The sequence below is a fragment of the Sturnira hondurensis genome, unplaced genomic scaffold (assembly GCF_014824575.4).
Source record: "Sturnira hondurensis isolate 20B ecotype Veracruz unplaced genomic scaffold, ASM1482457v3 Scaffold0000167, whole genome shotgun sequence".
NCBI classification, from domain to species: domain Eukaryota; kingdom Metazoa; phylum Chordata; class Mammalia; order Chiroptera; family Phyllostomidae; genus Sturnira; species Sturnira hondurensis.
The window spans coordinates 6,392,201-6,535,250 of NW_028072798.1; the positions used below are offsets into that span (position 1 = coordinate 6,392,201).

Below are 143,050 nucleotides of genomic sequence, written 5' to 3' on the forward strand. Positions count from 1 at the left end.
CGTGTACCATCATGAGAAGGAATAGGTAGGGCTTTGTGCCCCGTGCGGAGAAGAGTGGCCAGGTGACTCATGAACAGTGGGGACTGTAAATAAAGATGAACGACAGTAAGCTCTCCGTCACCAAACACTGTGTGTCCCAGGGAGAACACGGAGAAATGACATCAAGCCCACCCCAAGTCTGGACACAGTTCCTGCAGTGTGAATAAAGGAAATAACGCACATTTTTGACTTTCACCTCCTCTGCTCACTCTGCAGACCTTTGTTGAAATTGAAAATGTGGAAAATGTCTGGGGGGGAGAGGAGGATACCCCTGGACTGGGGCTTCCCTGAGGTTTTCTGTAAGAGCAGGAATGCTGTTTGAAATAGTCCACAGCCGGTGTTGTCATGTAAATCGGTATGTAAGGCCGAATGAAACTCATCGTCCCCTTGTGCTTTATAGGACCTCAGACAGGAAGCTTACTTACACAAATAAAGTTGTGTTGTTTTGTTACTAAGATACGGGAGAAAAGATTGCCTTTTGTGTGCCAAGCAGTGCAACTGACAGGCGGAGAAATTGCCAAGCGCCTGAAATAGATAAAGGCTGGTTGCCAAGTTCCCCAGTGCACGGTGGGCTGAGGAGAGTGGGCATCGCATGCTTCTCACGTTTCACCGTTAAGAAGTGTGTTTGCCGTACGTAGGATTTTTATAGATACTATTCATCAGTTTATGCGATCTCCCTTGTGTTTTGAGTTTCTTAAATTATTATTTTTTAACATGAGGGGATGATGAATTTTGTCTAATACTTTTCTGAGTCATAGAAGACCATATGGCTTTCCTCCTCTCATCTGTTAATGTGGCGAATTACACTTATTCTAATGGTAAACCTCCCCTGAATTCCTGGGAAGGGGCAAATTTGGACTAGGTACATTTTCTTTTTTATGTTTGGCTGGACTCAGTTTGTTAATGTTGTTTAGGGATTTTGTATCAGTGTTTACCAGTTAGAATGTGACTTTCTTTCATCACACCATTTTTGTCTAGTTTTGGCATGGAGGCTGTATTAGCCTCATGGAATGTTACCAGGGGAGTAATTGTGGATTTTCCATCTTTTAGGAAGTTGGAACAGTTGGAACAATTTGTTCATAAAATTGACTGGGCCTGCTATTTTCTTTATGGGAGGATTTTTAACTACTGATTTAATTCTAGGCATTCTTTTTCTTCTCGAGTCAAGTTTTAGTACATTATAATTTTCCAGGCATTAGTTTATTTCATATAAGTTCTCAAGTTTTATTAACATAATATTTATGAGCAGATCAAGTAATTATTTTGAACAGGTAATACAATTATACTTCATAATATGTTCTTTTCCTTTTAATATCTGCTGTTTGTGTGGTGGTGTCTGTCCTCTCTTCCTATTACTTTTAAATTGGTGCCTTTTTTCCTTTTTTTTTTTTTTGATAAATCTTGCTAAAGATTTGGTTACTATATTAGTCTTTTTTAAAACCAATTTTTACAAACTTTTTCTCTCGGTTATAATTTTGTGTTCCTTTTTGTTGATGTGCGTTCCTGTCTTTATAATCTCCATCCTTTTTCTTCAATGGGTTTATTCTCTTGTTCTCCTGTTAATGGACATTCAGTTTACTTTCAGTGTTATGATTTCAAATACAAATGTTTAAGCTATACGTTTTTCTCAGGTATTTAAATAGGTAAGGGTATATATTTTTCACCTTTGCAACATCCTACAAGTTTTGATTTGTAAGAGATTTATTTATTCTTGTTCAGTCCTGAACATTTAAAAATTCTATTATGATTCTGTCAATCCTTGGCTTCAAAAATATTTTTTAAAATTACATTTTTGACTTTGATTTCTGATTTCATTGCACTATGATAAGAGATATAACTGTATGGCAGCTTTGTTTTTGGAAATTTGACATGACTTTCTTATGTCTTAATTCATGGCTAATGTCCATACATGTTCTATGTGAGTTCAGGAATAATGTGTGTTCTATATATGGTCACGAAGTCAGGCTTGATGGTTGTGTAGTGTAAGTCTCTACAGCTTCACTACTTTGTCTGGTTTGTCTACCTATGATTGAGGGAAAATACTGAAACATCTCCTTCTATTGGCTTAAAAGCTATACAATCTATATTTCCAGTTGTTATTCTTAAAAATTTTGGTATACTTAACTTAAAAGTTCTGATTTAATTCCCCAACCTCTTTCCTGAATAGTAAAAATTCATTCGAACAATCCTAACAATGGTTAAGATTTCAGACTTTTGTGATGAATATTTTAGTTGTCTTCTCCTTTAACGTCAACCAGTGTTTCTTTAGACTTACCTACCTGTATTTTTTGAACTATGAGATGCATCCCCCCTCCCAAATTTGGGAGGAATAATGGTTCTTAATGCTGCTGTTGAGTTCTCTTTTCATTTACACTGGTGAAATATTATGTTATTTATGTTATTAAATATTTTACCACATTTTTTGCTTCAAAAATTTCCCCCCATTGTCCTCCTCTAAAACAGGGGTGTGTCTTATGGTCTGAAAAGTACGGTACATATTTCCAAATGCCTTTGCTTGCTGTACCCCTTTGGATCTCAGGCCTTATTCTAAGTCACTTTTTCTTCCTGAAGTTCCTAGAGTGAAGGTCTGTAGCTGGTAAGGAGTCCCAAATTTATTGATCTGAAAATGCATTTATTTCACTTAGTTCTTGAAAGATAGTATTTCTGAGCACATGATTCTAGATTGACAGTTGTTTTCTCTCAAAGTCTGAAAATATGATTCCACCGTCTTCATCCTTCTGTTGTTGAGAAGACTGCCAATTAACTTAGTCCTTCTGTAAGTATTCTCGTATCTATTTCTGGCTGCTTTTAATCATCTGTTTACATTCTGTGTTCTCAGAATCACTACAGTATACTTAGGTGTGGATTTCCTTATATTCATCCACTTGGTGTTTGTTGTGCTTCTTACATCAGCAGATTTGGGTATTTCATCTATTGTCAGCCATTATTTCTTTGAGCGTTGTTTCTTATCTATTCTGTGTATTGTTTTCTTCTGGGGCTATTTTTTCATATCTTTTTTCTTTCTTTATATTTTCCATCTCCGTTTTCTTTGCGCTGCAATCTTGGTAATTTCTTCTGATGAGTCTTCTGACGTGTCTCTCCGTTCTCTGATTTTCTCTGCTGCCACATCTAATCCCCTAGTCAGCTCTCTGCTCCGTTTTTATTACCAATGGCAATATTTTTCCTTTTTATATCATGTTGGCTAGTGTTCACACCATTGTTTATTCTTTATCATTTCTCTAAACATATCACTTATATTTTATAATTATTTCATTCAAATACAATCATTCAAAACAATCATTTTATATTTTGAATCTAGTAATTCTAATTATTAATTAGAATTTTGGAATTCTAATTCCAAACCTTGTCTCTGCTGACCCTTCTTATGGTGTTTGTTTCTTTGGGGGTTTACAAGCCCATATCTGATGGATTCTAAACTATGGAAATTCCGAGGGCTGAACTTGGGGATTTTTCATCTGGAGAGGCTGTTTGTTCTGACAAGGGTAGCAGATGTCCGTGACCTAGCTCACTGAGGACTCCAGGGTTATTTAGGGGGTTGGAGGTGCTCAGATTCAGTCTCTGCCATGTGGGAAGCCAAAAGGTGAGTGACGGGTCCCATCAAAAGCCACTCTGACATCACGCGTACCCCACATCTGTCAGTTCTGCCCCACAGTGCCCTCTCTATGAAGGCGTGGCTCTGCTGAAGCCCTTGCTCGGGGACCTTCTGATCTAGCATATCCCAACAGCCTCACTGCCCCCTGCCTCCATTTCTTCCCTGTCCGATCAGTCCCGCGGCCAGCTGTTTCATTACTCTTCCTAGATGTTGAGTGTAAACCCCTTAGCTTTGTATGACTTTCACCTTTCTGAAAGTACTGCCACTAGATTATCTAGCTCACGCCTCTAACCTGGCACTAGCGACTTGTGAAAAACAGCCAATCAGCCTTTTCAGTGGCTTCATCGCGCCTTCTGAGCAAACTCGGCCTCCCCGGCGCTGTCTTTACCCCCGTCTTGCACTAGCGCCACCTGCCTTTAAAACAGCGCCCCCTGCTGACCCCTTTTACGCATCCGACAGTCCAGCCAACTGCGATGTTGCAAACCTCTCCTTTTCCTTCCTCTCGTTGGTCCCTCTGAGGTGCATGTCCTGCCAACACAGGCCTTACCTTTCCTTCAGGCTGGGTTCAGATGCAGACCCTTTCAAGATACCTTTCATTTGCCTCTTCAGCTGAACATGCCCTACTGTGCATGAAGCAGCACGCACACACAACACTCACAGGTGTGCAGATGCAGACACACACACACACATGTACACACACCCTTCCCTCAGGAGCTAATTGCTTTGTAGTTCATCTCAGGGTTCTTTTTCCTCTTCCCTGATGCTCTCAAACTGCTTTTGAAGGTCAGGTTCCATTTCACCTTTGTAGCCAGTCCCCTGGCTTATTCATGCCAACCCACCTTTGATAATTCTTCTGTGCAAAGGAGAAATGTATTTATAGGCTCCTTCATCTGTTAAAGGGAGGAGAATGGGGGAGCCTCCCTGGGAAGACTGCCTGCCGTGGTCCCCACCGCAGACTCACAGCCGAGGCCCCAAAGGCACTCTACGTGGATGGTGGGACTGGACACGGATGCACTCAGTGGAGGATCTCAGGGGACTTCATGCTTAAGAACTCAAAGGCTAAACAGCCTTTCTATTAATTTGTATTTTCTATGGGAAAGAGGAAAAAGAGGCAGTTATACAATGTTGAAGTTACGGTTTCCTCTGGAATGGATGAGAGGGCACGTGTCTGGCCTCACAAGGGCCTCAGAGCACAGGCAGGAGGCCGGCAGCGGGGGGTGGGGGGGTGGGGGGTGGGCACGCTCCTCCCTGCGGAGGGACCCTGCATCCCAGGAAGATTCTGCTTGCTTGCCGACAGGCCTGGCAGTCTCTCCTCTTGGACAAACTGTAACAGTCACCTGATTTGGTGGCTCAGCAGTTTCAAGTTTTCCCTGTGATATTTGAAACTTTGCATATTTTCTTTCTTGCCAACAGTTATAGCAAGACATTTTGCTTTAAAAAAATACATTCCAATGACTTTTTCATGTTAGGCTCTACAAGCCAAGCTAACCGTTGCATAAAGAGAATACTGTATCCAGCCTGACTAATTAGCTTTGTTGTGGAGATTGCTAACTACTGCAGTACCCAAACTGACCACATTTTTTAAAAATCATCACTTGAGGGCATGCTTGTTGGTTTTAGAAAGAGGGGAAGGGAGGGAGAGAGAGGGAGAGAAACATTGGTGTGAGAGAGTAACATTGGTCGGTTGCCTCCCATAAGCACCCCAGCCAGGGATTGCACCCACAACCTAGGCATGTGCCTGACTGGGAATTGAACCCACAGCCTTCTAGTATGTGGAACATTGCTCCAACCAACTGAACCACCCAGCCAGGGCAATGGTGCTTTTTCTAAATTCAGGAAAACCTAAATGCAAATAAAGAGACCTTAGTCCAAACTGCCTCCCTGACAATATGCCTTTGCTGCTAATTCTACCCTGGAGAACGATTCTTCCACTAGCCTGTAATGCAAAGAGCCACTGAGTCCGCCATCAGAGTGTCAGGGTCTGCCTCCCAGCTCTGCCTCATCCTGGCTCCATAAATGTGGGCTGGGCACATAATCTCGAGGAGAGTAGCGGAAGCCTTATCAGTCACTCCCATCTCAGTGGGAAGGAGGTGATCAGATCTTCTTCCCTCGAAGGAATGTTTGATGGGTGGGGGAGGCAGAACGCCAAAGGGCACAGTGCCCGCGGGAGTGGTATGAGAGGGGACACCACCCAGGAAGAAAGGGGCCAAAGGTCACCACCGACAAACTCTCTTCTTCATCGCCTGCTGCAGGGCTGGTGCTGGTAAGCAGCATGCTGCCACACCAGGGTCCTGCTGGGCACCAGGATTCCACTGGGCCTTTCTGTGGCTTGCCTGGGGGCAGCCCACTGAGCTGCCGATGGCAAAGCTGTCAGTGCGCATGGTCGGAGGCCCCTGTGGCTGGTGTGGCCTGCTCTGCACACAGCAGCTCTGTGCCCGGTGCCTCTGGGGTACCCACCCACTGGCAGTGGGGCTCTGCTCTCCACAGGAGGGTGGGCGGTCAGGCAAACGTGGCTGGAAGGCAGCCAGACACGTGTTTTTCTAGCATAAGGCCCGGGCCAACTTCTAAATCTGCCAACTGCAACTGGAAGGCTGCACATTTTGAGATCTTGTCCCACCCTGATTTATTAATGCCTCCTCCCCAAACTGGGCCCTTTAGTACCGTAGCATTAGAGTGAATGCACCCCAGAGTCTGCCTACAGAAGTACGAACATGGTTAAAAACCTTCTGGGGAAAAAGAAAATAAGAGCAGAGAGAGGCGATGTTTAGAACAGCTCCCATAAGTAAGCTTCATGGCCCATCATGGCACTCTAGATTGTAATTGGGGCGGGGGCTGTTTCTCTCTTACCTCGACTGTGAGCTCTTTGAGGCTGCCTGAGCCTCTGTCACATGTGCACCCCCAGATGCTAACACACCCCCTGATGCAGAAACAGGGGTTCTCCAAGGTCACGTAAAGGAATAGGTGGATGAATGATTTCTCTCGCTGTACGTCAAGCCCAGTGCCCACAGACACGTGGCAGATGACAGGACCGGACTATCCAGCCGCTTCCCTTGCAGCGCGCCTGTCTCGTGGCCTGGGCTGTGGGACAGAAAGCCAGGACATGGGTCAGTGGGCTCTTACATCACGGCAATCGAAACACACTCAGTTGGAGTCCTGAACAACTCATAGGCTGGGTTGTGTATCTGGCATCTTAATCCTTTGGATTTCTCTGCTTCCCAGGGTATTTGTACAGGAGAACTCGCCCTGGCACTGCCTGTAGTGAAACAAGTCAGAACTTCTGTTCCGGAGGAGTGTGTTTCAGGTGATGATGGATTTATGGCTTTTTTTTTTTAGGAGCACTATTGCTTTCCCACACCTACCAAGCCCCGAGCAGGGGCTTGGATGATGTGATGCTGAGGTCTTGTGTAACTGTTTGCTGAGCAAGATCGCTCAGCACTGGGATAAGGAGGTGCCTCTGAGAGATCTTCCCTGGCCACCGAGCCACGTGAAACATCCTGTGTGGACCCTGGTGCTCTCATTCAAAATCTGAGGTGCCACGGTGCCATGGAAACGAACATGCACTTGGAGTCAGGTGGTTTGCATGGACACACACCCTCGGCAGCCCCTACTGTGGGGTGGACAAGCCACACGACGTCTCAGAGCCTTGCTTTTTGTCTCTGTAAAATCAGATTAGCGCCTCTCAGCGTGTTGTGGGAACCAGAACAAAATAGGTACCGCTCAAGGAAAGTGTGGTAAACATTATTCTGTTTTCTTGCTCGCGAGAAGCAATCTCTTTTTTCGTCCCATGTCAAGGTGAAGTCTACATGCCCACTTCTGTTTTCTTTTTCTTTCCCCTTTCCTCTCTGTCTACGGAATCCTAGAGACTGTCTTCCTCCAGGTCTGTCGTGTCTGAATCGACGATTTCCCCGGGCGCTCCAAGCACAGCGGCTGCTCCTCCTCTTTCACCCCCCCTCTGGCGGTCTTTTAAAAGTCGTGTGCACATCGCCTTTGTGTGTCAGTCTCGCATCATGACCCGCTGCTGTCGTGGCACGCAGATACATTCACACTCGGTGCGTAGAAAGGAATTAAAGAGCCACGAGAGCCGTCTGGAACCGGAACGAGATTTGACGTCAGATGGTGGCATGAGACGTGCGCTTTCAAAACTGGTCGAGTTTCTCCCGGATGGTCGTGTGCACTTGGTTTTCATCTGTCCACACGGAACAGGAGAGTGGCGTTTACACTGACCACACGGAAGTGGCCTGGCGACCCAGACAGGGAGGGCCTCACTCTCCGGGTGTGTGCTGTTTGAAAACGATGAGAGGCAGAGGCACTGTGTGTGAGCCCGGACCGGAGGGCAAAGCTGGAGGGGCCCATAGAAACGACCCGCCGGCAGGTCAGTGAAGGACCACCACGAAACAGCCAGTGACACCCACTCGATTTGGTTTGGATACACAAAACAGAAGCAACAACCAGGAGCTTAAGAAACTATGTGGAGGCTTCCGGCCAAGATGGAGTCATAGGTAGATATAGTTGGCTTCCTCGCACAACCCAAAAAAGGACAACAACAAATTAAAAACAAAAAATAGCCAGACTGCCAAAAAATTGTATGGAAGTCTGACAACCAAGGAGTTAAAGAAGAAACACTTACCCAGACTGGTCGGAGGGGCGGAGACAGGCAGCTGGACAAAGAGGACTCACGACAAGGTGGTGGCTGGAGGACAGGGCGATCCCACATCCACATGTGGATAAACCAGGGAGTGAGACAGACCGCACAACCCAGGGCCCCAGTGCGGGGAAATAAAGCCACAAACCTCTGACTGAAAACACCTGTGGGGGTTGAGGCGGCAGCAGGAGAAACTCTCAGCCTCGCAAGAGATTAGTTGGAGAGAACCACGGGTTGTAGAATCAGCACCAGAAGGGCCCAATTTGCTTGTGGGTAGCAGGGAAAGTGACTGAAAACCGGCCAAGAGTGGAGTGGACCACACTGTTCCCTTCCAATCCCTCCCCCACATACAGCGTCACAACACAACACAACCCTGGTGAATACCTAAGGCTCCACCCCTCACTACGTAACAGGCACACTGAGACCAAAAAAATAAAGGGTCCAAATGAAAGAACAGATCGAAGTTCCAGAAATAGTACAACTAGGCAACAAAGAAATGGCCAACCTATCAGATGCATAGTTCAAAATACTGGTGGTCAGGATGCTCACAGAATTGGTTGAATATGTTCGCAAATTAGATGAAAAAAAGAAGGCTATGCTAAGTGAAATAAAGAAAAATGTACAGGAAACCAACAGTGATGGGAAGGAAACTGGGACTCAAATCAATGGTTTGGAGCAGAAGGGAGAAAGAAACATTCAACCAGAACAGAATGAAGAAAAAAGACTTGAAAAAAAAAGGGGAGAGGCTTAGGAACCTTCATGACATCTTTAAACCTTCCAACATCTGAATCACAGGGGTACCAGAAGGAGAAGAGGAAGAACAAGAAATTGAAAACTTATTTGAACAAATAATAAAGGAGAACTTCCCCAATCTGGCAAAGGAAATAGGTAATTTTGCATCGCACGTCGCCCTGAAATGCCCGTGTGAGGACGCTGCTCTAACCTGTGACACCCACTTCACGAAAGGAACGAAACTGCCCTGGAGGAGCCCTCACTGTGAGCTTCTGCAGACTGCGTCCTGTGTTAACTTTATTAAAACAACGTGGAAGAGTGAGCTCCTGGAATGAAAAGTCCCAATGGGGAGTGAACGACCAGGGTAGGAACAGCGCGACTTCATATATTGCCCATTCTCTTTCTCTTCCCCGCTGCCCCCAGTTAGTCCGAAAACCATCTACTGGTACCTCCGAGCTCTGCCCAGGTCCTCACCAGCCCTCACCTCCACCATGGGGATCCTCCGCGTCTAGGAGCCCTCTTCACTCAGCTGGATGGTTATAGCCTGCTCAGTGGTTTCCGCCCCCGCCCTCCCAGCTCAGCATGCAAATGCTGTCCCTTGTCTCCTCTCATCCAAATCCTCCCCCTCCTGGGCCTCCCACACCCTCTCCAAGGAAAAGCCTTAATCCTTCCGGTGGCCTGGAAGGCCCTACCCACCCCTTCCCTCAGCTGCCTTACCTTACCTCCTGCCAAGTTTTAATCACTGCTGCTTTTAGCCACCCCCCCCCCCCGTGTCTAGAGCAGTGTTGGGGACACACTAGACCCACAGCAAGTGTCTGCTGGATGAGCGAGTGAGCAGCAACGGACCTGGAAGCGCTTCCTGGAAGTCACTGGTGCTTAGTGCCCTGACGGCCCCTTTGGGAGGCAGATCACAGGTAAATCTTGATCCTCATCTTCCTCACAATGGGAGAGTGTACTGGTCTGTACTCACTGGTTAAATGAGACAGAAATCACCCCCCACCGGAGCCAAATGGAACTTTCGTCTCTGAGAACTGATCTGCGGGAAGCACGGCTGGATCTGGGCATAGACCCTGGGTCCCTGTCCGTGTGTGTCTCCCACGTGCTGGCCCCATTCTCTCCGGGTAGTGACCTCTCCACGCTCCGGCCGGAAACGGGCCCCTCTTGGATGCTGTATCAGTTTCCAGTGGCTGCTGTCACGATGGCCAGTTTGCGGGTGTAAAACCGTAGGAATTTATTCTCTCACAGTTCTGGAGGCCAAAACCTCAAAATTAGTTCCACTGGGCTGAAATCGACATGCTGGCAGGACTGCGCTCCCTCCGCAGGCTCCAGGAAAGAGCCTCTTAGTTCCTGGTCTCCAGCTTCTCGTGCCTGCCTGCCGGCTGCCTTGGCTTGTGGCTGCCTCAGTCATTCCCACCCTGTCTTCCTAGTACATCTCCTCCTCTTTAGAGGGGTGTAGGTGATGGTGTTTAGACCTGCCAGAAGACGCAGGGTAATCTCTCCATCTCAAGATTCTTAATCACATCAGCAAGGAGTCCCCCACACCCCCCGCCGCCCCGTATATGGTAACATTCAGGGTTCCAGGGATCAGGACATGCATCTTTTGGGGGTATTTTGGCCTACCACAGCCACCATCCATTCACACCCATGACTGGGAGAAAGAAGAGGCTTTCCACTAGCTGCAGTTACAAAAGCAGCTAGCTCTGATCCACCAGACTCAGGCCACTGGGGATCCTTGGACTAATTCCTGGGGTGGGGGTGGGGGCGAAGGGTGTTTGGGAGGCACATTAGAGCCACTTGGTGGAGTCGGGGGCAGGACTACTATTCTGGAAAGAAAGGCAGGGTGGAGAGGATGCTGGGCAGCCAAAAGCTGTAGTTCCATAAATGGCATGTGGGCACACACAGAAGGGAGTGATGAAAGACGGTGTGTATTTAAACACTAACTCACTTGCAAACGTCAAGGGCTGCTTACTGAGCTTACCAGATGATTGAAGAAGAACCCTCACTGGGACCCAGGAGAGAGTTTCCCCGAAAAGGAAGGCTGCAGGGTCACACCTTTTGTGGATGCTCTTGGGCACGAGGCACCGGCACCAGCCAGGGCTTACTGGCATGGATATGCTGTTATTTTGTTTCAGAAAAGAGATGCTGCGTTTCTCTGTTTCATCAGCCTACAATTTATTTCCTCTCTACAAAATGTTACAAATCTGCTCGGTTTTTAGGTTGTTAGCTTCAGCCGGGTAAATTTGCGAGGACACGCGGGGCGGATAAGAGCACTCGGCGCCTAGCCTCCAGGCCCTCCCGGCGCTGGCGTCCAGGCCTCCTCCAGGGGCGCTCCAGTCCGGGTGGTCGGGCCGCGGAGGCTTCCCAGGCCGGGAGCTGACCGCTAACATGCGGGATTCCGGAATAGGGAACCCCTAGGCAGTGTTAGCATTGCAGGAATTGGAGGAAGCAAGGCCGATCAAGTCCTTGGCAGGGACTCCTCGCGTACTTAGTTAGGGATGGCTGCCTTTCAACCTAGTTGGTGCGCTCCACGATGAGAAAGCAGGAGCCGCAGCGTCTCAACACAGTAAACCCCTCTCCTGGGTGCACGGGGTGTGGGGAAGACCGGCCGGGATGAGCCGAAGAAAAGGCCGCGAAGTGCGGATGGACCTGAGGGGGCCTGGCCCCTGGCCCTGAAGTTGAAACCAGAGATATTTAAGGGGACGTGGGGCATTCCTGGGTTTGGCAGCCACTGGACGCCTGGGGCCATTTTCCGAGCCAGAAAACGAGAGAGGTTAGACAGACAGTGGGAGAAACTTTCCCAGCCACTTGGTTCCGCACGTCAATCACCGAATTTTCAGAAACGCCAAGCGGGGTTCCGGGGCGATCGGCACCCCGAGCCCGGGCCACGTTCCCAGACACCCCCGCCGCCCCACCGCCCCGCTGCCGGCAGGGGGCGCCCGCGCGCGGCTAAAAGGCGCGGCCAGTGGCGGGCTGCCTCAGTGCGGAGCTCAGCGGCTGGTACGCGGGCAGGGAGAGATCCGCGCGGGGCCGGGGCGCGGCGGGCAGAGCGCAGGGCGCACACACCGACACGGACGGCGGGGACCCGGCGGCGGCGCCTCAGCACTCCCGACTCAGGCCCAGCCCCCAGCCCCCCCCCTGCCCAGCCCGCCGCGCACCTCGGGGTCCCGATGGCGCCCGAGGCCAGGGCGCCCCCGCGCGCGCGGCGCCTGCTGCCCTGGGCGGTGCTGCTGCTCCTGGCAGCGCTGCTGCCCGTCGTCTCCTCCGCGGGGGCTCCAGGTACGCGCAGCCCGGGCTGGGCTGCCCGGCTCTCCGCGCCTCCTCACCACTTCTCTGTCCGCCTCCATGCACACCCACCCCGTCTGTCGCTCCGGGGACCGCCGCCCCGCTCTGTGCTGGCTGCGTGTCGTGTCACTAACCTGTGCGTCCTCATCGCTCGCGAGTCAGGGCGCCGAGGGGCGGCCGAGGGCGCTGAGCCTGGGCGCTCGGAGCCCCGCGCGCTGGAGGAGGGAGCAGGGACACCGTCTGCGCCGGGGGGGGGGGGGCGCTCAGTGTTCTCGGTTTCAACTTTGACGCCGAGCGCCCGGGCGTCGGGAGACTTGAGCCGTCTAACTTCCCGGGGAGATTCGGGCAACGGTGGGGACGGGGAGAAAAGCGATTTGTTGGCGCTGCGGCGGCGCGGTGAGGTGCTGCTTTCCCTCACCCAGAATTTCCCCGGGACATCCTTCTTCCCTCCAGTTCACCTGCCCCGAGGCTGGGGTGCCTGTAGGTTGCAGACGGGCAGGACGGTTCCAGAAGCTCGTGGGGCCGGGGGCCCGGGGCCGGGGGCAGGTTGGTACCGGGGCGTCCAAGGGAAGCCTCGCTCACGTGGAGGCCGCGCCACCCGGTGGGGACTTGGGAGCTGCGAGATGACATTTGTCCTGAGCGGAGGCAGAGGGAATTGAGAGATGGTCGTTTGGGGAGAAGCTCACCCTCCCCTCCAAGACCGAGGCTAGATGTCTTCTTTGGGGGCCGAAATGTGAGTGACACTTTTCAGAAAATGCCAGCGCGCTGTTGTCATATCTCTTGTGCCAGACAAGTTTGTGGGTTTTTCTCTTTTTTTAATGCCCGAGCCTCTGGTGGTCCTTGTTCCCACTTCCTGCGCAGGCGCTCACACACTCGAAACTGTGTGGCTTTTACTCATGTCATCAGTTTGCAGGAATCCAAGAAGTCGACATTTTTGTCAGTGCAGTTCCCTCCCAGATGAGTTATAAAAATTCAGATGCGAGTCCAATGAGGGCCATTTTTCTGTGTCTCTGTTGCCCTCTGGGAAAGGGGGAAATCAGGGGTCGCAGCACTGTGCGACTCTTTTTGTGGGCACCTCAGGCCCAGTGCTTGCTTCAGGGCCACACCAAGTGCTGGGATGCCAAACGCCACCCCCACCCCCCCCATACAAGACAGTATTAAATGCAGGTTTTGTTTTCCTCTGTTAGCAATCTCCAGGAAAGCCGTCACTGAACATTTTGTACAGTATTTAACAAGAATAAAACGATTTTTAAGCCTTTTGACTTCCCCACCTACATCCCATGGCGTTTTTCCCCCTAAATTAAAATTTTCTGAATGTTAAAAGCATTTTTGTTTTAGAAGACGGACTGGAATGGAACCCATGCGGGACTGGCTTCATGAGGCCACTTATTCCTGTTAGCTTCCCCTGCCACCTGCCTCGGGTTCCCCGCGAGCGTGTCTGAAGTCGGGGATGTCTGCCGCACCTCCTCTGGCCTGCAGCGCTGCGCTCCTGAGCCCCAAAATGCTGGCGCTGGAACGCCCGCGGGCGCTTCTCTCTAGTGTGTGGGCGGGACGTGTGCAGTGAAACGACGACCGGGCTAAAAATCGACAAAGAAGGACCACCGCATTTCGAAATGGATATTTACTGCACTTCAGTGAAATAGGAGGGAGACACAGAGGGAACATGCAGAGAGCCCCCAGGCTGCGAAGCCGATCGTGGGGCCCATGATTTATTTCATCGGCTCCTCCAGAAGGCTTCCCTCTGTGCTCTGGGTCTGACAGCCAGGCCGGGGCAGCCTCTCCGGCTGCAGTCCCGCCTGCGCCCAGCAGGCGGCTGGAGTCAGGCCCTCCCCTGCCGCCCAGACCCTTGGATCCAGAATCCCTGTAAGGACATCACGGAGAGCCAAATTAATAGTGGCAGATCACCACTTGCTCAGAGGGATTTTCCTCAAAATAGAGGTGATTCACAGGGCATGGTGAAGATCTAAATAAACTCTTCAACTTGGTCAATTACAACATGAAACAAAAGAAGCAAATGACCCCCCCCCATTCCCCCCCTTCCATGATGGAGATACTTTTCTGAGAACACTGGACGGAGAGAAAGGGCAGCTTCCTTTCAGTGCAGCCTCCGTTCAGGACTTCCTGTGGCCCAGCCTGCCTCCAGCTCTGCCCTGTTTCCCTCCTACTTCTTTTCTCTTTGAGAGCAGAGTGTGAACATGCCCTTGCCTTGTGTGGTAGGCACCGGAGCCCACCCAGATGAAAGAACGGTTCGATCCATCAGCTGCTCTCTTCACAGACCGGGACCCCTTGTGATTACACTGGACCCACGGGGCGATCTCCTGGTCTCCAGACCCTTAATGTAATCCCAGATGCAGAGCCTTTTTTTGCCACGGGATGTCACATACTCACAGGTCACAGAGATTAGGACGTGCCAATCGTGGGGGTTCATTATTCTGCAGGGTGAGGGTGGGTTTCAGGGGGAAGCCCCACATCTCGCTTTGCTGGTCAGGGATCGGACTTCTTTTCACTGTTCCTTATGGAATTTGGGGGTTTCTTGAAGTACAATTAAACCTCTTTTCAGGAGCTTTTATTTTAGTTAGAAAATACAGAGGTAAGTGTTTAAAGGTGTAAAAATCAAGGAGATAAAAGACTATATATGCCTTCACCTGTTCATCTATAGATATTTTTGTTCTGATAGATCAGAAGATGAAACCTTGGATTCCTTTGAGGAGAACTGGGGAGCCGGGGTGGGGGAGGGGGAGGCAAATTGTTTCATTGTTTCCCTTATCAGTTTGGTAGCCACTCGCTAGGGCGTTTGGAATTAGGGAGGTATCCGTTATACATATGAGCAAACATCCTCTTTTCCTTCCTTCTAAAGGTTATCCTTGTCTTTCAAAGAGTATGAATTAATTCAAATTTGGGGAATTGTGTTATTACTATCTAATTAAGAAAAATTCTTCAGTACGGAGATGGTTAACATTTAGAAATTGTGACTATGGACTTTTTGTGCCACTGAGCATTAGGTGATGATGTAACGTGGAGGACAGATTTTTCTCCCAGATTTTCTCCCAGTTCCTTCTTTTTCCGCTCTGGCCCCGGCTGGCGACGGCGCTTGCGCCCCGCGGCCCTTAGAGGGCGCTCCTGGCCTTCCGGCGGCATTGCCACCGCTCACAGACCCCAGGAGCTAAAAGAACTAGGACATTCACTTATCTGCGTTGATTTTCCCTTACCGTTTGTCTTTTTTTTCCTTTCCCCAACTTTGCTACTTGTTCGTAATTTTCAACTGACTGCTGGTGAGAAAGAATCCTAAAGCTGGGTCAGCAGCCCTTTAGCAGGTCCTGCCAAAGCTGCAACAGCTGGGGGACCCTTAGAGGGACAAGGGACACTGGAGGGGGCGGGGGGGGGGGGCAGGACCTGCTTCCTGAGCACTGGTTATCAGTGTTGAGTGAGTTTTCATCAATCGGTCTGAGTAGCCCCCCTCCCCCCTCGGTGGATTTTGTTTGTATCAGGGGGAGTGAGGCAAACTCGAAGGCTGGTTTGTGGGCGCAGCGGAACCCCGGGGAGCTGTTCCCCTTGCTGCCTCATTTCCCTGCTGCGGCCCTTGTGTGGGCAGAAAGTGATTAAATTATAACGCCATCGTGATCTATAAAGTACCGGCCACTTAATTCTACTTTTATTTTTATGAGTTCTCAGGTGCGTGTTTTAATGTCTTCTTAATAACAACCAGCAGTTAAAAGTGCCCAGAGCTTTCCATTTCCCTGCATGTCACTCACTGAATTTTCACAGCGACTCAGGCTGTGAAAATTTTCAAGCTGGTAGCGTTCTGGGTTCTGAGGGGCTGTGGGGGTGGGGCGGTGTCGTCAGTCATGACGCGTGGCAGCCTCAGGATTTGGACCCCAATTGTCCTGCACCCAAACCCCACGTTCCTCCTGCAGGCGCTCCTGGCTCGGGTTGGCTCCGGTTGGCTTGGGCGTGGCCTGTCTTTCCCTGCTTTTCCTTCTTTAGGGTGGGGTGTGGGGCACCGCCACCCCAGATTTGCTCAGGACGCCCTTCTACTCTGCATGCTCCTCCCATGGCCACAGGCTGCCGAGCACGGCTGTATCCCACCCAGAAGCCTGTCGTCTAGAGTAGGGCTTGACTTCGGGCCAAGTGGCCGTCAACCCTATTCCCCGTTATATAGTCTGTTTGGTATTTGGATATAAGCAAGGTCTTCGCTGGGGGAAGTGCCCTTTGCTTAGTGGGTCCAGGGACAACGGGCCCTCGAGCAGCGCCCTGGGTGCAGTTCATGACTTCGGTGCGTCACCATTTTGTACAGTGGATCCCAGTGAATGTTTGACCCCATCACGGAATTCCCAACTCCGAGCCTGTCAGCCTTGCATTTGAACCAGAAGGCTCCCCGAATTCAAGTTGTTTACAGCAGACCACCTAAATCAGGGGCAGAGGGTGGGGAGGGATACAGACAGTGTGGCATCTGTGAGGACAGTCCCAGGTTGGGGTGCGGTGGGGGGGGGGCCGGAATCAGACTGGAAGGTCCAGGACAGCCACCCTTGAACTGGACTTTGACAGCGGAAGGCAAGGAAGGGCATTTCAGGGGGAGGAACAGACTATGCAGCCTGCGCAGCAGCCAGAAGCCCTGGGACGTGTTTGAGGGAACGCGTGCTCTGATGGCTCCCGCAGAGTGGCCCCCCTGGGGTAGCGGTGACATTTGGGGTTGGGGGTCGGCAGCAGCCAGCGCGGGAAGGTCCTGGCATTTGACCACAATCCAAAGCAACTGTGGCCACAGAAGGAGTGTCCATAGTGTCGCCCACCACGGTGCTGGTGGAAGGTCGGGCAGCGGAGCAGAGGGCGGCTCTGGCCTCAGGCGGGGCGCGGCAGATGACGCCTCTGCACCTTGAGCTTGGGGGTTCTTTTCTATCCACTTGCTTATTTGGGGTCCGTGGGTTCTTCATTCCAAGCTGACTGTCTTCACCTTCGGTCCTGTCTGAAATGGGTCCTATGTTCTAGCAAAATCCCGGTTTGGAATGGGTTCCAGGGTGCTGGGTCTCACACACTCACACGTGGGCAGATGGCAGACTTCAGGGTTCCAGGGTACTGAACGGTTCAGTAAAAGGCTTCGGGGCCTGTGGACAGAATTCAGTGTGGTTTCTAAGGGGAAAATCTCTGTGTAAGTAATTTTAGGAGTCACTGACGCTCCAAGTAGTAAGTTACTTGGATTAAAGAGGAAATCAGCGGATATAATTTGTGGAGATTTTTAGTTTAGTGACGGTCGACCTTGAAGGCCAGCTAAAAGTTCGGATCAGGTGCAGAAGCCGATTCGTCCGGGCCGGGTGATTGACTGGTCAGAGCCTGCAGACCATACCTGGGTGAGCTGTGCTGTTCTGGGGGGAGGCGGGCGGTGAGTCCCCTGTGCGCCTGGGCTAGGTGGCATCCTAGCCTACAGTGTGACCAGCGCGGTATCCCTGGCTCCTAATCTGAGATGACACCAAGTTGGCCTGGAGAGGAATCCCACTGACCTGGGGCCAGAACCCCAGGGCTCCGCAGGTTGAAGAGGCCAGAGGCCACGGTCAGGTGTAGCCTTCTAGGAGTGCAGGAGACGCGACCTCCTCCAGGTGAGGCGTGGGCATCAGGGCAGGTGGGTACCCATGAGCAGGTGGGTACCTCCTTATCGGTCTCCCGGCTTCTGCCCTCTCCCCTCCACTCCGTTCTCAAACCAGCAGCCACGGGGATTCTCATCACGCACGAAGTCACAGAACCTTCCAGATGCTCCCCATCTCACTCAGATACAAACTGAATTTTCAGGGCTGCCCATGGTCGTCTGCAGCACCGCTCTCAGCTCCAGCCCCTGGCCTCCTTGCGGGCTCTCTAATGTGCCAACACCTTCCAGCCCAGGGCCTTTGCACTCACTGTTCCCTCCGCCTGAACAAGTTTCCTTAAACCTTCATCTGTGGGCTGGCCCCTCGCTGGCTTCGGGTGGTTGGTACAACGTCATCTTCTCATTTAACTGTGTCGTCCTGCACCTCTCCCGGCTCTGCTTATTCTGGCTTCATCGATCACACCTGAGAGTCCAGTTTACTTGACAACTGCCACCTTCCCCTGATGGAATGGAACCTCCATGAGGTCAGGACATTTTGTGGGTTTTGTTCACTGAAGTCTCCTCCTACCGAGGAGACTTCAGCTTCTACCAAGCTTCCTGTGAACAGTACGTGTCTAGTAAACCTCTGAAGGATGACTGGTCGCACCCTCTCCAGTATTCATCCCATGTGATGGGCACTAAATATATTTATGTAGGTGGACCTGACACCAGCAGGCTATGTGGGGGTGACGAGTGTGGGACAGTCCCCTGCATCCCTGTCACCCTCACCTTGTGGGGTCAGCACATGAGTTTGGAAGAGTGCTGGCTCGAGTTGGAGGTCCCATCTGCAGTGGGGGTGAAGAATTATGTTTATGTGGGTCAAAAGTGTCCTGAGGCTGCCGCAACCAAGGACTGCAAACTGGGTGGTTTGAAACACCCGATGTGTATTCTCCCATAATTATGGAGGTTGGAAATCTGAAATCTGTGGGGCCCGCTCATATTCTCTCTGCAGGCTCTGGAGAAGAAGCTTTCCCTGTTTCTTCTCAGCTTCTGGTGGCTGCCAGCAATCCTGTGTGTTCCTTGGTTTGGACGCGTCACTGCGATCTGTCCCCCTTGTCAAGTGGTATTCTCCTGGAGTCTTCTTTAAGGGTCCTGGTTGTACTGGATTATGGCCAACCCCAATCAAGCACGATATTATCTTAACTTGGTTACACCTTCAAAAAATCCTGTTTCCAAACCCCATTCCCAGCTCCTGGGCAGTACGTCTTTTGGCGGGTGGACACAATGCAACCCACAATGTATGGTATGCCGGCGGACACAGTTCCTCTTGAGTAGGTGAAAGAATTCGCACAGCTCCCAACACTGGGCCCCAACTGAGATGTGGGAAGACGGGAGTCACTGGGTGTATTGTGCGTGCTGAACTGTCACCGCGGGGTGCCAAAGTCCTACGCACATTCAGTGGGCTTAACTCATGGCTCAGGCCTGGCTACAGCCTTCATTCACAAAGTAAGTAATTAAGTAATTAACCCAGAGCTTCTGTAGGCAAGAGACTGTGCTGGACCCTGAGGCACAGGCCACAGACACTTAGTAATAGAGAAGCTGGGACCAGTGTGGCAAGAAATAATGGCCTTGACTGTGGCAAGTGTGGCAGCATGGGTCCTCTGGTACTTCCATTGTAGTTAACTTCCCCCGGCCAGTCACAGGACTCAGTTCTGAGCATTTTCACACTGATACTCAGAGAAGTACAAGATCAGCAAAGGAATTCACACAATTTGTCTGAGGGCTTTGCCTGGAGGGCACACTTGGATATTGACTCAGTCTACATTTTTTTTTCCTTTTCAGTAAAACTTCTTTCTTTTATGTTGATTTTATTTATTTTTTAAAGGTTTCATTTATTTATATTTTGGCAGAGGGGAAGGGAGGAAGAAAGAGAGGGAGAGAAATATCAATGTATGGTTGTCTCTCGTGTGTCCCCCTACTGGGGACCTGGCCCACAACCCAGGCATGTGCCCTGACTGGGAATCGAACCAGTGATCCTCTGGTTTGCAGGCCAGTGCACAATCCACTGAGCCACACCAGCCAGTGCAGATTTTTTTGTTTGTTGAGACTTCTCTGTGATGAGATGAGGCAGCCTTGTTCTCCCACCGAACGTCTGCTCTCAACATTCTTACGTCGTGGGAAGCTGCCACATTCTCTTCTGCTGTAACAGATGTCCTGGCCTTACTCGGTTTTAAAGATCATTTTCCTCCCCACCCAACAATTTCCTTCCTCCCATTATTTTCCGATTGATTGTAGAAGCAAAGCATCTTCTTGTGGTTATTGGCTCTGAGAGTCCAAGCAAACCACAGCCAAAGAGAAGAGAACGTGGGGGCAGGGAAAACTAAACTGTTCGACTTCCCTGAGACCCGAACTGACCTTCTGTCACAGCTGCGTCTGTCGTGAGTCCGCTGGCACTCTAACGCCTGGGAAGGGCCTGGGAGGCGGGACTCGGGCTGTTGTCTGAGTAGATAGATGTGTGTCTCCCTTACAGAACCTGGGGGCTTCGAGCTGGGCTGTCTGGGGCGAGTCCATGAAGCCTGCTGATGCTCTGAGAGTGTAATGAATTTTCAGGACAGGAAGCAGGTCAGAGCGTTCTGGGGTGACGGGGCAGGGGTGGGGAGGGCAGGCCGAGCCAGGGTCACAGAGAGGGCTGGCGTGAGTGTCCTGTTCGAGTTCAGGCCCAGGAAAGCAGTGTTCCTCCTGGAGCCCCGCCAGGGCCGTGCTTTCGGGTCAGCCGAGCTGGAGGACTGCCCTTCCTACTCCCCACCGGCACTGGTCCCTGGTAACGTCTCCTGTTGTAGCGCTCAGCTGTAGTGCCGATGCCCTCCCTCTTCTTGGCCTGTGCCTGCAGAGCGCTTCCCTCAGGAGACTGATGGCCATTGCCTTCCTGCTGTGTCTGTGATTAACTGGCTTGTCTGAGTAACTGGGTCACCCACCTGGGTAACACACTCACAGACGCTTACCTTCGAGGGCAAGTCACCAGACGCTCTAAAACACAGTCCCCCCCTTCTGGAACACCGAGCAGAGCACTCAGGGTTAGGGACTCAACAGCTGACAGTTACGGTAATGAGTGAGGAGCTCCGTTCAATCACATCTGGATCCCCAGCGCCTAGCTCAGAAGCTGACGTATCGTGGGTACTCAATAACACCTGTTGTAGCAGTGAACTGAGTGGCTGGCACTTAGTAGGTTACAACAGTAACTGTCCAGTCTTCTCTGCTTCTCTATTTTTTTATTGCACGTGGCCCTGCTGCAAAACAAACTCTTCGCTACATTAGGCGTGCTGTGCACTCTCCCTCTTCACTAAAAGGTTATTTTCCTGTGCCCGTTCACAACCACGGAGTGATTACCTGAAATACTCAAAAAGGCGGTGTTTGTTGGGCACCTGAGCTGTCACGGGGTCCCTGGGGTGCCTGGCTTCTGGTCTCGTCTCTTTCATTTACACCGTTCCATACCTACTGCTCCAGGACACTTACTTGGCCGGCCTCCCAAGGGTACTTTTCCGGGAGCTTCCTGAGTAAGACGGGTGGTGGTTTTAGCGACAGTAATGCCCAAGTGTTTAACATAGTTAGACAATGACTTTCACATTTGGGGCAAAGGAATGAATTTTGTAGGGAGTTTTTGCGGCAGGCATGTCAAGCAGTTGATAAGTAGGCCGAGTTGAAGCTGGACCAGCGAACAATGTGCCCTTAAGAAGCTATTTCTAGTTGCGAGTTGAATTTGAAGAATGTGCAAAAGGTCCCACAAAAACCTGGGAAGCACGGGGCCCTTGCAAGGTCTCTGATGCAGACAGAGTCCTGCGTCCCCTTCGCATCGCAGGCATTTTCTCTTTAGGTCCCTCGTCTCCTTATTGCTGTTATAAATAACTGTATCTATGGAATTCCTCCAAGTTCATTTCCCTAAACCATTCTGGGAAGCCCATGGCCTAGAGGGGAAACATTCCTGTTTGTTTCTCTGGAACGGTAGCTTTTGCTTACACTGGTTCCTGAAGAAAATGGTCAACAGCTTAAGACCTTAAATCCTAATGATCAAATCCTGCCAGCTCTGCTGGGGAAACTCACTCTCATTCCTGGCTGCGCCCTTGTCTGGACAGATGTGCTTACTCAAGTCCATGGCTTCTGACAAAGAAAGCACTGACATTGTCAAAATTAAGCGCCCCCAGGGTGGATGGCTTAGAAAGAACGCATGGGGAAAAATTAAAGTTAAAAACAAAGTAACTCCCACTTTGGGGTCCGGAAGTGACGACACCAGGTAGAGATGGACTGAGAACGCAGTGTCTGATAGTGGCTACGTCTGGAAGGGAATTGCTCATCTTACCAATAAACCTGGGGGCAGAGACCCAGGGACCCAGGGCCCTTCCGTTTTCCACTCCTCCATCCAAGGTCAGGCCGTCACTCTCAGGCGTGTCACTTCCTGTTCCGAGATGGTGCTGCATCTCTGGGTATGCTGCTGGCATCCCAGAGGGGGAAGTGGAGAGGATATAAAAGGCCAAAGCACCTGACGGCAGGTCCGGACCCCTTTATAATGCTTTCCCCTGGCAGTGGCCACAGCATTAACTTCTACACTGATGTCATTGGCAGGAATCGATCCTGTCCCTGGCCACACCTGGCTGCCGGGGAGGCTGAGGGTCATGAATGTTGGTGTCCCAGCTCCGGTTGCGGAAGAGGGCACGGGAGGAAGCAGCAGCGGGGAGTGGCTTTGGGTACCCAGTCTGTAGCGTCTCCCACGGCCGGCCGGCCGTGTCTGAGTTCAGTGCAAGCTTCTCAACAGTGACAAACTAGTTGGGAAACCTGGACCGGAATGGGCCTCGTAAAAACTCAACTTGAAGTTTAATCGCCTCAGGACACACCTTGAGGAAGAAGGCAGATTCATTCTAAGAGTAATGTTTGGACCTGAGAAGTTGATTTTAGTTTTGCCACTTGTTAATTTGAAACAGAATTCCTTGCTCCTTCATTTTACTGTGTTTTTCTGTTTGGTGGGTCCTTCCCACGTTGGGAGGCGGCGGGAAGGAAGAACGAAGATAATGAAAGGGAACAATGTGACGTAAACTCTATCAACAAGCATTTGGCCTTTCTCATCGTCTGTTTCCCGAAAAGGCAAATAAACAAACAACTTAGACTCTAGAACATCCTAGGCAAGCTTGATCCGTGAGGAGCCATGAACCCTGCAGGTAATGAGAGGGCCTTTGCTCACCAGCAGGATGGTGGCTGCGTTGAGGATGCCTGGGGTGGGGGACAGTTCCCAGGGAGGAGGGGCAGCACAGAGGGAGCACTGTCCAGGCAGCATCAGGCCCTCTTCTTGGGGGAGTTCCCACCTGCCTGCAGGAGTGCCTGGCAACCCGGACAATGCCGGACAACAGCCAGCTGATGAGCAGCATAGCATCAGGGGAGGCAGGAAGCTGTTTCCTGAAGCCAGGTGGGAGGAGCACCTCTCTCCCTGCCGTGTGGCCCCTGAAACTCTGGGGTGGGGGTAGAGAATGCTTGCCCAGAGAGGGCAGAGGGTGGCGGCGGCGCTGACTGCCCGGAGAGACTCGAAATGGACCCTGACAAACTGCACTTAAAAGAGTTTGAGACTGGGATGGCACCACCACCTGGCTTCTCTGGGCCGATGGAGAGAAAATGTGATTCACAATTGTATTCGGTGACCACCAGTGCTCTTATAAGCCCATAGGCACGTGTGCGTGCTGACTTGGCCTTTGAGTGTGAATAAGTAATGCTTTGTTGTTATCAAAATACCGGAAAACACCTGAGGGGTCAGGGGCAACCAGGGAACTCAGGTCTGGCGGAGGCCAGGGCAGAAGTGAGCAGGAGGACACCCTGAGCCCAGCAGCCCAGCTGGTGCCTCTGTTCATTAAGAAACGCCAAGGGCAGCTCGTGGTTGCTGCCCAGCCACACAGAGCAGCGTGGGGCATTTGGAATCTTCTAGCTTCTTACTCTACTGGCTTATATCCTTACTGGGTAACTAGGACGTGGCACTTCAGGTGTGGGGGCAGAATCCATTCAGTGTCTGTGATGTGGGGAAATTGATTGCGTTTTGGGGAATGTTCCCCTGAAGGTAAAGTCTGGAGATCCCGGGCCACCTCTGGTCTTCTGTGGGACTGGCCATCTGCTTGGCTTGCTTCTCCTCTCTGATGGGAGGACAGTGCTGTGTGGCCTTCCCACGGTGGGGTCGCAGGTTCTGTTTGCAAAGCTCTTTCAGCTCCTTGGAGTGCTTTTTGAGTTTAAAGACTCCAAAGACCTAGATTTCGGTTTCATTTTGTGTACTGTCATCCCAGAGAACCACGCCAAGTGCGCACAACTGTTTCTGAGCCCCTGTGTACTGGGAAAGTTTGGGAGAGGAGCCAGCCCGTTACTTACACACCCAGCCTGTGTCTGCTCAGCCCGGCCGTCCCTCCAGGTGGGAAAGGCAGTCGACCATCCGGGAATTGGACTTGTATCATTCTTATTTCACGAGGTTGCAAAACGGCCTCTACTTACTTTCTCTGTTCTTTTTTTTTTGGATGGAAGGGTCATAATTATTTGGCACGTAGGATTCCCAACACCTATTTGAAAGATTGTTTAAAACACCATCCTTTCCGTGTTTTGCCCCCACGTTGCCGACTGCCTAGACATTTCTGCGCTTTGGAATATTCCTGTGCTACCTGGCGTCTCGGGGACAATCTCTGAATTTTCCCACCTTTCCTCAGAATCATGGTCTCAGAGTCGCATGTCACACCGATTCCTGTCCCTGAGCAACACTGCGATGTTAGGGCGCGCTAACCGTTTCTGGCTTAGGAGTTGGATTTTTGGTGGAACACTCATCACTTCTCTGAGAGCTGTGTTTTCTTCATTTCGGGGTCTGGGAAGTATTTAGCGGTTTCCAGTGGAAAGTAAAACTTGAGTTTCAAACAAAGATGGAGCAGACAGACTTCCATAAACATGAACGTTTGTAGCATTAAAGAGCAATCCTCGGTATACTTAAGAAATAACTTTTGCATTTTTGGGGTTTTCAGGGTCTAGCTTATTTCAAAAACTGTTACTATTCCTTTGGGGGTTTTCTCCTTATCCCAGGCTGCCCTCCCCCCCTTCTTGTGCCGACTGCTAGGCTGGGTCACTCGGGCACTTAGCTCAGAGTGGCAGCCGTCCCCGGCTGGTCCGTGCCCTAATGTCTCGGGTGTGTCTGCACTGGCAGCCTTTCGTGACCAAATGTATCAGTTGCTTCAAAGAGTTATTTTTGACTTTCATAGAAGATCTTGATTAATAGTCTCTTTGCCCATCAGGGGCTGACTGCACGTGGCAAAAACCCAACTTGAACTACCGTATTTTGCCGTGTCTAATGCACACCTTTCTGGAGAGATTTTTGAGGGAAAAGCAAGAATGAGCATTACACATGGGCAGTACTAATTCCACATCTATAAAAATGTTTTTAATTCTTTTATTTATGCATTAGAAGTATAACTCTAGAAAGCAGTAACGATATCTGTACGCAAAATAATACCCTGGAGTAGGACAATCAGTTTTGTTTCTAAATACAAATAAATACACATTTAATTAAAAAATAAAAACAAAAGATTTTTTCCCTGGAGCTTTGAGTGGAAAATGTGGGTGTGCATTACACATGGGAGTGCACTGTCCACGGCAAAACACGGCAATCTACATACAGTTCAGAATTCCTGGGTTTGTGGAGCTGCACGTGGTTCAGAGGTTGAGCCGGCCCTGGGAAAGCCTCAAACCAGGGCTCACCAGGTAGACGAAACGACTGTGTCTACACAGCTCATTTTGGATTTGCTGCCTCACAGAGACTTTAGCGTCTCGGGACTATAAGAACTGAGGCGGGTGGGAGACTGGGTTCCACTCTTTTTCCTTCGGGGAGTCCTGAAGGGGCTACACTACTCCCAGTGGGAGGCGGCAGAGGCCCCACTCGCTGAGGGCACCCTGAGCCCATCTGGGCGCCTCAGTGGATCCACTCTGGCTGAGGTGAAACAGAATCAGTTTGAGGGGAAAGAAACGTGGACCTTAATTTCTTTAAATCGAAACGAAGCCATGAGACCCAGAAGTCCTTGCTCTCAGACTTCAGTTTTCCCTGGGAGTTCTGTAAGGGAAGCAACTTCTCTCGACACCGGGCCACTGGTGTGTGGTCGGGATGATAATAACAGGTCGTCTCTGTGCTGTGGTCGCACCCCCTTGCTGAGACTCGGGTGGGCTGGCGTGGGCAGGGCAACATTTGGGGCTGGAGTCAGGCAGACCAGGAAAGGCCTGGAGGTCAACTCAGACTAGAGGCCAACTTGGCTTTGGAGCTGGCTACAGAATGAGTCTTCCTCATCCGAGAGCCTTTTGGAAACCGGGGTGGGGAGGGAAACCCCTACCTACAACCCCGGGAGGGCCCAGGGTGGGTCAGTGACTAGCACTGGGATGAAGGGGCTCCAGAGGGCAGGGAAGCGGGTCCTGATCCTCACTGTGAAGGGAAGCCGCGTGTTGACGTCAGGTGGATGGTCAGGCCTAGAGGCACCAGGGAGTACCTGGTTCTTGGAGGTGTTTTTGTTGACCTCATTAGTCTAAATCCCCCTAACATATTCTTCTTGAATTCATTAGCATTTTAAGTGAGTACCAGGTAGATGGCCACACAAGAGAGATGCCAAGAGAGATGCCAGAGAGGGAAGTTGAGGGAGGGGCAGGGAGGTACTGTCCCCCAGGGTACCACGATGAATGGCTATGAAGCTACTGGTCCGCCAGGCTGGCCTGGGGCCCTAGCTCTGGACTCAGGCTTCTGAGGGTGATCGTCAGCCCTGGAGAATCCCTCGAGGCCTCTCTGCAGAAGCTGGAGACCCTCTGAACACAGACGTTACAGAACCTGTGGCATCTTGGTTTCCAAACCCAAGTAGACACAGACACATACTTTGTCCCTTGAACCCAACTGGCCCGCTTGGATAAGACCTGAGTTTGGAGCTAGGTCCAAGTGAAAACTGTAGGAGCTGACTGTGCCCGAATGTCCCATTCCGGGACAGACCAGGAGAGGTCTCCTGGGACCAATGGCATGGAGCTGTCTAGCCTGGCAGCTGCCAGGTGTCTGAAAGGTCAGCAGAATATCATTTTACCACTCGGTATCTGGCAGCATCTTCTTGAATCTGGATAAAGGTCACTGGTATGAAGTACAGAAACGACTTTGTTGTGGTATGAAATGGCTTGAGTCATAGCAGACTTGTTGGTTTCCTTCTTCCGACTGGCACATCTCGGCATCTGTCTCCATTCAAAGGCAGCCTGGACTGGGGAGAGGTGGACACACAGAGAATTCTTTTCACTTCACCCACCATCCCGTAGGCTGCAGCTGCAGCTCATTACCTCGTTTGCATCCTGTGGAGGTGAAAACACAGCCTGTCGAGGCCCTGCCCGGTCATGCACGCCGTGAGGAACCTCCCAATGTTCCCTGCCTTAGGCCACTTAATTCCTATTGTGTTGACCTTGGGTTTGTCCTTTTTCTCCTTGGAGAGGCAGTTCATGGGATGTAGAGTGTGGAAGAATGTGCCCACTATCATCTTCATTAGATGAGAATGCTGAGCACTTACAGAAGGCCATGGCTTCGTTTGCCTAGCAGAGGGGCTGGTCTGTAGTACGTTTGCAAGGACACGTACACCTAAATGAGGACCTGCGTTGTCACAGTCCAACTTCAGCTTCCAGAGTGTGGGTCCTGCAGCAGAGACCCCAGGATGCAGCCTGCAGACTCTGGAACCAACTCCAGATTCCTCGTGCCCTCACTTCACACTGAAGGCGTGAAGTCATGACACCTACACAATGGGATCAACCCCCAAGAATAAGCTTTCTGGTCCAAGTTCATGCACATTGACCTGTGCCTGCCCAGATCGGTTGTTTCTTAGGTGGATACTGGTTTGATGAATGCACTCGAGCCCAGGCCCTGGGGGTGCATGTGGGGCTGGACGACGGACCAGAGTTCCTTTTCCCCGGGCTTCCTCTCCTGGCCCAGTTCTTCCCGAGCAAGGCAGGGGTGGCATTCACCAAATGGGACATCAATGTCAACTACCAAAGTCAGTGGGAATCCAGGGAATGAAAGTATCTCCTACCCGAGTGGCTGGCCCCATCTGTGTGTGCTGGGGGTAGGGCGGGGAGTGCGGGTGTATTGGCCGAAGGCCGTTAGAGAACCTGAAATTCAGAATTGGTCTTACAAGGAGATTGACCCTGCGGTTGCATCAAAAGTGTGGTTTTGGGCCCCACCAAAGGCCTTCATGCTCAAAATCGATCTTCCTTCAGTAACTCTGTGAGGCCTGAAATGCCGCTATTGGAAAGTCATTCCTGTGTGTAAGGTTTTGTCGTCAGAATGCAGGTCTCCCTGAGACAGCATATTTGTCACTTAGTCCGTGTCTCTCCAAGAGGAGGGTAGCGAGGACACCCGGCACAGGGGAGGGAACTGTGGGCAAACAGGAGTGCCCCCCATCCCCCACCCAGAGGAAAATGCATGGGAAGGTGGGGGATGGTAGAAGAAACGGTTAGCACAGTGGTGGAGGTTTCGAAGTTCGTTTTAGTGTAGTGGTGGCTTCCTGGATTAATTAATTTTCAGTGAATGTAGTCACCGGTCCTTTATGAGCAGGGACAGAGTCTGTAGGTCTATGAGCTGTGGGAAGACCAGGCTTTAGAGCTGACAAAGCAGCCTTGGTCTTGGGCTCCCGTCCAGTGCAGCTATATGGCTCTGAGCAGTTCCGCTCGCTAACCTCTCCTCTCCAGGCTGGCTTTCCCCACCCGGGTGTGGAGGGAGTCGGCCGCACCTCCCGGGTGCCTGTGTTATGTGCACCTCAGCAGCGTAAGGTTAAGCGCCCCCAGGAATGGGTGGCAGGTGGTAGACCCTCAGTAAGCCCCCCTTTCCTATCTACTTTCCTATCCATTTCATAGGGCAGTTTGACGCCATCTGACTTCTTTTTTTTTGAAGAGATTTTATTCATTTATCTTTAGAGGGAAAGGGAAGGAGAGAAATATCAATGTGTGGCTGCCTCTCGTGGGTCCCCCACTGGGAACTGGCCTACAACCCAGGCATGTGCCCTGACTGGGAATCGAACTGCAATCGTGTGGTTCGCAGGCCCGCACTCAATCCACTGAGCCACACCAGCCAGGGCTGACTTCTTTTTAATAATGTACAGATGCTGGTGCAGGCACATGTTGAGTTGAGACACTGCTTGATGGTACTGGACCTCTGGCAAGAGGAGACCAAACACACCTGTGCGTGCACACGAGTGGAGATCTGACGGGCAAGCAGAGTGAACTGCAGGTCATCAGGTTTTGGCAACCCGACCGTGTTTTCTCCTTGCCCTTCCTTCTTTCCTTTGCCCACCTTGCTGCAGCTCCTTGAAGGTTTTGCGCGTCTCTCTTTATGCTGGGCTGGTGCGACCCCTTGAATGTGGGTTCTCACGAGAGTTAGAGATCACCCCGTGTCGTGTCCAAGGGTAGATGCGAAGCATTGCTGGTATTTGTCTGACATTCTTCTTTTTCGATGTCCGTGGTGAGGGTCAGGGGTTTCAGGCCCAGGCTGTTGGGTACCAACTTGTGATTGAATCCCAAGAGCCCAGTGGGAAACGTGTGGGGGTTGCCGGTTCGAAGGTCTCACCTGCAGCCTGTGTCCTGGGCCACACTTTTCTGAGGGAGATTTGGAAAGGAACCCCAAAGAAGCGTGTCACTCACGCATCCATTCATTTGTCCTCTTCCTGAGAATCACCTGGCTGTGGGTTTCCCGTCGCGGTTTCTGAGACTTGGGTTTGGCTCCACTGTCTTTGGTCTGAGGGAAACAGGGGACTCCCGGGATGGTTCCTGCCATGGGGGAAACAGAGATTGCGACCAGAACAAGTTAGCTGACAGGTGGCATGGGGGGGAGGGAGGTTTTTGTAGTGAAGCCTTGGGAGAAACAAAGGGAACTGAGGAGGGGGGATCCCAGTCCTCTGCCGAAGAAGATCCTGAAGTTTCTCACAGGCGAGAAGGGGTGCAGGAGAGCTACTGCCGCGATTGCTCACTGTACAGGCCCAGAGGCCCACCACTGTGCGGCCTCCACAGTCCCCTGAACCAAACGCCCCGCTGGCTGTGGGCTTCCTGTTTGGGGCCCCGCCCACCAGGGCTTCCGGGAACCTCAGCTCTGGCCCTGCAGAGGGGGCGCTTTGTGGGTTTCCATCCACGCCACAGGCTGACGTCATGCTTTTGTCTCCAGAATGGACTTTCTGTTCCTAATGCTTTGAAATCATCATTTTCATACTTTTTTTTCAGTTCCTTGAATTTCTCCAGCAGAGTCAAAGAAGTTCTCTCTGTTTTGAATTGTTTTACTCTGGAGGCAGCTGGGCAGTTTGGGAAGAATCAGTGACCATTAGACTCAGTCGAACTTCCGTGCGAAGTTTCATTCGGTACTGAAATCACGTACTAACCAATCTATGTGTTGTCATGAAATACTCTCCCCACCCTTTCTTCTGCCACGAGTGTCCAAATTCAGCTTTCTCACTAAGTTCTCACTAAGTTTCTCACTAAGCACAAGGATTCTGTTTTTTTTTTTTTACTCCTTCCCTATCCTGAGAATACCTTGTGCCATCGAATAGTTTCAGATCCCGGTATGCCCCAAATTTGACTTTTGTGTGAATATTTTGCATATCTTTATATTATGTTACATTGCAATATCAGTTACATGCTATGTTTCATTTTGGTTATTTTTGAAAATTAAGGATACTTTTTAGAACCTCATAACTGAAGACACAAATGTAATTGTGCTTCTTAATAACTTGTTTTTCTTCTTCTGTGACAAAAATGGAGAAATGTGTATTTAAATTAGCTACCTGCAGATAAAACCAGAGGCTCACCTGCCTTTTAAGGTGAGGATGGTTCTGGTTTGTTGTCTTTGTGGAAATGAATGCTTCTGCTCTCTCATTTTGGATACAATGAATATTCTTCCCGATCATGAGAGTTTTATGTTATTCTTCTCAGAGGTCATCTCCAGAGTGTCTAACTATACCAGGCAAAGTGCTAAGAACTTGTTTAATATATGGCTGCCTCCAGAGAATATGTCAAATTACTAATTCATTGTTCTTGCACTAGTGAGGCAACATAATCAAGCCGGAGAAAGCCTAGAGTTTGCTTTGATTTGTTTTGTTCTGGGTTTAAACCTGCCACCCACAGTTATCCAGAGCAGATGAAAGCTTGCGGGTCTGGTTTGGTGTGTTTGTGTTGCTGTCATACTGTGACGATGTCCACACACGACTGTGCTTAACGTCCTCGGGATCAGACAGATTAACAGCCATTTGCTTGTTTGCTAACCGTGTCAGAGTGCATTGGAAAAAATTCGTTCTCCCAGTCTGCCAATCCCGTAAGTTGATAGTTACGCTGTTTGCATAGCTGACCACCCACTGAAGCCAAGGCACGTGAAACTGCTGTCCACTAAAATGGGCCTGAAAGTCACGTGGGACCCACCCAAAGATGCTACCAGTAGACCCGTGGAGTATTACAACATTGCCTATGGGAAGTCACTGAAAAGTCTTAAATACATCAAAGTGAACGCGGAGACTCAGTCCTACCTTATTGAGGATGTGGGTAAGTGACAACTCTGGTCTTGTTCACAGTCAGCACTAGCTGTGCACCTGCCTTCTCGGTGCCATTCTTAGGATGTGCCTATTTGTGAGACAGAGTGCATCCAGGCTCACGTGGCCGCTTGGGAATGGGGAGCCACGGTCACAAATCCGTGGCTTAGCAGCCTTCATCCTGCCAGTGGGCTTTCCTGTCCTGCACTTGAACTCCACTGTTCTGGATCTCTCTCCAAACGGAAGTCGGAAACCACTTTTAGTTTCCGAATGTGCTGTCTTGTCTCCTGGAGACGTGACAACCGGGCGACTTTGTCGTCTGATCTGGGGATCTCTCCTTGGTGAATGACTTTATCATTGGGGATCGCCCAGTAGCACACGCCTGTAAACGTGCACGTGGTGTGCATGCCCAGCCACGTCTCCTTCAAAGGTCCAACATTTTTCCCCGCACAAGTTCACTCTGGGAGTTTGGAGCATTTTACATTTTGCCCCAATATATTGTTTTGTAATCGCAGGTGTAGATGGTTTTGAACTGACTTAGGCTTTGGATTGCCTCCCGTAGGCACCCTGTCTTCTGCCCCTTTTGATCCCAGGAGCCGGAAACCCCACTTACTCTTCACTCATCTCACAGTCCCACCTCCTGGTGGGTCATAAGGACGCAACGTCAGTCAGTGGGTGCGGCATCACACCCCCAAGGCTCCTCGTCTTCCTGGCCACAGTCCATAACACGTTCCTTCTCCATCTCTGAGCCATCCCTTCAGGCAGTGGGGTATCGGGGCAGAGAGTGCACAGATGGGAGACAAAGGGGGCAGGTTCCCTTCCTCATGGTTCCAGCGAGACCCACACTTCTCTGAATCTCCCTCATATCCCTGTGGCCCCGTAGGTCCAGCTGCGGGGTGACAGGGTGGTTCTGCCGGACCAAAGGCCCGAGCAGGGTCCCATTTGCTAGCTTGGGTTGTGAGGATTGCTGCAGAGAAGAGAAACATGCAAAAAGAGAGCCCGAGACACTCGTTGAAAAGCAGTGTCTCCCCAGCAACCTGATGAGTTAACAGGAATCAGAGACACGCGGGTTATGTTTCTTCAAAACACAAGTAAGCTCGGGAGGAAGGGAGAAAGGACCTGGCGAGGCAGACTTCTGCATTCTGTCCGAACCTGAAGCATTTCCCCAGCTGGGCTGGCAGGTTGTGCCAGACCCTCGGTGCCGCCAGGCTCTGCCGTAGTCAGCCAGCAGCCACCCCGTCTTGAGCACAGCAGGTGTCCCAGATGGGACTGGCATTGTCCCCGCGTTCCTGGGCTGCTGGCTCGAGAACTGAAGTCCGTGACAGGAATGCTCCTCACTGTGAGGAATGTGCTCACCATCACGGCCTTCGATAGAAGTAACTCCAACCCCTCCAGGCATCTGTCCCCCGAAACGCCTGCCAGCTCCCATCCCTTCAAGGGACTGGCGACTTCACCTAACCTTTCTGATGATAACAATTCATTCTGAGGAAAATCAGCACCGATAGTTTTGCTTTTCCCAGCAGCAAGTTCAGGGCACACTCACATCCTAACCTGGGGTCTTGGTTTCCTCTAGTGTCCCAACAGCTTCTGGAGCTCAGCCAGAGACCACTGCTACTTGACCTTGACCCCGAGGTTCAAGTCAGAAAGCGAAGCCCAGGTGTTTCAAGATTAGTGTTTTCCAAGACTTCAGGAAATACTTCCGTATTTGCTGAAAGAGTCAAAGACAACGTGCAGACACGGCACGGCGAACATTGTATTGTGAAAAGGAGAACAGTTCATGAAGCTTCACAGTTTCTAATTATTTTTGAAGATTTTCATTTGAGGAAATATTATTTGTAGTCATAGACATTGTAGGTTAAAACATTTACTTAGTAGACAGTGTGTTCCTATTCCCTACATTGATTTCACATTTAAAAAATAGCTTAAAAGCTTTTCTGTCGACTATTCATGAAGCAATGCACTTTGTTCTAAATACATCTTGTGTTCTTTGGTCAGATGTATTTCTGCTGCAGGAGGAGGAATGTTAGCATCTTGATTAAAAAGAGAGAGAGAAAGCTATAGTTAGACTTCTCAATTCAAATTTTTGTATTTGGTTGTAACTGGTATAGGGGAGACAGTTAAGCAAATCAAACTGTCATTCTTGGACATTTGAAATGGTGGCTTGATACGAACCGTGTGTTTCAGAGCCGGGGGTAGTGTACTTTGTGCTGGTTACTGCAGAAAACCACAGTGGAGTGAGCCGCCCCGTTTACAGAGCTGAACGCCTGCCCGGTAAGTGTCACCTGGAACCGGAGGCTGCGTGTTTGTTTCTTAGACTCAGGGAGGAACATCCTCCTAGCTTTCTGAGGTCAATACAAGTTCAGAACCATTAAAGAGCTCCTGAACCCAAATTTTTAGACCTGTAGAGCAAGCTAAGAGACTGAAAACAAGGAGAGCTTTATCTCTGCGTTCAAAGCCATTGAATGTAGGGTGTTCGTGTTTTGTCTTTAATTTTTGAGTACTCGCTAGAGTGAGCCATGTGCAAGAGACTAAAAAGGCATGTTGTCCGTAAAGCTTAGTGCTGAGTCACTACTGTGGCCTGAGCTGATTGATCCCTTTGAAGCTTGTTGAAAAGACCACTTAGCGATACGTTAGGGATGCTCTGAAATGTGGGAAAACCTTTGGTCCTCGTTTCTAACTACCAGGTTGCATTTTCCTAATTTAGGAGGTGAATGGATCAAGATTGATGGTTTTCCCATTAAGGGTCCAGGACCATTTAATGAAACCGTCACAGGTACTATTTGCTCACTTGGTTCATGTCCTCATTGAAGCACCGTCTCGCAAGAGAGTTGTGCTTCTGTTACACCCATGTGCTCACCACCCTTCATTCTGTCCCCATCGCTACACTAACACACATGCCCCCCAGTGTTGGCCAATCTGCTGCGCACCTGGTGGACTGGACTGCAGCCGATGTTGCTCACTTCTCACTGTCCTCTCACCTTCTGGGCTGGGGAAGTCTCTTGTCTTCATCTGGGGATTGTGTTGTGCTGTGAACGGCAAATATGGTGGCTGAGATGGAGTCCTGGCCTGACGAGGACATTGGTGGCTCCTGTGCCTGTGGATGGTGCAAACACATGGGGCCCACCAAGCGGTGGCTTTTATTGGCTAATATGCTGCATTGGGTCTTTCTTTTTTAAAACCTTGGGATATTTGATGCTATGTTAGATTGCCTGCCTTCCATCTCTGCTCCATATTTGTATATGTGTGTGTTTTATCATTGGGATGTTGAAGTTGTCTGATCATGCTATTTTACGTGTTGAGAGAAGTGTTGACATTTCTGTGTGTTCCTTGAATGTATTTAATTAATGGTGAAAAAACAATGCCAAATGAATGCAGCTACTTTAGAGTGTGTTGGTTACTATCCCAAGACAATGGGAGAGAAGCTGTGTTTTATTTTTGTGAACCATGTTTTTAAATACATCAATCTTGTGTTATTGTTGAGAGGAAGGTGAGTATGTTGAAACCAATGACTCTAATCTGCTTCTCAGATCAGATTTCATAGGTATAGGCAGAGTTCAAAGTCCTTTTGTATGAAAAAGGATGGGAGAATGAAACAATCAGAAAAGGAAACTGGCTTTGGAGGAAGGGTGATGTGTGCTTGTTCAGATATGTTGGACTTAAGGTGGCCTTGGGGTATGGTGATAGACATGCCTGTAGGTGACTGGAGATGAGAGAATGGAAGTTGGAAGAGAGAAGTCAGAGGCAGACATGGATTTAGGAGTCATGCCGTCGAGTGAGAGCTGAAGTAGACAGAGTACACGAGAGGGCAAGAACTACAAGAGATGCGTAGAAGGCGAGGGGCACATCTTGGTAGCCACTGACAGTAAAATTATCAAGAAGGGAGGGCACCTAGGCAGTGTGCAAAAGAGGTCAAGGAGTTTGTTTCAGGGGTTGCCTGTTCCTGAAGACACACAGGTAAACATTCACAAAGACGCATAAACCTTTTACTGACATGTACTGGGCCTTGCATTTGAATCTTGCATTATGTTTTGTATTTTAAATGACTATTTCATTGTTATAATCATCCTGGTACTTTTTTTGAATGACAAATAGTTTTGGAACAAGTAATTTTCCTGCTTTTTCTTGAGTAATTGATTTTGTATGGCTTCTTTAATAGAAACACATGTGTGTACATGTGTGTGACCTTTCTGAGTAAGCATGTGTTACAGAAACCCTGGGAACTGGGGATCAGAAACCAACATATGCCAACTCAGTACGGTTGTATGTACCATGAGAGCTTTTAATCTCTCTCCAAAAGGGCCTTTGTAGGCCCTGGTCACCAAAGATACAGGACACTACATTTGTCATATATTATGATTAAAAAAAGATACTGGAAGAAATTGCTAGCTGAAACCATTTGCAGCATATGATATAAAGCAGATTAAAAAAATGCATAGTCTTGGTTAAAGGGCTCCAGAAAAAAATCACATTTAACTGTTAATTAAAAAATAAGAATAATTTATGAGAGATGATCAGTTAGTGACCAACATGCATTTATATTTTTTATGTCCCTTGGACAATATGCTTTGCTATTATTGTGAGAAATGGTTATTCTATGATTATCCTGCCAAACAAGAAAAGGATCCTTCATTCCATGTAACTTCCTTTACAGGGGTGGGGGGTGGGGGTGTGGGGAGGTTTGCCTTGAAATGGAGACTTTGCCTTCAGTACCTGCTATGAGCCCCAAGGATTTGCTTTAGTGCTTTGACTGTTAACACCTCACTTTCTTCCAGGGTTTTATTTGAAACTAGAGGAAAATCCTTTCCAAAACAATGGTTTCAGGTCATATTCTAGAAGACCTCCTTTTGCTGGTTGAGACTCTCTTGACCTCATCGTCCTCACTTAAATGTAGCACTTGAGTTGTTTAATTCACTCCTTCAGCACCTGCAGCTTTCCAAGCGTAGGCCTAGGTGCTAGAGAAAGATGCACGAGGGCTTGCGTTAATGAAGACTGTATTCTCGAGTGCAAGAAAGGCAGTGAGCATGGAAACAAGAGGTCGTGTGTGTCATCTGTAGTTTGCAAGGACCAAATACTGCAGACTAGGTGACTTCAATCATAGAAACTCATGTTCACACAGCGTGGAAGCTGAAAGTCCAAGATTAAGGTGTTAGTAGGTTTGATTTCTCCAGGGCTCTCTCTCTCTCTCTCTCTCTCAGCCCTGCAGATACCTCCCTGCTTCTGTGTCCTCACATGGCCTGTCTTCCTGAGCACATATCTCTTTGTATCTAAATTTCCTCTTCTCATGAGAACATCTGTCAGGTTGGATTGGAGCCCACCCTAAGGGCCTCACTTAACTTAATCACCTCTTAAAATGCCCAGTCTCCAAATAGTCACATGCTGAACTAACAGGGTTAGGACTTCAACATATCAATTTTGGGGGCGGGCAAAATTTGACTTATAACACAGTCATAAATTCTTTGAAAAATAAGCAGCTCTGTAATATACAGCTGGGAAGGGGGCGCCTAGAAGCCTGGTAAGAGAGCAGTACTGGGCAATGCGGGGACCCAGCAGTGAAGCGAAGCTGTGTGAGGAGAAGGAGAAGCATGCTGGGAGTCCTGGAGGCCGGAGGCCTCGAGTGAGTCTCAGACTGGCCACTTGTCCAAGTGTGAAAACTCTTCCGGCTCAGATAGGGCTCAGTGAACATGCAACTCTACAGCAGACTCTGGGCTTCCTCTTTGGGGGTGCTCATCTCAGTATCTTTTAGTTGGAAAGCCTTCTTTGTAGGTAAATGTAAAATCTCTGCTGTAAATCCATACCCTCTGTTCTGTCCCCACAGCAGAGATGTCCAGGTCCTTTCACAGCGTGGAATCCTACTGTGTGCCTTTCCTGCAGACTTCTTCTCTGAAGCTGTTGTATCATTTTCTCTGTCGCAGGTCTGGGCTTATCTGTCATGGACAAAGACAGGCCTTGGGGGGTCAGGACGACGACAGACCAGACTGAGGCCCAACTCTGCAGTTCCTCTGCTCTCACCCAGCTCTTCATCTGGGGCATTTTAGCCCTTGGCGGAGTCCTGTGCCATGTCAATCATGCTGCCTCTGGGCATGGTCCGCTCACTGGGGCCAGACTGTGGGGTGCTGTGTGCCAAATGATGAATTAGAGACTGTCCTTTTCACATAGTAGCTTAATTAATGTCATTGGCTAATGGGGAATTAATGTCCAGGGCATTATTTTCTCATGCAGTTTTAAGGCTGAGAAAGTTTTAAGCCAGCCTGAGCTTCTGAGCACAAACGGCGCGGAGGGAGCTTGAGCCAGCCCCAGGGCCAGCGTAGTGCCCACCCGTCTGGCTTTCAGGTTCTCTCGGAGCCTCTCCAGGCTTCCCTTTTTTTGGTCTGTAAATGGGTGTTACTGGGTTGCTGTGAGGATGCTTGTCCAACGCCTTATAGCTGGCAGGACTCCAATAAGTTACGAAGGTTGGTGACATTCTGACAGACACTGCTCCAAAATAAAGACATGACTCTCTTCCTCCTTGTTGTGGAAGGTCACACAAGAACGCAGTGGACAGTTAAGAGCGTCGGACGGTTTACCGGAGAGGGAGATGCAGCGTTCAAGAGAGGGGTTGCAATACGCACTGCAGATGTTGGTGTGCGGGAGGGAGGGGCTGCGGCTCGCTCCCAAGCGTCAGAACTCACCCAGGAAGGAGCCCTTGGCAGACAGGATGGGGAGGCGCTGGCCGACCTGGTCTCTCCACCGCTGGGTCTGGGCCTGTGTTGGGAGCAGGGAATTCAGACTCAGAGCGGGGGCAGCAAAGCACACGTTCTGTCTGTGTTCTGGCTATGACAGTTCACCTTCACTCCTCTCCAACGCACACTCTCCCCCCTTCCTTATCAGGGTTCCTCATCCCTGTGCTCTGGAATTTCACCTGGCCTGATCCAGGTGGGAGTCTTCCAGGTGACTCTGACGACCACTGTGGTGTGAGGACCAGCCCTCCAGCCACATGGGCTGGACCCCTCATGCCCTCCAGGCCAGTGTCCCAGGCTGCCCTGAGACTTGATGTTTGGAGATGGTGGGGGCGCTGCCTGGGGCTGTGGACAGGTGAGCGGAAGGCAGTGAGCATGTGGATCTGCCTTTTCAGGGGAGAAAGATCGAGGCCACCTTTGCGGAGCTTGGAAGCAGGCCAGGGCTGTGAGGGGTCAGGGCAGGGCCGTGGGGGGTCAGGGGCATCAAAGCGACAAGCCACTCACTCTTCAGAGCTGTAGCCTCAATGAGACCGCACGCTCTGCCAGAGAATGAGCTTGTCCGGCTAGCTGAGACCGCACCAAAAAGGAGATGGCCATGTCATCTTTTATGCCAACAAAGAGGAGAGACTTGGTCAGAGTGAGGGGTGACTGCAGGTGTTGATGGAGCCCATGAACAGTGCTTTCAGAGTTGGGTGCACCCCAGTCACCGGGATGTAGACAGCCTCCTCTCAGATGGGTTTCCACGTAAAAACCTGTGACAGCAGGTCTCTTTCTTTCTCTCATGCCCGCTTCTTTGAAATAGGTGTTTTTAGTGCCCCCTGCGTGCAAGGCATTGTGGTTGAATCTGTCATGGGACCTTGGGTTTCATTCTGGAAGGGGATGCCCCCCCCCCCATCCAGTGAATCTGGTGAGGAGTTTTGCTTCTATCACAACCACAGGCACAATTAGCAACTCACGGGTGCTACATATATGCCAGGTATGGTCCTGGTGCTTTTTGTGGTTTATGTTACAGAACGCAGTGTGCTTGACAGCACGGTGCAAAGGAGGGGAAGGGAGGGTCGGTGCCAGTCTCAGAGAGAGCCCTTCTGCCGGTGACTTGGGAGCCTGTGAAGCCCACGACAGAGGCCACCGCTTTGAACCAGCATCAGCTTGTACTCGGACAAAGTTGCATGTTGCATTTGGGATTTTTTCCTTTGTGAGAAGAACAGATTCTGACCCTGTACAATTTCAGGATATTTGCCACTTTGGGTAGCTGATGGTGCAGCTCAGGAGACATGCCTGTCTGGCTTTCTGAAGTCTAACCTCGGGGGGAATCGTCTGACCCAGTTGACCTGCCGCGTGGACGAGTGGACGTGTGTGGTTACTGCTACCAATCGGCTCTAAGAGCTACAGGAGGATGAACCAGGGAGGTGCTGACACAAACTGCCCAGTTGTAATGCACTGGGCCCTGGGGGATGTGAACATGACGTCCTGTTTTCAAGATAAAAGAGTTACAGGGATTTATTAGAAAAATTGCAGAATGATTCTGTGAGGCCATCTCACATGGCTTAGAGAAACACTTAAAAATTTCATTGCGAGTGAATTTGAACCATCTGGGTAGTTTTTCTTAGGGTGTGCATCAGCGTGAAAGAGGATTACCAGATGACCTAGAAGAGATCTATAAAAGACGTATCACCCAGAATGGCACAGAAAGGACATTTTTTTAAATACTTGAGAGATAGAGGACTACATTTAGAGGGATGGTGTTGTCACCTCGCTCTGGCTTTCGGGGTGAGTGACTGCCGTGCAGTCTGGGACCAGATCTCTGGGGCAGTTGTTGGTGACAGGTCTTCTCTGGCTCACTGGCTACCTGCTGAGTGCACTGTCTGGTCAGAACACACACACACTCAACGTCCACAGTGCAAGGCACCTCACCCCCACTCTGAACAGGGCCTGCCCAGCTCAGAGTCCTTGTTCTACCTTTGTCAGCAGATGAGTTAGGGGGCTGGGGGTGTGGCACCTGTGGTGACAAGCAGGCATAAATCAATGGGACTAGTTAGACCAGAGTGGGACTTGGCACCCGAGTGGTGGAATTCAGGTCCCTGCTTGGCACCTAGAAGCCATGTGGCCTTGGGTCAGTCCTTCCACTGCTTTGAGCCTCAGTTTCTCCCTGGGGATTATGGCAGATATCCCACGCACCTGGGAGCTGTTTAAGGGCAGTTAAAATAAACCACACAAGCGCCGATGACAAAGTATAAGGCTCTGTGTCAAGCAGGCACTGTGGCCAGTTGACAGGGCTAGCCTCAGCCCTGTTGCCACAGAGGGCTCAGTGGGCCTGCTCCTCTCGAACCCTCGAGTGGAGAGACCCAACAGCAGTCTGGAGCTGGTGGGGAAGCCCCCCACAAGGCTCTGTCCCTGTCTCCAGGTGGCATGGCTGAAGGGTGGTGGGCCCAGCCTGGCTCAGCATAGAGCCACAGGCAACTGCTTGGGCCATCTGGGACCCAGCTCCTGTCCTTGGAACCTCAGTCCTCCCTCCCCCTTGGAGACCCTCTCATGTTAAGCAGTTCCAAGGGTCTTTTCCTGACGACTGTTCTGTTCAGGATTTCGTTGTTGAGTGTCAGGGGACACTGGAGCAGGGACCAGCAGTGCTCCTCGGGGCCACAGCTGGAGGCTCCCAGGATTGGGGCAGAGCCTCGGACAGAGAATGCCATTTCTGTCAATCATTTATTTTGTAGCTGATTCCTGTAAGACCCATGTGCCTGTGGTTCGTACATTTGCCCGTTGTGCTAGAGGTCACCCCAGGGCCCCCATGCCAATGTGCTCTTTCAGCATCGGAGGGGGCATCGTTGGGGCACAGAGGGCTTTAGATCGAGCGGTGTGGAGGGTGGCAACGAGGCCAGCCAAGACAATGGCGGCACCGTGGACATCTGTCCCACTTACCGCTGCCCCTGAGGGAAGAGACCTCGGCTGCGGTGTTGCCTGGCTGGTGACTCTGCCTGTCCTACCCGGGAAAGCAAGCCGTGCATGAGCCTGCAGCAGCGTGTGCAGAAGTCATTTCTCAACCCCACATCACGGAGATTCTCTGGTGACCTGAGCGTCCCATAAAAGTAAAATAAACATCACCTGTTATTCTCGGAGATCATTTTTACATTATGGAATATTTAAAAACATAGCCCCAGCTCCTGCCGCCAAACGCGCACCCCGTGAAATCAAACCTCACCCTCAGGTCTGCTGTCAGAGCCACGGCTAGCAGCATGTGACGTCACTCACAAGGAGGTCTTCTGTTAAAACCGAGTAGTTTGTTAATGTGCTGAGAGTTTGCATGGGAGGCACACATGGAGGGAAAAATGGCTTAGGAGATATCTAAGAGAGTGAAGCAGTTTTTTGCTTCCTTTAAAATTTTTTCTCTCAACTGCTATTCCCATGCTCGTGGCTCACATAACGCCAATTTCATAATGATGCATGAATCTAAAATGACACAAGCAGTATTCCCGATAAATTAAACTTGTTTATATATGTTGTTCTCATGAGCAAGACTCTGCCATCTTTAAACAACAAACCAAAGCTTCGTGGTGGATAAATAAGACTATTGCTCCTCGTCTAGAGTTTGCTTTTCATAAGTAGTTTATGTATTTTCCCCAGGAATTTTTTTTAAAAAGATTTTATTTATTTTAGAGAGAGGGGAAGGGAGGGAAAGAGAAATGGAGAGAAACATTGATGGGTTGCCTCTCACATGCCCCGACTGGGAACCGAATCCACAACCCAGGCAGGTCCCCTGACTGGGAATCACACCAGCAACCTTTGGTTTGTGGGATGGTGTCCAACCCACTGAGCCACACCAGCCAGGATTTTTAAAAAAACTATTCCTATCCTAGCGTCACGTAAGGTGTGTTTGACAGGGGCACACGCTGTGCCACAGTCACCCACGGGTGACTGAAACACTGAAGATGGGGCTGCATGGACTTTGCATTGCTCTGAGCGTGGAGCAAGTGACCCCCAATGGGACCCTGCAGAACAATATCAGTTTATGGGATTAACACCGGAACCCACAGGACATACCAAGCCATAGGCTCCCCACGGGCCCCTCTGTTGAATCAATGCCGTGCCGTCAGTGAGCCGGACCGCTGGCACTGAACACTTCGGGACAACTGTTTCCTCTTGCACCATGTGACTTAGCGTACCTGTCATTTCCATAATCACAGGGTGGTCCTCGATTTTTATAGAGGCCAGACCTTGAAACCGAGAGCTCACCTAGTAACCTGGAGCGAAACAGAGATCAGTTCAGGACAACCCCACTGAAAGTAGCTACACTCACAACCCCAGGTGCAAGGAGGAGTTGTGCATAGTTAGTCCATTGGCTGCTCTATTGAAGTCCCAGGCAAAAAACCTCGCTGAGCACCACCTTGCAGGGGGGACATCTGCTGGACCACTGCCTGGTGGTCTCTGGTAGTCGTTGGGAGAGGGCTGCCCAGTGACATGGTAGCAACTCCAGGAAATGGAAAAATGGACATTCCTTTTGGTTGGATTCAGCACTCACACCAGGTATCTGGCTTTCAGAATAACCACCTCCCATGGCTTATTTATTTACTGCACCATTGAAATTGATACTAGCTCATGACATTGGATTGTGTTTTTATGCCTTAGCCTAGCTGGGAATTTTCCGGTCCAACGAGACAGGTCAGCGTCAGCCATGGGGTTAATGAGTAGAGTGGAAGAAGAACCCCAGGGAAGACACTGGCTTTTGGAACTAGAGAGATGCTCACTAGCCAATGGGGTCCCCAAACAACAGTGAGGATATGCTCCCCTGTCAGAAATGGACAAGTGGTCTACAGCCCTTGTTTCCCAACTGACCAGCTCTTCACTGAGTACTGGCCACCGGAAGGCCTTGCTTTGAGAGGCTGATCTTTATAGCAACAGGGTTTCTCGAAGCGGACTGATTTAGCCGGAAGGAAACAAGAGACAGGATAGCAGCGATGGCGGGGCAGGACTGGCGTCTGTCTGGAGGGGCAGACTTAGACACGCCAGAAAAACTAAGATCAAAACTAGAAGTCAGTGACTCCATAGCGCCAGTCATTCCCCACGAAGGCCAGGAAAGCCTGTCTTTTCAGCTTTACCATGAAAAAGTGGCCCGAAGGGCAGTTACCAATAATAGCACATCATGTGTGTCTGCGGTATTTTTACGCTGACCTTTAGCTCTCACCAGAGAATATATGGACTTAAGGGGACAAAAGGAAGTAGGTGACAACAAACATGTGTAAAACACTCAAGATTTCTGGCTGGTGTCTCACTCCTGGTATGTGTTCATTTTGAGTCTTGTCCCTTGGAAGGGACAGGGGCACCAGGGTGACGCGCTCGGGGAGACAGTGCTCTCACTAGGATTGGTTTTGAGTCCACTTGTGGCTCAGTCTTTGGACAGACTTCCCGTGCTTGCCGGTGGACTCCAAGGATATCCTGTTTAATAGTTTCTGTGTCGTGTCCTCTTTAAGAAAAGGAAGTGCCAAACAAGCCCTTGCGTGTCCGAGTCCGACCCTCAGACGACCGGCTGTCCGTGGCCTGGAAGGCACCACGCCTGTCTGGAGCCAAGAGTCCACGCAGATCGCGGGGTTTTCTTCTGGGCTACGGGGAAAGTGGCCGGAAGATGAACTATGTCCCACTGACACGAGACGAGCGCACACACGAAATTAAAAAGCTGGGTGAGTCCGTGCTGTCTGCCGTGCAGGACCTGCTGACCTCCCCCATCCTTTCGGTACGTGGAGGCTCCCTCGCGTTTGCTTGCCATGTTGATTTCGCAGGTATCGTAGTGATTCGCAGTGGCGTTCTCTGTCTCGCCCTCCCTCTGTGCCTCCAACCTTTGACCTTCCCTTAGCAGCAGGAAGGCCACTTCCTCAGCCCCAGCCAGCTGCTCCCTGACCTAACAGCATGAGTCCTCCCAGTGGGGCCATGCGTCTGGACAGGACAGGAGCCAATACACTTTGCACTGTGGCTCTGCTGTCCCTGTTTTGTTTTCTAAGCTTTCTCTGGGATCCAAGGACCCCGGACCCCAGGTCCTGGCTGAGGAAGCCTGCATATCAGGCCTGCTGTCGGGAAGGAGAAGAAATACCCCAGAAAGATGAGCTGGGAAGAGGGGCATGGGAGGGGACCAGGGACAGAGAGATGTGCTTTCTGGGAACCCACCACAGAGCCTCACCGCCTGTTCCTTGCTCCACAGCCTCAGAGTCGGTGTACGTGGTCTCGCTGCAGTCCTTGAACTCCCGGGGGCAAAGCCAGCCGGTCTACAGGGCAGCGCTCACCAAGCGCAAGATTTCAGGTATGTGCCTGTGTGTGCATCAGGCAACCACTGTCCGGTGAGACTTCAGAGTTGTCTCCAAAGGATGCTGGTGGGTGATGAAGCCCATGGGTTTTCTCCAGCGAAAAGGAAAAAGCGGGGTGGACCAGGCCACGTTCTGGATACAAGCGTGTTTCTTTTATACTCCGAGGCTCGAGTGTGCTCGTGACGAGACACACTTCTCTGTATGTTTTTGAATATTTTCATGATGCCATGGATGTGCCACGGTAAGAGCAGCCAAACATCGATCCCATTTAAGCGCACAGTGTGCTCCACACAGAAACTTCTGCCTGTGACAGACTGAGCAACGTGAGAGTGGACGGCGTGGCCTGCGAGACTGCAGTCAGACTTCGTTTCAGCTAAAACTGAGTAAAACGGCCCTGAGAAGAGTGAGGACAGATGTAGCAGCGGCTTGCTGACAGCCTGGCCACTGGTCGCGTGTGTGCTGAGGGACACTCTTTCCCACACCCACTCACAGATCCTTTTTAAATCACTCATTTATCAACAGATTACATATACCTTTTCTGGATCATGTGCCTTGAAGAGGCAACCTATAGCATAATTATTTTCATGAATTTACAACTCACTTGTCAATTATAATTTTATATTACATATTATTATAGTACTATATAACACATTACAATTATATATTTATGATTATAATTTTCACATCAACAGGAGGCCTGTATACACAATGTTTCACTTTTACTAACTGTTAATTGCTGGTCTAGAAGAAGCTCCTATATCACTCTTCCAACAGGCTAAGTATTTCCACCCCTCCCTACTTGTAGTTAAAGCCACAAACACAGTCTTTGAAAGTTGAAAAAAAAAACAAACAAAAAAACCAAACAGATGAAAAAGGCCAAGAAACTCAAAAGCGAAATTGAAGAGAGCTTGTGAGTTGATGTTAGAGACCGAACGAAAACTGCGAGCTTTGTGTGCGTGACGTACTCCTCTGGGAATCGGCAAAGGAGCTCCCTTCCTGCGGAAGATAACTGTTGCTTTGTTCTGGAATCCTCTGCTCTCAAGTGCGAGGACATTGGGCCCGTGTGACTCGAGCTGCTGTTTGCATTTTCATTTCATGTCATGATTGCCAAGGACAATCATGGCTTGGGCTTCTCTTCCCCCAAAGTTTTGCTTCCCGCAAAAAAAAATTTGTTATTCCCCAGAAACTTACAGTGAATACTGGGAACACACTGAGAAACTCAGAGCAGCTCTGACCAGCAAAAGCCTCCCTTTCAGACTGTGCTCTCCGCCGATCAGGTTGGGCAGCTCTTACTGCGCACGGCCTGTTTCTTAGACTGGGCTTAGTAAGGGTGTGAGTGGAGACTCGGGTTTTTCTACAAACCAAGCAACGGCTTAACTTTCCATTTGTTTCATTTCATCTACATTAAGCATAAGCAGTTTAAAGTCATCCAGGGTGACTAATAAACTGTGGACGCCTGAGCAGTTAGGGTGGAGCCTGTCATCTGGGTCAGCCTCTCCACACTCCTCCTTGTCATTTTAGAGGAGGATGAACTGGACATGCCGGAAGACATCAGTGTCCGGGTTATGTCGTCCCAGTCCGTGCTGGTAGCCTGGGTGGACCCTATGGTGGAAAAACAGAAGAAAGCTGTCACATCGAGGTACTTCTCTTACCACTTTGCTTTTCATTTACATACGAGAGGTGTGGTTTTTCTGGCCCCGAAGAGACCTGTATTTATTGGAATGATTTTAGTTTCTGACTTGTGTGAATGCTGGTCTCTTTGGTAGCTGAACAGCAGGCTATCAGCGGCAATCTAGCCACTCCCAAGTGTGGTCACACAGACCAGATGCTCCTGAGGCCTCGTGTGTGATGCCACGGCGGGACCTCGCACCTTGCTTGCTCAGTCTTGTCTCGTGTCCTCAATCCCATCTCTTTCTTTGCCCACTTGGCGTTCACTTGGCCTCACCAGTGCTCTATGTGCATGCAGAGGACATGGGCCAGCTGAGGGGGGGTCTTACCCTGCCTGGTGTGGGCTGAGAAGCTGGCAGTGAAAAGTCCCCAGATGGCCTTCGTCTGATGTCTGGCATGCAGCGAGTCCCCTCCACGCTCCTCAGGCACCGGGCTGCTTCCCGTGTAGCTCTTTGTGCGTAATGAATGAATCGCACTTTTTCTGAGGCCATGTGCTAGTCTGGTTTTTATATTGGTTTGCAATAGCAAGAGGAAAAAAAAAACAATCATAAAGTTAAAATAATTTTTGTGTTACAAAGGCCACTGGTGAACATCATTTTGACTGGTAGATTAAAAGAGTCATCAACATTTTGTGATAAGTGACTTAGTAGTTGATATAGTCAAGAGATGGCCACAGATTTGGTGGCCTAGTCATGACGTATTAATTTTTGAAACTATCAGCAACCAGGAAAATGGTGAATATGCTTTAAAAAAATGAATGAACTATAGTACTGAGAAATATCTATTATATATACATATAGTATTTATACTGTTACTTGGTTTAGATACAGTTTCTGTCACTGTCTACTAGTACAAAAAGACATCTGTTTCCTTTAAAGCCTCAGGAGGGGCATGGGGATTCCTTCCCCAGACACCTCATCACGAGTGTTCCTGATTACCCCTGGACTTGGGTCTCCAGCGTTTTGATGCAAACAAAAGCAGGCTTGGGTTTTCTCAGAACGCTTGCAGTTAATTGGTGTGCCGTGTCTGCACCGGAAGCCCAATCCTCACTTGGTAAATGTCATCACGCACAGCACATTTTTAGTGCATCAGATGCTCTCTCCTGCAAAGTGTCCACGGAGGCAAGTACTTGGCGAAGGAGCCCAGTCGATGCTGTCCGCAGAGCGCAGGGTGTCAAGGCTGTCTTCCGTCAGGGACTCCAGAAGATCGCCATGTTCGGGCGCACTGTGTTTTCTCCTTGATAATCTCACACTCGGGTTCTTCTGATCGGCTCCCCATCCTGCCATTAGTTACACATGTTTGCTCCTTCTCACGGCAGTAAGTCTACTCAAAGCCACATGCTGCCTCCCCCGGGAGCCTCCAGGAAACATGCCTGACCCGGCATCAAACGAGTCATTTTGTCTTTCTTTTCAGGAAAGCCAAGGGACCTCGGGCCAGTTCTGACTCTTAACATGGCCCTTTCTACCCCCACCTCCTCCACACGCACACACACGCACACACACGCATGCACACACCCCTGAAAAGGCACCTGCCTCACCAAAGCCAGCCTTCCTCGAGCCCCTCCCGAGTCCCTGCTTCAGCTTCGGATCGGTGAGACTTTGCAGCCTCGGGAAGTCGTCGTTCCTGGCCCGCTTCAGACGCCTTTGCCTGTCACTTAAGTAGATTCTCTGGGCCAATAGCACAGTCAGAAGTGTAGGTTTTTCTCCTCTCTGAGGCGCTGTTTACCTCGCATCGGCATCACTTCTGGAAAAGGAAGGATGCCAGTGTCCAGCTGCAGCAAACTGGCACCTGGGTGCCTTGTCACCTTGTGTCCCCTCACAGACAGTACACCGTGCGCTACCGGGAGAAGGGGGAACTGGCACGGTGGGACTACAAGCAGGTGTCCAACAGGCGCGTGCTGGTCGAGGACCTGATTCCAGACACCGTGTATGAATTCGCAGTCCGTGTCTCCCAGGGGGAGAGAGATGGCAAGTGGAGCACCTCTGTCTTCCAGAGAACCCCGGAATCCGGTCTGTACTGCAAACGGCCCTTGGCTTGTCAGTTTGGGAATACCCCCCAAATGAGATGGAAAGTTTAAAAAGTCAGTTGTGATATGGGCTTTTTTTAACGTAACATTAACCCTAAGTCTTGGGGGTGTGTCTGTACACGAACACAGGAAGTTAAGGAACTACTTCCTTCCACCCGTGCCCTCTACTACTGGCCCGTTTCATTAGCGTGTTACTCTGACATGCACAACACATTACATCCCAATGTGGAGCATCCCTGAACGATCGCCCTGGGCATGAATGGGGCCGCCACAGCTCTGGAGTGTGGGGGAGACTTCTTGTTTGATTCGGGGATGGAATTCTGCTCTGTATCCAAAGTTAAAGTTGTTTTCTTTTGAACCATGTCTTTATTTTTAAAAGTCTGGATTTTAATCTTGTCTATTTCAATACCCAGCCGTGAGAAATCCTGATTTCTCAAAGCATTTCTCAGAGTATATCCAAGCTCACTCTGTGACGTGGTGGAACCGATAGAAATCATGTTACACGAGAGCAAATGTAGAATTCTCTCTCATGACAATAAAAGTTAACCCAGTAACTACTTCCGTAAAACTGGGCACATAAAGACTGTCCATCATTTCCTTTTAGAGTGTGCCCAAGGGCGTTTTTAAAGCTTGTACCCTTGACCTTCCTTTTGTAGCTCCTACTATGGCTCCCGAGAACTTAAACGTCCAGCCAGTCAATGGCAAAACCACAGCTGTCACTGTAGCTTGGGATGCACTGCCTGAGACTGAGGGCAAAGTAAAAGGTAAGAACCTTTTTGCTTAAAGGGTGAGGTGCACGTGGGAGTGAAACCCCCAGACAGGCCTGTGTGTCTTGACTCGGATAAACACAGGCTCCGATCGCAGGTCTGGTGACGGCACAGGAAATAGGGAAGCAACACACGGCTGTGAGGCGCTAGCCCAGAAGACGGGCCTGTTCCGTGCAGGGTCGGTTTCTTCATTGTTGGTAACATCCAGGTAGTCACAAAGATGCCTTCACCTTTTATACATACGCAAGGATTTGGGTATTGCCATCAGGGGGGTGTTGTTCATTTGTAATTGTATGGGTGCAACACCCTAACCTTTACTTAGACAAATGACACCTTGTTTCTCATGGTGTGCATCTTTTCAGTGTGCCGGTAACATTATAGCACATAGCAGCGAGTGGTACCCTATGGGAATGTAAGTGTCTTGAATGGGACCAAAAACATTTTTAATGGGATTAAAAACTCAAGTAAGATAATGAAGCAGAAAATGGATTTTTTTTCTATTTGTCAGCCTTTTTAATTACTTTTGGGGAATTGAGGAAAATATAACCTTAAAATAACAATACTGATTTAAAAATAGAATAAAGTAGTCACAAATAGTTAAATTTTAAAGAGCCTGTTGAAAATACGCAATAAAAGCACAACTCTTTTCTTTTTACTGTGGAAACACTGAAGAGCCTTACATAAGTCTGTTGGAGACACGTTAAAGGGCTGTATGGGGTTTGTTTGGTTGTTTTACATCATTTTGTACAAATGGACCCTAAGGGTACTTTTTATTGTTAGAGTTTTAGAAGACTTTTGTCTTCAGAAACTACGAAACTTAGCCCTGGATGGTGTGGCTCAGCGGACTGAGCACCAGCCTGTGAACCAAAGGGTCGCCAGATCAATCCCTAGTCAGACACGTGCCTGGGTTGTGGGCCAGGTCTCCAAAGGGGGGGGCGGCGGGGGTGTGAGAGGCAACCACACGTTGATGTTTCTCTCCCTCTCTTTCTCCCTCCTTTTCTCTAAAAATAAATAAACAAAATCTTTTTTAAAAAGAAATGATAAAACTTAGTGTCCAGAAACCATGAAAAGTTTGTGTAAGCTTAAAGACATCCAGAAAATGACCACTGATCTCCTTTGAAAGAGAGAAATTTCTCCTTTGAGAAATTCTCAAAGGACTCCCTGTCATCATAAACCTGTGAATACAGTTGAATACAGTTGGCCTGTAGGGAACAGTAGAAGGAAGGTAGGCATGAGGTAGACTTTTCTAAACTTAATGCCTTCTCACTTCCCAGTTTGCTAAGAAGAATATATTGCGCTATTCTTGCTAATTTTTCCCCCAGTGGAATAAATTAGGAACAAATAAAGAAAAGAAATACTTAGTTGGCCCCTTTTAATAACTCTCTTTGTAAAAAGCAAAGTATTGGCTCTTCTGAATTAAGTATTGTGGTGCTTCAGAAGCTTCTAAAAATGAATAAAGATGGTTTTTGGCTGACTACTGCTTTTAGTTATAAAAAATCAATCATTGCTCCTTTAGTGACATTATTACCACATTACTTATTTTCTTTCCTTCTTCGACTTCTTACTTCGTATTTACCTCTCTTTGGTGAAAGATGCTCCCTGGTAGTCAATTCAGTAGCATCAGAAATAATAATAGTTGCGAATTAAAACCACAATGAGATACCACTTCACACCGGTCAGAATGTCCATCGTAACAAAATCAACAAACAACAAGTGCTGGCCAGGTTGTGGAGAAAAGGGAACCTAGTGCACTGTGGGTGGGAATGCAGACTGGTGCAGCCACTGTGGAAAACAGTATGGAGATTCCTCATAAAACTAAAAATGGAGCTGCCTTTTGACCTGGCAATTCTACTCCTGGGATTATACCCTAAGAATCCTGAAACACCAGTCCAAAAGAACCTATGCACCCCAAGGTTCATAGCAGCACAATTTACAATAGCCAAGTGCTGGAAGCAACCTAAGTGCTCATCAGTAAACGGGTGGATAAAAAAAGCTATGGTATATTTACACAATGGAATACTACACAGCAGAAAGAAAGAAGGAGCTTCTACCCGTTGTGACAGCATGGATGGATCTGGAAAGCATTATGCTAAGTGAAATAAGCCAGGCGGTGAAAGACAAATACCATATGATCTCACCTATAAGTGGAACCTAATCAACAAAACAAACAAGCAAGCAAAATAGAACCAGAGACACTGAAATAAAGAACAAACTGACAGTAACTAGAGGGGAAGTGGGAGAGGGATAATGTGGAAAAATAGGGGAAGGGCCATCAAGGAACATGTATAAAGGACACATGGACAAAACTAAAGGTTGTAGGTACAAGGGTGGAAGGCAGGGATGGGGGTGAGGGGACATTGTGGGGAGAAATGGGTACAACTGTACTTGAACAACAATAAAAAATTAATAAACTATCAATATAACTACAATGAAGAAAAAACCCAAACACGGTATAAATATCCTCTGTAAACTGCCTGAAGACTGTCCTCTCAGGTACCATATGTTAAATATTTTTTTAAATTTTATTTATTTGAGAGAGAGAGAAACATCTATTTGTTTCTCTACCCATTTATGCATTCAGTGGTTGATTCTTATATGTGCCCTGACTGGGGACTGAACCCGCAACCTTGGCATATCGGGAAAACACTAACCAGCTGAGCTGCTGAGCCAGGGCCCCGTATGTTGAACGGACAGTTGCTAGCTAATTAATTAGGTGGCCCTGTCCCATAGCCCAGGCATATGCGAGTCCACCTGCTCCTGTGTCTGTATGTTCTGGCTGCCTCCTCACCGTGCATCACTAGACTGCGGAGCCTGGTTGCGCACGTTCCAACCCGTCCTGCTCACACAGTCTGTCTGCTGGGTACAGGACTGCTCTCAGTTTCCTCCCCCCAACCGTCTGCCAAATCGTTTCAGAATACATTCTTTCATACGCCCCGGCTCTCAAACCCTTCGGAGCAAAGTCCCTCACCTACCCAGGAGACACTACTTCTGCCCTGGTGGACGGTCTACAGCCTGGAGAACGCTATCTTTTCAAAATCCGGGCGGCAAACAGGAGAGGAATGGGGCCTCACTCCAAAGCCTTCATTGTTGCTATGCCAACAAGTAAGCATTGTGTGTGTGTGTGTGTGTCTTCTTTCCCTCTCTTTGTGCTAATTGTGGTGTGTGACCTTGAATCATGGTTCCTGGGCTTAGAATGGCTCCGTTGGTGATTTTTTGGGCTAAGTTTGCACAGTGATTTCTAAAGTATTTTTATAGTCCCTTTAGAAATTAGTCTCACCAAAGACTAAAATGTTACCAATGGCTAATAACATTAATTACTATTGCATTGTTACAAAAATATGACACTGTAATTTGGGGTTTATGATGATAGGGAGAGGACATTTGTACAAGTGCCATGTGACATTTCTAGTTGTTAGCTCTCTTCAGTTTCTAAATTGCACGTGAAATGTTTAGTTTGTATTCTGTTGTGTTTAGAGTGCAGCGTTACTCAGAAGAGCTTCAGTTGCCTTATTCATCTGGTCAGTATCAGAACCAAGCAGGTTAATGAAATCCCCAAATGGAGAGATTCCCTCCCTGCGCCCCCACATTCCCACCAGACACAGGTGGCGCTGTCCCTCATCACGCTGCCAGCATCCCCAGGTAGCACCACACCGCCCAGCCCTGACCTGGAGGGAAGTGGAACAGAGGAAGTTTGCTCCCTCTGGGTTCCCCTTTGCTACATAAATGCCGCTCCCCACAGCGCCCCTCTCCCCATTCAGAAAGGGCAGGCTGTAGTGTGCGCTGAGTGTTCTGCCTGCCTCTAGAGTCTTCGTACTTCTGGCCCTATTTTGGAATTATAAATGTATCCATTATTGACAAGATTTTCATGGAGAAGGAGAAAGCGAGTAAGGACATGTTAGGGGGAATAGGGAACTCGTTGTAACCCTTCAGAAAGGACAGATTTGTCACCCACTTAAGTCACTTGCCAGTCACACACAGCACATCCCCACATCGTTAGGAATAGAGACCGTTCAACATTTTGTGTGATTGCTTTGCCTGCATTGTCAAGAACAGCTAGAACACATCTGTCTGTAACTTACTAAAAGTTAGCTTCATTAAAAAAACCCTGTGTAAGGTCTTGCTTTTGCAAAACCAATGGATTACTTCAAAGTATTCGTTTGAGAATTCCTTCTGAAAATAAGCTGTGACATAACCTCATTCAATTCATAGAAATTCAGTTCAGACACGTTTTCTAGAACTGTATCTATTACTTAAAGCAGAAGAAAACTTTAAAAGAGATTGCTATAGTTGAGAAAATGTGTCCAGTGTTCTACAGAATGAGAAGTTGTCAATTGGAACGACTCCCCCACCATCTTTAATACTCACTTTATGCCGCGCAGCTTCTGAACTTCTTCTCTGACGGCAAATTCTTTAACATCTCTTCCAGCCAGGACTGGCGAGTCTGAAGTTCAGCAGAAGACAGACGCCAAGGATAACTGGAAATCCGGAAACCCCGAGCCTTCCTCCTCTTCTCCCAAAGCCCCAGCTTCCTCCAAACACGGCCATTTGCCGGCTTCTTCCCAGGGGAGAAATGTCAAGAACCCTATTCCTGACTTGAAGAACAAGATACTGGCCAACGGTGGGACACCCAGGAGACCTCAATCGACAGAACTCACAGAAGAGGAGGAGCTGGACACCCCAGGGGAGCTGCCAACGTTGCCCTCGGAGACCCGGGACCAGACGCGACAGCAGAGGCCACCAAGCCGATCTGTCCACCCAGCCCTTGCTTCTGGAAGGACTCCAGGGAGAGTTCGGGTACCGGTGCTGCCCCGAAAGGAAGGTGTGGATAAGGCTGGCTCCTCGCCACCCTCTCACCCTCGTTTGGGGGCGTCTTCTGTTGCCCAGACGTCTGCTGAGGGCAGCCCTCGCCACCCTGCCAACCGGCATTCTGACTCTACAGACAACGACTCCCTGGATGGGGAGGAGAAAGAGCGGGCCGTGAGCTCCCCCCACTTCAAAGATGCCTCCTTGGGGCATCTGCAGCCCAAGAGTACAGCCTCCCCACGGCCGGCCCTGTGGCCCAGCCGCCAGGCGGCCTCCAGTGCCCTGCGCGACAGAGGCCCCGCACACCATGGCACCAGGCCGGCCTTGCCAGCTCGGAGAGCCCCCCATTCTGAGGCTGAGGAGGAATATTCAAGGGCTTCAGCGCCCCCCTCGAGACTTTCTCCACCCCTTGGGGGATCATCTCAGCTACTGCCCACCAACACACAAGGGAAGGATGGACACAATGTCCTACCCACAAAAGCTGATGCGCCCTCACACCCTGCCAAGTCTTCCTTGATCTCCTCACGCCTCAGGTCAAGGACACAGGTCCCCGAGAGGGTGGATGCCTCTGATGGCGATGGTGACAATGATGCAGAAGAAGAGGGGAGGCAGGCTGAGGTCACCACCCAGACACTTCGGGCCCGGCTGCCCGCAGGTGCCCCTGTCTCTGGTCATTTCAGTGCGCACAGAAACAAGCCCTTTGCCATCCACGGTAGATACCCAAACAGGTTTGGCTATGGCCGAGGACCCCGACTACAGCCTTCCAGCTCCCCACCATCCACCATGTCCCCCCGAGTTCACACAAGGGGGAATTCTCACCCAGCTTCCAATTTTAGGCCTGGCTCCGGTATACCTGATGAGGAAAGCGAGACGGAAGAGGAAAAGCCACTTCCTGCCACAGTGGTGAATGACCATGTGCCTTCTTCCTCCAAGCAGCCCACCTCCCAGGGCAGGGACCACCCAAGCAGAGGCCCCCAGAGAGGGCTGAGCCTTCAGCAGAAGGAAGCCCTGGCAGAGAACCCCAAATCCACTGGGAGCTGGGGCAAGTCTCCGCCTTCTAAGGCACAGGATGTGCAACAGAGCACAGATTCGGAAGAGGAGAGAGGTTCTACCAAAACACAGCCGTCCCCTGCTCGGCTGCCCGTGGCACAGTCACAGCACCACCTGGGGTCTAGAGCACCCAGAAGGAAGCACACGTTCCCCCAGGCTGGGCGTCCCCACCCTGTGTCGCAGGAAAGCGCTTCCTTGGACCCTTACACTCACCCGTCCAGAAGCAGTCATTCGTTCCTCCCAGAGAGCTCCCGAGGGGTGCCTCCCTCATCCCCCCAGAATCAGAACGAGGATTCCAAGAGCAGATATGGTGGAAACCACGAGGACAGCACAGAAGTAGAGACCCCAGGTGTACGGGCGGCCACCCATTCAGCTGGGGCCAAGGACACCACCCCAGCCATTCCCAAGCACCGCCAGGTAGAGGCTCCGGCGGGGAGCACAAGCGACGGCCACCTCCGCAGACCCCCAGGCTCCTTCCTGAGGCTCGGAAGGCCCTACGCCCATGCCCGCACCCGGGTCCCTGGCCGGGCAGGGCCCCAGGCGGTGGGCAAGAAGGACGGGGTGGCTCAGGGCACACCATCCAAGAAGGAGCCCCTGACTGCTAAATCTCCACAGTCTGTGTCAGCTGAGGAGGAGGAAGACATGGGGTTTTTCAATGGAGGAAAGGATAAGGACCCACTGTTTTCCTCTGTCTCAAAGTGGCCCTCCTCCTCGGCCCCTGGGGACAGCAAATACGCAGATGGGGACAGCACTGAGACAGAGTCTGCCCTTGTGCCTGCACCCCCCAGAGGGAGTTCCCCCCAGGATGAGAACCCCACTCCGGTGCAGCGCTCCCCTCCTCCAGGCAGCTCCTCCAGGCACCCCCCGCCCAGACCCCCTGCCCGCAGCTCTGGCACCCCCGGAGCCCCCACAGGCACCCCAGCCCGGCCGCGGTACACCACCCATGCCCCTCCAGCCTACACCTCCACCACCCCCATGCTGTCCCTGCGACAACGCATGATGAACTCGAGGTTCCGGAACCCCTTCTCGCGCCAGCCTGGGAGGCCCACTTTCAGACAAGGTACTTGTATTTTTTCTCACATTTTCCTTACTGTTTTCAGCAGTGTTGACAGCAATTCCTGAGAAGCTTCTGTTTTCTCAAGCCTCTGCTATGCCCACGGACAGCATTAGCAGCTTTGCAGGTGGGACGTGACTGCATCCTCTTAGCTACCTGGTAGGGCTTGCAGGGTGTCTCCTGGTTTTCCGATGGGGAAGCTGGGGCTCTGGGCTCTGAGTGGCTCGCCCCAGGTGGGACAGCTAGGAAGTGGCCGAGCTGTAACCCCGATTTGGAAACGGAGTCGCACAGCCAGGCTCACCCCACTACCCCCCAGAGCCTTTCGCGTTCCTTGGCATATGCTCTTCACCTGTGAAAATGGGTCACGATGCCAAACTCGGGTTCCGGTATTTGGGTCATTTTCAGTTGTCCCTGTGACAAGTATGTTTCAGGAACTGCAGTAGGAAATTGGACCCTTCCTGTGTACTTGGACCACATTCTCGCTGACTCTGCACACGAAACTCCCCACTGACCGCCCCACAGAGCAAACCCCGATGTCTCAGTGGCGCATGGCTGGGACACTGCACTCAGTGGATGCAGAAAACACATGTTACAGATGAGCGTCAGGCAGAGCTGTAACGGGCAGGCGTGTGACTTACACTGAGGATGGAAGGAAGTAGACAGGTCTGGGCTGTGACCTGGAGTTCACAGGGACCTCGGGGTAGGACGCGAGGTCTCGCCCCCAAGTCTGCGTTCCTTGTACTCTCCTCGCAGGGAATCAGGGCTTAATAGAACATTTCCGAATGAACATATCAGCATTTGTTAATCTATACAATGTACTGTTAGTTCAGCCCAATGCACACAGAGCACAGGCCTCACGTGGAGGTCAGTGTCCCATTAAAACTATTTGAAGCCCCAACAACACATGTAAAACTTACATGCCCAGTGAATGTTTAATTTTCTTTAATTACTTGAGCAAGAGAAGTAAGTCTCTGCCCTGCAAACCATTGTCACAAAGCCCCAGCACCTTATCCCACGGAGGGGCTGGGCCACAGACTCCTCCCAGCAGAGCCTCGCACTGATGGCCCCTGAGAGACTGTAGGGGAGGAAGGGCGGGAGGAAGGGCTGGGCAGAAACAGCCACCGAAAGGGCCACCAACTGGGCCTCATACTTCCTTTCTGAGTGGATACTTCCCAGGCAGCAGGGCTCCGCAAGCTCTGAGCCAGCACGGTGCCTTTGTACTTGGCGGTTGAGGATGGTGGCCTGAGTCTGCGAGAAGTGGTCGTCATGTTTAGCGAACCTGTGAAGAAGACCGACATGTGTTCTTCATTTCTATGATCAGGAGTGGAACCATAGAAATGAAGAACACATGGAGGGTTAGAAACAGGGGAGTGGGAGGAGGAGGAGGGGGGAGAAGGCACAGAAAATAGCATAGATGGTAGGTAGAAAATAGATAGGGGGACGCTGAGAATAGTGGGGGAAATATAGAATCTAAAGAAGTTGAGACACGTGGTTATAAACTAAGGGGGGAGAAGGGTGGGGGAGGGAGTGTGCAGGTGGAGGGGAATGAAGGGGGGAATAGAACAACTGTAATGGTATAATCAATAAACTATATTAAAAAAAATAAAAATAAAAAAGAAAAAGAAAAATCTCTAATCTAAAAAAAAAAAAGAAGAAGAAGACCGAGACAGCAGCTAGAACACCGTGGAGACAGGCTTCTCCACCCTCCCAGCCCCCTTTCCCCGCACCTCGTAGCTCGTTAACGGAAAGCTACAGCTGCGGAGGCCTTTCCTCTTCATCTGGGTGACATATTCCTGCTGAACCCTCCGATTCCTCCAACGCGGCCAGACAACTGTGACTTTACTCTTGATTGACATTCCTATTTGCCACGTAGAAGTCACAGTATCGTTATCTCATACAGATGAGCTGTTGTTTCTGTTTGAAATGGTGGGTTACTGCTTATCGATGGGTGTGAAGCCAACTCCCCGGGCACGTTGAATTGACCGGGTTCTTCCTCTTTTTCTGCACTGTGCAGGTTACAACGGCAGGCCGAGTGTAGAAGGGCAAGGGCTGCCTGACAGTCATGGGAAACCGAGCGGACAGAGAGTTATCAATGGCCCTCAAGGAACAAAGTGGGTAGGGTGAACTTCTTTATGTCTCTCAGTAGTTCTCGCGCCATTGGGAGGAGGAAAATCGGGGGTGTTGCATAACAATGAAGTGGTCTTTCCCCCCCTTTTCTCTAGTTTTAACCACTCATCTGTTCAATATGCTATACTCAATACATTTCTTCAGTGATCAGAAAACTCTTCTATTCTCCTAGGTAGCTAGTTTTTCTTCTCATAGCTGAAAAGGCATGGGCCATTGTCTTTCCTCTGCTTTGCCCAGTTAGACAGCTCAGACGAAGGTGTGGCCAAGTCACAGCAGGGGCCGGAAACTGGATACATGGCCCCGCAAAGGAACTCCTGTTGTTCTGGTCTACTTCTTGTTTATTGTTTAATTAACTGGCACACAAGTTTTCTGTAAGTTGTCTCAAACCCTGTGCAAAAGGAACAAACAAGAAAACCCTGGATCAAGTAGGCAATTTTTATCAGATCACCTTTTGAATCTGCCAATAATTGTTGACCAAAATAAAAAATGAGTATTGGTATTCTAAGTACATTTAAGCTAAATAACCAGCTCCCTGAATTTAAGATAAATGGTTATGGATTTTGATGGATTGAGGGTAAAAGTATTTTTTCAAAGAATTGAAAAATTATTCGTGGTGGAATTAATTCCCAGTCAATACCTCCCATAGGTTTCAGAAAAGACATTGAAGGATCTCACGAAATGTTCAGTCACAGGTTAAAAAGATACCTCTTATCATTTCTTAAAGGAACAGAAATTTATTATATAAAGAATATATATTAAAGCAAAAGTCATGTGAACAATTTTGAACTGAACTATATGGGTAGATTTCAAAAGTAGGGTTTATATCAATGAGTCTTATTTAATTACCGAGACAGGACAGAACAAAGCAGCCTGCTTGCCGGGTTCCTTCCCTAGCCCGGTCCCACAGAGCATGGCTCTCGAACACCAGTGAGCTTCAGAATCACTTGGTGAAGGGCCAGGTAACTTGCATATCTGACAAATTCCCAGGTGACGCTGGGTCTGCAGGGCTGGGACCACACTTTGAGAGCCACCAGTGTGGACCGTGAGTTTGTTTTTGAATGGAGATAACAATGCCTTATTATTTCAAGTTTTGTAATTCCTTTGAACATATTTTTTTTGAATATATACTATATGGGGCAGTGTAATTACAAATCAAGTTGTTCTTGTTATCGCCACTGTGATTTTTAACATTAACCATAAAATGGAAACATTTCATGTTTTTAAATACACTAACAATACATGTTCATCGCGAGAGATTAAAACAATTCAGAAATACATGAAAAAGATAATAAGCATTCCAAATCACTTTTCAAAGATAATCACTGTTAACACTTGGGGGTGTAGCTTTCTGGATTTTTTTTCTCTGCAGTTTTGAGCTTATGGACAAAAAAAGAATATATTTTTATTTTTGAAAAATAATCAGCCCTTTGATCTGAGTTCACGTCTGCATATGCCAAATAGATGTAGAATCCCTAAATCCTTTTCACGGACTGCATAGTACTCCACCAGGTGGGTGTGCCAAATGTGGTTAACCTCTGCCCTCCGACACTTAAGTTGCTTCCTACTTTCCAGCATTACACACAACGTACTAAATGGCAAAAGATATTCAAAAAATTTTGAATATCTTTTGTATATTTGAGAAACTTAAAACCATTTACATACTGTGTGGGTAAGAAACTGTAATGTGAACTACAACTGTTGTGCACTGTATTCTCTTTAAACTTTATGAATGATGCCAACAAAAATAATATTTTCTACTCACTTTAGGGTTTCCCTCTGTGGAGGTTTCATGCATGTATTCATGAAGTGGGATTAATGCGGACATTTTGAAATGTCCGATATAGTCTTTAATCTATGTTGTGGATTTAGGTCGTGGACCTTGACCGTGGGTTAGTGTTGAATGCAGAAGGAAGATACCTCCAAGACTCACATGGCAATCCTCTTCGGGTTAAACTAGGAGGAGATGGCCGGACCATTGTGGGTAAGTGGGAACAGTTTCGAAGGAATGCAAGTGCCCTGGCTTAGCTGTAGAATAACAGCTTCTTTTCCTCCCCTCCCTGATTTGAATGGGTTCCCCTGCACTGGTTACTTTTGGCCAGGTGCTTTTTCCCTGACACAGTTATTCTTTTAACAGAATCTGCCCTCTTAGAAAAGGTGGCACTCAACTTTGTTCTGGAAATGGGCAGCCTAGTGCAGGAGTCAGCAAACTTCAGTCCACGGGCCGAACCCTGTCTGCTGCCTGCTTTCTATGGCCTGTGAGAGCAGAAGAGTTTTTCATTTTTAAATGATTGCCCCCAAAAATCAAAGAATAATAGTACAGTCATACCTCCATACTCATTGTCTTCAGAACTTGTCAAACCCTGTACTTACTGCATTTTGATGAGAAAAAACAATGTATCAGCTCAGCACTTGCTCGGTACTTGCATGAGTCACGCTGCTGCCCCACAGGAGAAAATGCTTCATCACTCATGGCTTGCTTGGTACTCGTCGGTTTCAGCACTTGTCGTGAGTTCTGGAATGAAGTAACGATGAATACTGAGGTACCACTGTGTTTGTGACATGTGAAAGTCATATGAAATCCACATTTCAGTGTTCACGCACAAAGATTTGTTGGAACGTAGAAACAGGTGCTTGTCTGTGTGCGGTTTGTGGCTTCGTGCCCTACAATGGCAGAGGGGAGCACTTACAACTGACACTGGCCCATAAAAATTAAAAACGTTTCGTCTGGCTTTTTACGCAAAACATTTGCCACCCCTGGTCCAAAGTAACACTTCTCCTCCTTAGACATAGGAATGAGAAAGAGGAAAGAATTATGGGGCATGTTGATGACATATTCATTCATTCTTATTTATATAAGAGAGTACAGAGTAATGGGCAATATAGTTAAGTCTAAAAAGTTCTGTGTTTACAGCAGATATCTCTACCTCAGCTGATATCCTTTTAATTGTTCCCTTGCCTTTTTACTGATCAAAAGATAAGAACACATGAGCTTTGAGAAGACACTTTCCACTTGCTTGTTACTCCCTCTGACTGTGTCCCCTGGCTGAACAGACTGTGTTTGGTCTTGTTTCAGATCTGGGAGGGACGCCCGTGGTGAGCCCTGATGGGCTCCCCCTCTTCGGGCAGGGGCGCTATGGCAAACCCCTGGCCAGTGCCCAGGACAAGCCCATTTTGAGTCTTGGAGGGAAGCCCCTGGTGGGCTTGGAGGTCATCAAAACAACCACTCATGCCCCCACCACCACCGCGAGACCCACCACCATCCCTCGGCTTGCCACGACAACCCCACGACCCAGAATCGCCACCCGCCGGACCACCACCACCATGCGCCCAGCGACCACTGTCCGATCCACTACGCAGTCCACCACCACCACCGCCACCACCACCACCACCACCCTCGAGCCCACCACCCCTGTCCCCACCTGTCCCCCGGGGATGGTGGAGCGGCATGATGAAGATGGCAACCTGCTAATGGGCTCCAGGGGGGCCCCAGCGTGCTACCCTGAAGAAGGTAACGTCTTCATTCTCATGGCAGCCCGAGTAACAGGTATGCTGCCTGTCAGAGGAGGGTCCCAAAGGCTGCCAGCAAGTAGGGTGCAGGATGGGACAGAAACCTGGGGCATTTCTCATCCCAGCAGTTATGTTCGACAGGACTGTGTCACAGCCAGGGTTGTCAGATTTAGCAAATCGGGATAATGCATGGGACACGCTTACATGAAAGAGCATTTGCTACTTACTTAAAATTCTGGGCATCCTACCTTCTGTCTGGCAACCCTTTCCCACAGCCCAGGTAAAAAAATTAGCTAAAACACGAGACACTATTAGTTTGGACTAGCTTTTCCCAAGTGTGTCCCACTGGGTATTAGTAGGTTAGTAGTTACTAGATAGATAGACAGACAGACAGATAGAGATGTATACTGCATATAGAAGTGGCTCTGTGATTGGCTGTGTGCTTTAAACAAAGTTAAATGGATTTCTTACTGTTGGGTCACTTGGACCATTGAATAGTCTCATTGTGCATTTCCAAGAAAAGCCGTGTTTCTAAAGCACGTTTGGCAACAGGACACTTTGTGGATCAGCACCAGGGGCTTTCAGTGGTGGGGTGGACACTGCACCATTTCCCTGCTTTGGGGCACCCAGTCAGGGCTGCCCTCTGCCCCTCCTGAGAACAGCCTACTTCTGCTAAAGAGCGGAGCTAGGACACTTTCGGCCTGGTCCTGGTGGAGCGGGGATGGCGCCATCTTTGCTGCTGAGTCCCTGCTGGAGCGGCTCTGGAAGAGGCCGCCCTGCATTTGCCTCTGGCTTGGAGGAGGCAGATCCATCTTCTTCCCCTTGGGGTGGAGTGAATTGGCGTCGGCTGTAAGGATTGTGTGTTTTAGGCTAATGCAGAGTGAGGACCCTTCATTTCAGCAACCGTTCGCATGCCCAGAATCCTTACCCAGCACCGCTGACCATCAGTAGCCCAATCTATGTGAACTTGAATGCTGCGTCTGAGATGGGAACGCTGTTGGAAGTCAGTCGTTGCACAAGAAAGTAAATAAAGAGGAATATTTCACTCTTCTGAAAAATGCACACTAGAGAACAGGAAACGTGATGAGGAGGAGAAGCACAGGAAGAATTCTCTCAGTGGATATGAATTACATCTCACCTTTGGATTTCTGGTATGATATATTATGTACTTTCCTTGACCTCTTCTGCATACATGAACCTGTTTGTTTCTAAAAATTGAACTAGACTTAGAATAGCTATTTTCTTAACAACTGGCTGTAAACAGAAAAGTGAGTATTTTGGATTTCACATTAATTACTCTTATTAATATTTTGCATTTTCTTTTGTCTGCTTTTATATAGGCTTTATAAATATTCTTTCATTTACTTGTATTTTTGGCCTTTTGTTTGGCATGAAAGTCAATATTTTTCTTGGCATTTTGTTTCTCATTCTCTTTGCAAATCATGACATATATACGGGGTGGGCAAAAGCGGGTTTACAGTTGTGAGTACATGAAACAGAGTTTGTCCTTGTGTTATTACTAATTCTTGTCCTATTTCCTTGTGCTACAGCTATAGACCTACTGTTACCCTCCTCTGTGTATCTATATTTTTTCTTCACCCACATCTGACCTTCTGATTCCCTAACATCCAAGTGTTAATAATAATTTGCCTCTAGGCAGCATTTTCAAATTAAGTACAAATCAGCACAAAGTCCTGGGAAGAAATTAAATTTAAAGGAAAAGTGTGTCCTTTTAAACAATTTTATGATGTACTATAATTCATTATTTTTAAAATACAGTCGACCCTTGAATAACAAGGGTTTGAACACACAGGTCCACTTAGGTGCAGATTTTTCAATAAAAATTGTAAATGTATTTTTCTTACAATTTTCTTAATAACATCTTTCCTGTAGCTTATTTTACCATAAGAACCAGTATATAATATACTGCCTGTGCTATAACATACATAACAGACAAAATATGTGTTAATTGACTATGTTATCAATGGCTTCCAATCAACAGCAGGCTATTAGTAATTAAGTTCTGGGGAGTCAAAAGTTATACTCAGATTTTTGGCTGCATGGGTGGTCAATGCCCGTAACCCCTGTGTTGTTCAAGGTCAACTGCAATGTGAAAATCGGAGTCAAAACTACTCTCAAAAACCCTGTGCATTGTCTGTACAACACAATGCATTGCCATTTCCTGGTTGAATGCCCTGTGGTGGCCTTGATGTGCCGACACATTCTGTAAAGGCCATAGGGACACTCAGGGCAGAGGAAGGCTACCACAAAGAAGCTCTGACAGTAGGAGAAAGATAGTCCTAGGCCTTTTCCCACCATGGTCTGCAGAGCCACCCGCACCACGACTCCCGGCCTCTCCCTGTGCTCGCCAGCCTGCGTTTTCTCTCGTAACCCTTCCCTTCTGGTGCATGAAGCACAGTTCAGTCCACGGCGCACACTCCCAAGGTCTGGCGTCCACGCGGGAACAGCCAGTGTTTAGCAAGGGACACTGGCCGTGGCCTGTTGCAGCCTGGTAGCCAGAAATGGTTGTTGTTGTAGTAATCCTGATTTAGAACCAGCCTCAGTGATCAGTGACTGAAGACCCACTCTTCCGCCCCCACCCCTGCAACCCTCATCTAGTGGACATTTGTCATTAGATGCCGTTGTCCAAGTCCTAAACTTCTGTTTCTAGCCCTCCAGTGTTAAAATCATCTTGTAGCATCCCACAGTCTAGGCGCCCCTGTTTAAAGCATGATTCCCCTTTTCCTGGAAAATGCTGCTTTAAAATAACGTGCCAGGAATGACCTTAACTTAGTCAGTCATTCCAGTAATGCAAGTATGTTTATGAACTTCTGCATTAGTTATGGACGCCATGCTGTGCGCATTCTCCTGTGGACCTAGATGCACACCATGCGCTTGTTCCAGTGTATCATTGCTTCCACTCCTCCCCATCTCTGTACACACCTGCACGAACGCCCCCGGATACGCTCTGCTTGTTCCAATATCCCAATAGATAGTAAAGTCCTTGCAGTAGATAGAGCATCTCCTTCTTCCCAGCACCTAATCCTTCATCTTTGGGTTACCTAGAGAACGCTTCCAGCTCTAGGTGTGCTCCGTTTTCTAGCTGAGAGGTAAACGCCTGTGGTCCTTGCCTTTCAGGTTCCATTTCTGCCGTGGGTCTGATGAGATCATGTGGGTTTGGAAGTGTGATCTACCAGCGGATTATCTTCACCTATCTGTGTCATGATGGGGCCTGTGTCAGGAAGACAACAGTCATTATGGAATGGCCTCACCCGCCGTGGCCTGCTCTCACAACAGAAAATGCGAAGAGAATAATTAAAAATTCACCTGGCCTGCACCAACCGTACACTTTGCAAATATCCTTAGGTTTCAGATGGCTGTCTCTCACCTCCTCTCTAAACTTCTGCGAATATTTTGTATAGTTTTAAAAAATATCTCCGGACGTAAGGCCCTAGTATTTGGGAAGATATTTTGCACCTAAGGAAATAAACCATACCACCATGGTTGGTGGCTGGCAGTCACTTTTACATGAAGAAGTGGAAACTTTTGACATTAATGTGGGGTTGACTTTTAAAACATCCAGTTTTATGTAGTTCCATGTGGTTTAAAAGGCACTCAGGTGGGGCAAATTCTGATGGTCAGCTTTTTAAAAAACAAATGTAAAGACGCTTCAGTACATCTTGGAAAGTAACTTCTACTTGGAATCCAGTTGGTGCTATTTTAGAAAAATATGCCTGATTTTATTTGGTCTTTTGAAAAAGGAGGAGCGCTGGATTACTCAGGACAATGTTTCCTTATGCCAGAAGACTTAGCTGCCGCTCGCCCCCAGAAGTAGTCCCCGTTTGCAGGTAAAAGGCGTCATTTCCAGGACCTGCTGCGACCTGGAGAATTTCCGCACTTCCAGGAATTGCACTTGGCCCCTTTCCCCCTTTCTTGTTCACTCTGAGATGCAAAAGTTGTACAATTTATTCACTTTTGACCTGGCCAAAAATAACAGTGAAAAGAAATGGACCTGAACTGATAATGAGGAAAAACAAGGCTGTGTTCTTAAGAATTACATTGACCAGGGAAAGAAAATGGTGTTCTAGGGAACAATGGCAGGATGACCCCAAACGTTAGGGGCGGTGACCTTGAAACTGCCTGATTTGAACCAGCCCAGCAGTGATTCTTCTTGGATCCACACATATTGACATTGGAACGACCGCAGGAAAAATGATGTTTCGTAGTTTTTCATGGAATGACCATTGTGATCCCAGAGGGTGGATCATTGACTGTATCTCTCTTGTGGCCATTCACTGTCCCCCTTAGAACGCACCCAGTGTTGCCATCACCATGGTGCCGTGGGTGCTGGGCACCTCCCAGGCTTCCCGTGGCTCCGGGCTTCGCACTGTGTTCCGCGGCAGGCTGGGTGGCAACGGGAGGTCGCCAGCATCCCCCGCTGGTGGGGTTTGCTTTGGCACCATTACATTTGTGATGTCATCCAGCCCGGGCTCAAAGCGGGCCAGTGGAATGATTCGACTAGAGTATTTCTGGGGAGTGATCAATGATTTTCTAACAATAAAAATTCAAATTGGTGCCTATCATTTTTTTAGCGAAGGGGGTTTATACACTTTCTACTTCAATTTTCCCTTTATTGTGCTGTGGAATGATGATTCTAATAGAGCACCTTAAGGTTTACAAGCAGTTTCATTGGTCCGTTTAGCTTTTAAAAAGTGGAGGCAGTTTTATGAAGGGTAAAGTACACAGTCCATGGAGCCAGAGGGTTTGAAGTCCAAGTTCAGTTTTAGCTCTGTCCTTCACCAGCTGTGACTCCAGGCATATTGTAAATCCTTGATGTCCTTGGCTGCAAAGTGGGTAGAAGTCCATACCTGGACCTTAAGCATCTTATCTGAGGATTAACTGCAATAACATAGCATTGAAAGTGCCTGGTGCCCAGGAGGCATCTGATAAATTGTAGTTATTCCTTCCTGCCGGCCCCTCCCCCACTGCCTGTTAAGGGGGCACTGAACTCAGAGTTTGGTGTAATTGCTTCAGGTCCAAAGAGGGCAAGAAATGCCTCTGAATTGTTTCTAATTGCATTAGAAAATTTTTTGCCTCATGATTTTATCAACTACAGAGAGACGTTCTTTTCACTGTGTACCTACTTTCCCCTAAGTAGAGAAACAACACATCGATTTTCTTGCATTTTATCAAAAAGCACTTATGTTCAAAATACCCAGATAATGGTGGCAAAACTGTGTTTTGCTTTGTGGGTGTTTTTTTTAAGTCACTCACCTTGTTTAAACATATTGTTATTCATGCTCATAATATCAGATCCATCATTAATATAGTCATTTTAATAATGGCTCTTGTAATGAGGGCTTCCTGGAAGAGTCAGAAAAAAGTCACATATGAAATTTAGAGGGTAATTCCGCAGGCAGGATAGACCCAGTGGTTTTGTGCGGAAAGCCCAACCTGTTTGTGAAGAGAAATTTGTAGTCATTGGAATGTTATTTCCAAATTTCCTCTGCAGAAGAAGATGTCTGATTGGCACAGACTTATCTCCTGAGTGGGGAGGCAGAGTGAAAGGTGGGAGGGACACACAGGCCCCGGCTTTGCAAGGTTAGACCATCAGGGAGGCAGAAAATCACTTTGCTTCTAGAACATGCGATAGGCCGTGGCTGGAGAGAATGAAGGTGCCATGAGCTCTCAGGCGGAGGCTTCCTGACCCCACCCTGAGAACCAGCCACCCACTTTCTCGCCAGACTCCTCGAAGCTTCCTGACCATGCCTGTCCTTGGGCCTGTGACAGAATGGGTGTGGGGACCTGCCCCCAGCAGGCAGGGCGAGGAGTGCTATGTGGCCTGGAGGGAGTCAGAAAGAGCTCACTGTGCTGGGGCCAGGACGCTGAGCAGGGTTTTTCCTCTGCTTGCGGGAGGGCATCTGAGGGCCCTCAGATGTGGAGGACTTATTCCCATGAAACGGCCACGGGGAAGGAGCCCATGCCCTGGACACAATGCTCAGGCGCCTGGGAGGAGAGCCCGGGGCAGTGATGACCTTGTCCCCTCCTTCTTCACTAGATGACTTCTCAGGATTGGAGACCGACACGGCAGCACCCACGGAGGAGCCCTACATGGTCTATGATGAAGGTACTCGCTGACTTTAAGCACATTATTTGGATAATTTCTTTCCTGACAGGAGGATCTTATTTTCATCACTAAGTGAATGATCTGAATTGCAGTTTCCTTCAGAACTCTGGGCTGGGTGGCCATGCTCAGGGGAGGGTGGTTGTACCGAAGCTTTTAAGTTACTCTTAACACATCTTTGATCCAAAGAAGAAGTGTGCGCGGTTGAAAACTCAGCTTTCGAACAGGTGTTCTGTGCTCCCTGTCTCTCCCTTCTGGCCCCTCCTCCCCCCAGAAATCCTGGAGCCGTGGGGCCTGCTGCCCCCAGCTTTTTGTAACCCCAATGTCTCAGCTTCATCTCTTGGCTCCTCGCATTCTTCCCTGTTCTCTTTTTCTAATTACATTAAAAAATGCAATGCCTTGGCCAGGTGGCTTAATTGGTTGGAGCATCGTCCTGTACATCAAGAGGATTGTGGGTGCGGTCCCACATGTGGGCACATGCCTGGGACAGGTTCAATCCCTGGTCGGGCCGTGGGCAGCTATTGCAGTGCTATTGCGTGGTAAGGAGCAATACTGCTGTGGTAAGGAGACAGCTAAGGCTGTGCTCACATCGATGTTTCTCTCTCTTTCTCCCCCTCCCACTCCCTTCCTCTCTTCCTCTCTCCCCCAGCCCCTTCCTCTCTCTCCAAAATCAGTAAAAACATGTCCTCAGGTGAGGATTTTAAAAAATGCAATGCTACAGATAGGTAGAACTTTTAAAATCATAGACTCTTTTCAAGTACAGGTAGGCTTATAAGATCAAGAACGCGAATACCTGTTTAGGCAGTTCCCCGGAGAGTGGCAACCAGCGGTGACGGTCACCTACGAACCTCTGACTCTCCCGTGTGTTTCACAAGTTGCCTCTGCAGTTGGAGAAATTCCTGCAGGCATCTTGTCCCCACCCTGGTGCCAGCCTTTGGCACTCAGAAGATCCTCATCTTCTTGTCGCTCCAATGGTCTTAAGTCACAAATGTATTATGATTTTTTAAAAAATATATTTTATTGATTATACCATTACAGTTGTTCTATTCCCCCTCTTCATTCCCCTCCACCCGCACACTCCCTCCCCCACCATTCTCCCCCCTTAGTTTATAACCACGTGTCTCAAGCTCATTAGATTCTATATTTCCCCCACTATTCTTGCCCTCCCCGCTATCTATTTTCTACCTACTGTCTATGCTATTTTCTGTACCTTCTCCCCCCTTCTCCTCCTCCCACTCCCCTGTTGCTAACCCTCCATGTGGCGGAAGTCCCTGGCAGGATTTTTTTTTATTTAATTTTTCATCATTTAGACATGCTTGGGAAGGAAATCAGAGTCCCTATTCTGAGTACTTGGTGTGGGAGTAATAGAATTCTAAAAATTAGTTTTGCCAGTGGTAATTAAGGGGTTGGATTAGGCCTGCACTGATCAGTACAGTAGCCACTAGCCCCGCGTGGCTGTTAAGTACTGAGAACTGCTAGTCTGACTCGAGGTGTGCTGAAGTGTAAAACACACACTGGATTGTGAACACCTAGAAATAAAAGAAGACTATAAAATATCNTCTCTGAGCTTCCTGGATTTCCTGGAAGTCTATTTCCTTTGCCAGACTGGGGAAGTTCTCCTTTATTATTTGTTCAAAGAAGTGTTCCACTCGTGGCTGTTTCTTTCCCCCTTCTGGTATCCCTATAATCCGGATGTTGGAACGTTTAAAGATGTCCTGGAGGTTCCTAAGCCTCTCCTCATTTTTTTGAATTCTCATTTCTTCATTCCTTTCTGGTTAGATGTTTTGTTCTTCCTTCTGGTCCATTCCATTGATTTGAGTCCCAGTTTCCTTTCCATCACTATTGGTTTCCTGGACATCTCCCTTCATTTCAATTAGTTTAGCCTTCATATGTTCCTCTAATTTGTGACTATAATCAACCAGTTCTGTGAGCATCCTGATAAACAGTGTCTTGAACTGTGCTTCTGAGAGGCTGGCAATCTGTTGGTCGCTTAGAGTTATTGGCTCTGGCACTTTGAGTTCTTCTTGCACCATCTTTTGGGCTGTTCGTGCCTGTTCCGTAGCAGGATCGGAGCCCTAGGTGTTCACCAGAGCAGGGCAACTCAGTTGCTGGGTTGTGACGTTGTATGTGGGGGTGGGGTCAACGAGGAGCAATGGTGTCCCATCTGCCGCCTCCCGCCGCGGCCCCCACAGGTGCAGCAGCTGCCACCGTCACCAGGGCCCGCATGTTTTGTCCCACTGCACTCGAGTGTGCCACCGCCATCAGCCCTTGCCCCCTGGGGCCTGCATGGTCCGTCTCACTGTGCGTGAATGTGCAACCGCGGTCAGTCTGCCCCGCACCCTGGGTCCGGGCTGCCTGTGCACCTAGGTCGGGGGACCTGTCCTGCCCGACCCTGCTCGCTGCTGGCTCCGCCTCTCTTACCGTCCCCGTTGAATAGTTCGTTGTTGTCGGACTTCCGTATAATTCAATTTTCTGTTCTTTGGCTGTGTCTTTGTTCTCCAAACCTTTGTTGTATTCAAACTTGGTTGTGGGAGAAGGCACAGTGTTTCCTCCTATGCCTTCATCTTGGCGGAAGTCCACAAATGTATTATGATTACACCATTGATGTAATCACTATACAGTGTGAGGTAGTGGTTTAATCTTTCCAACAAAAACATACTTAGAAAAACATCACAAGTCAGAAACCACAGGAAGGTTTCTTGGGACCTTGGAAAATACTGTGCACCTTTCTTACTGTTTTTGAGCAGTTGAAAGGGAGCACAGTTTTCTTTTTTTAAAGCACTTTCTTGGTAAAATTTTAAAAAGATTTTATTTATTTATCTTTAGAGGGGAAGGAAGGAGAGAGGGAGAGAAATATCAATCAATGTATGGTTGCCTCTCATATGTCCCCTGCTGGGAACTGGCCTGCAACCCAGGCATGTGCCCTGACTGGGAATCGAACTGCGATCATGTGGTTCGCAGGCCCACGCTCAATCCATTGAGCTACACCAGCCAGGGCTATTTTCTTATTTTAAATGTTAAAGAATTCAGCAATGGGGGAAAGTTGGGACCACTCTAATAGAACAACATTAAAAACATAAATATTAAAGAATTCTCTTAGTAGAATTAATCTCAATTTCTCCCAAGGGGAAAAAAAAGCCCCAAGATGATAAATGGAAAAAAATCAAGTTCATTTTCTGATGTGAATCTTTCCCGGCTCTAAAAGGGGAAAGTATTTAGGTCGAGAATGACCTTGGACCAGTGATGGGAATGTGCTGAACTGGATGAAGTCTAAGGCTTGCTCCAGCGTGCATTCTGAAACCTCATTTTCCTGGTCATATGTGTTTCTTTCTTCCTTTTCTTTCTTTTCTCGGAAGCTGCTTTTCTGAGGGGGCTGAAATGAGGAGAAATGTGGCTTTATTGGAAAGAAATTACGTTTGGGCACTTGAGTTTGGGGGGTGTGTGTGCATGCTTTCATCTACAGTTGGGTCTTAGGAAGGTATCTTTTGACTATAAACAATGCTCCTTTCTGGAAATGCCCAGTCACAAAACCTTGCCATCATTTCAGATTATGCACTTGAGACCTCAATGTCCCCGGCCACCACCATGCCCACCACCACCGAGGCTGCAGCACTGAAGCTGGGAGTCATCCTGCCTGAAGGCACCATCGGTTCCTTTCCTGAAGAAGAATTCGATCTGGCTGGAAAGAAACGATTTGTTGGTAAATAGAATCTTCTTAATCAGAGAAACATGGGTATTCAACTTTTGTTCTTTGAAGGAGCCATAGCTAATCTCTTGGCCTGGCCAAGGAGGCCCGTCTGGAGCAGAGCTTTCTCAGCATGAAGTTGCCACTCGGAGTGATTCGGGGAGTCGTTCCATTTAGCAGCACTGAACTCGCTTCCTGCACCACCAAGAGCCGGGGGCCTGCAGGGGTGCGCTGGGAATTGGACACAGTGCAGAGTAGAGAGGGCTGCCCAATGTCATCTCAGAGTAGGGGACACTCAGGAACCGTAAGCTCCAGGGAACACGAGCACGTTCAGCGCAGCCCACTGCTCTAGACATGACTCCCTCTGGGCTTTGCCTGCACGTTGTTCAGTTCCTCCTCAGAGGTGAGTGGGTGACGGAGCCGCGGGGGCTGTTTCTCCCAGTTATTTCCCATCGTTTTCATTGGCCTCAAGGAATTGGGGTCTAGAAATTCACTTGACACTTTTTTTTTTGTTATGGAAACAATTTTGAGAGGAATTTCCGTTTCACTGAATTGTGTTTCCTTCCCTTTGGAAGTCTTCTTTTCCGTGCCCTTAATGAACTTCACTAATGAGACAGATTACTATATTACTAAGTGGGAAAAATAATATATGACTAAGTAGGACTGGCAACAGTTTACACTAAGATCACACATTTTGTTTCCAAGACAAATGCTCTCTGCCACGAGCAGAGAGCAGCCCTTGCCAGCCAGTACCTAGTACCGAGTGTCTGGCCTACGCACACTTGAAGGATAAGGATGACTAGGGTGAGGCGGCATTCCTGCGGCCGATGCTGAGGCTGGCCCGTGGCGCTGGGCAGCCTGGCTGCATTCACCAAACCTGACTTCCTCTCTACAGTTTCATGACAGAATCTGAAATCCTTTTAGCACTATTATTAGCTATTCCAAAGAACTCTTCAGAAAGCTGAAAGGCTTACCATTGTCCGGGTGATTTAATATGTCTAGAACTCTATAAAGTTTAGTAGACTTCCTGATGAGGTCCCTGGACAAACCCCCAAGGCCTAATTTTATACAAATTATTGGAAAGTACAGGAGCTAAAAATTGCTTGTCATTATAATGGTCCCTGAGAAGGAGAACCTAAACTGAAGCCGCAGTGGAACCTTTAGAAAATACTAGAAATTCGTTAAACACAAGAGCACTCGGAGTCTTGTGTGTGTAAACCCCAACCCGATTCCCTGGCCTTTGTAACTTCTCACGCAGCATGTGTCACAGAAAGACCTGTGGGCCACAGGGAGCGTCTCCTGTTTGGCCCTTGTTTCGTGGGAACCCACTCTGTGGCCACAGGCTCAGCTGGGGCACAGGACATCCGTCCAGGCCTGCCTCACTCCTGGTACCCCCATACCCACTGAGATAATGTGTGTAGAAACAGCTCGAGCCTGCTCATAAAGGGGAGTAGCTATTATCGTACTAAGCAGAAATGTAGAAGGCTGGTCAGGCCTGGCCTTGGCAGACATTCCAGATGGTTCTGGGGGTCTCTGAAGCCCTAGGGAGGGCCTCCCAGGACTGAGTCTGGAGGTTCTTTATCTTGATCAATGTATATTTCTTTCTGGTCCCAAGACAGTCTAGGCAATGAACTGTGTTGAGAGAACCCCAGCTGGGCCCGATCCACACTTGCCCAAATGTTTGGGCTTTGGGATGGTGGAATACTGCAGACCCAACTCATGTTACATTGACTGCAGCCTGGGGATCTATTAAAGTCACTTTGAGGCCATTGTCATCCATGTTCATGGTGCAATGGGATCTTTTGAAACTACAGGCGAACAGGTGTAACTGTGTGGATCCATTAAGGAGAAGTAGGGATGTGCTTCTGAACTTGGCACCAGGCCTGGTGGCCTTGGAGCATCCGTCTGGCAGGGAGAGACCTAATGATTGGTCAGCTCAATGGAGCGGACGTCATGGGTCTGCCTCCAGAGAGAGCCTTCGGCAGCTGGAGGGGGTGTCTCTGTCCTTCTACAGCTCCATATGTGACATACCTCAGTAAGGACCCAGCAGCCCCCTGCTCCCTGACCGACGCGCTGGATCACTTCCAAGTGGAGAGCCTGGATGAAATCATCCCAAGTGACATGAGGAAGAGTGACCGGCCCCCACAGCACGCCCCCCGCAATATCACCATTGTCGCTATGGAAGGCTGCCACTCCTTTGTCATCGTGGACTGGGACAAAGCCACCCCGGGAGATGTGGTAACAGGTGTGTCTAGCCAGGCAGGTGCTCAGAGTCCCCATCGACATGTAGGTGGAAGATACAGATAGGAGTGGGTGGACAGATGAGGGGTGAGTGGGTACGTGGGTGGCTGGAGGGAGGGAGGCATGAAATTTGCTAGGCCTTCGGAGGCAGACGTCAGGACTGAGGGCCGTCCCCTGAGGTCTGTAAAAGCAGATAAGACAGAAAGAAGAGCTGCCTGATGGCTGTTGTTAAACATCAAGGTCAAGGGTAAGCACAGGTATTCAACCATGAGAAATCCAAGAAGAGCCCTCACCAAATGGGTGAGAAGACCCCCATAAATCTGGGCTCCTTCAGCCACCCAGGCACAGTTTCCACAGTTGCTGTGTTTCGCGTAAAGGCCACGTGAAGGATGCTCGTTTCCCTGCCCAGCCCTAGTGCAGAATGTCTCTGTGGGCTCCCGCTTTCCGTACGGCTGTAGACGTCTCTACCAGGCAGTGGCCGTCACTGCTCTTCTCTTCTGCTTTCCCCTCTGCGCAGTCTGGCTGAGGGGTGACGCATTCTGAGGAGAGGGGACGGGCCAGGGAATGGGGAAGACGAGGAGAAGGAACAGAACTAGGGAACTAGCAAGTCTCAGGAAGCACCTTCAGTTTCGTTACCTGCGCCTTCTGTCACCAGAAGGTCCCAATGTTGTAGCCCAGCCTCACCCGACCCGCAGCTGGCTCCTTCTGGAGCCCCTCCCACAGAGCTGCTCTGTGCCCCACCCCCACGGGGTTGTACCTCTGGCGTGGGGTGGTTCCCGGATGCTCACAGGGCCCTTCCCTCTCTCCATGTGCAGGTTACTTGGTTTACAGTGCATCCTACGAAGACTTCATCAGGAACAAGTGGTCCACTCAGGCTTCATCAGTAACTCATTTGCCCATTGAGAACCTGAAGCCGAACACAAGGTACGATGTGTCTGTCATTGAAAAACTGAAAACAGACCTGTGTCTGTGGTTACAGAGATCCAAGGCCAAGAAGGAAAGGCTCAGCTGCAGTGGTTTTATGACTTCTTTTGCATTCTCCCTTTAGTTCTCAGAAAATATCAATGAACACTCGCCACATGACATGTATTTTTCTTGGAAGAACTTACTATTTGGACTGTGATGATTAGTCTAGTGTGTGGATGTTTTGTTCCCTAGTTTCCAGAGACTAAATACCACTTACCGCTGGGGTGAGAAAAGTTGCCCTGCGTGTTGAAAAGGAATCAGTCCATTTCTGGTCACCGGTGGGGCGGTGGTAGACAGCACAGCCTTCACAGCTCCTATTAAAGGAGCAGCGATTGCTACACATTTTAATTAGCTGGTACTCGAACTCTATGATGTAGAAGGTTAGCTCATTCAAGAAAGGTGCATTTTACACATTAATATAGGTTACACCCACGTCTTCCTAAGCTGGGTGAGTGGTCGCTGGCCAGAGGGCCCTCTGGGAGTCACAGGTTACAGTCCTCAGTGGGAAACACGTGAAAGTTGTTCCCAAGGGTGCAAAGCGGCGAGTATGCATTTGCACTTTGATGCTGTCTCGTTTCAATGGTAATGGCCTTCAGGAAAGCTTCCCTGGTGGGCTGATGTGGGCAGAGTGCCCAGTGTGCGATGGTCGAGCACTGATGTGCTCATAAATCATGTCTTTGGGAAAAAACAGAATTCCCTGGTTTTGGCGTTTGCCAAGCTCCATAGTGTGGATACTCCTGCCATGGCCAATTGCAAGCTACCGGTGAGCATTCAGAATTCCTGAATATTTAACCCTCCGCTCACAAGCCCATACAAATGGCTCCAGCACACAGTGTCACATCAAACCACCACACTAATGCGGCAAAGAGCGCTACGTGGCAGGCCTGGGACCGAGGTCTCCCACTTTCTATACTGGTCAGAGGACCATGGAGAAGGTTAAAGAAAATCCTGTCCTCAAACAGAAACGTGCTAAAGGGAATAGAAACTGGACAACAGCCACAGGTGCCAGGAGACCTCTGAAGTAGCCGGGACCGTTCCTTGGGGCGTTTTAATGTACCACTTGGGTTTACTTGAACTGAGCTTTTATAAACTATCACGAATTTCAGGACTTGGCAGATAAAAAAGCACGTAGCAAAACAAGACATTGAGAAGACACTTCACTTTTCCCTAATAGTGATGAAAATTAACTGATTAAAGAAAACAAACAAAAAAAGGAAACGGGGCGACACCCAACGTGGTGCGTGGTGCGTGCCGCTCACAGGCTTTTACGGCACAGCCGCCTCGTCCCAAGCTGCAGAGGCCTTCGCGGCGCTCCGCCCAGCGGCTGACACTGCCGCAGAGCCGGAGCCAGTCTCCTGTGCCCCGCCCCCACCGCCACTGTTCTTTCCACGGCTTTTGCTGCCAGACTGATGCTGAGTTTTGAGTAACATGAAGAGATGGTTATACAGGATGCGGGTGTGTTCATACTTCCCACAGGTATGGACGGGCCAGGATTCACTGAATAAGGACTACTGCTTGCTCCGTCCCAGGCACCGTGATGTACGAGCTCTGATGGTGGAAGGGGGGTGGGCGTGGCAGGAGAGGCGGTAAACCACGCCATGGTCCTGTCCACAGTCTGGCCGAGGAAGCAGGTTGTTCCAAAACAACGTACCTGGAGAAGGACTGCAGATCTCTGAGGTTTCTGTCCCACCCTTCACCCACGGTCAGCCCCCTGGTGGACAGACTGGGAACAGCATCTGCTGCTGGGGCCTCCCCAGGGGTTTCTTGATGGGGCGTTCTGGCTGGGGTGCAAGCCCAGGCCTCCCTGATCCCACCCCCGCCCTGCACAGACTTCTTCCAACCCCCGTGGAGCAGCTGCCAGGAAGGGGTCACTTTGATGTGAGGGTGCTCGTTTCCCCTGCCTGACCCTAGTGCACAATGTCTCCAGCGGTCTCCCTTCAGGAATCCACGGACTTCCTCCACGAAGTCTGTTTTCCCACTGTCCTCACAGGCCCCAGGGCTCCTCAGGAACCGACTTCAGAGTCCCCTGCCCAGGAGACACAAGAAGTCCGCGGAACCAGAGTGTAAAGCCAGCTGCAGCCCTTCATAGTTGAAGCTTGTTCTTGACTTCGCTCGGGCATTATTTGCCCCACTCAGCACTGGTGCGCTTTCTGGTGTCTGCATGTTCTAATCCCTAAAGTGCTGGGATTTGTCTCCATGCAGCCGGCTCAAAGGAAGGGGCCAAAAGCTGATATAAGGAGGCAAGGCACGGGTTGCTCCCGTTACTTGGATGAGGCAGAAACTATTCAGAGAATGAAATATATATTTTAGTTCATAGAAAAAGCTTAATGTGGTTTTTGCAAATGGGAACTTGACTTTCTTTCATAATTCCATGCTGCTCTTCCACTCAGCATATTTAAATTTACTTTGACACATTCGGTGAAGTTCAAGTGGAAATGTGTCTTTGGCTGTGGGCCACACAGGCTTTGCGGAGGACAGAATAATTGTGCGGACAGGGAAGGTGGGCTCGGAGGGCTCTCGGGTTTCAGCGGCGAGACACGTTGTTACCGCGGAGGGGCTGTGATGGCTCTGCTTCACCAACTGGCCACCCCTCTCGCCATCTCCTTCTCTGGGAGCTCAGGAGCGAGGTCCAGGGACTCCCAGGGGCAGCGTGTGAATGTAGCCTTGGAATATAAGTGTCATTCTTTAGGCTTTGATTCCTTTTCTTTTTTTTTTATTAAGGAAAAATAAAGTATCTGTAAAGTTTAACCAGTATCATTAACATATGCCAAACCCGCTGCTTGAACTGCCTGCGGAGTTTGGCCTCAAATAACTCCACAACCGCTGAATAGAAGCCTGTGTAATTGGGAAAACATGAACTGCCAAGTGAATTGAAATTTGGAAACTCGTATGTTCTTAATTGTGCCCATCTTGTTTTTTTTTAATGAAATTTTAAAGAGGGTTCTCTCCTGAGTGAGACGTGAATCACTTTATTGAAAGGCTTACAAGAAGTCTAATTTTACCAAATGGCTTCCTCATTCTAATCATTTCAGCCAGCTCTCTGTTCAGTCAAACGCAGCTCCTTGTACCATCTCCATGTAACTGAGGCCATAGGCCCCCTTGGGAACCCCAGGCACCCAGAGCCTCGTGTCTGGACACCACAGCAACATGCCTGGACCTCCGCTCTCTCAAGGCCCATCATTCACCTTTTAAAAAAGGAGTGCATTAAAAAAAAGATTTTACTTATTTTTAAAGAGAGGGGAAGGGAAGGAGAAATAGGAGAGAAATGTCAGTGCGCTAGAAAAACACCGATCGGTTGCCTCTCACACGCAATCCAACCAGGGACCTGGCCCGCAACCCAGACCTGTGCTCTGACTGGGACTCCAGGGGTTTGCAGGATGATGCCCGACCCACTGAGCCACACCGGTCAGGGTTGAGCATTGTAATTAGTGCATATAATCTGTGTGCCTGACAAACAATTTTGCAACCTTGAAGTGTAACTTCTGCTGGCCAGAGCCATGGGGAAAGGCCCGTCGTGAGCTCTGCAGAATGGCCAGAGAGCCGCATGCACAGGATTTTCCCCACTTCTGCGCCTGGAAGCAGCCAGGGGCTGGGAGAGCAGGAGGGGAGGAAACCCAGAGCTTCACAGAGAAACAGAGGTCACAGCTGTGGCGTTGGTGTCCAGTACCGCCCAACCACAGCTTTTCGCCCTGCAGCTCCTCGGGGCAAAGTGAGAGGTTTCAAGACTCCCAGCCCAGTTGGCTTCTCAGCCTCCCTCTAGATGAGCTTGCTGATCCAGACCATGTGCCTTCGAGCACATTCTCCTTTCCAAGACAAAGACTGACCCTCCAGCACAGCGTCCCCGGGCCTTGTCCACGTCCCCTCCCTGGACTCACTTCTCTTTCCTTGTGCAGATACTCGAAATGCGTTTAAAGCTCTGGAGCCAGCCATGGCCTGTGTGGCACCCCCACAACACCCACACTGCTTCACTGAGGATGCCAGCCTCTGGACTGGTTCACCCCCTCTCTGCCAACCAGCACTCCCGGGCCAAACAGCCTGCCTTTGCCCATGCAGGCCAGGGAGAAGCATTCGGTTAACGTGTGAATTCCGCTGCGTATGTTTTACTGCCGCAGCTTCTCCTTCTCCAGCTGGGACCAGGGCAGGGCAAGGGAGGAGCCTTCCATCCAGGGATGAATCTCACGGGGCAGAGCAACCCATGACGCCCAAGGGAACACTCTCTAAGTGGCTTATTTGCTCCTAGGGAACACTCTCTAAGTGACCTATTTGCCCAATATGCTCCTTCTGCTCCCATTAACCATATATTTGTGCTGTTAATTGTACTATTTTGAAAAGTTGTTAGAAAATGAGAAAGTTCAGAAAAAATATGAAGAAATAGCAGTGATGTATGCATTAGGAAAAAAAAAAAGGAAAAACTGCCACAGAACAGGTGCTCAGTGGTTTGGAAATCTGTCTTATCACACAGAACTTCAACAAGCTTCTCTTTCAAAAACTGTTTTCTTCCACTTTCAGGTATTATTTCAAAGTTCAAGCCAAAAATCCTCATGGGTATGGACCCATCAGCCCTTCGGTCTCATTTGTTACAGAATCAGGTACATTGGCTTCCCCGCTCACTTCTTTTCCTTTTCTCAGAAACAAGTAATTCGGAATAACAACTACAACAGAATAAGAACTGAAGAAGTAAAGTTCTAACTTTTCTATTTCATGAATTCAGATTGGGTATTGCTTTATAAAATAAACATGACTTTCTTTCTGCTGGGTTAAAACTGGGATAATAACATCAAAAGCGGTCTTCGTTGGAATTGCCTGGAAAATGTCAAGGTCAAATTCCAATGGGAGGGAAAACAATCTAATCTCCAGCCACATGGGAAAGATAAACTGGAATCCACCTGCAGCAGAGTTAGCTGCAGAGATCATTGTGGTTGCTGTGAATAGCTGAACAGAAATGTCGTGAGGCCTGAGAAGCAGTTAGTTGCTTATAACAATCAGTTAAGTCTCTAAGATGCTGCTGTTACTGGGAGATGCAGATGTCTTTCCTGACTGTGGAAAGTTTAATGCAAATCCTATGCAGCCTTGTAAGCCATAACACTCACCGTCTGTGTGATGGTGTGCAGAGCTCCTTGGCCCTTTAAGAACGCATGCCTGTGAGCCTGGTCTGGAGTAGCGCACCAGGAGCTGGCCACGAGGCAGTGCCCCGGAGGGTGGTGCCTCCGCAGGGGAAGCCAGGAGGGAGGGTAGGGAGCTGAGGCTCAGAGCCAGGCCACCTTCAGAAGCCCAGCTGAGCCAGCTCCACACTGAAGTAGAAACTCGAGCTTCTGTTTGGCTATATTATTTCCTACATGTAGCTTGATCCCAAAACATGGGTCATTAGAAGATATTTTTCAGTGTAATGACTTGAAATCTACTGAATCAAACTCCTGGAACAAGAGTAAATCTCTATGAGTATATGCTGTATACTGGAAATGTAGGCAAACCACCTCAAAAGCATTTCCACCTATTCATCTAAGAAGTGCGTTTGTGAGTAGTAATTAAGGAGTAAAAGAAAACCATTACCAGTGGTCAATGTGCTGAATCACAGAACGTGTCTGTGTTTTGGCTGCATTTCCTAAAAGAAAATGGACTTTTGGCAGCCAGCAGATTAGCATGATAAAGATCTATAGAAAGAAAACCAAGTAATTCAGATTTGAGCATCTACCAAGAAACAGAAGTCCAGAATCTATCTGAGAGTAGAAAGATACGAATACAATTCATTCTCTTTGACTAGTAGTATTCCACAGTGGTGCCGCAATTGGTTTATCCATTCACCTGTTGATTGACATTGGGTTGCTTTTGCTTTTTGGGTATGAAAAATAAAATGGCTGTGAACATTCATGTGTAAGTGTCTGTATGGACATGTTTTAATTTCTCTTGGATAAACACTCAAGAGTGTTTGTGTAGTTGATGCATGTTTACCTTTTTAAGCAACCACTAAATTGTTTTCCCAAGATAGACACATTTTAAAACATAATGAGTATCCAAATATTTTGTAGTACCCAATATCAATATATTATATTCCGACACCTATAGCATCTATATAAATAAGGAAGTATTTCTCAAAAGGAAAGACTTAGAAAATAGAAACTAAGGAAAAATGTTGTCGTCTCTCAAATAAATCTTACATTTTTCTCTACCTATTTCAATTTGCTTAGGCCTTTCAATTAGAATAAACATTTCAACAAGTGCATGATTGTGAAATATGGTAATGAAGTCAATTATTTCTCTTTATTCTACAGACAATCCTCTGCTTGTTGTCAGGCCACCGGGTAAGTTTTCTTCTTGATAAACTTGATATTTTAGTAATCAAGTTGAATCACTGAAATTCAACTTGGATTCATTACAATTACTCACAAGTAGACATGTTGGATCATTTTTGCATTTTTATAATTTTATGACAACGTGTATGGTTTCTCTGCATGCTTCATCCCAGTCCAAGGAAGATAATGGTCTGGGAATGTTTACACATGGCCACAGCAGCTAATATCCATAGAAACCATTACAGGTGGCCAGTAATGAGAACACATAAGTTTATTTGCACTCAACCCCCTTTGAATATTTTAAGTTGCTGAAAAGATAGCAAAATTCATTAAGTGTACAACAGAATTTTACTTAAAAAAAAACCTGAGAAAGCTCTATCACTTGAGTTCAGGACAGGTTTTGTTTGTGAAGAGAACAGCAGGAGCTGATGCTGAGGGACTTCGTGTGTGTGTGTTGGGGTGGGGAGGTTAGGACCACACACCCTGCAAAGTCCAATTCTAGCTTATTTTCCTTGAGCTTAGAGCCTTATTCTTACTCCGTGATTCCCTTAACTATGCTCAGGTAAAAGGAGCTCCCCAATTGTGTTTCAGTCCTAAGGAAGAAGAGGAAAGAGAAAGAGGGTGCCCATTGGGAGGTGGGAAAACTATGCTCAGAAAAGCCCTGAGAAAAGAGGAAGGCCCAGCCAGTAGGTTAAATTTCCTGGGACTTTGTGCAAAACTAAACACTGGGTATGTTTTTTGTTGTCAAGGTGGCGAGCCCATCTGGATTCCATTCGCTTTTAAACATGACCCTGACTACACGGACTGCCATGGCCGGCAGTATGTGAAGCGGACGTGGTATAAAAAGTTCGTGGGGGTCGTTCTTTGTAACTCTCTGCGGTATAAGATCTACCTCAGTGACAACTTGAAAGGTAGGTTTTTGAGGGTGGTTGGCTGGGGGAGAAAAACTTGATTCTCTGAGGTACTAACTTGATATAGCAGGGGTACAAGAATATATTTATGTCTTCCTCAAATACGAACTAGTCTTGCAGGCTCTATTTTAGGGTGACTGGTTTTTTTACATTGTCAGCCAGAAATATTTATATATATTTTAAATCTACTACATTTTAGGAATGAAATCCAAAATTCTGGTACAAACTTAATGGACATTTTTGCTGATAACTCAGTAATAGTAGGTATGAGTATAAGCTGAAATCATTGAGGAAAAGAACATCCTCTTCATTTCCTGCCATTGGCACAACTTTGCAGGAAAAGAAATGTAGATGATGAAACATACATTAGCAATACTCTTTGTCCTGTGTCCAGATACAAATTGCATGGTTTTCATCATGGGTAGGGATTTAAACAAAGAATAACATACATACTTTGAGCTACTAACATTTCAAAATGCCATTCTGACCCACCTGGCTTTGGCTCACCCACCTACACAAATCTGTTTTTATTTCAAAATTTGCACAACTTTCAATTTTTTAGTACATACATTTTTTAGCTTGTCCTCAGCTGGCTCATAGTTTGTTATGGTTTTCTTGGTGGTGGTGGTGTTTCTTTTTTCCTGCTAGGGGAATCGTTTTAAGATGATGTCAGAACAAATCTCCCTGGATGTCCCGCACTCCGGCAATGTCTCAGTGTCTCTGCCTCTCCCGACACCCACTGTCTGCCTGTTCCTCTCTGCTCTTCCTGTTTCCTCCCACTGCTGCCCTTGCCCCGCTGTGACTGGGAATTCCCAGAGACGTTGCCCGGCCACGTCCGGTATCCTGGGGCTGAGAACGACCACTTTGCCCTACTGTGCAGCTGCGTTTCAGCACCACGGACAGTGTCTCACACCACAGGGCGTTCTCTACTAGTTACTTGTGGGAATAGGTTCCTCCTTTCTTATAGATCTTCATACCGTTCATAATGACTTCACAATGCATTCTCTCATCAGGTTAGGTTCATCTATTCTTTAAGACACAGGTGGCAAACACAAGGCCTATGCATCGAATCCGGCCCTCCACCTTGTTTTATCCGGCCCAGCACCTAGTTTCTACCCGGCAGCAGCACCAAGCTCTTGCTTAACTGTTAAGGGGTAGTTACATTTAATACAGTCCTAAAGTTACATTCAGTCCTTTGAAGGCAACCATGAGGCTGATGTGGCCTCCAGTGAAAATGAGTTTAACACCCCTGTTTTAAACCAAGGGATAGAAAGTTCTATCATTCGTAGGGGGAAACTGCCTGTAATGTTAATGCAGTTTCCATTTATGAACAAACACCTGTTCAGTATTTCGCACACATGATGTCTCTGATGCCATGTGAACATGTATAGTTTGGTGCCATCATCCCTATTTTTCAAACATGGAACATATGACACAGTTTAAGGAGTGTACCCAATTTAAGTAGTCCCCCAAACCTGTGCAAACTCCTAACCTAGAGGTGGTCTTTCTTGAGCAGTCACTGACTTGTCTTATTCCTTCGCAAAGATACATTCTACAGCATTGGGGACAGCTGGGGGAGAGGTGAAGACCACTGCCAGTTTGTGGATTCACACCTGGATGGAAGAACAGGGCCTCAGTCCTACATAGAAGCCCTCCCTCCCGTTCAAGGTAACGAGAACAGAGATCTGACACCTTTCTCTGGGGGAGGGGGAGGAGGGCTGATGAAAGGAAAAACTCACTGTGGCCCTGCCTCTGCTTTCCCTGAAGGCAGGTGATGGCAGCACTTCAGATCATGAAAATAACTAAATCTAAAAATACTCCTGCCATGTGCTGGCATTGGGGTGAGCGCAGGAAGGTAGGGGTATGATGGAGCGAGGACCTTACCCCTACTTCCCCTTACCAGAAGGGGAGATGAATCTAGTTTAGTGTGGTTCTCTGACTGCAGTCACAGTTTCGGCTCTGAACAAAGGTGCTGGTTACACTCGCTGGTGAAACGGCAGGTAATCTCTCATCCAGCAACAGTAAACAGGGCCAAAGGGTGGGAGCTGTGGTCCAGTTTTGAGGAGGCTGAGCCATCACCTATGCGTCAAGGGTTTGGAGGTCAGAAGCGCCACGGCACTCTTTCCTTCCAGAGGTGTACCGGAGAGACCCAGGAGTCTACCAAAGACTCCACAGAGTAGGCCTTGTAGACTGGAGGTCAGGGGCACGTCCTGAGGCCCCCAGGTATGGGGTCTGTCATGCCCCATGGCGAGTGCTCGCAGAGATGGGCTAGGCCGCCTTCCTTTGTGGAGAGAGAGTGTATTGATGAATGCTTTCCTACCTGCGTTCCACATGTGTGGGGCCTGGGTGACCCCCACAAACAGTGCTTGGGATACACCTCAAAGGCTACTGTGACCCCACCCAGAAGTGGTGGTGCTTATTTGGAAGTCACATTTTTAACACCAGATTAGCAGAGGCCTTCTGTCTGAGAAAGTTGTAAGGATGAGGATTTCTCCTGTTGGTCTGGGCACTTCTGATGCTATGATCCTAGTATCAATTCCAGTGTGGGTTCTCCCTACCACACACACCACCAAGCAATTCTTCACTGCCAGTGGGGTGTCCTACAATCTAGCTCATCCTGACAGTGTCACCTGGAGTAGCGTCAGACCCCATGGTTAAGGGCTTAGTCCCTGAGAGTGCCTCTCCTCACCTGTACCAGACAGTCACGGGTCCAGCTTCTCCCCTGTGCTTCTCACCAATGGCTGTAGGTCCAAGGTTCCCACAGCCTCCTCTTTGGGTTCGATTAACTTGCTAGATTGGCTCCCAGAACACAGGGAACTTGTGAGAAGACCACAAGTTCCCTTCTCACAACTTCTCACTTGTGAGAAGACCAATCTGTGCTAAATGGCTGTAACTCAGGAAGAGGCAGATGGAAGAGGTGCCCAGTGCGAGGTCTGCAGGAAAGGGCGTGGGGCTCACAGGCCTCCCCAGGCACCACTCTCCCCACATCTCCATGTGGTCACCAGCCTGGAGCTCTCTGAACCCTGCCCTTTGGGGTTTATGGAGGTTTCATTACATAGGCATGATGGGTGAAATCACTGGTCACTGATGACTGAACTCATCCCTAGTACCCGCCCCCCAGGGTTTGGGAGCAAGACTGAGAGTTCCGACCTTATCATATGGTTAGTTCTTCTGTTGACCAGCCCCCATGCTGGGGTGCTTCCCAAAAGTCACTGTATGAGCATCAACTCGGGTGAGATCGAAAGGGTTTGTTAGAAATAGCAGCACCTTTTTGATTGATTTTATCACTTAGGAAATCACAAGGATTTGAGGAGGTTTCTGCCAGGAACAGGGATGGAGACCAAATACCTATTTCTTATTATAAATCGCAATATCACAGATGCATTTTTCTCTTCCTCTCTTCCCTTTTATCCTTCCAGGCTACTATCGCCAGTACCGCCAGGAACCCGTCAGCTTTGGCAAAATTGGCTTTGGGACCCCCTATTACTACGTGGGCTGGTATGAGTGTGGGGTCTCCATCCCAGGGAAGTGGTAACCACAGGACCCTGGAAGCTCACTCTGCCCAGCCCCCTTGACGAACCTGAACTAGGGGCCATGAACAGGAAAAGGAAGATGGTGTCCCAGACCCCTTTGCCCCAGTGTCAACAGGCCATGAGATGGACACTGGATATTTGCGGCATCTTCGGTCTGGACCTCAGCCCCACTTCCTGGCCTGGACCGCATGCAGGGCTCAACGTCGCTGTTCACTTTGCTTCTCTGCACATTTTGCTTGTGATAGCGCCTCTCAGAGACGACCGAAACCCGCGGCTGCAGGGGAGGCCCGCCGAGTCAGGGCGTTCCACATTCCCTAGGCGCAACGTTCAGACCCCTCGTATCTCCAGGGAACTGCAGAAGCTGGAATGCTACACGCTTTCTCTTTTCTCATTGGACTCCTCCCAGCCTAGCTCACTTTAAGCTTCAGGTTTCTTTCTATGCAGCAGAACTGAGTTACTAAAATCACCACCAAAGGAAATATATCCTACTTAAGATTTATCGCATGGACTTACCCACTGCTAGACCAAATGTATCGACTCTTCTTTGTAAATTCTCATTTTGATATATATATATGTATATATGCATATACATATCTGCACTTCTCTGCAAGAACGTTGATTAAAATCACGATATTTGTACCTGTTCACCAGATATGTATGTGTGGGACTTTTTGGAGCGGAGGTGCCGTTTACTAATGTCTTTCTGAGGGGTCCACAGCGTGTGTTTCCTCGGGTGCTCAGACAGCCATGGGAAGTTCTGCCTTCTTCCCACGCATGCCACTGGCTGTGGGGCGCAGGGGGCGCTGCCGCGTGGATGACACACCAGTTGCAAACTGAGTGCCTTCTGTCTTTGTGCGCCTGTGTGGAGAACGTGCTACTTGCCTCTGTGAGGACATAACCAGTATGACTTCAAATTAATTATAGATTGTAAGTCCCCAATGATTTGAAAATCCAGTCTTAAAAAACAAACTCCTTTTTCCTCTCCTTCCTATCTCAATCTCTGCCTCTTGAGGTAGATGTGGAATGGTGTCCGTTCCACATGCGTGGCTCCGCTGTGCCATCCGACAGCTCTGTGGAGGAAGGGTCAGCCTCGCATACAGAGCTCCATGGGAGAGAGGCAGGGGTGGGAGTGGGCTGGAGGCAGAAGCTTTCCTGGGCCCCGCCAGCTTTGCCACTCAGGGAAAGGAGGTCATCAAAAGGAGGGCAGAGCGCAGTCCCGGCTCCGGGAGTCAGCTGTTCTCGGGCGGTGCTGTGTCGTGGAGGTGAGACCCGATGTATCCTGCAGGCCTGAGGGAGAAACTTAGAAGGAAGTGAGTGACCGCCTTGCAGGTCTTTGGGATGGGGCTGTGATAGCCTGCGGGTCCCTCAGCTTCCGCCACTGCCTTTGTGCAGGGGACAACGGTAAAGACCATGGGAGCTTCTGACGACCTGGGAGAGCACAAGAGTCCCTTAGGGGCACAGATCCGTTCATATGCCACTCACATTCTCATTTGCAAAACAGGACAGGAATCTTTAAGCAGCTTTGGGAGATCTGTACATGAAAGCAGAATTATTCATTTATTTTTTCAAAAAGAAAGATATCTAAAGAACGCTTTATTTTTCACTCTGTTAACATGCATATGCTTTACAATGCCAAGCCAAAGATAAGATCTTTAAGTACAAATGAATTTTCCCAATAAGCACATAACTTCCTTCCTTTAGTTCTCCCACCTGCTCCTCCAAACTTCCCTCTGGTTTCAGTATCCACTGGTCGGCCATCGGAGAGAAGAGAGAGGCCAGCAGGGTGCAATTTCCTGAATGAGTTTCCTCGGTGTAAATGACTCACCAGCGAGTGCACCAGGAGAGTCATTTGGTCTGATCCACAAGCCCCCTGGGCCTCCTTAGGGAGAGATGGAGGTTGGACCAGCACAGAGGAGCACGTATGCTCCCTCTCCTTTTGACTCAAGCTTTTCCCGACTAGACGGCGCGTGCTGTGCTCATTTCAGAGGTGAAAGGACTCATTTCCTCTGAAGGTTTCACACTCGCTTCACAGAGATACGGAGAATCCACGGGCGTTCACTCATGTGAGGGTTTTTGAGCCCCACCCGCAACCTTGGACTGTATTTCATTATAGGAATCTGAACTTTTGTTGAAAAGGAGAGTTTGCAAGTTTTGATGGAAATCATTACAAACCCAGATGATAGAGCAGCCAAAACAGAAATGTGGGTTCCAAGCATCGGTGGCCTCATGTCCCAATGCGTCTCCATCCCAGCTCAGGGGAGTCCTCGGGGGTCACGTCCAGGTGCCAGCACCGTGTGAAGTGGGGAGGCCAGGGTGCAGGAACACCGTGGGCCTGAGCACCGTTTTGTGTCCACTTCAGGGGGACAGAAACGGGACCGCTTTCCTAAGAAGTCTCTATCTGCTCCCAAGTTTCTGAAGAAGAAGAGAGTTGGCCAACTCGAAAGGTCAGACGCAGATGTACGTGGGAATTAAAGGGGAAGAAAATGGCTCAATATGACGAAGAGGTTTTGTTCAGCTGTCACATGAGCCTCCTTGGAAAATGGTGAGGTGCCTGTCCCTGAAAAGCCTGAGAGAGACCTGGAAATGTCGGAACTTGCCATTGGGAGGCCCCCAGCCTGTTTTCACATGGCTGCAGGCTCAGAGTGATGTCCATGAATTTAAAGGGCTGTAAACCAAACAAACAGACCAGCAAAAACCCAGCAACACTCTGCAGAAGCAAGTGTGGCTCACAAGGCTGGAAATACCTACTATCTGACCCCTTAAGGAAGTTTGTATAGCCCTGTGGGTTAGAGTTCCCCTGAGGCTCAGAGGAGGTGGAAGCAAAGTCTCAACTATCACCTCCTCCTGGGTAGTGTTTGCTTTTCTCTTACTTGAATTCATCTGTTTTCTGACCAGTGATTCTGGACTCTCTGTTGAGGGGTTGGATCCTGAAGTCCCAGTTCCCACAGGCAGGCCCCTCGCTTGTACTGCGGTCTCAGGGGCTTTGCACTCTGCAGGCTGCGTGTACATTTAATGTTACCATTTGGTGAAATGATTTCCAGGCCTCACCAGATGAGTTTTGTCTCCTTTTTCCCCTTTGACCTGTTCAGGCCACATGTCTCAGTAGTCCGTGAGAGTGGGGAATTTCAGTGTGCAGATGCGTGGGGTCGGAACAGGCTTGCGTCTCTCGACACGGGACACAGGTCTCACCCACGACACACACACGTGAAACGATTCCACCCACAGAGTCAGCCCAAGTGCCCGTAGCGTCTTACACGTTGTAGATGCCTTAAAACCATCTGAGATGCAACTACTTCTCCACTGGAGGTAAGAAGGGAGTTTAAGAAGCAAAGTACCTTTCCAACCCTGCCACGCCCTGTGCTCAGGGTAGGCTCAGCTCAAGGAAGTTGTATGAAAACCCGGAGTGCACTTGTCATGAAGGGGGGTGTGGTTTTAAATCTTACTTGTAAGATTGCTAATGTATAAAATGTAAAAGTCATAGAGCTAAGCACTGAAGGACTTATGACAAAAGTGAAATAAAATTAATACAGAAATGGAAGGTGGTACATTCCACACACACACACACACACACACACACACACACACACACACACACATTCTTGTTCGAACTGGAGAAAGCAATACTCTCCCACGCAGAAATTGCTTGTTGGCCAAGAATAGAAGTGCTCCAGGGGTCAAGGGTTTCCTAAGGCTGGCCTCGCCATCCCGGGACAGGAAGTGATGGGTGGGAGGGGCCCCTGGGACCTGGGGCGATCGTGCCCAGCTCCCCACACAGCTCAGACTCATTTCCTACAACGACTCTGTCTCCCGCTTGAGAGATCCCTCCCCAGTATTCAGACAAACTCTAGTCTTTCTCATCTTAAAAAAATTTATCTTTAGTTTAAATTAAAAACTGTGTTTTCCTCACCCAGGTCCCCTTTCAGTTATTCCTATCACGCTTTCCTTTGACCTGAGCTCTCGAATTGGTCACGTCCACTCCATTCTCCCCTCCCCCCGCCCCCCCACCCCATCTCCCGAGTTTCTCACCCCCCCACGCCTGGTGCCAGTCACACTCGGCTCTCCAGCCCCCCTCTCCTGGCAGCTGGAACCAGCAGACACAGGTCAGTCTTTTTCTGTTTGACCTCGGACAGCGCTCGACAGTGCGTCCTGCCCGGGTGCCCCCTCACAGCCCCCAGGTGGGAGCCAAGCCTCCTCAAGCTTCCTTTAAGGGGCTTTGGAGGACAGACCTGAAGGCAACTCTCTTCCCGGCTTTCCTTTCAAAAGCCCAGACACAGTGGCTCGACCGCTCCCTGAGGGCAGGGAGTGGGGGTACTTGGGTCACCCTGAGGCCACAGCATCGAGAATGGTGCCTGGTACGTATTTTGGATTCAGTTGGCATTTGCTGAGTGAATGAGGGGAGGGGTGACTTGTGCTGTACTCTCGGCCCAAGCCTCCGGGCCCCCTGAAGGGGGATACCCTTTTGTCCCAGGCCCCATTGGGGTCCAGTGGGGCTCAGGTTGGGGTGAATGGGGAGCCTCCATGTGCCCAGGTCCAGCCTCGTTGGCCCACCCCAGTTTTCCTCACTCACACATCCCTGGGAGCCTGTAGGGCCCTGATCCTCTGGGACCCCGAACTAGCATCCGCCCACCTCGGGGACCATATCTTCTCTGTGCTGCCCCTCACATGTCTTCCCAGAACTTTTCAATGCCCCCCACAGCACTCACCGCCCACACCCACCCTACCTCAAATAGTGTCCACCAACCCTGAGCCCCGGGGGCCAGAGGAAGGAGCAGGTAGCAGAATCAGAGGGTCCCAGAGTTACACCCAGTGCAGAGAAGCGACGGCCTTGCCCAGGAAACCATGGCAGCAAAGCCCGGCTTCCCCCTCCTCCTCCTCAAACTCCTCCCTCCTTTCCCTTCCCCTCCCTTCCCTCCTCTTTCCTGCCGGTGGGCCCCATCACCCAAACCTCCATGGGAGTCAGGGGAGGGGCGTGAAGCAGGTCAGCCCCTGTGGCAGGGAGCCGGGCGAGGGAAGGAAAAAGGCAGATCTGGAGGGACACCCGCCACCTCTGGGAAGTGATGGCGCCTTGTCATGACTACCTGCTACTCCTAGCACACCAGGCGACAGCAGGGGGGGGAAACTCGAATTAAGGGCCATTTGCAGAGAGCCCATTAAAGAGAAAGGGCCTTTAAATGCCCTGGAGCAGGTGGAGGCTTTATAGGGCATTTAGTTACGTCATCTCATAATTAAGGAAACGACCCTGAAACGTGCCAGACATGCATCCCTGTTTGGACCCCGCGCATCCCACCCGCAGGGTGGACGGGCGTGGACAGGTGTGGATGCTCCAGTCCTCTCCCTCCCGACGCTGCTCCTCAGCGAAGGCAGTTTCCTGCAGAATCTGATTAGGCAAGAGCCTTGCATGCAGCCAGTCGCCAATAGTCAATATGTTGCCACTATTATCTGATGACCAACAATCTACCCTCAGTTCTGTGGTCTCACAGAGCCAGCCACATGTTCGTAACTGCTTGTGGTTTCCTGTGTCGCTCGCCATGTTACGGTGGATGAACCCCTTAGATTGTTATGGGCCCACTAATCACTCAGAACCATTGTTTGTATGTTTGGGGTTTGATTAAAATTCAAGTGCATTTACGCAGCCTCTTTCTGCAACTTGAACTCCACCCACCTATTAATAGAAACTCGATTCCCCTGTTGACGGCCCATCCATGTCTCATTGACTAAAGTTCTATTCATTTGGAGCCAGGAAGACTGGCTTTGCCTATGAAAAAAAAAAAAAGCAAAAGCCACGTTTTTGCAACTGAGGAATAACAAAAATCTAAATTCAGTCTGAAATCCTAAACTCACTAATTTTTAGTGGCTTCTGATCTGGGCCAATATGGGCAGCTCCCGGTTTATGAAAGATTCATTCTTCCTTCATTTCTGCTATAATAATCGGCACAGAACAAACATTCCCCTCAAAAACCACCAAAGTGCTCTAGGACCCTTCTGAGTGTTTCATCAGAGATCGCTGATGGAAACTTCTTAAAGAAAACGGCCTGAATTCTGACACCATCATAAATGATTTCTTAAATGTGGAAATTAAATATAGTATATAAGATAGGAATTATAAACTGATTTATGGTTGTGTCCGCAGGAAAGTCAACTTCATCTGACAGTGTCTTTTGGAGGAAAGCCCTGAGTGAGCTGCCTGTATAACTTTTTTGACACTGTAAACCCAGCGTGCAGCCAGGCCTGAGCGCTGGGAGAGCTTTCTAGGCACTCAGGTTTAATGATGGCAGCTCAAGGGTGTCTGTAAACACAGGGCCTGAGGGCTGTGCCACTGCGATCGTGCACGTCACAGTGCATACACCTGCACGCGGGGCAGCGTGTGGAGAGACCCGTTTAAAAAGAGGGTTTTTAAGAACTCAGTGTCTGCTTTATATTAACTTCCTCATATTTCAAATAAACCCCACTGTTGCCAAATTTGAAGCAAAAATGAACAGTGAACTTTCACTTAAACTGGAAGACACAACACCCTTTGCTTATTAAAGGTCTCAAGAACCTCTGGCCGCTCTTGTCTCCTGTGCGGCCCAGAGAGCTCAGCTGGACATGGGGCTCCGCTGGTCAGAGAGCCAGGAGGGACCCGGGGCCCTTCCAAATGGAGACGTGGTGAGGAAGAGCTCCAGCCTCACCAACTCCCAAGTTTCTTTTCTCTTTTGGAGGGAGGAGAATCTTTGTAGAGACAGGGGAGGGTGCAGATGAGAGAAGGCGAGGAAGGAGAGAAATGCAGCGGGGGCGGGCCGCTGAGTTGGGTTCGGTCTGAGCTGGGGTATGGCCATGGGCGTCCACCTGGGCCTGTCCATAGGGTGGAGGTAAGGCTTGTGTGGCCAGTGTGGGTGGTGTCCATGGGGCCCAAGGCTCTTCCCTGTTACAGACATTGTTGTCTTCCCAGTAAGTGGACAGCCGTTGTCACTGGGGCTCTTCCCGAAAGCTCCCGTTCTCCTCTGCCCAAGCACCTGTGCTTCCAGCGAAAGTCAGCATCGACTCCGGGCAGACGCACTTTGCTGTCCATGGGAGGCCTCCAGCCCCCTCTCCCTGGTTTGGGTGTTGTGAAGGCAAACATGTTACTACAAATCCACGGCCATCCTAGACGCTGGAGGCCACAGTGATCAGAGCTTCCCCCCAACGCACACTGTGTGTGTGGCAGAGAGGGGGACCACCCTCCGCTGTGTATCTCCTGGGGTCGCGAGGTTATTGGTCACCACACACCAGCTGGCCCATCCTGACTGCCGCCGCCCGTTTGGACTTCTCCAGCATCCACTTCCTGTTATTCAGAGAAATGCCATGTTGTTTCCCTCAAAGAGACCCACCAGCATCCCACCAACTGTCCACGTGACCCGGGCGGAGCTGCCCGTCCTCCGGCCCCAGGAATGGGAAGGGAGAAGGGCCAGGCCAAGAGAGCGCATTATCCTTTAGGATGCAGGATGCCATGGTCTCTGCGGGTGTTAAGGTTGCCAGAGTACGAGTCCAATTCTGCTGTGGCTGCATCACCACCAACGGGCACAGAAAGCTTGACACGTATCCAAAAGGAGCAAAGAGACAAAGAGGAGTGGATTCCTGGAGATGCGGTCTGAGTGCCCGGCTCCAGCTGGTGCTCAGAAGTACCCTCTGTGACGTCACAGTTAACCTGGGCAGTGGTCTGGCTTCTGTGCACGCCTCAGGTTCAGTCCAGGCTTGAGACGGGAAACTGAACTGTCCGAAATAACACCCTCAGGGAAGCTGTGAACCAGGGGAGAAGTCACAGGCTTCCCTGTCCCTTGGGCTCCCCAAGACAAGTCTTAGGTACAAATTAGGAGAGGTAAGTATAGATGGCTGCAGTATGCGCTGAGTGACGTGGGATTAACGTGGGGTTACGGGCTGAATTTGTGAGCTATGATGCCTTGAGGGCTGAAAGACAAGGAGGACTTTGGTGAATGACTCTACAGCCTGAGACCTTGTAGTCAGATCATTGATGTCACCCAAGAGATGTTGGACAGGAAGGAAGTCCTTTTTAATTGCAGTGGGTTTTTAAACTGGGCTCCTTGAACCTGATGTTGCTCTGTTTCCAGCCACTTAGGGCTCTCTGTTTATAAACCTCGTGCATCTCTGTGTAGCACAGCAGGGCTGCTTAAAGCAGAAGACTTTCTTTCTCCCCAATTTCAATTCCTCTGGTTCTAACATTTATTTTGACTTAAATCTTCAAACATCTCTACAAACTTTGTTTGCCTAGTATTAATATTCCTAGAAAAATGATAAAATAGAATTAGAAAAGGCCTAAGAGACTATAGAAATATCAAAGTTTCCAGTATAATTTTATTTGAAACAACAGACTGAGAAAAAGTCCTGTTTTATCCAGCAATTCCTTTTAGAAAGTGTGTGTGCTGGACCTCATAATTAAAGCCAATGTGAGCAAAGTTCCCTCGGTTTTGGTGTCTGAACTGATTTGGATAAGTTTCTGGAAGCCGAATTTAGTTAGCAGTACAGGCAGATGACAACTAACTCATGCGCTAATTATCTCAGAAATTTAACATAAACCTTGCCAGAGTGCCATCTGCTTCCCAAGCCAGCCCCATCATGGTGGTCATTACTACCTTGTCATCTTCCTTTGACATCCTGGACTTAAAACGCTGGTGCTGAGGAGCTCCCACACCGGTGAAGGAGTGACAATCTAACCAGTGTAACTGCTATAAGAGATGCAGTAAGGTCAAGACGTGCTGCTGCTCCGAACCGAAAAAGAAAAAGCGGGCAGAAAAGGAAGTTAAGTATCAATGCTCTTTTTATTCCTGGTGAAAGCCTCAGGCCTCATTCTGATGTCCTGTTGGCCAAGACTTGGAAAGAATTCAGGGCGGAGGGGAGCTTCTAAAGTGGGTTTCTCAGAAATGGGGTGCGCTCTGCGCAGGGGCAGGTGCAGGGGGCACACAGAGACTGGCCTTGAGGAGCTGGGGGCGGGGGGGGGGGCGGGGCAGTGACGAGAGCNCTGCGCAGGCGCAGGTGCAGGGGGCACACAGAGACTGGCCTTGAGGAGCCGGGGGGGGGGCAGTGACGAGAGCAGGTGTCCTCCATCTCTGGAGGGACGAGCGTCAGCAGACGGGTTTATGATGTGACTGGGAAGATTTAGACCAGAGCCAAGGAAGAATTCAATGGTGAAAGCTTTTTCTGAGAAATGCTTCATTCTCATCCAAGATAATATTTTAAATTCAACCGATGTTCACCTTCCTTTTAAGGCTTCAGAGAAAAGGCCTGGACAAAATGACCTTAGGAGACGTGCCCTTGGGGGAATCCAGCAGGCCACTGGTTCCCAGCATGGCTTCATGCCTGTCATGGTGCCCCCATGCCCTGGAAAGTGCCCACTGTGGGACTGTGGAGACCCCAGAGTGCAAAACGACAGAGGTCGAAGTGGAGTCACAGAAATGTGGAGAGGGGCAGGGCCTCGGTTCCTCCTAGTCCTCGGCATTTCTTCATTACTCTCAGCGTATTTGGTAATTAGGTGTTTGGGTAACGGCTGCCACTCACTTGCATGGGAGCCAGCACCTCTATACCCAGGCCAGGGCCAGCTGCTCTAAGTGGGCGCCAACGTTTGTCACCTGAACAGAGGAAAAGTCCAACCCTCTTCCTTACAAATGAGGAGAATGAGCCCAAGGAGCTCACTCGGCCGGTTTGGAGTAAAGGTCTTTTTACCCGATCTCCTGTGTTTAATACTTTTACCACGTAACAGGTTAGCCCCCAACACAACTAACCATAAATCCTAGTCCACAGGGAGCTGTTTTCTAGGCGAGGTCTAATTTGTTTTGTAAGTGTAATCTTAAGTTACAGAGACTTATTTTTTAATTCCTTATCAATTCAGTTCAAAGCACATATGGTGAAATCGTATTTCAAATACTAACGTAGGTCCTCCACCGCCCCCCACCCCCCATGAGGTTTCTTTCTTCCTTTTTTCTGCTCCACTGTCGGGGGCGGTTCTTCTGTGCTCCCCGTCTCAGGAAGGGCGAAAGTGTGAACTCATTTCATAAATACTTCCTGGACTCCGGGCCTCGCACAGATCTCGGCTCTAAAGGTCAGGCTGTGAGCAGTGGAGCCTGCGGCCTCTTCTGCCTTTGTTTGCTGCATCTCCATCGGGAGCCAGAGAATTCAAGCTTCCACAAGGTGCTGGATGGCTCGAGCTTCGAGAAAAGTACGGCAGGACTTCTCCTCCTTCCCCTAGACAGCGGCCCTGCGTCCCACCTCCTGGCAGAGAAAAAAAGCCTGGGGTAGACCAGAAAAATCAGGGGGGGGGCTCTAGAACCCTGCCCATGTGGCTACACCTTGGGGAGGGACCAGCAAATCCAGGCAGACAGGACAAGTCTCACCAAGGTCCCCAAGCCAGGAGCAAAACTGTCCCTGTACTCGGTGCAGGGACAAAGGAAGAGCTGAGCCTCTGAGTTCGAAGGGGGCCAGTCGGCCAGTGGACAGGACTGTTGTGGATGGACATCCACCACGGGGGTGGGGGCGGGGAGGAGAGCCGTCTCCGCACATAGCTGCTTGGACAGACAGCGTTGAGTCTAGTGTGTCCCTGTCCCCTCCCACACGCACAATGGCTTGGTTTAAGGTGTGCCCCATAGAATTTAGCCACCACCCCAAAGAAATGAACTGACACTCCGTTTTTGCCACCCAATGGAGTCAGGGCAGGGAGGCTGAAAATCCAGTTTACATTTTGGTCACATGGTGGACTAGATTTATGCTTCATAGGCACAAATAATAGTTATTCCTAGAGACAGTCTGTACTTGAAGCCCATGCTGAAAGGCAGCAAAGCAAATTTAACAGGTCTGCATGTCAAAGTAAGACGAGTCTTGCCGGCCCCTGACCAGGCAGGAGACAGCTCCACCCCAGGGAGGAGCAGGACACACTGCACCCTCCCCACTTCCTCCTGCCTCTGCCACCTGCCCTCCTCTGCTCCTTCGCTGACGTCCCCTTTTCAAAAGAGTCTGGCAGCTCTAGACCGTCCCCAGGTCAGCCCTAGACCCAGTCCTCTTCTCACACCCTGCAATGGACTGAAAGTGGGTGTGGCCCCAGAATTCCTTTGCTGAGGCCCTAGTGCCGTTGGGACGGGGTCAGGAGATGGGGCATTTGGAAGGCGATGCCATCGTGAGGGTGGAGGCCTCCCATTAATAAGAAGACACCCCAGAGGGTTTGCTCTCTCCCTCCCCTGCCCTGTGAGGACACAGCCAGGACAAGGGTCTCACCAGGACCCAAACTTGCTGACCCCTGACCTCAGACTTCTGGCCTCCAGAGCTGAGGAGATCAGGCTTGTTGTTGAAGCACCCCCTCCCCCCCACTGACCGGTGCCCCCAACACCTCACTGTTCTATGGTGCTCTGTTCGAGGGGTCTGAGCAGACTCAGAAACGTGCTACTGCTGCTTTGCGCCGGGAATGGGAAGCTCTTGAGGAGAGCTGAGGGCAAAGGTCTCTGGGAAGAGAGGCAGGGAACTCAAAATAGCATCTTGGGAAGACAAACCCCATCCTCGTGATGCGTACAGATCTCTGTGGTGTTAGCTCCGTTCTGTGACCTAATTCATTCCTGTTTCTAATTATTGTTTTAGAGTCGTCTGAGATTCAGTTTCCCATTATCTACATTCCCGGGGTTTCATGACTACTGATAACTCGGCAGCCAAACACAGCACAGTTACAAAATACATCTAGTTTTGTTTAAGTTTAATTTTGCTCCAAGACCCTTTGCTTCGATACCCTACAGACAAAAATTTTATGGAAACCCTGTGCCAATTTAAACTAACTTACTGAGAGATAGTCTCACACAAAATCTAGAATGTTTTTCTGTATTACCACAAATATTTTTGGCCTCTGAGTAGATGTATGTTCCCTGTGGAGTGTTCCTTTGATGTTTCTTTGGCGATAAATCATTTAGTTCCACTTGATTTAATTTGATTTGATTTAGATTGACTCAGCTCAGTTCTATCACCCTTGTTAATATTTATTAATACCTACATTTACATACAGCCACGTGCTAGGCATTTTGGTCACAGCCCCTAAATTTGAAAACTCATCATTTATTTGGGAAGAAGGGTTAATTCTAAGAATTTGTCAGCAAAGCATGGTACTTAGGGGAAGCCAGGGCCGACAAAGGCGAGCAGCACCACCACGCACTCACTCCACACCCACGGCGGACTTCGCTCATCATCGCTGCGTGGTCTCTGCAGGAAGCCTTGGCCCCGGATCTTCCTCAGTCAGTTACTACCAATCGATCAGCATCAGCATGTTAACTGAGCTTCTTCTCCGTCCCCGGAATAAATTACATAAATGATCAGCTTCTAAGCTGGAGAATTTTATTTGGGCCTGTGCCTACAGGCTTTGTGCTTAAGAAAATAAAGTAGATTGGTAATTACAAGGACCTGTTGGTGGAGAACAAACTAAAACAAAATAAATCTTTACTGAATTTTTTCCAGTCAACTCACAGCATGAATTTATACACGACTGCAAAGAAGCGTTTGAGGGATTAATCAGAGAGTTTTGAAATCTGAAATTGAGATTGAAAATTCAAAATCTGCAAAGTGTGTTGAGACAGAGGAGCCAGATTCCATTGTGCTTTTCCAGTAATTAATTATGCGATCTTGGGCAACTCCCCACCCTTCCGTGCAGCTGAGCTTCACCAGGGGCTAGGGCGTGTAATGTTTTTAAAGCATTTTTTAAAAAATGATCTGAATTCAGCGCCCCAATATAAATAGCAGATAAAAATGTGATGTGTCTGCCTGAGAAGGAGGCTGGGCTCTGGCCTCCACTCTCTTCCCCCCACCCGCATCTTGGGATATCTCCGGAATTTCTGCAAGGAACGTTAGCAACTGAAGAACAAATTTTGAAAACTAAACAGGAGACCCCTTAAATACTCTTGCAATTCTGCACGTGGTAATGGATGTAAATCAGCTAGACCCGGTTCAGCACAGCTGGACCAAACATTGGTGGCAGTCAGTGGAGCTCCTGGGTGTGGGGGGAGGCTGGGGCAGATGGACCGAGAGAGTCGGCCTTTGCCTCCCTCGGAGGGCCGTTCTCCCTCACAAGTTCCTGCTTTTGGGAACTTCTGTGAAGCCCATCTGATTGTCTTCATATTACTCTGCTCCCACTGCATGTGACAGGGTGAGGTCACCTCTGTGTGTATAAAATCAGAGGAATGAATAAACTTCTAGTGGACTGGGGGCCAGATTTTTAACTTCAGTCTGTTTTTAGTATTTTGACATTTTCTTCTGGACACCAGTTCAAGAGCACGTCAAGAGACCTTCCAAGGGCTGTATCTATTACCCCGCAAACAGGCTTGCTGGATCCTGCACTTCAACGGGCCATCCGGGTCAGAGTCAGGCCTCCGAAACTTACTGTTTGGATCCCTTCTTGAAGTCTGATGTGTACATATGAATAAGACAATTTTACGAAGGTTGTGCCATCATGGTAGCATGACAGGTGTCTGGTGACCCGGCTCTCGCACTCCAGGGTCTCGAGCAGTACAGGCCTTGAGCCCGGCGGGGGGACATGGGAGAGCCTTCCAGCTTCCAACCTCTTCCCATGCATGGACTCAGTCCTGCTGGAGTGGAAGCTGACCTCACACAAGGAAAGAAGGCAAACTAAACCTGCTTCCCGACTGCTCACTCAGAAATAGTTAGAGCATCCCTTCCGGGGTAAACTTTCACAGCTAAATTTGCAAGCTCTAGGTGTCTGCAGAAACTGGATCGCTCCTGGGGACCAGGTCCTCACACAGACACTAGTAAGTAGCACAAAGGACATTAGGACAAACAAGCTTAGCCAACACCCAACAGGACTGTAACCAACACGGACTAGAGGTGATGAGCATAAGAAATTATTCTGAATGGGAATTATCTTTGAAAGAAGAGTCCAAGAGAACCCTAAAGTGTTGGAGCCCAGTTCAGGAAGCGGGCTTGGAGCAGGGGCACAGATCTGACCTTCCCTAACCTGCGTTCCCTTTGTCTGGTCTCCGCACAGACGTGCTTCAGGCTCCCAGCCCCATGAGTGGTCTTGTCTTGTGAGGGGCCCCCTCCCGCAGGGGACGCACAGTCCAAGGCAGTTCTCCAGCTTGCTTTTAGGAAATGCCCCCTGGGCCCCCTCAGACCTCCTGAATGAGAATTTCTGAAGGCCTAGAGGGAAGGAACTGCTTGAAGCTGCCTCTGTCATTCCGACACTTTGCTTAGTGAATGCCTACCTGTCCTTCAGAACACAGCTCAAGCATCGCCTCCTCAGGGAAGCCTTCCCTGACTTTGCTATAGAATTGACTGCAGCACTGATTGTAGATTTATTTGCATGGTCATTTTTTGCCTGTCTTCCCCACTTGACCACAACTCTACGACAGCAGGGGCTGTGTCACTCTCACTGAGCCCTGAGTGCCAGGTCTCAGCACACATGGCACCAGGCGCACCGTGGGCACTGTGCACAATATCTGCTGAATGAGTGAACAAGTGAGTGGGTGGATAGCCCAGTGAATGGCGTGAATGCGTGAGCAGCCAGGTTCAGGAAAGGCCTCTGCGAGTGAGCGTCCTGTTGACAGGTTAGCGCTTGTTTCGGCTGCTCACACGTACTCCCCAGTACGGGAGGCGTGTTATCACGCTAGGAGATGGGGAAAGGGGTTGGTGTGCGCTCTGTGCAGGGATTGTTTTGTCACTTTGCCAACCCAGTGTGAAAGGAAGGTGTCACAGATGGTATCGCTCAAGCTGTGGCCCAGGCCCACAGTAACCAGAGTTACCGAGGGTTCTGTGGTAGTGACTTCAAAATGTGGCAATAGTCAATCGAGTCACCACTTTTGGTTATGTATGACTTACTGAACCCTGTCACGAGTGAGCTTTATAAAGCACCAAAGCAGCTGACAGCAGCTGTCAGGAAGGTGTTTTACCCGGTACTGAGTTCCGAACTCAATGGTTGAACGGAACTATTTACTTCGCATCTGGCTCTCTTCAGTTTGATTCTTGCAGACTTTGCACAGTTCTGAGAAAACCTGGTTGTAGGGCCCAGAAAGTGGCAAAAGAGCCACCATGGTGGGACACAGGCTGACTCATCAGGCGCAGCTCAGCCAAGAAGGAACAGGTAGTGGGTCGGGTTGGCGGCAGGTGAGGAGCCTGTCCTTTCGGAAGTCAGGGGAGGCGAGCGATCTGCAGGCTGGAGAACTGGGCCAGAGCAGCCGTCAGAAGCCAGAAACAAGGTCTAGCCACTCAAGTCAAGCACTATGAGTCCAGAAGCCAGGCCTACCTGTCGGCAGGAAGCCAGCGTTTCAAGGATCATGACCCCTGTCAGAGGGCAGCCCAAGTTCACAGTCAACCAACGCTGCACCCCAGGAGCTAGGTGCCAGCACCGCACAGTCCTCACCACAAAGTTATGAAACAGGTGTGGCTCGCCACTGGAGCTGAGACGGGTCACAGTTCCGGGTAAGAGCAGAATGGCTACATTTATCGAATATTAATTTTAACATGTTCTGGTTCAGTTGATTCTCAAAATTCAGTAAGTACTTACCAAATGCCCACGATAGAGCAGGGATTCTGCCAGGTGCCAGGAATTTAAAGATAAATGTGGACACTCTTATCCCCCTCTGACCCCATAGTCTGGAACAATGGTTCTCAGGAGGGCTGATTTTGCATCCCAAGGGACATCTGTCTGACAACACATGGTTGTCACTACTGGGGGGAGGGGTGCTAGTGGCATCTAGTGGGTAGAGGCCAGGGACGATCCCAGAATGCACAGGACAGCTCCCACACCAGAGAGTTACCAGGCCCATGAGGTTAGAGACGCAGAAACCCCGGCTGAGAAAGTGAAATCCGGGTGTCAAACTGCATGTACAGGGAAGTTTAGGTGTGTCACGGTGTTAGGGTTGTACAGGAGGCAGTGGGGACTCAGTGGACAGGGTGACCGAATCTACTGCCACGTGGCCGGGCGGGGGCAGGGCATGGAAGGGGCCTACGGAGGACTCGGGAAAAGGGGCATCCTGGGAGGCGAGCGGGTATTGCCCTGGCAGACGGAGAGGCCAGGTGGGCAGCTGTGGGAGCGACTTCTCTCGCCAGTCCCCGCCCGGGTGCCACGGACAGAGAGTGAATAATGGCCGAGACATGCTGAGATCTGCTTAGTGAGGAGGAGTGGGCTGTATCCAGTTTCTCAGGGGAGACAAAGGCCAGCAGTGGCCAGTTTCTCCGCGGAAAAAAGCCTGGAGTCCCTTTCTCCAGAGCCTTTTATTGTGTTGTAATACACAGGAATGCAGGGCGGCAAGGACCAAACAGTAGATAACATTTCAAAGGTATCTGAGGGCTTCAGAGTCTGAGTCAGTGTCTTTCAGGAAGAGAGCTGCAGAAACTTTGGGAGACATACTCATTTCCTCTCGGACCCTTATCATATGAATGAAAGCACTCTTAGCAGAGCAGATTTCACAGGTTTATCAGCAAGTCTTTGTGATGCCAGACTTTTCCCCAGGACACGCTCTAGCAAGGCAAGGGGCTGCACCTCTCCCCAACAGGTGTTCAGGCTTAAGGGGATTAGAGCCAGGAAGCACTTCTCCCAGAGAACATGGGGACTCGAGCTTTGACAAATGGGGTGTTTACTACTGGGCCCATACATAGTTTCCATCTCTGCCATTTTGGCTAGCTAGTTCATGTCCCATTATGACAACACTGTAGTAGCNTTCCCCCCCCCCCCCCCCGCTGTGAGGGGTCTTACCCATCATTGACTTCCGACCAAGCTTTAGGGGCAGGGAGAGGAAACTGAGGCAGCATTTGCTACCAGAGATAAGCCTTGTCCCCTGCAGCTGGCACTCCAAAGGTCGTCCCTCACCCTTAGCCACAAGGGGTACAGATACAATTCCTAAAACCAGGCGGAGCGGTTTACAACAGGCAGCTGTGCGGGCCCAGGCCAGGCGCCTCTCGGGACCTGGAGGCCTTAGCATCAGGCCCCATCGCATTACGAAAAGCACTTCCTGAGGTGTCCAGGTGAAAGGACCGTGATGCATCACTGCGCCATCAAAAAGCTCACGCTGTACGTGACCGATCGAACCTCTAAATCAAAATCATTCCTCGCCAGGTTTTTGTTTTGACACAGACGGGAGAAAACGTTACCCTTTAAGGGAAATCCCAATATTGATTCTGAGACGTGCTGTTGCCACTCATGAGTTTTGATTCACTTTGAAGGGTAAAGGTCGAAACAATGAAATTGTCTTTTCCACTCGAGAGCTCTGAATTTTTGTCTGAGAAACACAGAAAAGTTAAGTAATTGCACAGTAAGCCCCAGAGAGCACAGTGAGGTCAGCAGCCTATAAAATATTTCTGGAATTTGCTAGGACCTGGCGCGCTTTCATGGGGGGTGCTCTCACTCTGCTACTGTCCCTCACTTTCGTCCTCTCCTGCAGGACCACCGGCAGCCTAAGCAGGCAGCCCCCGCCACTGGGGATCCACTTATGAACAGAGGCTGGGAAGATGTTTCCTGGAAATGCTACCTTGTATACTCAGAGCTTAAACGTACTCCAGTGTCGTAAGAAACCAGCAACGAGATGTCGGGATAAAAGGAAGAGGCCAGAATCTGGGGACACAGGAGAAAATACACTGAGTGAGTCCCTGAACAGGAAGTGGGTTCCAGGAAACTCTGGCCGATGTGGCCAATGGACTTTTCGGAGACCCTAGCACGTATTCGACCCTCTTCCCATGGCTTAGGATAGGGTTACAGGAAGGCCGTGTGCTGGATAATTGATTGAACCACTGAACATAACAGCATACAATCAAGAGCTTTGATGGGCTAGCTACTTTTCGGAAGAAAGCCCAGCTTGCAGAAGTGCTGATGTGCATCTTTGCAAAGCTCTGTGAAATTGTGGTGAGAGAGGGAAATTTGTGTTGGAAGTCCTCCCCTCGTCAGCTGACCCGCCACCACCCTGCTTTCTGGCCAGCCTAGCTGGCTGCTGGTGGAACGCTGCACAGGGCAAGGAAGCCCAAAGCCCATGTTCAAATGCAGGGAGCTGCCCCTTGGCCCACTGCTGGGCCACGGAGCAGACAGGGACGCCGGGCCAGGGAAGGCGAAGACACCAGTGCTGCGTGGGGACGGGAAGGTGAGGCCCTGTGTCTCTGGCTGGACTTCCCAGAGGCAGAGGCTGCAGAGCTTTTGTGGGGGGGAGCCGCCTCCCGTCCGGACAGATAGTAGAGAAGGAAACACATGCACCCAGCCCCTGCCTGCCCCTGTGAAGGAAGGGCAGGCCCGAGGAGGCAGGGAGCCTCGGAGTCTGAGGAAGCAGCAGCGCTGCTCCAGTCCTCGCCACAAAGAGAACATCTCCCATGTTTTCTTGTCCACACACGTGGGGTGACTGAGCCGTGTCCACTCCTGGCGCCTGTGGCAACCACCAGATTAGGGGACGTTTATATAAGAGGTGAGAAGTGCATCCTGTGATTTGGAAAAATTGAGTAGTTTTTAAAAAATATTTATTGATTTAGGAGAGGGAGAGAAATATTGGTTCGTTGTCCCACTTATTCATGCACTCACTGGTTGACCCTTGTATGTGCCCTGACCAGGATCGAACCTACAACCTTGGCATATCAGGATGACATTCTAACCAAAGGAGCCACCCAGCCAGGGCAAGGGTTGTTACTGTTTACATCATTGCCTCTGTGCCCCCTTGTTTTCCCGTATTCTTCCCTCCCCCATGAGCCTTGCTTTTCCTCTCCTGCCCATAGCAGGGGAGGGCGGGGGGAAGAGACTGGGTCCCTGAGGGGTCTGCGTGCCCTTGGGCAGGCTCCACCTGGCACAGCGTGCCCTCTCGGGGCCCCTGTGGGGTGAAGGTGCCTATCACCCCAGCTCCCAGGCGGGAAAGGCCATCGTCACTGGTTCTTTGGAGACAATGTGGTTGTGTGCAGCTCTGGGACTATGCAGCACCGCCGTGCTGATGTGGCCGGGCCAACACAGCCCTGTCGGGCTCGGCAGCTCTCTGGCCTGGCCAGGTCACCTCCACCAGGGGTGTGGGGCCTGGTGAAGGCTGGTGGACACAGAGCGGTCTGCCCCGCTCCTGTGTGGCCCTGAGGCGGGTGAGCACAGACATCCCATTCCATCGGCTCTGGCCCTGCTCTGGCCGGGGCCCAAGAGCCAGCCCTTCATGTCCAGGTCCTTACCTCCCACTCCCGAAGAACCACGGAGGCTTCTGTGGCCTCCTCTTCCCATAGCTGCAGGTGGCCCTTGCGAGTGGGTGCGGTCTCCCCATCCTCACTGCTCCCCCTCCTCTCTGACCAGCTTTCCTTGATTCCACTGCCAGCCCCTCCCACTTATCTGTCTGTTCTTGCCTTGCCATCATCTACGGCCTCCCCGCTCCTCCTAAACCATGACTTACAGAGGAAACACATCGACAGTCCCCTAGCTCAGTCCTGCAGTGGGCCTCCCTCACTACGCTTCCCAGGAGATCATGTCTGCACAGGGCCACTTACTACCCACCGAGAGTCCTACTTCCTTCCGAGGCAGCAATGGGAGCCAGGCTCACCCCCCACCCCGGACACCAGGTCAGGCCGTTATACCTGGCAAGACGGTCTGACACCACCCTGGGTGACCCCCGTGATCGCAGAGGAAGTGGCCTGGCAGTGTGAGTGGCTTTCCTGACACAGGTGGACAGGGGGCCCTGGCTCCTGTCTTCGGCCCTGCGGGAAAGTTTCTTATCTGTCCCCTGTGCCTAGGACAGCTTGTTACAAATACCTGGTGTTTCTGTTCAGCTTATTAAGACCCGTAAAACCGACCAACACAAAGTTGCTCCGTGACTTTTTCTTAAATATAGGTGCCCAGGCATTTGAATAATGGTGCTCCATGTGAAATATGTTTTTGTATTAAAATGAGATATTGAAATTTAAGAAGTAAAACAAATGTCTTAACTTTTAAAAAACACTTAAATAATTGGCAGAGCCGATTTCGTAAGAGCAGGGCACACACACAAATATTGATGGCAGCGCTGGCAAAAGCGCCTCACGCTGTCTAGACAAATATAAACTGGGAGTGACTGATAGTTGGAAAAAGCGGAGCCCTCCTGTCAGCGGTGGAAAAACAGCACCAGGCCTCAGCCTCGGTTCAGCAACCGCCGGCCTGGAGTCCTGGCGAGGAGGATTCAGAGCCAGGGCCCAGACTATAAGGGAAAGTTTATTTAGAAACCTGTAGAGGTAGGAGAGGTGACCTGTGGAAGAAACGGACTCAGGAAACAAGTTTTGGCAAAAGAAAGGCAGGCCTCTGGGGCCCAGCCGGGAGGCAGCGGGGGCGGTTTGGGGAGAGAGTTATGATTCTTACACCTTGAGAGACAAGAGGGGTGAGAGGTTCTGACAGAGGGGAGGGGGGAGGGAGGAGAGTGGGGGGCGGCACTCTGGGGAAAGGAGTGGGTGGAGAAAGCCAGCTGGGTGCTCCATCCTGGGGGTTTTCACGGGAGGTCTCAGGGGTGGATCTCCATAGAATATTCATTGTGGTCTCTACTGACTGGTCGGCGCCAGGGCAGGGGGTCATTCGTCAGTGCAGCTGGTCCTGATTCAGCCACCCCATCACTGTCTGACTTTGCTGCTTTTCTGGGCCTGGAGCTGAAACACAGCTGAGGCCTAGACACCGCCTCTCTGGGGATTAAAGGCTTAAGGGAGAGGTCGTGCAAGGGCTTGGGGTTTTGTCCATGCCAGGCACCTGGCACCACCCTCTGCTCCCGGCCCCTCGTTCCTGCTCTGCCCATGCCTCAATGCCTACTGCGCTTCTAGAAATATAATCTCCACTCATATTTTGTCCAGAAACCAAGGTGGTACTTATTCACAGCTCAAAGAGAATATAATTCCCCTGCTATCTTTGATTCAAGGGGACTTCAGGAGAAGTCGACCAAGATAATCTGCTTATCAAGGATGAAAGCATGCACCTCTGAGACTGTTTCTCTTGTGATCTAACCTAAGTAAGTAGACCGATAATTACAGAAACACTAGCTAAGTGAATCTCAAAGGCTTATGTCCTTCCATAATTCACCTTGTGGCTTCATCAATATTGTGCCAAATAGGACAGTGGTCCCCAAACTCTGGGCAGTGGCTCCTTGACAGGCAGAGGGCAAAGGGGTCCACAAAGCCACATGGACAATAAATACAGCATGTAATATTTTCCGAATGTGTGTAGATGCTGTTAAGATGAGTAAGAATAGAAATCAGTTTCTAAGTGTTGCTTTTTGACAGCGCCCCCTGTCTGACCCCAAGGGAACAAGAATATAAGCAGGGGAGAGGGTGGGTGGGCAGTCACACAGGGAAAAGTGTCATGTGCTGCACGGTTGGGAATCACATAAGTAAAGCTTTTGCTTTAAACTAACTTCCCTGTTCTTCTGGGTGTTTATTACTAATTTTAGAACTTTTGGGGTCTTTCCTTCGGCGTTATTTATTTACTATAAAGGGCTTAACCCCAGTCATGTCCTACTTCTTGTGGTCAGAGTGTTTTTGAAACTGGCATTTCTCAATGCCACTCCAAGGAGGACTTTTTTAGTGCATCTCCACTGGGTGTGACGTCACTCGAGGCTCTTCCATGCTTTCTCCTTGCAGCCACGTCAAGCCATCTCTGGAGCTCTCACAGAAATGAGCATTGTGGGCCGGTGTCACTTAGGGAGAAAGCTCAGTTAGGAGCCGTCTCAGCGAACAGTTCCACCTATTGACAGCAGCTCAGCTTCCTTCAGTGAATGAGCCACACGGCTACGCTGTGGGGCAGGACTCTGGCCCCGAGCTTGGTGAGTTGACAGAGAGCCACAGCTGGGCCCCTCCTGCGGTGCTGAGAGGGTGGTCGCCTGGGGATTAAACCACGTCTGCAGACAAAGACCTTCAGGAGCAAGAGCAGGTGGAGGAGATGAGGGGTGAATGGAGCCAGGACAAGGTGCACTGGGAAGCCTTCTGAAGGCACCAACATCAAGCAGCACAGGGTCCCCAGCTGCGAGGACAAAGGGAATGAGACACACACGCCGCTTTTGCCAGCACGTCTTTCAGGGGACAGGAAGCTAAAGCACTCTTCCAGGAGTCTAATGCAATGGAAAATCTACCCCCAACAGATTCTCGTTTTTAATTCCCTGGGAGTATGTGAGAATTTTAATGTTCCAGCCACTCATGCTTTTTCTTCAAATTAAAGGTAAGGCATCCTTCCAAAACTCTGTTCCATATGGAACAGAAATGTTCCATATATGAACATTTATATATAAATGTTCCACAAATGCGGATCCTAGATGTGCTCCGTGGGGCAGGGAAGGAAGGCTGCCTCGGATACTGACGAACTGCAGGGTAACAGGAAGTGAGTCCCTGCTGGGCAAGTCCCTGCCCTCTCAGATGAGGTCCTCCCTGAGACCCCACCCCCGTTTGATCTTCCTTCGGTCCAGATGGGAAAGGAATGATCCAGATTGGGTGTATGAACATGGTGCTCTCCAGAAGGCTGAGCTGGAAGATGTCTGCCTTCTGGGGCCTCATTAAATCACACAAATGTGCTGAGTAGTTCAAACACCCTTAGAGAGACCCTATGTTTACGTGTCTAACTTCTAACAACAGAGGAAACGGGAGGGAGTTCTTTAGGAAGTCTGGTCCTCATTGTCATCAACAAACTCTGGAGTCTCCAACAGCTTACAGTCTTTTCGTGTTCCCTGTCCCTTCTTCCAACACAGACTGTCCTCATTTCCAATGTGCTGGGCTCCTCCTCCTCTGATCTTCCCGATTCTCTCACGGAATATTGGTCTGGCCTGTCCAAGAAGGTCGCTGAGTGTCTGTAACCGGACCCCGCCCTGCCCACAGAGACACACTCCCTCCTGCAGGAGTGCACACTGGTGGCTGGGGTCCCTTCAAAATCATGCCACCTCCTCATTCTCCTTCCACAGGGAGAGGGGAGCACCTGCAGCACCCCTAGTTGTCATTATTCCTGCAGGAAGATTTAACTTTCTATTTTTTCTAGTTGGAGATAATCCTCCTGTACAAAGAAAACTGACCGCAGAGTCACATCCCTCAGTTCGGAATTGTATGATGCGACCTGTTCTGTCGTGGGAGTGGCGGCCACTCCATAGCAGTGCTTTGGATTTGTGGTTATAAGGTGAAAATCTGCAACCATAACAGGCCCCAAAGTTTGCCAGAAACCCTTGAGGTTTTATTTATTAGTTACTTTGTTGGGGGTTGTATAGAAAATAATTTATCTTCCCATAATTTTATATCTTTAAATTTCATAGAAAAAGGAAACCACAGAGCATGCAAAGTCTAAGAAAAGATGAAATTAGCTAATAACTAAGTAGCTTAATTCAATTTGTACTTTGGACTTGTTTCAGGAATAATAGCAGGCAGCAGCAGCGATGGACCTAGAGATTATCACGCTGTTGAAATAAGCCAATCAGAGAAAGACAAATATAATCTTACATGTAGAATCTAATGCACAGAATAAACTGAAAAACGAGATAGACTCAGAGGCACGGACACATGGGACAGACTGACAGAGGAGAGGGGAGGGGGTGGTGGAAGGAAGAAGGTGAAGGGATTAGCCAAAGAACATACATGCATGACCCTAGACGCAGACAACTGTGTGGTGAAGGGGGACGGGGCTGGGGGGAGGTGGGCGAGTCTCAGCGGGGTCTTGCTTCAGTGCAAAAGCGGAGGCTGTCAGGACTGGAAAAATAGCAAGTAGCAACGCTGAATTGTATGATGTTTACAAGAAACTCGCTTTGAATTATAAAGATGCAGCTACATTATAAGTAAAAGTCTAGAAGATATACTAAGCTTTCACTAATCAGAAAAAAAACTGAGGTGGTTGCATTAATATTAAACAGAGTTTATTTTAGAAGAAAAAAATATCAGAGGCAAGGGGGCAATTTCATAATGGTAAAGAGTCAAATAATCGGGACGATATAAACACCTACATGTTTATACACTAAATAAGAGAGCTTCCAAACATGTGAAGCAGAAACCAATAGAATAACAAGAAGAAAGAGACAATCCAAGATTATACTCAGTGATTTCAAAACCCCCTCCATCATGTAGAACAAGCAGAGAGAAGACCAAGCAGGTCATAGAACCTGGGACAACCCTGCCAGCCAAATGGACAGTTGTGGTGTGTGACACCCTGAAACTGACTACACATTCTTCTCAAGGGCACTTGTCATGGTAGACTATTTCTTCATTTACAAAACAAATCTCAAAAACTTTAAAAGGATTAAAGTCATACAAAGTATTTCTATGACCACATGGAATGGAATTAGAAATTAATAAAGAAACTCATCTGGGAAATTATCTATTTGGAAAATAACTTCTAAAGAACCAGTTGCTAAAAAGGTAATAAAAAGAAATATTAGAAAGTATTTTTAACTGAATAAGAACAAAAACATAACATCGAAAATTATGCCCTGGCTGATGTGGCTCAGTGGATTGAGTGCCAGCCTGCCAACCAAAGGGTCACCGGTTCGATTCCCAGTCAGGGCACATGCCTGGGTTGAGGGTCAGGTCCACAATAGGGGAAGCATGGGAAGCAACCACATGATGTTTCTCTCTCTCTCTCTCTCTTTCTCCCTCCCCTGAACCTCTCTAAAATAAATAAATAAAACCTATTTTTTAAAAAAAAACCCTGGGGGGCCTGCAGGAAAAGCAGTCCTTGGAAGAGCATCGATAGCACTAAACAGCTATGTTAGCAAGGAAGAATGGCTTCGGATCAATGATCTCAGCTTCTACCCCGAGACATGGAGAAAAAAAAGGAAATTATCTCAAAGTAAGCAGAAGTCAGGACTTGTTAAGACCAGGGATGAAATCAAGGAAATAAAACCCAGAAAAACTATATGAAAGATCAGTTAAATGAAGAGATGTTTCTTGACAAGATCAGTAAAACTGATGAACTTCCAACCAGCCTGACGGGAGAGAGACGGAGAAAGTACCACTATCGGGAATGAGGAAGGCGACAGTGCTACGGAGCCAACAGCTATTAAAAAGGATTATTAGGGAACATTATCAATATCTCTGGGTAGAGCTAATCTATAGTGCTATCTATAGATCAAATCTGACCATTTAAGTGAGATAGACAAATTCCTTGAAAGACATAAATTGCCAAAGCTCACTCCGAAAGAAACAGCCTGAAAACGTGACATCAGGTGTGCCTCGCCCTCTGGAGCTCTGTGGCCCTGGGCAAGGGGTCAAGGGCCTCCGCCCACCAGCCTCGGAGGGGGTGGCCCTCCGCTGTGCAGATGGCGTCTGTCTCATTTTCAGAGAGAAAGCGCCCTTACCCGAATCAACGGCCCAACTTCTTCTGCTGTCTAAACTTTTAATTAAGGGTTTTGAACAGTTTGTGCCAATGTTTGCAAAGTTCCCCAGTTTGAAAACAGGCTGAGGAAATGGGCAAAAATGCAGGGAGTAAGGGGAAGCATCATGGTTTTCCTGTTCCTGCTGAGCGCACCCTGGGGATGTCTCTCCCCATGACAGCAGCGCAGTGTCCCCAAGAACAAGCATGAGGGCACAGAGGCAGCAAGGAGGACAGGGCGTGGGCCTGTGGAACTTCCCTTACTAGACATCACCTTTAACAATGGCAAAGCTCTACAGAGTGCAAACTAGATGAAGAAAAGCTTCTGGGTAGAGTAAATGGACTTTAAATTGTTCTGCAAGTTTCCAGGGAGCCTCAGGGCTTTGGGTCCCCCCTGCTGGGGCCCCAGCTTCCTGCCAGCCTCTCCTGAAACTTGCTCTGGGTCCAGAGGAGATGGGCAGCCCTCACCGGCCACCCGTCCCTAAAGGCTGTGCTGGGAGAGGAAAAGAGTGTTCCTGCCAACCACGGGGTGCAGAAACTCTGCTCCGACAGCAGAAAACCCGATTCTGCAGAGGGGAACCTCAGAGCTCGGGCTTCAGTTCCACCTTCTGCTGCTCCCCCAGGGCTTGGGTCGGTGCAGCCGCCCTCCTGTGGGGGCCACTCTGTGCCAAGAAACACGTGTTCCGATTCCAGCTTCCAACATAAACTTCCTCGGTTCTGCCTCCTCCCAGGCAAGCGCGCTCTCGTCTCTGCAGTCACAGGCCTGCGGTCCCGGGCTCTCTGGCCCCGTGCACTCACCCAGAGGACACAGGGGGCTGCTGCCATCTGATGCGGTGACTGAATCAGGGTCTCAGAGTCCCAACCATGGGGCCGGTGACTGCCCTTCTGCCCCTGAAACACAGTCCACTCTTCAGCCACCACTGCTGGGCAGGGTCTTTCCCTGGGCTCCCAGCAGAAGCTTTGAGCTTCCCGTCACCAGCTGGGGCCCTGATGTGCTGGGTCACTCCCTTGACCCGGCAGCAAGGGGCTTTCTGAAAGACAGAGGACAGTCCACGGGCACTGACCTTTTGTATTGCTGACCTTTTGTATTGGGATTATATCATTACAATATCATCTTCTTCCTGCGTGGCAAAACAAATTTGAACTGGCGCTTTTATTAGCAGTGCATTGGAAAGCACTTAGGTTGGCATGAGATTAATACTTTTAAGCTTAACCTGCTTCACCTCTCATCAGAAAGATGACATGAACAGAAGCCTCAAAAAGCCACAGCCCTATGAACCAGACGGACTCCGTGTGACATGCAATCCTCATTCAAGAGACCATATCGACCTCGTGTGCAGGACAGTCAGTACTTGCTCTGGCCATTTCTCAATGAACCCCTGTGGTCAATCTATGAAGTCGAGAGAACATGAGCAGTTGTCTTGGCCTGGTGAAGGTGACTCACCCGAAGCCACGTGGTGATGTGTCAGGGCCAAAGGGAGAATGCAGTTCTCCTTGGTCCTGGTGCCACACTGGGTCTGCCTGGGACCAGAGGGGCCCCCCACAGTGCCTGGTCCAGCCTGTCGCCAGCCCAGAGCCTTGTTTTCCTCGGTTCCCTACATAGATGGCTGTGAGGGGCTTAGCTGAGTGGAGAACGGGACCAACCACGCACTGCCCAGGCACTCAGTGGGGAAGGACCACAGAGGAAGGAGGCAGGGACCCAAAGGGGAGGGGGCAGGTTTTCCAGTGTTTGTGTGAGGAGGCCTGTGACCTGGGACAGCCGTTAGACTGAGCCCAGTGCCCCCCAAGGCTGCATCACTGCTGGTCAGCCTGGGACAATCCTGAGCCCCTTGACCTGGGTCACTCTGCGGCGGGACAGGCTTTCGCCACTGGGCCCTCCTCCTGGGGACAGAGTCACTTCCAGTTTCCACAAGAAGAAATGAAAACTTTCTAAGCCGATCACACTTCTGCTAAGTTGGGGTGTCTTATGGACGAAAAGTACAGGGAACGCACATGTGGGGGGTCTGCCTCACCCCATGGAATCAGTGTCACCCTCAGATGTAAACGTCACCAACATTTACAGACCATTCTTGAGATGGTCCCCAAATAAAAAGCATATAATACAACTTAAAATGGGTTTAAATTGAAAAATGACCTTTTCCTGGAAAAGTCTGAATAAAACCTCAAAGTGCTAAATAACAGGGCTGCACTCTAGGCACTCTTGTCCCCAGGTTTGGTGCTGGATGTCACAGATTCCTGGCAGAGACCCTCGTCCCCTCACCCCGCCCTGCATGGGTGTCACACACAGTCGGGGAACCAGACTGTCACTCACTGGGCCTGCAGCCTTTAGAAATGGCCAGACTGATGCGGGAAAGGAGGAGTGGGACAGAAAAGAAGGTGTGTGCTCAGGGACACCCAGAAGTCAATGGTCTGGGCTCTGGGGGACACAGCCAATCAAGTCGCAGACTCCCAGAACCTTGCCAAACCGGCCTCAGTTTTCAAATGCACCTTCGTCAGCAAGATCTTTCCCTCAACAGGATGCTGATAGCTAAGGGACAAAGCGGGGGCTCCTACTCGACCCCCAGCTTTAGACAGAGAGACACATGGAGGCTAAAGGCCTCAACCAGTCCTGGTGGGCCTGAGGGCTGAGGGCTGAGGTGGTGCCCCACTTACTGTGTGACTTTGGGCAAATTCCGTAACCTCTCGGAGCCTCCGTTTCCCGCTGGGAGCAGCGCCAGGCCTCAGAGGTTTATTGTGAGACCGGAGTGAGTTGATGAGTGTAAGGCCGAGCACCCGGCACAGGGAAGCACCACATAGGCTGGTGCTCACTGTGGCCGCCCGTGACTGTGCCTTACTCTGGGAGCTTGGTAGTTCTGGCCTTGGCGAGGAGGTCCTCTGTCACAGGTGACAGTGTGGCCTCTCTGACACATTCAGATGAGGCGGGTAGAATTAACCGTGTTCTCCCTGCTCTCCCAGGTTGCCTTCGCTGCTGTAGTTACCTTTGTTCCTTGACAAACCACCCAAGACCCAGTGGCTCTCAGCCACAGCTGTCTCCCTGACGCGATCCTGTGCCTCTGAGTTCAGGCAGGACTGAGACGTCAGCTGGGCGGCTCCATTCTCGTCCATGTGGCCTCTTTCCCTGTGACCTGTGACCTCTCACCATTCACCGTCTAGCACGTGTTTCCAACCCTGCAGCTGGCTTCAAAGGGGGAGCAGATGAAAGTGGGGAGGCCTCCCGAGGCCCAGGCTCAGAGGCGGCACACCATCGCTTCTGCCACGTCCTGGCGGTCCGGCCAGTCTCCAGCAGCCCTGACTCAGGCGATGAAAGTTGATGCCTCCTCCACGCAGGGCGGGGTGCTGCTGGCAGCCATCACCGCGGTGCCCGTCCTACTGACTGTGCCGAGGGGCTCTTCTGCCCCCACTACAGGTGCCTGTTGTGCGCGCCTCTCTCCTCTTGGTGCGTGCATGTTCCCTGCTTGGTGCCAGCATCATGGGCGTGTCCACGTGTCCTTGGGGCAGAACACCCAGGCGAGGAGCTGAATGTGTGCTGGTTGAGTTGTGAATAAGGAACCGGCTGAGTCTCGATTTTTGCCGTAACTTGACAACAAAAACAAGAATAGTGTATTCATTTTCGAAAAACAGCTCCAAGCCTTAAAACTTTGAAAATGTCAGACTGTTATTTTTTCTTTTTTTAATGAAATGCCCTTCTCTGTCTTCCGTTGTGTTTTCAGTCGTTGGGCACCACAGGTAGTGGTGAGATCTTACCTTCAACAGGATGCGGCAAGAAAACGTGCGCTTCACCCGCCCGGAGACAAATGCGGCTTGACTGGAGGCAGCGTGGGAGTGAGGACTTCAAGGGGTAGGAGGGTCACCCTGCGATCCTTAAGGAGAGGTGAGGGGGGCTCTGTGTAAACACACATGTTCCACACTGAAATTTCAAAATGTACAGGAGTTTCGGAGCAAAGAAAGTTTTAGCAATGAAAGCAAATCCTTCTAACATCTCCCTGAGAATCCACACTTTAGCCTCAAGGCACATTCTTGCCTAAAACCTTAGTGAATAGAATTCTCTCTTCACAGATGCTACGAAGCAGACCCAGGGTGGCATATTGAAGCTTTGTTTTTGTCTTTGCTTCCAAGCTTAACAGGCAATCCTTGCGTTTGTAAACTGCGCTCCCCAGGAAAGGGAATGAGGGGTGTGAAGTGCAGTGTTGAGAAAGCCGGCAGAGCCCCCGGACTCAGCCGGGCAGGTTCCGGTGTCCTGGTTCTCACACAGTCCTGGGCCTGGGCACTTGGCTCTGGTGGCAGGGAATGCCTGCAGCTGTGTCCTGGGCCAGGGACTGGAAGCCACGAGGAAGGCAGTGGGTCAGAGCTGGGGGAGGCCCAACAAACTTTCCACTTTAAAGTGCACTTGGGACGAGACAAATCCCTAAATTGTCACTGCAGCGTAAGTAACCGCAGCCATGTAGAAACTGGGCGAGGCCTGAAGCCAGGGCCATTTGTCAAGCATATTGGGTTTCAAATGGGAATCTTAATAGTCACAATTAAAACTTTCGCGGAGCTGCACAGCTGGGAGCGATGCACCACCTTTAGCACTTGTGCTGCCTAGCTTGGGGTCCTTTCAGGAATAGTTGGCTACATTAACACCAGGTTAGCCACATTAATCCTTGCTCATATGGCACAAACGCACTGCAGGCTGTGAGGTTTGGGGGCTGTTTCTTGGTTGCTTGTAGGGAGGGATGGCTTAAACCCACCAGCAGACGGGTGAGGAGTAAGCTTTGGGGTCTGGCACCAACTAGGAATCAAACCCAGCGGCTGCTGCTCGCCAGCCAGCTAGCCAACCCCTGAGGCTTTACTTATCAGCTCGGAGCCTCCCAGTTTGCTCCCCTGCAGAAGAGAGGAGGTGGCACCCCCCTTGTAGGGTTGTGGGGGGACTGCATTCTTCAGCACCACGTTGGGGCTTCATGAATACGAACTCTTAGGGGTTACTTAAGAGCTTTGGTTCACATGTAACTTCCATTACATGCGAGCCAAAGCCATTTCGATATTCCCACTCTTCATGGAATTTTCCCACGATTAGAAGTTCGTTTACATAAATCTTCATTTTATAACATGACAAAACAAAGACACTGTGTGAGATAAGAAGAAGGACGTTTGAGTCCGTGGGTTTCCATAGACCTCATGGGAATCAAACTAGCAATGATCAGCTGCCACATTTTCTTCTCACTCACTAAAAGGAAACTCTTAGATGAAAGCTCGTCACTCCGTGGGTGTCTGTTTTAATGTAGAACAATGTCAAGGTTAATTTAGTGCTGAGAAACAGTCCCTGCACAAGAGTTTTCTCGGGAACAAGCTCTCGCCACATCGGCAGGCCACATCGCAGGTGCCTGGCAAAGCCAGTGAGGTGGGGGGGAACTGGACCCCTTCTGCTTGGGCAGGTCTTTATGCAGGAATTTTCAGGAGTATGAACTGTCTACAGGTTCTCCTTTATAGGATAATAGATGAGGATTTCTTAGAGATGTGGAAAATATGTATTTTACGTTAACTGATAGAGAAACCAGTGTTTGCTCTTGAGAGCCATCTTAGAAAGGGGACATGAAGGTTTAGCTCTTCCTTTTGGTTGGTTTGATGACAGATACCTTGCCAGTCAAGGGTGGACTCTGACCAACTCAGAAGCTGTTAGGTTGTAAGTATCCAAAAGAGCCAGTCAGGCCAGCCAGGTTACCTTGGTCCACAGAGGGCACTGTGTCCAGGACAGGCTGTGGCAGGGGACCAGCAGGGACAGAATCAGGGAGGGCAGTAAGTCTTCCAAAAGTAAGTGGGCCAGGGAGAGGAGCTTCTATAAGACAGATCCTAACAAAGGTCGACTTTGTTCTGGAGCCTTCTATGCAAGGTTCAGGTCAGCACGTGTCCATCATCACCATAGTGGCAACTCTTCTAAAGGGCTGACACCAGACAAGGCGGATCTGGGCCTCTCCAGAGGGTGAGCACCCTTTATCAGACCTTCCATTTCTGTGCATAAAGACAGAACCACACCTGAAACCACCAAGCACCTGCCCAGACACCTGGGCTTCCTCCTCCCTGCAGGGTTCGGGTTCCGGGCTTGAAGAAAGCCAGGAGCACTGCAAGTCGTCCTCACCTCTCTGTGCAGGAATCCTCGTCCCTGACTCGGTCTACCCTCAGACCACGCCGGGAGTCCCAGGCCCACGCCACCGGGCAGGCTGGGCCTGGTGTGGTTGATGCCTCCAGCAGCAGAATCAGGCTGTTAAACCAAACCCTCTGTAGGCCCTGGTCCTTCCCATCCACTGGTGCACTCAGACCCTAGACTCCAGGATAAAGCTGACCGCAAATTCTCCACTTTGGTTTACTGAACTTGGGAATGGACATGTGGATGGAGGATAAAAATCAGGGACAACTTCTTTAAGGTTTTAGGGGAGAAAGTGAACTGCCAGATACATCCCCCAAAAAGCGAATTAACAGAGAAATGGACCAATTCTCTGCAGGACCACTTGAATCCCAAGGAACTCTCCCTCCTCAATTGGAAGATAGGATCAAACCAGCTCCACTAGACTTTCTGCTACTGCTTCTTAGTGGTGCTATGGGGTCACATCACAAAGGGACAGAGAAGCTCAGGGATCTGGAAAACGGAAACTGACAAGCTGCAAGTCCTGTGTCTCCAGGGGACTCTGAATCCCGGGAAGTGCTCAAGGACAGTGGCTGTTCAGCGGAGCCTGTGGACTGAGGTCTCTTATTTTAGCCAGAGTTAGCCAGGCGCTCCCAGGGTCCAAGTCAGACACAGACGGCCAGGCTCCGCAAAGAGAGCTAGTCCTCTCTCCAGGTCAAGGTCACTAGGAGAACCTACATCCTCTGTCAGAGGCTTCCCAGGGTGAACTTGGTTCCAAGGGGAAGAAGATGAGCAAATCAAAGCAAGTTCCCTTTTCTCTGACTAAGAGTGCAATTCCCAATTTTCCATAGCTCACCCTCCATACCATAAATTCATTTCAGAGCTTACTGCCTTCTCTATTATTAAAGGCACTTTTCATTGTCCTAAAAGGTTTGGAGGTTTGTGTAAGTGGTTAATTTTATTGATGACTTCTACTTTTTCCCTAAGGAAATAAAGCAGAAAATTATAACTATCTTGAATGACATCTCCAAACATGATAAGTGTTAAGAATGTCATATGTGTGCGGGGCTCTTGGTGCCCTGGAAGAGAACTTCATGGGTCCATGTCCCCAGGTTAGGGAAGACTGCACACACATAAGCTAGGCCAAGTGTCCTCTTGAGAGACACGCCCCCTGCCAAATGTGTTTCTGTAGAGACCCCATCTCAGGGTAAATATGGTGCCCCCCAGGCAGAACCCCATAAGTTTTACAAGTTAAACTATTGTGGCAAGCCCCAAATTGCTGCAAGTACTTGTATATTTATCTACACACATCCATGTTACTTTACCCAAAACAATGAGCTTGAAAGACAATCCGATTTATTTTCTTACGTCTTCAGGAAAAATGGATACATTATTGCCATTTTTGTAGTCCTATAAACATGTGCATTTTGTATGTTTATATATGCAGAATCTGTTTCTCAAGTTCAGACATAGAATTATTCGCCTTTGTTACTTGGCTTGCCCCATTTATTATAATCTACACTGGTGTCAGGGCTATATCAACAGGCTTTGAACTTGCCCTCCACTGAGAGGTATGGATTACAGCAGAGCCCACAGTGAGGCCTGTTTGTGCTCCTGCTGCTGTGAGGAGCAAACCCTGGGGGACCCACTGAGAGCCCTGCACACCAGCCTCCCACACGGCCCTGTGGGTCTGTGAAGCCTTGGGACTCAACTATTGCCCCCTATTTCAGCCGTGTCAACAAGCATCTTAACCCCAAATTCCTTAAATGCCTCTAACCCTGGCAACTAAACCTGCAGGTCAGCACCACGCCACTCTCCCCACCGCCCAGATTTACTGAGACATAACCGACAACGTTGTGGAAGTTTCTGTGTGCATTGTAATGATCTGATGCTCGTCTGTGTTACAAAACAGTGATCACAATAAGGATTGCTAACATATCTGTCGCCTCACAGAAGTATCATTTTTTTTTGTTGTCGTGAGAGTGGCGAGAACATTTAAGATTTAGTCGCTTAGCAGCTTCCCAGGACACAGATTAATGCCGTAGCTGCAGTCGCCACGTTGCACGTTACACCCCCGGGACTCATGTATCTGACATAACCCGAGTCCGTGCCCTCTGGCCAGCATCCCGCTTCCCCATCACGCAGCACCTGGCAACTCTGTGCTACCCTTCCTGTGAGTTTGGTTTTTTAATATTTCACATGTGAGATCATACAATATTTTTCTTTCTGCGTCTGACTTATATTACTAGTATAATGCCTTCAGGGTCCATCCACCTTGTCCCAAATGGCAGGATTTTCTTCTTTCTCGTGGCTGAATACTATTCCAGCGTGTGTGTGTGTGTCTGTCTCACATTTTCTCTATCCATTCTCTGTCAGCGAGCGCGCCGGCTGTTTCCGGATCTTGGCCACTGTGACTAATGTCACGATGAATGTGTGGGTGCAGGTAGCTCTCCAAGATGGTGCTTTGCCCCTTCATACGTAAACCCCAGAGGAGGACTTCTGGATACCATAGGGTGGCTCTACTAATTAGCTTATTAATTTTTGGAACAACTTCCACACTGTGCGCAGTAACAATCGCACTGACTCGCATCCCCGCCGACAGCTCACCAGCATTCGCTGTTGCTGGTGTTCTGGTGACGGCCGTCCTGACAGGGGGACGTATGGAGCAACGTCTCACCACAGTTTTCGTTGGCATTTCCCTGATGACTGGTGGCGCTGAGCACCTGTTCCCCGCTTGTTGACCACTGGGACGTCTGCTGCAGAAACACATCTAGGCCGGTTCTTTGCCCGTTTTTAAACTAGAAAACTTAGGGTTTTAGCTACTGAGTTGTATGAATTTCTTTAATGTTTCAGGTACTAATCCTTTATCAGATGTATGGTTTGCAAATATTTTTCCTATTCTGTACGTTGACTTTTTATTTTGTTGATTTTTTTGCTTATTTTTTTGCTGTGCGGAGCTTTCAGTCCACGTGGTCCCACTTAGTGTTGCTTTTGTTGCCTGTGCTTTGGTGTCGTAGCCATCGAGTGTGGTTCTGGCTGTGGGCTTGTTACACGTGGCCTTCATTCTGTGAGATTTGTTCCTTCTACATCCACTTTTCTGAGCGTTTTTATCACAAAAGGTTGTTGGATTGTGTCAAATGCTTTTCCGCATCTATTGAGGTGACAACACGGTTTTTATGTCTCATTCTGTTGGTGTCACGTTAGTGGTTTGTGTGTATTGGACCATCCTGGCTCCCCATCTGGTCGTGCCGCATGGTCCTTTTGCGGCGCCATGGGACCCCATTTGCTAGTCTTTTGTCGAGGGTTTTTGCATCTGTCCCTGTTCATCAGGGACATTGGCCTGCAGTTTTCTTGTCTTGTAGTGTCCTCATCTGGCTTTGATATCACAGAAATATGGGCCTTGTAAAATGAGTTTGGAAGTGTCTGCTCCTCCTCAATTTTTTGGAAGAATTTGAGAAGAATTGGTATTAATGCTTCTTTAAAGGCTTGGTAGAATTCCATTGTCAAGCCATCTGGTCCCGAGCTTCTCTTTGTTGGAAGGTTTTTGATGAGTGACTCAATCTCTTACTTGTTATTGGTCTGTTCGGGTTTTCTATTTTTCCATGACTCAGCTTTGCTAGGTTGAATGCTTCTAGGGTTCTACTCACTTCTCTAGGTGTGTTTAATTGTTGGCGTATAATTGTTCACAACAGTCTCTTATGATCCTTTGTGTTTTTGTGACACTAGTTACAATATCTCCTCACTCACCTATCACAACATCTGGGTCTTCTCTTTGTTCTTGGTAGGTCTAGCCGATGGTTTGTCCATTTTATTTCTCTTTCCAAAAACAGAACTCGTAGTTTCACTGATCTGCACATTCTCACAGACTGATTCTGACCAAGGCAGAGAGTTGAGAGGAACAGAGCTCAGTTCAGGAGTGGCCCGGAACATCCACCTGCTCCATCCACCGCCACTCGTTGAACGTCCATTGTACGTCAGACTCTCTGCAGTAAACTGAGTCCAGAGGCAAGTGCTCGCTTAACCGCAGGGAGCTGCCAGTCTGGCGCGTGACAGAGAACACAGAGTGAGCCATGCATTGCAGCGGCATGTGCTTTAAGTAATGACTGGGAGAAAATGTGCTCTTCCGCTTCAGCTGCTGAGAACTCAAACTGCGGACGGGTGGGCCTCTGGCTGGTGCACAGCCCTGTCCTGTCGGGACTGGGAATGATACCTGAGCTGGGCATATGCCCCTGACCCTCTGACCTCTGTGCACCTTGCTCTGTGCCCAGGGCAGACAGGTGCTATGGGCAGCCCCAAGAGCATCCCTGGCCCCCTGGGTATAAGCCGAGACCCAGAAGACAGAAGGAGCTGAGCTACAGGGTGTTGGCAGTTCCCCCAAAGGCTGCAGCTCCCATCCAGAATCTCCCATCAGATTCTCAGGAATCTGCTGACCATGCCTGCCCTCCCCAAAACCTGAGGAGGATAAATCCCCCCACTATGGTTGGCCTAGCTGTTCCATGCTGGTTTGTTTTAAGTTTATCCATATTTTTGCAAATAATCACAATATTAAACTTTCCTTAATTATCCTCATTTAATGTGCCATCTTTTCCTGCTGGGATGTGTGGAGCCAGTTTTACCCTTGAACTTGTTACTGAAAGACATGGGTTGCAGGGATCATTTCTAAATAATGGGGCAGGTTGATATTCAAGGTTTGCAAACAATTTACTTTTTTTCGGTGTTGGAACCAATTGAAACCTAGGGCTGCAATGGCACCGTCCGCCCTTGCATTCGTCTCGTACAAGAGCAGAGGGTGGGCTCAGCACCGTCCGGCCGGACTTGCTCGTGGGCACCTCCCACGTTCCTCCCGAGAATGGATCTCCTGGCCTTGGGTCCCCTCTGGAGGACGCCCATGGACCCACCCCTGACGAAGGGGTGATGGAATGTCTGGACACCATGTCGAGGCACCGCCTCTGTCCCACCCAAAGTCCCCGCCCATGCTTTCCCCACCCCAGCCCTTGTCACATTAGCCATTGTCACCTCACAGACACATCTGGCTTCCCCATTTGCCCTTTTGGGAGGGTGTGGGGGGCACTAGGGAGGCTTGCTGAGTACACCCTTGGGAATCCCCGCGCCAGTAGTTCTGGGTCCCGTCGGGTGTCTGTCCCGTTTGCCGGACACTTCAGACTCATATCGAAAGAATTTATGCAAAGAAACCATCTGGTGCTACAAAGTTGTTTTTGCAAACATCACAGAATGTTACAGTTGGTTGACACGTGGGAAATGATCAATTATCAACTAAAATACAAGAAAGTACCATGAGCAGAGAAGGACACCAGACCGCTCAGCAGTGTAGGCAGATAAACGCTCCCTAAAAGCCTGTCTACACGGGTCCAGAGCCTTCTCTGTGAATTCCACCCTCTCGCCACAGGTCACAGGACAGTCAGAGATGGTCACAGTCTAGGGGCGGAGACGTCCTTTGCTCCACAGAAGTCATGAAAATGGGAAAAAGCCTTTTTTTCTTTTGCTAAGAGACCAACTTACAAAGGGGCTTGGGAGTGGGTGATGGCAGTCAGTTTGGTGAGAGGGTTCATGAGCCAATGTGCTCCTCACAGTCCATTTCCTCCTGGTAGAACATCGGTTTCTAAAAAAAGACCGCTGCCCAGGTTTATCTAATTGAACAAATGCTGCTTGACAGTCATTTTGAAAGCTTCTAATTGTACAATCAGACCCACAGTTACTTGTTAACATGAGTTGTGAAGCCATACGGGAACTAAATAATCCCTTTAGGTTAGGAAGGCATTGTACGTGACCAGATTTTAAAAGCCTCTTTTAGCATAATATGGCCATACTCGGCACAGTTTGTACTGGGCCACCCAGAATAAAGGGGTTCGAAGTGAGTAAAAGATCGTAAAAGATACACACAGGGAACAGGAGGGACACACGAGTCCTTATACAGCCAACACCGAAGAGGCTGTTTTACATATTCCAGAGGATTGTATCATAAACAAGTATTTTTCAAACAGTGAAAGAAGTAACAAAGGCCAGTAAGGCTCCTTCTATAATAAAGCCTTGCACAACCCACACCTGTGAAGCTGAGGGTGCACTCCCTCGGGGCTGGGAGGGGGCCCGGGGCCTGCTCGCCCACCCACCACCCCTCTGAGCTCCCTCCTCGGCACCCCAGCACTTGAAACAGATTGGAAACCTCCAGAAGATCCTGCTCATATCCATTCGAGACAGTCCAAGAGTAAATAGATTTAAAATGTGGGAGGAAGAAGGGGGGATACAAAGAAGGGCTTTGAAAGCTTTGGGGTGAAGCCCCCAAACAGAATTCCAGGGGCTGCTCATGGTCACTACAAGGAAGTGCAGGAAGCCCCTGCTTTACGCCCCCCACGAAGGGCCTCAGCCCTTGACCCCTCCGAGGTGCTCCAGGTGCCCCCTGTACTGGGCCAGCCTGTGCCCACCTGCCACACAGAAATGGGGCAAGCCGGGCTTGCCGGGTGCGGAAGGGGTAAAGCTGGATTTGGAGGCTTTAGTTTGAGTGATGTAAATATCTCATTAATAATTTTTATATTGGTTGCATCCTCTTTTTGACATAGTGGGTTAAACAACGTACATTATTAAAATTTACCTGTTTTTGTCTTTTTTAAATCGCGACTGCTCGAAACTGGTACATTACATGTGCTGTGCATCTGTGGTGAGCATTGTGTGTCTGTTAGCATCGTTAAGCCAAAGGACTCCAGAGAGGCTGGCTGGTGACCACTGGGGGGCCGGTCCAAGACCTCTGTTGGTAGTGGGGCCGCAGGAAACGTAAGGAGGTGCCCACAGCTGGATGGGAACACGGGTTCTCTCCTCAGTTATCAGAGAGACAGTGGAGCCTCAGGTTGTGAATGTGTAGGGAGTGAGTGTGCATAAATTTTCCAACTTTTTTAATGTTGGCAACTATCTCATCACTTCAAAAACAGAATGTAGCACAACAGTGTTCCAGCCAAACAGAACGTGTGGGAGCCAGAGCTGGTCCCCTGGCTCCCTCCATCAGCCCCGGGCTGGGCTTCCAGCACTTTCTACCCCCAAGCTGTGCCAGCCCCCCAGACAGACTGACTCACGTTTCCCACCCCAGCATCTCACCTGAGGCACCCGCTAATGCTAACTAGATGACTGCAACATGCCTGAAAGAACAACAGGTTCTGGAATCTTCTTGTTTGGAGGTTCCTAAATGAGACATGTTTTCTTCTTTTTCTGGGGTCTGAGCTGAGGGCCCACCAAAGGGAGAATGAAGAACTGGCTACTTGGGCTCATTGTTACTGGAGCACACATCTCTGCAAAACACTCCTTGCTTGCGGCCAAAGGGGTTACAGAGGTCCTCTTCTGCGTGCACCGAAAATTAGAGAAAACAAAACCGTTCAACTCGAAACACCGGAACACGACTGTAAACGAGGTCGGGAGACCCCTGGAGCCACAGAAGAGGAGGGCCTTCGGGCACCTCCCCACCAACCCTGTCCACACTCCTCCCAGCACAGGTGGCAGACGGCACCTGGGGAAGTGACCTGGCACTGGGGTCTGTGAGGGACCAGGCTGCCACCAAGGGGTGGGAGGGCTGGCCCTGGACCCAGGCTCCTCAGGATGCGGTATAGCCCTGAGCTGTTACCAAGCCCAGGGCCCCAGTCGCCAGACAGGAGGGAAAACTCAGGAAGTTGGGAAACCATAACTTGCCAGCATCCTGTTTTGTTTTGTTTTTAATATACCCAGCATTTAGAAATACTGGAGGTTTACATTTTCCCATGTTCTTTTTAGTCCAGTGATTTAAAATGTGACAGCTTCCTGGGAGTTAAGCCCCCTTGGGGAGCACTGGAGCACTGTCACGGTCCCAACAGCCCCGAATTCCCTCCCCCTCCCCCCATGAGCTGACAGGGAAGGAAAAATTCTGGCCACGTGGGCAGACAGGGTACCGCCCACTCTCCGTGTGCACCTGCATGTACCAACCTCAACAATGCTTACACTTGATAACATCACAGTTTTCAAATAACAACAATAAACTTAAATCAAAAGTCCTAAGTACTAGACATCAGCACATAGAGAGTGTGCTGGGAAGCCAGCTAAGTGCCCCCAGTGAAAATCAGGAGGGAAATTTTAAACATGTGCAAAAAAGAGAAGGCCTTAAAAACGGCTCTCTCTGGGCCTAAAATCGAAATCCAGGAACTTGAAATCAGGTCTTCGGAGAAACGAGTACATTTGAGGGCAGGTTGGACGGGGCAGCGACCAGCACAGCGGCCTTGGGCTGCGCACTCCCAGGGCTGTGGGTGGGGACCCTGGCAACTTGTCACAGGACACGTGTTCAGTACAGTACATGAAGTAAGATGTTTTGGCTGCTCACGGTCAAGAGCATTGTCTCTGCACTTCGGCTTCCCCTCTGTCCCACCTCCCCCGCCCCGCGAGGCGCCATTGCAGAGTCAGGACATTTGGGGAATCTCTCTAAAGAGGAGTCCAGCTGGGCTCCCAGGCTGCGTGTCTTCACGTCACAATCGCTGCCAGCTGCCCCGTCACAGGGACAGCTTCTGGGAGGTCTTCCCCCACCCACCTGCTGGCTCATTCAGACAGAGATGCAAGGTCCCAGGGAATTATTGCCACAGGGATGTGTCCCCTGGGGTCTGACCCTGGACACATAGAATGCACGTGGAGAACAAGGTTTAAGAGGCACAGAGTCAGAAGTTATTCCATGGACAGCTTGTCCAGCGTCAGGCACGAACACTGTAAGCGGAGGACATAGTTCTGGAGGCCTATTCAAACTGACCTTCCCTTCTGCGGAACACGCTCCGTAAGGCAGCTCGGGGGGCGAGAAAGGCGCTGCCCAGCTTTGCTATTCTGTGAGTGGGATTGTGCAAAGTAGACTTAACGAGAACTCCTGTGTTCCGGGGCACAAGTGGGTGCCCTGCTCCGCCAAAGGCACGTCCGTAACAGCCCCTCGAGGAAGGAAGATGGATGGAGACATTCTCACAGTTGATGATAATCCTAACCTTGACATAGTGTCAAAAGCGAGTTGAAAACTCAGGGAAACATTTTTGAACTATCAATAGTGAAGCAGCCGTGCTCAAGGGAGGGTGGAAGTAGCTTTTGTTCTTCTCTGTAGAAAACATTGTAAGATTGTTGGTAAGGGAGGAGGTGACAGAGCGCACAGTCAAAAACCTAGGGAAGGAGTATTATAGTCAGGAGGCCAATTAACAACACCAGTGTGAGATATTTCTCTAGATCCAATGGTGTCCTACATTTGACTGCTTTTTAAAATTTGGAATATATTGTGGCTTCTCATTCCAAATGAGTATGATCAATTTTGTAGCTAATTTTAAGTTAACGTTTTTATACTCTCTTTTCAAAGGGGACCCTCCCAACTGGTTAAGCTTCAGGCCCCACAAAGCCAGACCCGCCCTTGTCCTTGGGGGAAAGAGAAGACATTCAAGAAAAATGTGAAGCACACATTTTCCTATTGGCAAAAGAGAAAAAGTAAGGTGGAAAAAAAAATCCTAACAGCAAAGTAACTGAAGCAGGAAAATCTGAAAACGCTACATTCAGCAAAGAAAAAGGAATGCTTAGCTGAGCATTTGTACCCTCAGCAATTTCTCTTACGGCATCAGTAGCATCACCAGGATCACAGCGATACACGGGCTTCCAGAAAAGGTCAAATAATGTCCTAGTTCCTAACCTGCCTTCTCCCCCTGCAAGACGTCAGTCTGGCCCCTGGAGCCCTAGGCAGGAGAACAAAATCCACCCTCCACCTTACAGTCCTTGAAGACGGCTCATTCCCCACCAGCAGACATTGCCCCCAGGCACCTCTGGGGAGCAGCAGACCCGGGGTGTAGAAGCCGTCTGGTTTGTGTTTCCTAGTCCTCATCCGGGGGGTGAAATTAGCCTGCATCGTCGCCGCTCTCCGTGTGATGACTGCCCACGATAAGCACACACTATCGCTTCCAGCTCTGCCCCCTCAGGAACCCACCTGACCCACCTGGAAGGCATGCGCTGACTTATTGAATAATGCAAGCGGAGACTAAACATGTTTCCTGGACTGGGCAAAGTTTCCCCTCCAGTCTGCACATCCCCTCGCTCTCGGTCCTTATTTGAACTTGGTCTTGTCTTGGTAACTCTATACCTGACACCAGCTTCTAGCCTCCCTCTGTCTTGGCAGCTCTCTGAGCTCCATTCCTGGCTTGGGAACCCTGGACCTGTGGTGCTGAGTCAGTCTTTCTGCTTCCTCTCCACCAGAGACAAAACCCGGTGGGCCCTGCAGAGTTCCCTGCGCTGAGCAGAGTCTCACCCGGTCTCCCCGTCCTCTCCCTCCTCTGTGCGCCCTTGTCCTCGCTGCTGCTGCTGTCCCCCCACGTGCAGTCTTGCTACAGGGCTTTTCGTCCTTTCTGCCCAGTCCCCTCCTATTCTTCCTACTCTGCCTCTTCCATCCTGAACATTTGCATCTCTAGGTCTGCAGCCCAATCCTTCACTCCTCCCTGTGAGGCCAGCTCCCAGGTCAAGGCCAGATCCCGGGAGACCCAGCACCAAGGAAAGAAAGAAGACATTTTTTCCAGGGTTTTACCTAACACTGGAGGTATGTCAGCAGAACCTACAGCGTGTCTGTGGGGCACCACACCTGAGGGAAAAATTGGAGAGGCCGAGGAGGAATTAAGAACACTCTGAATCCGACTGTAAACTTCGAAATACACAAATTCTCTACTTCAAATGGATTTTGACCGGGAGAAAACATATTGAGGGATGAGGTCTTCCTCTCAACCAGGCAGAGTACTGCCCAGACAGATGGAGGGGCAGGAAGTCACTGCTTCCTAGACATCAGAGCTCCCTGGGCTTTCTCCTGACTCCGTGGTGGATGGCCTTACGGGGAAAACGCTACCATGCAGAACGGACACCACAGGTCACACCTGGTGAAAGGACCACAGTGTGGCCGCAGTGACGCTGTCAGCATGGGCTGGCCTATATTCCACCCCAGGCTCTATCCTGAATCCCACTGGAAACAGTGTCCCCAATATGCAGGCTGCGTGCGGGGGAGGGGCGCAGCTGGCTGGCCTCCAAGGCTTCGGATTTTGAAGTTGTACGATATTTTCTTAAATGTCGCTCCCATGGCACACTCCTTCGGGGTTGATTACACATTGATTGCTCCAAGTCTTTCCCGAACAGATGCGTACCATGTCTAATCCCCCTCTCGGGATCTAGGAGGGCTCAGAGGGGCTGGTTCGCCTTGGGAGATGAAGTCCCCGGACCCAGACCTGAGCATGGGGTAGGGGTGGGGGTTGGGCAGCTACACTTGATCATCAGGTGCCATGAAAGGAGCTGGGGGAGTCAATGCCTTTTGAAAAAACTGAAATGAAAGACAGACACAGGGCTCACCCGCGTCCCTGGTCCAACAGGGAAGGCGGGACAGCAGTATCCAGGGGACAAGGGGGGTGACAAGAGAAGAGACAGGCGGCTCTGAGCAAAGGGTGAGACACAAATAATTTTGAGAAACAAATAATTCACAAGCAACTTCTCAAATATCCAGGCTCTCTGAGCCTCACCAACCTGTGACTGCAAAATTAATTGCTCTTCTTTTTAATGTCACATTTTTACAGCAACGGTTGCCTAGAGCCCTGGTTGTCAGTGATAGTACCTCCCGATGTCATGTATCTGCAGATATTCTTAGCATGTTTTTAAGGAACTGCTTATATCAGTTATCTGTCGTTGCATAACAGATCATTGCAAATTAAAGGTTTAAAACAGCATTTATTCCTTCACAGTTGCTCTGAGCCAGGAATCCAGGCGTGGCTCAGCTGTGCCCTCTGCTCCGGGGTCTGGTTTGAGGCGGCAGTGAAACTGTCAGCAGGACTGAGGTCTGGTTTGAAGGCTCCCCTGGGGAAGGAGCCACACCCAAGTTCAAGTGGTTACAGGCAGGATTCCATTCCCTGCTGGCTGTTGGCTAGAGGCCCCATACAGTTTCTTGCCACGTGGGCCCCTCCCACATGGCTTCTTCAGGGCCAGAAAAGAAAGCCATAGATCCCAGACAAGAAAAAGCTAAAGGAGTTAATTACCAACAAACCAGTATCGCAAGAAATGTTAAAGGGACTTCTTTAGGAAGAAGAAAAGAAGACCAAAAATAGGAATAATAACATAGCAGTAACAACATACCTATGAATAATTCCTTTAAATGTGAATGGATTAAACCCTTCAATCCTAAGACTTTGTGCGGCTGAACTGAGAAGACAAGACCCTTGCGTGTGCTGCATACAGGAGGCCCACCTCAGACTGACAGATACACACAGACTGAAAGAGATGGAAAAAGATATTTTCTGCAAAAGGAAATGAAAAAATAAAAGCAGGGGTAGCAATACTTACGTCAGACAAAAATACTTTACAACAAAGGCTATAACAAGAGACAAAGAAGGACCCAGCAATTCCACTTCTGGGTACTTATTCTAAGAAACCCAAAACACTAAATCAAAAAGACGTGTGCATCCCTATGTTTAATGCAGGATTATTTACAATAGCCAAGATACGGGAGCAACCTAAGCATCCACCAACAGACGAGTGGGTAAAGAAGGCATGGCGTGTGTATTCAATGGAGTATTACTCAGCCATCTGCAACAGTGTGGATAGACCTAGAGAGCACTGTGCCAAGTGAAACAAGTCAGAGAAGGACAAATACCACATAATTTCATTTATATGTGGAATCTAGAAAACCAGAATAAATGAGTAAATAAAACAGAAACAAGCTCACAGACTCAGAGAACAAACCGATGGTCGCCGACAGGACGGGGCTGGGTGAAAAACAGGACGGGGTTAAGAGGCACTAACTGCCAGTTTCATAAACAGGTAAAGCGCAGCGGAGGGAGTGTGGTCAGTGACGTTGTAATAACTCCCGTGATGCTATGTGGGTGCTAGACTTATCAGGGAGATCACTACATAAGACAACTAAATGTCCAATCACCATGTTGTACACCTGAAACTAATGTAATATTCTATGTCAACTGTAATTGAAAAATTAAAAAAATTATTTTTTAAAAAGAAAACAATCAAGCCCTGGCTGGTGTAGCTCAGTGGATTGAGCACAGGCTTGCGAACCAGAGGATCGCGGTTCGATTCCCAGTCAGGCCACATGCCTGGGTTGCAGGTTGGTTCCCCGCCAGGCCAACTCCCAGCAGGGGATGCATGAAAGGCAACCATACATTGATGTTTCTCTTCCTCTCTCCTTCCCCTCTAAAGATAAATAAATAAATAAAATCTTTAAAAAAAAAAGAAAACAATGAAGTCTGACAGTAGGACCAAGCCATGACCCTATGTAACCTAATCAGAGAAGTGATGTCCCATCACCTTTGGCACGCCCTGTGGGTTAGAAGCAGGTGACAGTAGGTGTCCACACTCAAGGGGATGGATTCCGAAGAGCATGACTGCCAGCGCGGGGTCCCTGGCCATGGTGGAAGCGGCCTTCTACACCTCGCTGCCCAGAATGAGTTGCTAAGAGTCCCCAGCTCCCACTGCTGTTGTCACTACTGCTGTGGCGGCCAGGAGCACTAGGGATGTCACCATGCTGATGTCACAGCTCTGCTCCAATCGACACTTTACCAAGAGCCCATGGGATCTGGGAAGCACAGCCCAGAGGATCCCATAGTTGCTCCTGAGGGGTCTGCTCCTAGGACCCCACATGGACCCCTGAGGCGCCCTTCCAGAGAGCTCCCAGCCCCCAGCATGTGGGCCACCCCATGCCCAGAGAAGCTTCAGCTCTCCATTGCCCACCTTTGCCTTCCTTTCCGAGGTATCCCACCTACCCCAGGACCCGTTTTTCCTCCCATGACTGGTGCAGGCCCCTCCCACCCAGAGCATGGGATCTGACTCCTTGGCCTGACCCCAGTCCTTCAAACCCTCTAAAGCCACCCATTGCAGGCCTGTGGTCCCACCTACTCCGTCTTATTCCAGCCAGGGGACAGCAGCACCCAGCCCAGGTGTGAGCCACGCCACTCCTATCCCTTTCTGTGCTCTTTCCTCCAGGGTCAGGAGTAGAGCGGGCCAGCCGGATGGCCTTGCTGCCTTTGTCTCTAGCTTCCAGACTTCCAAGGGCAAGTCCTGGAACCCAAGCACACTGCTGATCACGCAAAGCCTGGAACAGTGCAGCCCCAAGGAGGACAAGGCCAGGGATGTGCCCAGCCGACATCACCGAGCACAGCAGCCCAGCAGCCCAGCCCGGAGCTGTCCCGTGTGGGTCCCTGACTGCGCTTCCCTTGGGCTGTGGGGTACTTCTTCTGGGACCAGAGGAAGACTTAGGAGATAGTCTCACCTCTACTTCAGAAGGCAGTGCATGTTTTTGGCACCCAAAGTCTTTCCACCTCCAAAACAACACAAAGTCCAGACCCCACCAGGTCCTCTCACGGGTCCCCAGAGTGGTGGGTAAGGGGACGCTCAGGAGGCCTGGCCGTGTTCATCTCTGGGGGACACAGGTGCTGTGAGCTCATTTTCTGCATGAAAAAACAGCCCTTCACCACACCCAGCTGAGCCCACACTTCAAGGGGTACTTTCCCCAGCCATCCCGGGACAGCCGTCGCCAAGCACCTGTCCTATGGGGAGCTGACTCATCAACCGGCCATCACCCCATGACATGAAGGCAGGATCCATGGAGGGAACTGGGCACACCCAGGGACTGGAGCTGCCCTCTCCCCCGAAATGTCAGAGAACCCCAGCTCCACGCTGGAGCCACCAGGGAGAGAGAGGGGATGCTTTCTGGCCCCATCTTTCAGTATCGAAGTACCTCCTATACTTCAGGAGGGATTTCACCGACGCCCCGGTGTTGGGAGTGGCATTCTGTGTGTGCCACTTCGGGTGGGGAGAGGATGGTGAGGAAGTTGGAGAGGGGACGGTTGGGGGACTCCTGTCTGTGGTCGGCTGTGGGGGAAGGGCCCGCAGCCCTCCCCAGGAGGACCCTGTGCGGGTGTGGGAAGGGTTAGTGGGCAGGGAGTCTCAGTGGTGGTGGTGGGGGGGGGTCATGTTTCCCGCTCTAGCTTGGTCTGTGAAAAGTGAACCCGTGCCAGGTGAGAGCCCTGCCAAGCACAAATTTATTCACTTCAAAGGTCTTTATTTTTTCAATCAGAAGAGACATGAATTTCCATACTCGGGACTCCCTCTCACCGCTCCAAACTGTCAAAATGCTGATGCCGCAGCCTCTCCCAGGATTTGTTTGGAGAAAGTAGCAAATGCGTGAAAAGCAAAAACTGTATTTTACCCAAATGAGCTCCCTGAATTTGGAGAGTGTATCATTAAGCAAAGCTGTGTTGGGACGAGAGTCATTTTGCATTCCTGAAGGGTGACACTCTGCGGCACTTCGGCCTCAGAGCTGGTGAAACTCTGGAGAAACGGCAGAGAAGGAGAATTCGAACTAACAGGGAATCTGGAGTTTGATGAGGGGGGAAAGGCAAGCACTTTCGAAGTGGTTTTGTCAGCCCACAGGCTTCGTCTGTTAGCCCACAGGACAGTGGCTAGAATCAGGACACCCCAGGCTCCAGGTGGGGAGCCCCCACCAGGTCCTGGAGGAGCCCCACTCACCCCATGAGTCAGGGGCCGGCACAGGAAACAAACTTGCACATTCAACGCCCTCCATTCACAGCACAGGGACTTCTTAAGCGTGGATTTCATTCCTTCCACAGGTATTACATGAGCACCCACGGTGTACACTCCGAGAGCCCCTGGGGACACAGGGGGAAGACAGACGTGTAAACAGGGTCTATACGTCCCCAGGGCTCTGGGCTCCTGCGGGGGGAGGGCAGGGAAGGCCCTCCAGGACAGCAGGCCAGGTGGAATGGGCCACCTCACTGCCGCCAGTAACACCACATGGGTCCTTCACGTTCATGATGGCCCTTGGCATGGAGGACTCTGTGGTTCTATTCCCAAGTTGCCTTCATTGGAAAAGGAAATAAAAGAAAGGAGAAGAAAAGAAAAAAGACAAGACTACAGTGACCCGCATGGCTGCGGGGCGCCCTGAAACTCAAGCAAACAGCTAAGGCATCGTTTCATGGGCCAGTTGCCATGTGTGTGACATTGTGCTGGGCACTACGGGCATCACAAAAGAACAGCAGCAAAGGCCTAGAGAAATAAAGACACTGAGTCTGTCGTCAGGGCGCGTCGGTCCAGTCCAGGGAAGAAGCCGCCCTATGAGCACGCTAGCCGACCCGTGGGCGGAGGGCTCTAGCAGGAAGCGGGGGAGAGAGGGCGCCACGCAGAGGGTCGGCAGAGGCGAAGTTTGAAATGTCTCCTAGAGAAAGTGCGGAGGGAGCCCTGTAAACTGCAGTGGGATTCGCAGCAAGGGAAGGAGATTCAGACAGAGGGCACGCTGGAGGCTGGGCTGTGGCCAGTCCCCTGATGGCTGGGCAAAGCAGGGCGAGGAGCAGGCTGCGGGTGCAGGGAGTGGGGTGCGAGGTGTGGGTGCAGGGAGTGGGGTGAGGGAGGGAAGGAACCTGAGGAAGGGAGGGTGGGAGGTCAGAAAAGAGTGAGAAGATGAGATTGGGAGGAACCCAGGTCCTGGAGGGTGAGGGGCCAGGCCAGTGACTTTTTTTTTCTGTATTATTTTTTACTTTATTTACTTAAATAGAGAGAGAGGGGAAGGGAGGGAGAAAAAGAGGGGGAGAAACACTGATGTGAGATACATCCATCAGCTGCCTCTTGTAAGAGCCCCAGTCGGACCGAACCTGCAACCTAACCCTCAACCTAAGCATGGGCCCTGACCGGGGATCGAACAGGTGACCTTGCACTTTGGGGGCTGACATCCAACCAACTAGGCCACACCGTCAGGGCCAGGCCAGCGACTCTGGATTGTTTGCTGTAGGCATTGGAGGGCCAGTGGAGGTTCAATAATGGATTTTAAGCTGGGTAGTAATATTTGCTTTTTAAAAAATTGTTCATTTTTTTTTTTAGGACAAAGAAATGCATGCTCATTGGAGGAAACTTAGAGAGTGAAAAACACTAAGAAAAAAGTTAAAATGAATAAAATTTATTAAAAATTTGAAACCATAAGGCCATCACTTAGAAAAAATTACAAGCATCCCAAACTGTGAGCATTTGGTGTTTTTCTCATTGCCGTCCAGAGAGCATGGGGGGCCGTGGCGGTGGAGGGGAGAGACCTGAAGGGTCACCTCGCCAGGCGGCACAAGGTGGGTGAAAGCCGTGTCTCCAGTACAAACCCCCAGCCATGTGCTGAGTCTCGTGGTCTGGCTGAGGGGTCTGTTCGCCTCCTCCCATTGAAGCAAATGACATCATATGTCATGTTAGCTGAGAAATTCAAAACTATGATGAAGTTACTTTCGACAGCCAGAAGGTACGAGTCAACCTTTTCATTGTTTTTTTTTTCAGGATGTCTACAAGGTCAGCCTAAGGAAGAGAGGGCAGAGAATGAAGTGGTGAGATGCCTGTAGGTGACAGACAATTCTTACAGGCCTCGGGGATGGCGCTCTGACCTCTCGTCCAAGGAAATGGAAATCTCTGTCCCCAGCGATCTTGGCGTTTTCAGCTATGACACGCTTTGACCCCCAGAATTGTCTTTCCATTGGTGGAAGCAACTGACTTGGAAGTGATCTGGAGCCAACTCACCCTCCACTGGAGGAAACTGCAATCCCGAGTGCAAGGAGTGGTGTCCAGGCTCACAGCCCCCTCCCTCCCGCTGGAGGAGAGAGGGGCGGGCCCTTCCCAGAACCTCCGGGGTCACTCTCACCCTCTGACAGCTTTCCCAGCCCCGCTGTCTCCTTCTGATGCTTCATAAACATATTCCCAATAGGTGGAAATGAATCACATTATTTAACTATCAAAGAAATGAAAGGCGGGACTAAGCCTGCAAATCATTTCAATATGCTAATGCTTGGCTGCAGAAAAGCCCAGGGTGTGAAAACAGCCATAAATTCATTTTGCAAAGTTTAATTTACAAAAAAAGATCAATCAGAATGAATGGTGCTCATTGAAGAGGAGACAGGGAGAGGGAGCGCCACTGCTGGAAGGAGGGGTATTGACTGACCTGCGCACCTGGTTTTCCTTTGAGGGGCTTCCGGGCAGACAGCAAAACAGAGCGAACAGGTAGGAGCCTCCACGCACGCTTCTCTCGGTTCCGCGACGATTGATGTTTTGCCAATCCTGATGTCAGAGAGCTTTTAAAATGCAATTTAACCCACAGAAATTGTATTTACACCCAGCTTTCCATGACCACATCTACTATATAAAGAAAGATAAGTTTTAACTCAGTCGTCTCAGCTGCCTCTCGCACGCACCCTGACCAGGGACAGAACCCCCAGTCCAGGCACGTGCCCTGACCGGGAACTGAACCAGAGGCCTTTTGCTGTGCAGAATGGCATTCAACCCACAGAGGCATGCTGGTCAGGGCGGCTCCTATTTTCTTACTCATTTGTCACTTTGTGCGGTTCATTGTCCACCTCCTCCGACTGGAACGTAACATCTGGGGGCTGAGAGGTGTGTCTTGTTTTTCCACTGAATCCCTGTGAAAGACCACTCGCACTTCAGTTGGTGTGCTGTCTGGTAAGTTGGAAGGGATCGTATTTACAAAAACATCACGTTCAGGAACTTGGAGGGACTGTGTTCAGGGTGCTGCTCTCAGTGGCTCTCTCCAGTTGGCAAGTTCTCCTGGGCTGTCACCGTGTTGAAGCACAGTTGCATCCCACAGGAGACTGGCATCGTTGTAGGTCCCACGGGGTTCCAATATCTTTGCCATTTAATGTCGGGAGTGAATCCACCACTTCCGCAGGCATGTGGATGAGACAGTAGGTGGTACTGTGCAGAGGCCGCTGAGCCAATGTACTTCCCCTCCCCACATCCTCACGGGGCGATTAATGAGAAGTGGGGTCTCTGCTCCCACCCCCAGGGGCCAGTAGAACAGGGTGGTGGTGACTCTGTGCCTAACATTTAGGTCACAACAGACACATGGCTCTGCCTGGCTCTCTCTCTGTCCCAAAATGACCATCCTTAGAAGCCAGTCACCATGTTGTGAGGAGCCCAGGACGCTTGGAGGTGTCACATGTGGGTGTCTGGACCATAGCCCCAACTGGGACCCCAGCTAACAGCCACCATCAGCTACCAGATAGGATAGTGATGAGCCTCCACGTGACATCAACCCCAGCCTGTGAGCCAGAGTCACGTTGCAGAGACAAGCCATCCCTGCTGTGCCCAAGCAGACCCCGATGCCCAGAAACTGTGGGGAATAACAAAGGGTGACCATCATTTCGGCCACTGAGTTCTGGGCTGACTTGCTATGCAGCAGATACTAACACACAGACTTCTCAAGGCCACACTCTTGTCACTCCAAGCACAGGAATCTCCGAGTAGGGAATAACAGGAGCGGGGTGGGCCCCCTGGTTAGAAGAAGGGTCCAGGGCATCGGTGCCGGAGCTGTGCGTCCCAAGCACACGATTTTTCACATGGAGTGATTGGCGGTGGGACGCAGTGGAGATCCTACTAGCTGGTGTCGCTGTTCGTGAAGACACCTCAGTCATTCAACACCTCTGCCCCCCTGTGTGCGTTTCCTAGCCCTCCCATAACGTTGTGGAGACGATCTGAAGCTCTTCTTTCTCTCTGTAACTGTAGTTAAATAAGCTACTGCCTTGAGAACTAGACACATTCATGGGTCCATAATGTCATTGGGGTCCCCGGTGAACACAGGTGGCCCTACCCCGTCCCCTCCCCCGGCGCCCGCACACTGGACCTCCTGCTGTATAAACGCTAGAAATGGGGCCGTTTCACGGTCAGCAGCCCCAGCCCTCCGAGCAGCTGGCCGTGGAAAGACAAGCAGCATGTGTTGGAGCCCGGCGCTGTCATGGCCTCCAGCGTTTCACGTTAATGTCATGCATCTGGAATGAAACCAGAGGAGCACGAATGACATCAGAGCAGTCCAGGGGCCCAGAGAGAAACGGCTTCCAGCAAGTGTGTCCCGTAGCCGCCTGTGAGTCTCCGTGCTGGGGAAGCCACTGTGGGGGCGCAGGGCCTGGTGAGGCCCGATCCGTACGTTCACCCCTTCCCAACCAGTGGCCTCTCACACACCACACGACACACGACAGCCAGGGGCCTGGGGAGCTGGCTCCCCTGCAGACTTTTCTTAGGGAAGAGGCAAGACTGCTTCAAAGGAGTCACACTGTATAAGACAAGGGATTAGGCCTCGACCAGGTGGCTCAGTGGGTTGGGCGTCATCCCACAAGGCAAAAAAGGTTGCCGGTTCAATTCCCAGTCCGGGGATATGCCCGGGTTGTGGGTTCTGTTTCAGGTTGAGGTGACTACAAGAGGCAATTGATTGATGTTTCTCTCTCACATTGATGTTTCTCTCCCTCTCTTTGTCCCTCCCTTCCCCTCTTTAAAAATACATAATAAGCCCTGGCTGGTGTAGCTCAGTGGATTGAGTGTGGGCCTGCGAACCAGCCGATCTCATAATCAATTCCCAGTCAGGGCACATGCCTGGTTGCAGGCCAGTTCCCAGCAGGGGATGCACAAGAAGCAACCATACATTGATGTTTCTCTTCCTCTCTCCTTCCCTTCCCCTCTAAAGATAAATAAATAAATAAATAAATAAACTTATAAAAAAATACATAATAAAATCTTTTTTTTTTTAAAAAGAAAAGGGATTAGAAGTAGAACAGCACTGGAGAAGGGACAGAAATAGGGGAGCAGCGTCCTCTTAACCACGCGTTCTTCCTTGAGGCCGCCTGGCCAGGTCCTTGGTTCCCCACAGCTCCCAGTCCATGCCTGGGAGGGCTGTTATCTCCGGTTCACCCTTGAATGAACTGAGGCTTCAAAAATAAATGCCTGGGTTTGCCAATGTCTCTGATGTGAGGGTGGGGGAGAAATGAGGAACGCAGGGCCACACCCTTCCTCGGGGTTGTTTGAAAACTTGCCATCGTTCCTGGAAATCCACAAACTGCTCTCAAAGTTTAGGAGTGAAGAGGAAAAGTTTAGAGCCCTAAAGAGGGGAGAGGGGTAAGTTTAGGGCTGGGGGAGACCTCCCTGTTGTTTACCCAGATGGTTCACTGTATGGTGAGTGTGCGCCAGACTTCTTTCTCTGCGAGGAAGTTGTGGGTTCTGTATTTTTTTTTAAAAAATCACTTCATCTCTATTTTGATTGGGGGAATAGGCTTTATTAGAAAGGTCCAGGTGACTTAGGTAAACACGGATATTACAGACAGCAAAGTAGAAAATCGCCAACTCTCATATCCTGGTATTGCCTCTCACCTGCGTTGAATCAGATCACTAACTTTAGAAGCAGAAGCCTTTCCCCACTGCTCAGAAGATGTAATTCTGGCACTTCCGCCAAGATAGAGGCATAGGTGGAAACACTGTGCCTTCTCCCACAACCAAGTTTGACTACAACAAAGGTTTGGAGAAACAAAGACACAACCAAAGGACAGAAAATTGAATTATACGGAAGTCTGACTACATCTAACCGTTCAACAGGGACGGTAAGAGGGGCGGAGCCAGCAGCAAGCAGGGTCGGGCAGGACAGGGCCCCCGACTCAGGGGCGCAGGCAGACGGGAACCAGTTGGGGTGCGGGGCAGACCACGGGCGCATATTTGCGCACAGTGAGACGGACCGCGCAGGCCCCAGGGGGCGAGGGCTGACGGCGGTGGCACACTCGCGTGCAGTGGGACGAAACGCCTGGGCCCGGTGTCGGCAGCAACTGTGGCACCGGTGAGGGCCGGGGCGGCAGGCGGCGGACAGGACACCATAGTCCCTCTTTGACCCCGCCCCCACATACAGCGTCACAACCCAGTGACTTAGTTGCCCTTCGGCACCGGTGAGGGCCGGGGCGGCAGGCGGCAGAGGAATGCCAGAGTCCCTCTCTGACCCCGCCCCCACATACAACGTCACAACCCAGCGACTTAGTTGCCCTGTTCTAGTGAACACTTTAGGGCTCTGATCCTGCTACGGAACAGGCACGAACAGCCCAAAAGATGGTGCAAGAAGAACTCAAAGTCCCAGAGCCAATAACTCTAAGCAACCAAGAAATTGCCAGCCTCTCAGAAGCACAATTCAGGACACTATTTATCAGGATGCTCACAGAACTGGTAGATTATAGTCACAAATTAGAGGAACAAAGTCACAAATTAGAGGAACATATGAAGGCTAAACTAATTGAAATGAAGGGAGATGTCCAGGAAACCAATAGTGATGGAAAGGAAACTGGGACTCAAATCAATGGAATGGACCAGAAGGAAGAACAAAACATCCCACCAGAAAGGAATGAAGAAATGAGAATTCAAAAAAATGAGGAGAGGCTTAGGAACCTCCAGGACATCTTGAAACGTTCCAACATCCGAATTATAGGGGTACCAGAAGGGGGAAAGAAACAGCCACGAGTGGAAAACGTATTTGAACAAATAATAAAGGAGAACTTCCCCAGTCTGGCAAAGGAAATAGACTTCCAGGAAATCCAGGAAGCTCAGAGAGTGCCAAAGAAGTTGGACCCAAGAAGGAACACACCAAGGCACATCATAATTACATTAGCCAAGACCAAAATGAAGGAGAGAATCCTAGAAGCAGCAAGGGATAAGGGGACAGTCACCTACAAAGGAGTACCCATCAGACTGTCAGCGGATTTCTCAAAAGAGACCTTACAGGCAAGAAGGGGCTGGAAAGAAGTATTCCAAGTCATGAAATCCAAAGACCTACAGCCAAGATTGCTTTATCCAGCAAAACTTTCATTTAGAATGGAAGGACAGATAAAGTGCTTCTCAGATAAGGTCAAGTTCAAGGAGTTCATCATCACCAAGCCCTTATTATATGAAATGCTAAAGGGACTTATCTCAGAAAAAGAAGATGAAAAATATGAACAGTGAAAGGACAGCAAACACACAGTTATTAACAATGACACCTAAAACAAAAGCAAACCAAGAAGACAGCTAGATCAGGAGTGGAACCATAGAAATGAAGAACACATGGAGGGTTAGAAATAGGGGGGTGGGAGGGGGAGAAGGGGGGAGAAGGCACAGAAAATAGCATAGAGGGTAGGTAGAAAATAGATAGGGGGGAGGGCGAGAATAGTGGGAGAAATATAGAATCCAAAGAACTTGAGACACGTGGTTATAAACTAAGGGGGGGAGAATGGTGGGGGAGGGAGGGTGTGGGTGGAGGGGAATGAAGGGGGGGAATAGAACAACTGTAATGGTATAATCAATAAAATATATTTTAAAAAAAAAGAAGATGTAATTCTGCAAAACTGTTGCCGGCAGAGGAGAACGGTACCTGTTCAGTGGACCAGGAAACAGCTGGCCAAGTTCTTTTCTAAACTTTTCAAAGAACAGTGGCAATGTAGCTATGTATTTTGTCACTGTTAATGTGGCATTAACATTTGACTCTGATTAATCAAGATACAGAGTCAAATTCAGCAAACATTTTGAGACCTCTTCAGTTCTAGAAATATATATATGTCATTTATATCTCTGTATTCATGTATATATATCATATACACACGTGCACATAGATAGGACACAGACACGAGGACATGACTGATGTCTGAGAAGCTTGGTGACATGTGGGTGCAGTTACCCTCACAGGTGGGGGAGCCCTCATCTGCCATGTAACTCAACACGTTGGGTGATTACCTCAGAGGTGGACGGTCAGCACGCCTTGAAGAGCGCTAGCCATGGCCTCACCCTGGCAAAGTGAAGCTGTGACCTCTTTTACTCTGACATTGCCATTTATTGAGAGGACAAATTTGCAATAAGTGCAAATTACTGGAACATCCAAAAAAATAAAAATAAAAACCAGAGGCAGCCAGCCCACACTCCCCACAGTGTCCCTGGGCAGTAACACCTTGTACACTGCTGGTCAGTGGTGGCCGGATACCTGAGCTTCCTGCACCCCAGACCCGTCACACCGGCAGCGCCCCACGGCTCCGAGGTTAATCTGGCTCATGGAACTGAAGCCCAGGGTTAGGGAACCTGCTTTCTCCTGCCTGCTTCATCCTGGCCCTGTGCGCCCTGCTTTCCTTCCAGGTGCCGAAGTTTATGGAGATTTAGATAGAACACACATGAGAGCAGCGAGAACTGAGCTCAGGGGCCCACATTCTTCAGTGGCGTCCTTGGCTGGGAGAGCGACACACAACAGCAGGACCGGAGAAGCACACAGGCGGAGCGACCGATTTGAGAAATACGGTGTGAGGGTTAGGAAAAGTGGGTTTCAGCTCGGCAGACGTAATCTCTTGAGACCTCACTTTCCCCATTTAAAAAAAATGCTCTCTGACGTCTGGGGAATTTAGATTTCACACATATCAAAAGACTTAAACAATGGAAGGTTTTTAAGACTAAAAGTAGCAACTTCTGAAAAGCTTGACGCTCATACTTTCCTCTGAGAAGTTACAGCATCCAGTTTTGAATCCATGCCCGTTAAAAATGTGGCTCTCTCAGACGGGGCGTCGGGACTGCTTCACTGGGCAGGGAGGACGGTGCAGAGGGACCGACTGTCCCAGTTTGCCCCAGACAGAGAGACGCCTTCCCTGTGCACAGCACTTTCATGCACAACTGGACATGTTGGGGACAGACCAGACGAGCTGACAGTCTGGAGCCACACTTGTCCCTTAGTGACACAACCCTTAGACCACTTTGGTTTTCCTAACTGCCAGGTGAGGCTCACCTGCGGCCGACACCTTGGCAGGTCAGGGACAGAAGGGACAGATTTGGGGGCGGAGCTTGGAGAACAGAGGGCTGGGGGTGATCTGACCACTGATCGTGGCAGCTGGGGGTTGGAATTTCCTGTGGCGGTGTGGGTGGCATCGGGGTGGGCTGACTCTTTGACAGCCTGGCTCAGCAGCGGTCTAGTCTACACCCCATTTTACGATGATTTTAGCAGCCCATGTCTAGAGGGAAAAAATAAACCCTACATCCCTCATACATGCAGTATACCTTCAAGGATTCTACAACATAGAAGTGTTTTGTTATTAGACAGAGGGGAGGAGAGGGGAGGAGAGGGGAGGAGAGGGGAGGAGAGGGGAGGAGAGGGGAGGAGAGGGGAGGAGAGGGGAGGAGAGGGGAGGAGAGGGGAAGAGAGGGGAGGAGGGGAGGAGAGGGGAGGAGAGGGGGAGAGGGGGAGGGGGGAGAGAGACTCCAGCACCCACATCTTGGTAGCTTCTAAAATGCCTGTCCCGCTCTCTGTCTCAGGCCCGTCCTCATCCTCTCTCTGTGTCCACGTGTTACTTTGTCATGGACACATCAGTGGCTGAGATGGGAATGACTTTGTCTACCTTTCATGTCCATGTCAGTGTGACAAACTCGGTCAGTTCAACTGTGTCCTGCCTCAGAAGGGGCATTGCACGAAGAAAAATTACATCTACAAAACACCTGCCACGTAACCTCGAGACCAGCGTTTGACCAACTACTGGGCACCACAGACCAGCCAAGGCAACACATGAGGGGTGGGGTCCACATCTTTGACTGGTGGACTTTGAGTCAAGATTACCCTCCAGAAGGCAGTGGGCTTCATTCAATCATTTGAAGGTCCTAGGGGCCAAAACTGGGGCTTCCTTAAAATGAAGGAATTCTCCCTCAAGGCTGCAACATAAACACTCTGCCTGGATTTCCAGCCTGCTGGTCTACCCTGCGTATTTGGACTTGCCAGCCACGTACTCACAGGAGGCCATCCCTTAAAATTTCTCGCTCATGTGTAGGTGGTTCTCCTGTTGGTCTGTCTCTCCAGAGAACCCTGACTTGTGGTCCCTTAAATAATCTCGAAGGACCAAGGAAAAGTATAATTGGAAAGATTTAAAAAAAGTCCAAGGTAGGGGAGTGTGGCTGAACCACTAAGAGACCTCTTCTGGCCCAGGACACACTGGCTTGCTGAAGTCCAAGTGCACAGAGCAAGAGAGGCAGAGACGCTTCCTCAAAGGCCACAAGTCTGTGCTCTTCTTCAAAAGGGTCATTGACTTCCCATTTAACTAAACACGCTATGCTAAGACAGGACCACCATGTCTTCTTGCAACAACAAGCATTAGGAAATGATAAAGCTCCTTAGTTTCCATGATACTAAACCGGGTGCTCAAAAACAGCGTGAAAATAGATTCCTTCCCCAACTCGTGCGGCTGACCCGTCCTCTCTGACAGGACCTGGGCTGCTACTACTGTTCCCCGTGTTCAGGCTGCCTCTCAATGTGAACGGAATCTCCCAAATCCAACTCAGGACCAAACTTCCTCCCCCTTCCTCCAAGTTCCTGTATGATTAGTGAAAGGCCGTATCTTCACTGCTCCAGCTAAGGGCTCATTACTCATTTCTGCAGCATTAGCCAAAACAGCCGCTGTCCACGTCGGCCATGGGGATACGCACCATCAGCCAGTCCACTTATATCTGAAACATTTTCATTCTTGTCATGCTTTCGTGGGGGCAACAGCTGCTGGCCGTTCTCTAGTTTTTGCAGAGCTTTGCAGCCATGGAAACCCCCACGGGAGGCCCTGCAGTTCAGTTTAGCGCAGATGTCTGGGCCTGGGGGCTGCTGCAGAAGCCCACAGCAGTGGTTGTTCTTTGGGCCTGCAACACGCAGGAAGGAGCTCCTGGCTTCCAAACTGGAAAGCCCCACCGTG

The 143,050-nt window shown here is 49.7% G+C and overlaps 1 protein-coding gene across 2 annotated transcripts; it reads left to right on the forward strand.

Annotated features, from left to right (window-relative positions):
• The first annotated feature begins 12,000 nt into the window (after positions 1-12,000).
• Positions 12,001-85,821, forward strand: FNDC1 (fibronectin type III domain containing 1). 2 transcript variants are annotated; one of them, XM_037057557.1, is made up of 23 exons: positions 12,001-12,302; positions 31,243-31,437; positions 33,609-33,695; positions 34,129-34,197; positions 43,606-43,812; positions 44,328-44,426; positions 45,952-46,069; positions 47,920-48,107; positions 48,781-48,888; positions 51,805-51,993; positions 53,318-55,804; positions 57,813-57,913; positions 59,795-59,906; positions 60,999-61,433; positions 67,491-67,559; positions 71,104-71,256; positions 73,256-73,486; positions 74,298-74,406; positions 78,958-79,037; positions 80,718-80,747; positions 81,488-81,649; positions 83,195-83,317; positions 85,069-85,821. In XM_037057557.1, the coding sequence occupies exons 1-23, from the start codon at positions 12,194-12,196 to the stop codon at positions 85,182-85,184; spliced, it is 5,577 nt and encodes a 1,858-aa protein (XP_036913452.1). In that variant the 5' UTR covers positions 12,001-12,193; the 3' UTR covers positions 85,185-85,821. The 2 variants fall into 2 exon arrangements, with proteins under 2 accessions (XP_036913452.1, XP_036913531.1); XM_037057636.1 differs by lacking the exons at positions 31,243-31,437; positions 33,609-33,695; positions 34,129-34,197.
• Positions 85,822-143,050: the final 57,229 nt, after the last annotated feature.

Bases quoted from the DNA above. Each gene is read 5' to 3' on its own strand.
- FNDC1 (XM_037057557.1), top strand. From the start codon at position 12,194: ATGGCGCCCGAGGCCAGGGCGCCCCCGCGCGCGCGGCGCCTGCTGCCC. The intron at 79,038-80,717 runs GTACATTGGCTT...TTTATTCTACAG, and splicing joins CTCATTTGTTACAGAATCAG to ACAATCCTCTGCTTGTTGTC. The intron at 81,650-83,194 runs GTAGGTTTTTGA...TCCTTCGCAAAG, and splicing joins CCTCAGTGACAACTTGAAAG to ATACATTCTACAGCATTGGG.